The following is a 131,912-nucleotide window of genomic DNA, read 5'->3' on the forward strand; positions in this document are numbered from 1 at the left end:
ACAAGGACATTCTAGATGATTCTGTGCTTCCAACTTTGTTGCAACAGTTGTGGAAGGCCCTTTCCTGTTTCAGCATGACAACGCCCCCATGCACAAAGCGAGGTCTATACAGAAATGGTTTGTAGAGATCATGTTAAGGAACTTGATTGGTCTGCACAGAGCCCTGACCTCAACCCCAACGAACACCGACAACAATCCAGGCCTAGTCTTCCAATATCAGTGCCCGACTTCACAAATGCTCTTGTGGCTGAATGGAAGCAAGTCCCCACAGCAATGTTCCAACATCTAGTGGAAAGCCTTCCCAGAAGAGTGGAGGCTGTTATATCAGCAAAAGTGGGCCAACTCCATATTAATGGCCATGATTTTGTAATGAAATATTCAACAAGCAGGTGTCCACATCCTTTGGTGGATCTGCTTGACTCTGGTCCTGTTCAAATTCCTTAAAACTGCATCCTTCATCCTCCTTTTCTCAAACCAATTATTTGTCACTGATTTGGATAATTGACACAAAGGCACCGCCACAAGACTTTCGTTTGCCCAGTCATTTCTACAAGTTCTAGGCCAGTTAATTACTGTCCTTGTAGTAAAAATCCATCCACGTGGCGGCGCTGTGACATGTTTATGGAACTAGTAAAAGTGGGAGCTGTCTTGTTTATTTTGTAGTGATGGGCATTTCGGTTCTTTTCAGTGAGCCAGCTCGTTCTGCTCAGCTCACCAGAAAGATCCGGGTCCTTTGGCTCCCAAACGGCTCTTTAAAAATATATATTTGAGTGTTTTTTTAAAGTCAAACAGTTTACGATAGTTTGACTATGACTGGTGTTAAAACAGTTCTAAGTAATTTTTAAATTAAATCATACTCTACCTTAACCACAATGTATTTAAAAATGCATTGGTTTGTTATGAAAAAGAATGCTATTAAACATTTGCATTTAAAGTATAACTTTTTAATGTATATAAACAAAGTGCATACAAAAGTAACAACTCAAAACTAATACAATCTGAACAACAATAATAGAATATTGCACCATATCAAAGAAAAATAAATAATGTGCAAAACTGCAGCATCCCACTTCAAACATTAAACTGGTCCTTCTTTTCTCTCTCTTTATTGATATTTTATAACCAGCAAATATGCTGACCATATTTTGCTTTTATGAGAGATTTGCATTCAGAAATGGAAGCTGCCTCACTTTCGAGGGGCTGATGCGGTTTCTTCACTCAGTAATTATTTGTCCCGTTTTTGAGAAGACCCCCTCAGAGGGACGGATGTGGCCAGAGGTTCTGCAGATAGGATCGGACCTCCATTATGGCATCTGCTGAAGGATTCCTTCGTGCTGCATCCCCAGTTGCTCTCTCGTCAAACAGCAGACGTTTGTGGCACTACTGCTGGTGCTTCTGCTCCATTTGATCCCTCTTCTTCCTGTTGGCCTGGTGCCTGAGCCAACTGACTGCTGGGGATGCCCCTCCCTGCTGCTGAGGTTATTCTTTGAAGAGGTTCATCAATCGCTCTGGCATCACTGAAGGCTAACTTCAAGTGTAGCGGTTTCTGATAGCAAGTGATTATATTCCATTCTGTAGCACTTTCTGTCCATTGATGAACATAGGGTGTCCATCAACTCTGTCACATGTCCAGTGGTTACATTTGCTTCTCTCTGGCGGCTGGCTGTAGACCCTTACACAGGAGTATAATTTTTGAGGCTGTCACATAGCTGAAAAGAGAGAACACTAACTTATTAGTTCAGGTTCATGTTTTGTCTACTGATACTACATTCTCATCTACTGCTCATATACATATTTAATACTGGATTAAATAATGATGTAGTAATAACTGCTTACTGTACATCTCTCCGCTGATCTCCACAGTGACCTGCTCAAAGGGTTCGAGGACTCTGCACACCTCCTCCACCACCTCCCATTCCTCTTGGGTCAGAGCATCAGGAGGTATATTGACAATGGCCAGGGTAGAGATGATGGCGTCCTTAGACTCAAGAAACCGCTTCAACATATAACATGTTGAATTCCACCTTGGAGTGCAGTCTTGCTTAGGCCTCAGCACCTACTGTGCTCCTGTGGAAGTATTCCACAGCTGCTTTCACTTTGTCCACAGTGGGCTTCATCACCTTCAGAGCATCTCTTACAATCAGGTTGATTGTGTGGACAAGACATGGATGATGGGTCCATGTTAACGGCTTTGGTTATGTTAGCTGCATTGTCGCTAACACAACAGACCACTTTTCCATCTAACTTGCCATTCTCTGGCCACTCTACCAAGTTCTCTGAGGTTTGTCTGTCGTTGAACTCAAAGCAGTCCAAAAGACAGCTAGACATCTAAAAATCTTCAATGAAGTGACATGTAACCGACATGTAAGAAGTGGTTACCCTTGATGTCCAGCAGTCAGTGGTAAGGCAAACTGCAGTAGCTTTTTAGACTCTTTCCCGCACTGAAGCCTGTGTGCCCTCGTACAGTTGTGGAATAAGTGAGTTTGAAAGAGTTTTCCTGCTTGGAATTGTGTACATTGGATTTAGGCTATTGCTATAATTTCTAAAACCTCTGTCCTCCACGATCGAAAATGGCTGGAAATCGGTGACAATCATTGTAGCCAATGCAATATCAGTTTGGCCTTGTTTTGCTACAGACATAGACTTTGGCATAAACTGGTCCATAGAAGACTGTGTTGCTGTGGGTCGCGGAGTAGGCCTACTTGACTGAGTGGATACATCTCAACACTATTACTAGCAGGCCCACTAGTTTCTCGAAGCTCCCGCAACACCTAGCTTCAAAGTTGGGTGCAGGGTTCACATTTACCGGAGTAGGTTGTTCGTAGAACCGGCTTTATATGACATTTTGTTTTGGCAAATTCTACACTGTGCTCTAACATTGTCTACATTACTAAAATGCATCCAAATGCTACTGCGCTTCCGATTCATTTTCCAGCTGTTGTTTTCACACCTGTCCTTCCTCCCTCTCCTCGGTTGCTAAGTGTGTGACTGTGAGTGAGTTGGCTCGGCCCTCCCTCACGCATCTTTGGGTCATTGGTTGACACTGCGTTTCTGATTGACAAGAACAACAGGTGAGGTTGTTAGTCTGAGCAGACAGTCAGAACGAATGTGAGCGTTTAGGCCTATATTATTTTATTTCTTTTTCGTTCTTTGAATGAGTTAATTATATTAATTTAAATCTTTTGATTATTCATATCTTATTTTTGTTATATTTTTATAAATAGATTTGGCTCTTCTGATATGGAGGCGGCTCCGAACGTTCACCTACAATAGTCAGCTCTTGGAGCTGACTTGTTCGCGAACGACCCATCACTATTATTTTGTGACTACAATTCTTTCCTCGTGAACGAGAACACTGAAAGAAATGCCTAAACTACGGTCATTGCATGTATTTTTAAATGAGTGTTTAAAAGCGGCTACTTTGGAGATGTTTGGTGCAGCTGAGAATGGTCGTGGAGTACCAGGACGAGAATGATCGGGTAAGGAGACTAGTGCAGATCACACCGGGAAATAAAACTATGTAGAATAGGTTTGTGAATCTAGATCTACTAATAGCCAGCTATATATACACACTGACTATACTCGTTATAGCTAATTAACTAGCTAGGATTATTACTAATGTTGCTGGGTTCTGGGTTCTGTTTTTAGATTTGAGTGTGTCTGATTGATTAAAACGTTGTTTGTCACAACTATGTGCACGCAGGCATGTCTAGGGCTATAGATCACATCTGCCCCCCCTAGAATACATGGCGATTGTCGCCTGTGCAAAAAAGCTCTACAACTCAACCTGTAAATTGAAGGCCCATGTCTGACTGTCACGGCGGGAAACCAAGCACCTGTACCGTTTTTGACAAAACCTTCAAATGCAAAGGAGATTTGTTCAGATACATGAGGATTCACACAGTGGTTAATTAATTTAGCTGTGGTGACAGTGTTAGGGTTGTGTCAATCGAATCTGGTATCAGGATAAATATGACAATGAGTCACCGCATTGTATGCTATGTATTTTTTATTAGCTAAGCAGTAATTGGTAAATGCAATTTTCGTATATACGGGCTCTCTGTCACAACTCGCAGGGCAAAACAGAGAACTGACTTGTTCCTGACAAAGATTTTATAATATACTCTTGACAGAAGTAGTTCCTGCTTGTCAGAGTAGAGACTGGGCGTGGTTTAGACTCACCCAGCCTATCGTTGATTGTTGGCGCAGAGCTGGTCCCAGCCCCCGGGCACTCCAGCGGTCAGTCGTTGTAGTTGTGTGGAATATACAGTTATCAGGCACCGTTTGTTCTCGCAACACTACGTTCTGAATGTGCCCCCTCAACTCATTGCACAGTTCCTGTCTTCATGTTATTCTGTATTTTTCCATCATGAGAAATGCCCATGGCCCTGAAACTGTTAACAATGTCTCAAGTCATCTATGTTGTCATGTTTTGTCTTATATTGTCTTGTCATTATGCTTTCCCTTCTGTTCGTTTCCCCCTGCTGGTCTTATTAGGTTCGTTCCCTTTTTCTATCCCTCTCTCTCCCCCTCCCTCTCTCTCCTCTCTCTATCGTTCCGTTCCTGCTCCCAGCTGTTCCTCATTCTCCTAACTCACTCATTTAGTCTTTTCACACCTGTCCCCTATTTTGTCCTCTGATTAGAGTCCCTATTTCTCCCCTTGTTTTCCGCTTCTGTCCCTGTCGGATCCTTGTATGATGTTCGCTGTGCTGTGTCATTGTCTCGCCCTGTCGTGTCTTGTCTCCTTCAGATGCTGCGTGTGAGCAGGTGTCTCAGTCTGCTACGGTCGGTGCCTTCCCGAGGCAACCTGCAGTCAATGGTCGAGTCTCCAGTCTGTCCTCGTCACTACGAGTGGATTTAAGTTTTTTCATGTTTTGTTTTCTTCTTTTATTGTCCAGGAGTATTACTTTTGCCATTCACTGGAATAAAGACTCTGTTTTCGCCAAGTCGCTTTTGGGTCCTCATTCACCTGCATAACAGAAGGATCCGACCAAGAATGGACCCAGCGACTACGGATTCTCGTAACACTGCCGTCGAGATCCAGGGAGCTATGCTCGGCAGACACGAGCAGGAATTGTCTGCTGCTCGTCATGCCGTTGAGACCCTGGCCGCTCAGGTTTCCGACCTCTCTGGACAGTTCCAGAGTCTTCGTCTCGTGCCACCAGCTACTTCCTGGTCTGCCGAGTCTCCGGAACCTAGGGTTAATAACCCACCTTGTTACTCCGGGCAGCCCACTGAGTGCCGCTCCTTTCTCACCCAGTGTGATATTGTGTTCTCTCTCCAACCCAACACATACTCAAGAGAGAGCTCGGGTTGCTTACGTCATATCACTCCTTACTGGCCGGGCTCGAGAGTGGGGCACAGCTATCTGGGAGGCAAGGGCTGATTGTTCTAACAATTACCTGAACTTTAAAGAGGAGATGATACGGGTTTTTGATCGTTCAGTTTTTGGTAGGGAGGCTTCTAGGGCCCTGGCTTCCCTATGTCAAGGTGATCGATCCATAACGGATTACTCTATAGAGTTTCGCACTCTTGCTGCCTCTAGTGACTGGAACGAGCCGGCGCTGCTCGCTCGTTTTCTGGAGGGACTCCACGCAGAGGTTAAGGATGAGATTCTCTCCCGGGAGGTTCCTTCCAGTGTGGACTCTTTGATTGCACTCGCCATCCGCATAGAACGACGGGTAGATCTTCGTCACCGAGCTCGTGGAAGAGAGCTCGCGTTAACGGTGTTTCCCCTCTCCGCATCGCAACCATCTCCTTCCTCCGGCTCAGAGACTGAGCCCATGCAGCTGGGAGGTATTCGCATCTCGACTAAGGAGAGGGAACGGAGGATCACCAACCGCCTGTGCCTCTATTGCGGATTTGCTGGACATTTTGTCAATTCATGTCCAGTAAAAGCCAGAGCTCATCAGTAAGCGGAGGGCTACTGGTGAGCGCTACTACTCAGGTCTCTCCATCAAGATCCTGTACTACTATGTCGGTCCATCTACGCTGGACCGGTTCGGCTGCTTCATGCAGTGCCTTGATAGACTCTGGGGCTGAGGGTTGTTTTATGGACGAAGCATGGGCTCGGAAACATGACATTCCTCTCAGACAGTTAGGGAAGCCCACGCCCATGTTCGCCTTAGATGGTAGTCATCTCCCCAGTATCAGATATGAGACACTACCTTTAACCCTCACAGTATCTGGTAACCACAGTGAGACTATTTCCTTTTTGATTTTTCGTTCACCTTTTACACCTGTTGTTTTGGGTCATCCCTGGCTAGTATGTCATAATCCTTCTATTAATTGGTCTAGTAATTCTATCCTATCCTGGAACGTTTCTTGTCATGTGAAGTGTTTAATGTCTGCTATCCCTCCTGTTTCTTCTGTCCCCTCTTCTCAGGAGGAACCTGGTGATTTGACAGGAGTGCCGGAGGAATATCATGATCTGCGCACGGTCTTCAGTCGGTCCAGAGCCAACTCCCTTCCTCCTCACCGGTCGTATGATTGTAGTATTGATCTCCTTCCGGGGACCACTCCCCCTCGGGGTAGACTATACTCTCTGTCGGCTCCCGAACGTAAGGCTCTCGAGGATTATTTGTCTGTTTCTCTTGACGCCGGCACCGTAGTGCCTTCTTCCTCTCCTGCCGGGGCGGGGGTTTTTTTTGTTAAGAAGAAAGACGGTACTCTGCGCCCCTGCGTGGATTATCGAGGGCTGAATGACATAACGGTTAAGAATCGTTATCCGCTTCCCCTTATGTCATCAGCCTTCGAGATTCTGCAGGGAGCCAGGTTCTTTACTAAGTTGGACCTTCGTAATGCTTACCATCTCGTGCGCATCAGAGAGGGGGACGAGTGGAAGACGGCGTTTAACACTCCGTTAGGGCATTTTGAGTACCGGGTTCTGCCATTTGGTCTCGCTAATGCTCCAGCTGTTTTTCAGGCATTAGTTAATGATGTACTGAGAGACATGCTGAACATCTTTGTTTTTGTCTACCTTGACGATATCCTGATTTTTTTCACCATCACTCGAGATTCATGTTCAGCACGTTCGACGTGTACTCCAGCGCCTTTTAGAGAATTGTCTCTACGTGAAGGCTGAGAAGTGCGCCTTTCATGTCTCCTCCGTCACTTTTCTCGGTTCTGTTATTTCCGCTGAAGGCATTCAGATGGATCCCGCTAAGGTCCAGGCTGTCAGTGATTGGCCCGTTCCAAGGTCACGTGTCGAGTTGCAGCGCTTTCTAGGTCGTTCGTAATTTCGGTCAATAAAGACTCTGTTTTCGCCAAGTCGCTTTTGGGTCCTCATTCACCTGCATAACATATGTTGCATAACAAATACATCCACACAAGCCAACAGCAGATAATATTCCATCACATATGATATGGTAAGGGCTATAGTGTATAACACAGAACCTCACAACAGCGAGGAGAGCTTCTGTCACAAGCAACCCTTAAACTTCCATAAACTGACTCACACAGGAGAGAAATAATTTAGCTGTGGTGACTGTGGGAAAAGCTTCAGTTATAAGTGGGACCTAACGAAGCATATACAGACTCATAAAAGAGGAGAACTATTTTGTACAGTCCAAAAAATATAAACACAACATGTAAAGTGTTGGTGCCATGTTTCATGAGCAAGAAGTAAAGGATCCCAGAAATGTTACATAAGCACAAAAAGCTTCTCTCTCAAATTTTGTTAGTGAGTATTTCTCCTTTGCCAAGATCATCCATCCACCTGACAAGTGTGGCATATCATGAAGCTGATTAAATGTCATGATCATTACACAGGTGCACCTTGTGCTGGGGACAATAAAAGGCCACTCTAAAAGGTGCAGATTTGTCACACAGATGTCTCAAGTTTTGAGGGAGCGTACAATTGTCATGCTGAATGCAGGAATGTACACCAGAGCTGTTGCCAGATAATTGAATGTGTATTTATGTCTGTAATAGAGCCTTTTTGTAGGTAAAACTAATTCCGATTGGCTGGGCCTTGCTCCCCAGTGGGTGGGCCAGTCACCCAAGTAGGTGGACCAATGCCCTCCCAGGCCCACCCATGGCTGCGCCCCTGCCCAGTCATGTGAAATCCAGAGATTAGGGCCTAATGAAATCATTTAAATTGACCGATTGACTGTAACTCAGGGAAATTGTTGCATGTTGCGGTTACATTTTTGTTCAGTATAGTTGTGGAGATTGGGAAAAATGTACTCTCAACTTGTCCTTTAACAGGCATACAGTATACTGACTCACACAGGAGAGAATCCGTTTAGCTGTGGTAACTGTGGTAAAATATTAAATCGGAAGTGGCTCCTAACTAATTATATACAGACTCACACGGGATAAATAACATTGCTGAGGTAAAATATTAATTAAAAAGTTTCCTACTGAGGCATGTGAATAATGTCCACAAAGGAAGAAAAAAAGATGAGGACATATCTTCTATCCGAAGATGGTAATGAAGAGGCAGGATGGAAAGCAAAGCAACTTTTAATGTTCTATGTAAGCCTAAAAACAGTTTGATTTAAGTTAAATGATGAGGTAATGGTTCATCTGGGATTGGTACATCCATTTTTATATGTATATATTAATGATATGTGTTTAATATAGACATTTTTATTTTATATAACTTAGAAATGCTATTGTCTTACCCCATCAAATATAAGCATGCTTGTGCTTCTAGTTCTGACAATGAGGTAATATCCAAAGAGTAATCTAACCTAACAATTGTTGTGAAATTGTTAGGTTAGATTACTCGTTGGATATTACTGCATTTTCGGGAACTAGAAGCACAAGCATTTTGCTACACTCGCATTAACATCTGCTAACCATGTGTATGTGACAAATAAAATGTAATTAATTTTATTTGATGTTGTACTCCATTGTTAATGCTGTAATTTAACCATACACTGTATGGCTTTCATCAAAACATGGCTAAACCTATAATGTTGATCTCCTGGATTGTCAGTACTTGCATTCTTAGCTCAGTATTTGAATTTGAGAGTGGTTACATTTCTTCAGCTTAGCTGTTTACCAACAAAAGTGGTGGGGTGGCAGATTTGTTGCTCTTTCAATCCCTGATTGCCCCTTTAAATTGTAATAATAATGTTAATCACAGGTTGTCATGCAGGTGAAAGAGGACCCAAAAGCGACTTAACAGAAACAGAGTTTATTAAAGTCCAAAACGGAATAACAGAATTCCTCTAGACTTGTAGAGGGGAAACAACTGGAGAAGCGGCCACAGACTGCAGGTCGCTTCGGGTAGGCGCAGGCCGTAGTCGACTGAGACACCTGCTCACACGCAGCATCTGATGAAGGCACAAAACACGACAGGACAGGGTGATACACAATCACGGCAAAAACACGACAGGACAGGGCGAAACGCAATCACGGCATGGTGAATACAATACAAGGAACCGACGGGACAGGAACGGATCATAAAGGAATAAATAGGGACTCTAATCAGGGGAAAGGATCGGGAACAGGTGTGGGAAGACTAAATGATGATTAGGGGAATAGGAACAGCTGGGAGCAGGAACGGAACGACAGAGAGAAGAGAGAGCGAGAGAGTGAGAGAGGGAGGGGGAGAGAGAGGGATAGAACCAAACAAGACCAGCAGAGGGAAACGAATAGCATGGGGAGCACAGGGACAAGACATGACAATAAATGACAAACATGACAGTACCCCCACTCACCGAGCGCCTCCTGGCGCACTCGAGGAGGAATCCTGGCGGCAACGGAGGAAATCATCGATGAGCGAACGGTCCAGCACGTCCCGAGACGGAACCCAACTCCTCTCCTCAGGACCGTAACCCTCCCAATCCACTAGGTATTGGTGACCCCGTCCCGAGAACGCATGTCCATAATCTTATGTACCTTGTAAATAGGTGCGCTCTCGACAAGGACGGGAGGGGGGAGGGAAGACGAACGGGGTGCGAAGAAAGGGCTTAACACAGGAGACATGGAAGACAGGATGGACGCGACGAAGATGTCGCGGAAGAAGCAGTCGCACAGCGACAGGATTGACGACCTGGGAGACACGGAACGGACCAATGAACCGCGGAGTCAACTTACGAGAAGCTGTCGTAAGAGGAAGGTTGCGAGTGGAAAGCCACACTCTCTGGCCGCAACAATACCTTGGACTCTTAATCCTGCGTTTATTGGCGGCTCTCACCGTCTGTGCCCTGTAACGGCAAAGTGCAGACCTCACCCTCCTCCAGGTGCGCTCACAACGTTGGACAAACGCTTGAGCGGAGGGAACGCTGGACTCGGCAAGCTGGGATGAGAACAGAGGAGGCTGGTAACCCAGACTACTCTGAAACGGAGATAACCCGGTAGCAGACGAAGGAAGCGAATTGTGAGCGTATTCTGCCCAGGGGAGCTGTTCTGCCCAAGACGCAGGGTTTCTGAAAGAAAGGCTGCGTAGTATGCGACCAATCGTCTGATTGGCCCTCTCTGCTTGACCGTTAGACTGGGGATGAAACCCGGAAGAGAGACTGACGGACGCACCAATCAAACGACAGAACTCCCTCCAAAACTGTGACGTGAATTGCGGGCCTCTGTCTGAAACGGCGTCTAACGGGAGGCCATGAATTCTGAATACATTCTCAATAATGATTTGTGCCGTCTCCTTAGCGGAAGGAAGTTTAGCGAGGGGAATGAAATGTGCCGCCTTAGAGAACCTATCGACAACCGTCAGAATCACAGTCTTCCCCGCAGACAAAGGCAGACCGGTAATGAAGTCTAAGGCAATGTGAGACCATGGTCGAGAAGGAATGGGGAGCGGTCTGAGACGACCGGCAGGAGGAGAGTTACCCGACTTAGTCTGCGCGCAGTCCGAACAAGCAGCCACGAAACGGCGCGTGTCACGCTCCTGAGTCGGCCACCAAAAGCGCTGGCGAATAGACGCAAGAGTGCCTCGAACACCGGGATGACCAGCTAACTTGGCAGAGTGAGCCCACTGAAGAACAGCCAGACGAGTGGAAACAGGAACGAAAAGGAGGTTACTAGGACAAGCGCGCGGCGACGCAGTGTGCGTGAGTGCTTGCTTAACCTGTCTTTCAATTCCCCAGACTGTTAACCCGACAACACGCCCATAAGGAAGAATCCCCTCGGGATCAGTAGAAGCCACAGAAGAACTAAACAGACGGGATAAGGCATCAGGCTTGGTGTTCTTGCTACCCGGACGGTAAGAAATCACAAACTCGAAACGAGCGAAAAACAACGCCCAACGAGCTTGACGGGCATTAAGTCGTTTGGCAGAACGGATGTACTCAAGGTTCTTATGGTCTGTCCAAACGACAAAAGGAACGGTCGCCCCCTCCAACCACTGTCGCCATTCGCCTAGGGCTAAGCGGATGGCGAGCAGTTCACGGTTACCCACATCATAGTTGCGCTCAGATGGCGACAGGCGATGAGAAAATAAGCGCAAGGATGAACCTTATCGTCAGACTGGAAGCGCTGGGATAGGATGGCTCCCACGCCTACCTCTGAAGCGTCAACCTCGACAATGAATTGTCTAGTGACGTCAGGAGTAACGAGGATAGGAGCGGACGTAAAACGTTCTTTTAGAAGATCAAAAGCTCCCTGGGCGGAACCGGACCACTTAAAACACGTCTTGACAGAAGTAAGAGCTGTGAGAGGGGCAGCAACTTGACCGAAATTACGAATGAAACGCCGATAGAAATTAGCGAAACCTAAAAAGCGCTGCAACTCGACACGTGACCTTGGAACGGGCCAATCACTGACAGCTTGGACCTTAGCGGAATCCATCTGAATGCCTTCAGCGGAAATAACGGAACCGAGAAAAGTAACGGAGGAGACATGAAAAGAGCACTTCTCAGCCTTTACGTAGAGACAATTCTCTAAAAGGCGCTGTAGAACACGTCGAACGTGCTGAACATGAATCTCGAGTGACGGAGAAAAAATCAGGATATCGTCAAGATAGACAAAAACAAAAATGTTCAGCATGTCTCTCAGAACATCATTAACTAATGCCTGAAAAACAGCTGGCGCATTGGCGAGACCGAACGGCAGAACCCGGTACTCAAAATGCCCTAACGGAGTGTTAAACGCCGTTTTCCACTCGTCCCCCTCTCTGATGCGCACGAGATGGTAAGCGTTACGAAGGTCCAACTTAGTAAAGCACCTGGCTCCCTGCAGAATCTCGAAGGCTGATGACATAAGGGGAAGCGGATAACGATTCTTAACCGTTATGTCATTCAGCCCTCGATAATCCACGCAGGGCGCAGAGTACCGTCCTTCTTTTTAACAAAAAGAACCCCGCCCCGGCCGGAGAAGAAGAAGGCACTATGGTACCGGCGTCAAGAGACACAGACAAATAATCCTCGAGAGCCTTACGTTCGGGAGCCGACAGAGAGTATAGTCTACCTCGAGGAGGAGTGGTCCCCGGAAGGAGATCAATACTACAATCATACGACCGGTGAGGAGGAAGGGAGTTGGCTCGGGACCGACTGAAGACCGTGCGCAGATCATGATATTCCTCCGGCACTCCTGTCAAATCGCCAGGTTCCTCCTGAGAAGTAGGGACAGAAGAAATGGGAGGGATGGCAGACATTAAACACTTCACATGACAAGAAACGTTCCAGGATAGGATAGAATTACTAGACCAATTAATAGAAGGATTATGACATACAAGCCAGGGATGACCCAAAACAACAGGTGTAAACGGTGAACGGAAAATCAAAAAAGAAATAGTCTCACTGTGGTTACCAGATACTGTGAGAGTTAAAGGTAGTGTCTCAAATTTGATACTGGGAAGATGACTACCATCTAAGGCAAACATGGGCGTAGGCCTGTCTAACGGTCTGAAAGGAATGTTATGTTTCCGAGCCCATGCTTCGTCCATGAAACAACCCTCAGCCCCAGAGTCAATCAAAGCACTGCATGTAGCACCCGAACCGGTCCAGCGTAGATGGACCGACATAGTAGTACAAGATCTAGATGAAGGGACCTGAGTAGTAGCGCTCACCAGTAGCCCTCCGCTTACTGATGGGCTCTGGCCTCTTACTGGACATGAATTAACAAAATGTCCAGCAACTCCGCAATAGAGGCACAGGCGGTTGGTGATCCTCCGTTCCCTCTCCTTATTCGAGATGCGAATCCCTCCCAGCTGCATGGGCTCAGTCTCAAAGCCAGAGGAGGGAGATGGTTGCGATGCGGAGCAGGGAAACACCGTTGATGCGAGCTCTCTTCCACGAGCCCGGTGACGAAGATCTACCCGTCGTTCTATGCGGATGGCGAGAGCAATCAAAGAGTCCACATCTGAAGGAACCTCCCGGGAGAGAATCTCATCCTTAACCACTGCGTGGAGTCCCTCCAGAAAACGAGCGAGCAGCGCCGGCTCGTTCCACTCACTAGAGGCAGCAAGAGTGCGAAACTCAATGGAATAATCCGTTATGGACCGTTCACCTTGGCATAAGGAAGCCAGGGCCCTAGAAGCCTCCCCACCAAAAACTGAACGGTCAAAAACCCGAATCATCTCCTCTTTAAAGTTCTGGAATTTGTTAGAGCAATCAGCCCTTGCCTCCCAGATAGCTGTGCCCCATTCTCGAGCCCGGCCAGTAAGGAGTGAAATGACGTAAGCAACCCGAGCTCTCTAGAGTATGTGTGGGGTTGGAGAGAGAACACAATCTCACACTGCGTGAGAAAGGAGCGGCACTCAGTGGGCTGCCCGGAGTAGCAAGGTGGGTTATTAACCCTGGGTTCTGGAGGCTCGGCAGGCCAGGGAGTAACAGGTGGCACGAGACGTAGACTCTGGAACTGTCCAGAGAGGTCGGAAACCTGAGCGGCCAGGTTCTCCACGGCATGGCGAGCAGCAGACAATTCCTGCTCGTGTGTCTGCCGAGCATGGCTCCTTGGATCTCGACGGCAGTGTAACGAGCGTCTGAAGTCGCTGGGTCCATTCCTTGGTCGGTTCCTTCTGTCATGCAGGTGAAAGAGGACCCAAAAGCGACTTAACAGAAACAGAGTTTATTAAAGTCCAAAACGGAATAACAGAATTCCTCTAGACTTGTAGAGGGGAAACAACTGGAGAAGCGGCCACAGACTGCAGGTCGCTTCGGGTAGGCGCAGGCCGTAGTCGACTGAGACACCTGCTCACACGCAGCATCTGATGAAGGCACAAAACACGACAGGACAGGGTGATACACAATCACGGCAAAAACACGACAGGACAGGGCGAAACGCAATCACGGCATGGTGAATACAATACAAGGAACCGACGGGACAGGAACGGATCATAAAGGAATAAATAGGGACTCTAATCAGGGGAAAGGATCGGGAACAGGTGTGGGAAGACTAAATGATGATTAGGGGAATAGGAACAGCTGGGAGCAGGAACGGAACGACAGAGAGAAGAGAGAGCGAGAGAGTGAGAGAGGGAGGGGGAGAGAGAGGGATAGAACCAAACAAGACCAGCAGAGGGAAACGAATAGCATGGGGAGCACAGGGACAAGACATGACAATAAATGACAAACATGACACAGGTCTGCTGTTCAGTCTATTGATGTTTTCAGGTTATTAGAAACAGTTTCCTGGTCTTTTGTTTTGGAATGTCTCTCAAGGTGATGAGAGAATGTTCAGACTGATATTATTGATATTATACTTTAGTCTTTATTTTATGTTCAGTTTACTGCACCTTAGAGAATAGAGAGAATGTATGTGACAGGGACTGAATGTTCCATACATTTTCTTTTGGTTTGTAAGCTTCAGAATGTAATGGAAAATTTGTGGGCATATTCACACCAGTCCAAAGGCATTTCAGTGGTCAGGAGTCGCCTGTGTTACAATGTGGTCTTTAAAAATGTGTAGAATTGCAGGAAATTAACTCTAAAACATATATTTTTTATCTCCACTCACATTGGGGCCGCTAAAATGTTTTGCTCACACACACACAAAACATTGTTAGCCATATTTACATTTACATTTTACATTTAAGTCATTTAGCAGACGCTCTTATCCAGAGCGACTTACAAATTGGTGCATTCACCTTATGACATCCAGTGGAACAGTCACTTTACAATAGTGCATCTAAATCTTAAAGGGGGGGGGGGGGGTGAGAGGGAATACTTATCCTATCCTAGGTATTCCTTAAAGAGGTGGGGTTTCAGGTGTCTCCGGAAGGTGGTGATTGACTCCGTTAAAATCACACAATTACTTTTTTTGAAACACTTGTTTTAGAAATAATTGTGTTTGATTTAGTATATGGTAGATAATTGTCCAATTTTTCCATCATTTTGCCTTTTTTATTCATTTACACAGTTTCCAAAAAAAAAGGACTCTTATTCTGAAGGATAAAAAAAAATCCTGGCGTCACTAGTTACCACATCCACAAAGATATTTGTTTTAGTTGAGAAAACGATAGCAGAGATTCAGGAGGTAGTTTTTCGTTCAAAAGAAGAAAACCAACGCCTACAAAGGCTACTTGACATAAATCTACTCAAATGCGGATCAGGTTTGTTACCCACTACGTTTGTCTATTCAAACTTTATTACAGGAATCTCAACCTGTAAGGTAGTCTATAATTAAAGAGCTACAATCTGGTATTCAATGATAGGCCTATCAATATAATAAAACTAGGATATATTTTGGGTTATGATCAGGCTTTGACGATAGGGTAAAACGGTTGAGTTTAGCTCATTAGCCATTCAATTTAAGGAGATGTTAGATAAGAATCAATCGGTACACAGTGCACTCCGTTACAGTAGGCGTATTTGGACACTTATCTAATAAATCAGTTTTGATTTGAGATCAAATGATGAATATGGGGCAACAATACAGAATGGCACTTTTTATTTAAGGTTAATTTCATGCATATTTTTCACCATTTAGAAATTAAAGCACCTCTCCCATTTTAAGTAATCATAAGTATTTGGACAAATTAACTAAGAGATTGAATAGAGGTTTTGTATACTTTTAAGCCAGTAGTTCTGAAAGTAGTGCCTAAAAGCCTAAAAGGGTCCCTGAACCACTGATTGTTCTCCAACACTTGTAGCTTGTGCATAAAGACAGTAAAAAAAAATACAAAATAAAACTGGTGTCCTTGGCCCACCCTCCAACCTCACTGGACAATACTGGGCCAACCTGACCCCATCTCCCACTTTAAACTTGCTTAAACTTGCAACCTCATGGGACATCATTCCACCTGCCAATCAACATTCTCCATCATGTTCGATAGACACAGGCTAGTTCTCGTTGTTGCAAGCATGTTCTCATCAGACTAGTATGGCAAACAATCAAGTGATTATGATAATGTAATTGTATACAATATTTTGAGAGAGCATGCAATTGGTATGCTGACTGCTGAAATGTCCACCAGAGCTGTTGAGACAGAATTTAATGTTCATTTCACTAGTCGTTTTAGGGAATTTGGCACCATGTCCAACCGGCCTCACAACCGCAGATCACGTGTAACTATGCCAGCCCAGGACCTCCACATCCGGCATCTTCACCTGCGAGATCGTCTGAGACCAGCCACTCAGACAGCTGAGGAAACTGTGCATTTGCACAACCAAATTCTGCACAAACTGTCAGAAACCATTTCAGGGAAGCTCATCTGCGTGCTCGTTGTCCTCACCAGGGTCTTGACCTGACAGCGGTTCGGCATCGTAACTGACTTGTTTAACATTTTACAGAAATAAGCTTTGTGCGTATGGAACATTTCTGGGATATATTATTTAAACTCGGGACCAACACTACATGCTGCGTTTATATTTTTGTTCAGTGTATTTTCAATGTTATCAAAATAACTAAAGTGCATGCAGCCAGGCAATCCTTGTTGCTTCAGAGCGTGTGTTCACTACATGAGACAGGAATGAGTGTGCCGATCTTCTGCACTAAATTATGCCATGTTAGAATGTAAGGATTCTGTGCCTTTCTCTGGCTCTGAGAGCGCATGTGAACTAAACTTTTTCACAGACATCAAAGTGTTCTCCTGATATGGCATTGTTGTGGACTTTGAACATTCACTTTTGTTGTTTTTCCTATGAAAAAAAAGTGTGATTGAGAGAATCTGAAAACTAGAAAAACAAAAATGAGAAAATGGAATTGGGCAAAAAATAATAGATTTTATAGGGCCCTAACCATGTAGAAACCTAATATTCCAAATGTTTGCTTTTTATAATAAACATATCTTTACAGGGTAGTTAGTTTCTAGGCCACAGCATGTGCTTCAGAAGTAGCTCAAGTTCATGTAGGCCCAATATAGGCTATATCTCAATCAATTTAAAAAATCCTCTTTTCTGGTGGTCCTCAATGTTATGTTGTGCTCCTAACTTTTTAAGTTGGGAGAACCTGTGCTTCCAATGAAAACATGCCATTTATAGCCCAAATTAAATGTTTAACTTCACTGTCCGAATACAGTGTATATCAGTGTATATTAGCAGTGTATATCAATAATTAAAATGACCATAAACAAATTCCTAAATCCCAGATTGTAGCTCAGCATTGAGGTTTTGTTTAATCCTTTCCTCCAGAACTCCAGCAGTTCACCCTATCTGTCTCTGAAGTGGAGTTACCCCCTGAGCAGGAGAAGACACAGAGCCCACACAGATAAAAGAGGAACAGGGGGAACTCAGGCCCAGTCAAGAGGAAGAGCAGAACCCACATACCATAGAGTTTATATTCACTCCTGTCCTTGTGAAAAGTCACTGTGATGAGGACCCAACTCAGCCCTCACATCTCTATCAAGCCCCAAAGGAAAGCAACCGAGAGGGTGACACTCTGCCCAATACTACAACTGAACAGAACAAAACAGAACCGGATGGAGAACACTACAGAGAATGCGAACCAGTGATTCTCAGACCCTCTCTGCAGTAAATCCAGACTGTTCTGAGGATCAGAGTGAGAACTCTGAAAGTGTCCATAGTATTAAAAATGCAGGATCTCCTTCAGGTTTTAATCCAGTCAAATCAAAGAGAAAACGGATTGTAAAAATACAACATTCCTGTATTAATACTAAGGTTAGAAAATCTATAGAGTTATCTAAAGTGAAAACACCCAGTCAAAGTAATGCTGCTGTTTCTTGTTGTAAGTCTTTTCTTTATATGGGTTCATTAATGAAACATGTGAATACTCATGTAAAAGATCAAGAACATCTTTGTGGAGTGTGTGGAATGTGTTTTCAGTCACAACAAAGTATGACAGATCACCACCAAACTCACATCGGAGCTAGGTTTTCTTGTCAGGTTTGTAGTAAATGTTTCACTACGGAATATGATATGTCAGTGCACATGAGGATCCACACAGATGAGAAACAATATCAATGCTCTGATTGTGGCAAAAGCTACACTCAGTTTGGATATCTACAAGTACACATGAGGAGCCACACAGGGGAGAAACCTCCATACCCCTGCCCTGATTGTGACAAAGGATTCCACCGAAGTGACCATCTAAAGAGACACATTAGGGGCCACACAGAAGAGAAGCTGTACCAGTGCCGTGATTGTGGCAAAGGATTTAGCACTGCTAGCAATCTGAAAACCCACTTAAAGATCCACATAGGGGATAAGTCATACCACTGTTGTGAATGTGACAAACAATTCATTTCCAATGGTGAACTAAAAAGGCACATAAAGATTCTCACAGGGGAGAAATCATTCCGCTGCCCTGATTGTGGAACAGGCTTCAGTCAGAATCACCATCTGAAAAGACACATGGGGAACCACACTAGGGAGAAAGCAAAGGGTTATTACAGAAAGCAAGATTAATGAGTTACCAAGCTTTTACCAAGCTTACTTTAGTCAGATCTCAAATCAACTCAGAATTTCCCGCTCCAGAGAAGTATGTCACGAAGCAGGATAGTGGATTTAGCAAACAAACTTTGGTAAAACATTTTATTCAACTCAGAATAACCTTTTAACCATTACTATGGCAATGCTGATTTTTGTGGGGGGTCGTGTTGAGGACCAATTAATTCCGTTTTTACGTCTAGAAAGGAGTGTGCAATTACATCCCCTTCCTATGGATTGTTTTTGTTTGTTGTAAGGGGCAATATGCTATTGGAAACATCCATTTTAGGACTTTCACATTTGTGAAAAAATTTGCCTCATGAATTTACTTCAACTGAGCTTAGTTCAACTTTAGAACCCAAAATCTAATCCATTGTTTGTAAAAAATAATTAAAAATAAAATGTATATTGAACAAAAATATAAATGCAACATGCAACAATTTCAAACACTTTACTGTTAATGTTCATAGAAGGAAATCAGTCAATTGAAATAAATAAATTAGGCCCTAATCTATGGATTTCACGACTGGGCAAGGATGCAGCTATGGGTGGGCCTGGGAGGGCATAGGCCCACCCACTGGGGAGCCAGGCCCAGCCAATCAGAATTAGTTTTTCAGCCACAAAAATGCTTTTTACAAAGACTCCTGAGCACTTGTGGGATCCTCAAATGATCCCACAGGTGAAGAAGCCAGATGTGGAGCTCCTGGGCTGGCGTGGTTACAAGTTGTTTTCGTTGATAGGTCGGTTGAATTTACTGCCAATACACTAAAACGATGTTGGAGGTGGCATATGGTAGAGAAATGAACATATTAAATTATCAGGCAACAGCTCTGTTGGACATTCCTGCAGTCAGCATGCCAATTGCACACTCCCTCAAAACCTGAGACATCTGTGGCATTGTGTTGTGTGACAAAACTGCCCATTTTAGTGGCCTAATATTGGCCCCAGCACAAGTTGCACCTGTGTAATGATCATGCTGTTTTATATCAGCTTCTTGATATGCCACACCTGTCAGGTGGATTAATTGATTATCTTGGCAAAGGAGAAATGCTCACTAACAGGGATGTTATTTTTTAACAAAATCTGAGAGATATAAGCTTTTTGTGCATATGAAAAATTTCTGGGGTCTTTTATTTCAGCTCATGAAAAATGAGACCAATACTTCACATGTTGCATTTATATTTTTGTTCAGTATATTTGTAAACAAACTCCATGAATTTGAAAGTGCAATTGCTCAAGCCCTATCCCTCAGCTGTTTACCAAAAATAATGGTGGGATGACCCCTTTGTTGTTGTTTACATCCCAAATTGCCCCTGGGTTAAATTCAATTGTCGCAATCAAAATGTTTATTTAGATTTAGTAGAATATTAAGGCCATTCATTGATGGCTGAAATGTCATGTTTGTAACTTGTAAAAATAATAAAACGTCAAGCTTTGAGCTGCATGGTTCCTGTCTGTTGTCTTCAAATGTTCTTCTGATTTGATTGTAAATGAGAACTTGTTCTCAACTAGCCTACCTGGTTAAATAAAGGTTAAATAAAAAATTGGGGCAGCATTTAACACTTTCAGCCATGGTAATATTTCAAAATCATATTCAATCAAATAAAACCTATTTACAATAATATAACATATTAAAATTGCTTTTACCACATTAATAAGCATCACTGTCCTTGTCCCGAGTGACAGATTCACATTCACCCTAGCACAACACACTGAATACACCCTGATGCCATCCAGCCCATGTTTCCTAATGCCTAAACTAAAGACAAATGGTGTAACGGTTTTCTAGGTGTGGTGAAGGAGTCGGACCAAACTGCAGCGTGTAGATTGCGATACATGTTTAATGAAAAAACTAACGTCAATACAAATAAACACAAAACACTACAAAACAATAAACGTAATTAAAACCGAAACAGCCTATACTTGTCAACTAAATAAAGCAACAGGAACTAAGGACAATCACCCACGACAAACTCAAAGAATATGGCTGCCTAAATATGGTTCCCAATCAGAGACAACGATAAGCACCTGCCTCTGATTGAGAACCACTCCAGACAGCCATATACTTTCCTAGATAACCCCACTAGCTACAATCCCAAATACATACACACCAAAACCCCAAGACAAAGCACACCACAATACAAAAACTCCATGCCACACCCTGGCCTGACCCACTACATGAAGAAAACCACAAAATACTTAGACCAGGGCGCGACAAATGGGTCATATTCATAAAGTAGTAGAGCCGATCTCGGATCAGGTTCCCCTGGTCCACGTCCTTTTATCTATTTAATCTGTACAGCAAAACTGATCCTAGATCACATTTACATTTACATTTAAGTCATTTAGCAGACGCTCTTATCCAGAGCGACTTACAAATTGGTGCATTCACTTTATGACATCCAGTGGAACAGCCACTTTACAATAGTGCATCTAAATATTTTAAGGGGGGTGAGAAGGATTACTTTATCCTATCCTAAGTATTCCTTAAAGAGGTGGGGTTTCAGGTTTCTCCGGAAGGTGGTGATTGACTCCGCTGTCCTGGCGTCGTGAGGGAGTTTGTTCCACCATTGGCAAGCCAGAGCAGCGAACAGTTTTGACTGGGCTGAGCGGGAACTGTACTTCCTCAGTGGTAGGGAGGCGAGCAGGCCAGAGGTGGATGAACGCAGTGCCCTTATTTGGGTGTAGGGCCTGATCAGAGCCTGGAGGTACTGAGGTGCCGTTCCCCTCACAGCTCAGTAGGCAAGCACCATGGTCTTGTAGCGGATGCGAGCTTCAACTGGAAGCCAGTGGAGAGAGCGGAGGAGCGGGGTGACGTGAGAGAACTTCGGAAGGTTGAACACTAGACGGGCTGCGGCGTTCTGGATGAGTTGTAGGGGTTTAATGGCACAGGCAGGGAGCCCAGCCAACAGCGAGTTGCAGTAATCCAGACGGGAGATGACAAGTGCCTGGATTAGGACCTGCGCTGCTTCCTGTGTGAGGCAGGGTCGTACTCTGCGGATGTTGTAGAGCATGAACCTACAGGAACGGGCCACCGCCTTGATGTTAGTTGAGAACGACAGGGTGTTGTCCAGGATCATGCCAAGGTTCTTAGCGCTCTGGGAGGAGGACACAATGGAGTTGTCAACCGTGATGGCGAGATCATGGAACGGGCAGTCCTTCCCCGGGAGGAAGAGCAGCTCCGTCTTGCCGAAGTTCAGCTTGAGGTGGTGATCCATCATCCACACTGATATGTCTGCCAGACATGCAGAGATGCGATTCGCCACCTGGTCATCAGAAGGGGGAAAGGAGAAGATTAATTGTGTGTCGTCTGCATAGCAATGATAGGAGAGACCATGTGAGGTTATGACAGAGCCAAGTGACTTGGTGTATAGCGAGAATAGGAGAGGGCCTAGAACAGAGCCCTGGGGACACCAGTGGTGAGAGCGCGTGGTGAGGAGACAGATTCTCGCCACGCCACCTGGTAGGAGCGACCTGTCAGGTAGGACGCAATCCAAGCGTGGGCCGCGCCGGAGATGCCCAACTCGGAGAGGGTGGAGAGGAGGATCTGATGGTTCACAGTATCGAAGGCAGCCGATAGGTCTAGAAGGATGAGAGCAGAGGAGAGAGAGTTAGCTTTAGCGGTGCGGAGCGCCTCCGTGATACAGAGAAGAGCAGTCTCAGTTGAATGACTAGTCTTGAAACCTGACTGATTTGGATCAAGAAGGTCATTCTGAGAGAGATAGCGGGAGAGCTGACCAAGGACGGCACGTTCAAGAGTTTTGGAGAGAAAAGAAAGAAGGGATACTGGTCTGTAGTTGTTAACATTGGAGGGATCGAGTGTAGGTTTTTTCAGAAGGGGTGCAACTCTCGCTCTCTTGAAGACGGAAGGGACGTAGCCAGCGGTCAGGGATAAGTTGATGAGCGAGGTGAGGTAAGGGAGAAGGTCTCTCACCACTCGTATCCTAAGACGCTTTAATATAATAATAATGATATATGCCATTTAGCAGATGCTTTTATCCAAAGCGACTTACAGTCATGTGTGCATACATTCTACGTATGGGTGGTCCCGGGGATCGAACCCACTACCCTGGCATTACAAGCACCATGCTCTACCAACTGAGCTACAGAAGGAGCTCAGTGTTGTTATCCTCGCAGGGGGCCATTTTGTTTTTCGTTTTTCTTTGCAAACACAAATGTAAAGTGTTGGTCCCATGTTTCTTGAACTGAAATAAAAGACCCCAGACTTTTTTCCATATGCACAAAAATCTTATTTCTCTCAAAATTTGTTCACATATTTGTTTACATCCCTGTTAGTGAGCATTTCTCATTTTCCAAAATAATCCATCCACCTGACAGGTGTGGCATGTCAAGTACACTACATGACCAAAAGTATGTGGACACCTGCTCATCAAACATCTCATTCCAAAATCATGGGTATTAATATGGATATTGTCCCACCTTTGCTGCTATAACAGCCTCCACTCTTTAGGAAAGGATTTCCACTAGATGTTGTCACATTGCTGTGGGAACTTCCCCAGCCACGAGTATTAGTGAGGTCGGGCACTGATGTTGAGCGATTAGGCCAGGCTCGCAGTCGGCGTTCCAATTCCTCCCAAAGGTGTTTGATGGGGTTGAGGTCAGGGCTCTATGCAGGCCAGTCCAGTTCTTCCACACCGATCACGACAAACCATTTCTGTATGGACCTCGCTTTGTGCACGGGGGAATTTTGATGCTGAAACAGGAAATTTAACATTAATTTCTATTGGGCACAAAATAATCTGAAACACAACCAAAACAAACAGCAAATGCATCCAACAAATGTGTAGAGCCATTAGCTCGATGTAATCATTGCGTGCTATAGATGTGGAACTAAATACTTAACCTTGTTCTACTTTAATACTGTACACATACAAGTGAATATGTCCCAATACTTTTTCTCCCCTAAAATGGGGGGACTACAGTATTTTCCAAAAGTGCTATAATTTTTAAAAAGTGTTCACCCGATATGAATGAAAATACCCTCAAATTAAAGCTGGCAGTGTGCACTTTAACTTCATAGTTATTGTTTAATTTCAAATCCAAACTTTTGGAGTATAAAAACAAAAGAAGAAAAAAATGCTTCACTGCCTAATAGTATTGTAGAGCTCTTTTTACTTGCACACAAATGCTATTCTTATTTTTAACAATATAGATGGATCGCCGTCCCACCCCTAGGGGTCAACCCTGCAGCGCCCCAACACACCCCACTCAGCTTTAGGATCTTAGTGATAGATTAATTTCAGGTGTGTTCTAGGCCTGGTGAGAATATTATCAAGTGCTTGTCAAATTGTGAATGAGAGACTGATGAAGTGTGTGCAGCCTGCACAAGAAACAAAACAGTCCTCATGTCTTTAATGCAACTTTTTTTCATTAAGTATATACTGTAGGAGGACCTGATTTCTTTCTTTGGTAACCGCTCAACACAGAATAGTCGCATGCTGCCTCTGTTCGTACGCTCTGTGGTGTTCGCAAGGTCCTATATCCAATCGGCTGATACTGCCAAACAGCGTAAGCATGATCCTTTTTGATTCACAGTGCAATGATAAAACTGGGGGGGACAAAAATGTAATTTGAGAATGTGGGGGGGTCATGTCCCCCCTGATCCTAGTGGAAGTTGCGCCCCTTGATTCAGTGTGATTGCAGTAAAAAATAAAAGCAAGGAACTTGTATGTCTGCCTTTTATTAAAGAACATAAAATGGTTAGAGAAAAGTGTGATAAATAAAAACATATACCAATTTAATTTAAGGTCGAAAAATCTGACAGCTGTGCCATATAAATTGCAAAATAGTTGGGAAGAGATTTTCAATGTACCCATCCCATGACACATGGTTTATGAATTGATACGCAAAACAACGCCGGATTCAAAACTTCAAATTTTTCAATTTAAGTTACTATACAAACTTATTGCAACCAATTGAATGCTATATACATGGGGGGTCCTATCTTCCCAGCTCTGCAGATTCTGCAGTGAGGAGGCAGAGTTATTAGATCATTTATTTTGGTATTGTCTATATGTAGCTTGTTTTTGGTCACAGGTCCAGGAATGGCTGAAGAGGAATGGCTGAACATTAGCCTCGAACTAACGCTGCAGATAGCAATGCTGGGTGATTTTGAAAAGCCATAGTCAATCAATCAATAATATAATAATTATTTAGCAAAAATGTTTATTTTTAATTTACAATCTGTAGAAGCTATGAGAATAAGAAAGGTTCAGTACTCAAAATATATGGCAAATAGAAATCTAGAATGGATGGTGTTGAGAGATAGATGGGAGGGGTTGAATGGAGCTGAAGGATGGGACTAATAACATAACCAATGTAAAACATACGGGGTTTGTAAAATGTATATAGGTTCAGAAATGTTGTGAAATAGCACAGGTACAAATAGAAATCAAACTGGACGGACATCAGAAATAGTGGAAGGACTAAAAAACAAACAAAATATAACTATTGTAAAATAGATTGTGTCTAAAATGTGTATAAGATGTATAAACTGAAGGTAGAAGCCTAAGTGTTATTGTTTATTAGTTTACTCCAATTGGGGGGAAGGGTGGTAGGGTTTGCGGGGAATCATAAAGGTATATATTTTTTTGTCTATATATATATATATATATATATCTTTGCCCCCAAAAATATATGGGGATTGGAAATGATGCAGACAATTACATTGATGGAAGCAGCAATCTTTCCGCAATACTAAGCTGATCCACCCCTTAAAAAAAGAAGGAAAAAAAGAACAGCGAACGTTAGCCAACTTTTGGCTAGCTCTCTCTTTAACAGTAACGTTACATCGATTAGCAAAAGCTTGCCACGTTCATTTACCTCTGTTGAAATGGGACAAAACAAAGTCGACAAAACATTTTCATACACACAACAGCTGTTATATAGCGATGTGAGGTGGCTATTATATAGCACTATCTGACAGATAGCTAGAGCCGAGGCTAGAGCTGAACTGGTTGTAGTAGATACTACTACCTACATTAGCTAATTAATTCACCTCAGTTGAGAGGGGATGACACATTACCTAAAGTTACATGTCAGTTACACTACTAGCTCAGCACTGGGAATAAACACAAGTTTAGTTTTTTTGCTTCAGTTAAATCAAACAGCAGTTCCCTTGTCAACTAAAGAGTGGCCAGTTTCTCCTCTACTTGCTTTTACAACTCGGAAAAAGAACTCAGCACACACACTGACAGTAGCTGCCTCTGTTCAACTCTCCCGTGCTTGTCCTAAGCCAGCTTTTCAGAAGCTTTGCCTTCACAGGGGAGGACTGAAAAAAATAATTCCGGCTGGGAATTTGACTCCATCCCAGCACTCCTCTACAAAAAAAATGTAGATTACAATGTTCACTCATTGGTGTCCATAAAGCAAGCAGCACAAAACTTAACACATCTATACACTGAGCCAATGAAATTGAACATTGCTGCAAGTATAATACGAATACGAATGAACCCACAGCAACCTTTCTTTCACCCTTGTCAGCCTGTTAAGGAAGAGTCATAGCATAGCTGCTTCGGAGTAAGCAGTAAGTAATTACCACTAGTAAACCAGTAGGTGGTGTAGTAACTCACTGATCGCTGCCTTCTTGTCAGTGATGTCATCTTGGTCAAGTCCCATAATAATCTCCTTCTCTGTTGCCATCAAAATGAACCCTTCAAGGTTCTTTTGAGTGAGGAGGATTCTTAGGTGGTTCTTCACGAATTTCAGGGTGGAAAAGGTCCTCTCACAAGCCACCTGAGTGATGGATAGGGTGAGGAGGAACTTGTAGCCCAAACCGATGATGTGATAAGCATTTGTGAGCGATTGTACTGAGACAGGAGAAGATAGCAGCATATCGGGCGGTTTTTACACGTGGAACAACTTCTGCTCACCAACTCCACACTTTCATCAGGATCCTCAAAGCCTTCCCCCGATTCATCACCCTGCTGTTGTGCTCCTCCAATGCTGACTATCAGTCTTTCTCACTGTTGTGCAAGGCTGATCAGTTCAGCCTGCAATGCCTCAACAGTGGCATGTTCATCACATTCCAATAAGCATTTGCTAAGCTCCTTCATGGCTGTCTTTGGATGGCCCATTTCTCTGATCTCAGGAAAATGCTTTGAATTCATGCAGCAGACATCTGCACACAGCACTGCATTTGCAAATCTTGATTTTTTTAATCCATGTCTGCATTGGCAATGGGCTCGTCTTCTGCCAACTCACCTGCTTCTCTTCTTTTTTTGTTCTCTTCTCTGGGAGAGCAGTCTGAGCTTCGGCATCACAGTCCTGCTGCTCCTCGAGCATGCCATTGGCCGACTCAACAAAGTCGTCTACACCCGCAGTCTTGGGCACACTTTCTCAGTTTATCCTCCGTTCCCGTCAGCAAGTGCTGTGCTGTTACGATATCCATGCCACTTGTTTGCAAGTATTTAGAGAGAGGGGATGTCTGCTCAAAAATCCTGAGAAAAGCCTCAGCTGTAAGTACGGTTTCATACTTTAGGAGAGCATCCTTGTACCCTTGGGCCTTGCTTCGGATGGCAGGTTTTATGGTCACATCCTTTTCAATTATTTCCATAGTGATGACCACATCCGTGTAAAGTGCACGGTCAGTCTTTGCAAAGCTTACAAATACTTTCCTCAAGGTCTCGTCTTTGATATGCAACTTCGTGTCTGTGTCCTCTATAGCTAAGCCTACATTTACCAATAACTCCACCAATCACATGTTCCGTGACCTGCCTCCTCTTTCTGACCTGGTCTCGTTGAACTGACATCTGCTTATCCCTCAGAAGGGTACGGATGTCAGCTTTGATGGCTCTGAGGAAAAAGGCTTCTGCACTTTCTTTTGCTTTTCTCATGTTCCTGTACTCTCTGATGGGCATGTTTCCAGGCCTGCATGCCTCCTTTGACAAATGCCCTATCACTGGCTGAAGGTTTTGCGAATGCAAGACATACTGAGCAGAACAAGGAGTGAGTTACTTCATTGTATGTCAGCCATTTTCTGTTTGTGCCATCTTTGGAGTGGAATACTTTGGGAATGACTCTTCGAGGGGTTTGTTTTGGGTGGTCCTGAAAAAAATAAGTCAAAAATCCTTGGACTGAGGACGGGCAAAATAATCAAATGGATTTTCAGTGCTTTCACTGTCCCTTTCTATTTTCCCTGTACTGAGCCTCTGAACCTCTCTCTCTCTCTCTCTCTGCACATCTGGTTGCTCTGCAGAATGAGATTAACATTGTAAATAACCTCAACTTAAACTTGTATTACTTGTGCAGTCATCGATTGTATGCCCCCTGATTACAGTCCTACTGATAATCTCATAAATAAAGCACATATTAATCTAAAATCATGTTTAGGTTTGTGCTCTTTAGTTGTACCTGCCCTGAGTCTGAACTGACCACCATCTCCAGTTCAGCAGGAGCACCTGAAGCTCTAGTGCTACTGCTGCTTCCTTCTCCACCTTTGCAAAGAAAAGACTCTATTATCATACTCACTATTTATTGGTGTATCAGAAGGCTACATGAATACAGCTTTGGAAAAAAATAAGAGTGGTCTCTTAATTTGGAGTGGTGTCACGCCCTGGCCTTAGAGAGACGTTTTATTTCTCTATTTGGTTAGGTCAGGGTGTGATGTGGGGTGGGCATTCTATGTTTTGTTTTTCTATGATTTTGTATTTCTAGGTTTTGGCCGGGTATGGTTCTCAATCAGGGACAGCTGTCTATCGTTGTCTCTGATTGGGAACCATACTTAGGTAGCCCTTTCCCTCCTTTCCTTGTGGGAAGTTAACTTTGTTTGTGGCACATAGCCCTTAAGCTTCACGGTTGTTTCTGTATTGTTTATTGTTTTTGTCGGCGTCATCCAGACCTGAGCCAACTCCCCGTGCTTACCCTTGCGAGCATCGTACTGGTCAGGCACCGTGTTATGCGATGGAACGCACGGTGTCTCCAGTGTGTGTTCACAGCCCAGTGCGCTACATCCCAGCTCCCCGTTTCTGCCGGGCTAGGGTGAGCATCCAGCCAGGATGGATGGTGCCGGCTCAGCGCGCCTGGTCTCCAGTGATGATCCATGGCACGAAGCCTCCAGTGATGATCCATGGCACAAAGCCTCCAGGGATGATCCATGGCAAGAAGCCTCCAGTGATTATCCATGGCACGAAGCCTCCAGTGATTATCCATGGCACGAAGCCTCCAGTGAGGAGTCATGGCACAAAGCCTCCAGCGACGGTCTCCAGTCCGGAGCCTCCAGCGACGGTCTCCAGTCCGGAGTCTCCAGCGACGGGTCTCCAGTCCGGAGCCCCCAGCGACGGCATTTTGTGAAAGTGTGATATGTGGTGCAGTTATGTGTGTCTGATGGCAGGGTATTCCAGACATGGGAAGCTCTCACAGAGAAAGCAGGTTTAATAAAGGTGCTTTTCCTTGTTTGGGATAGGAGGCAGCATTTTCATGTTTGGATGAAAAGCGTGCCCAGAGTAAACTACCTGCTACTCAGGCCCAGTTGCTAATATTTTTCGAATTATTAGTAGATTTGGATAGAGAACACTCTGGAGTTTCTAAAACTGATTGAATGATGTCTGGGAGTATAACAGAACTCATATGGCAGGCGAAAACCTGAAAATATTTCCAACCAGGAAGTGGGAAATCTGAGGTTTGTAGTATTTCAACATTGCCTATCGAATATACAGTGTCTATGGGGTCGTATTGCACTTCCTAAGGCTTCCACTAGATGTCAATAGTATTTAGAACTTTGTTTGATGCTTCTACTGTGAAGGAGGGGGGAATGGGAGCTGAATGAGTCAGAGGTCTGCCAGAATGGCATGAGCTGGTCACGCACGTTCACGTGAGAGTTAGCTTGCATTTCTGAAGACAAAGGAATTCTCCGGTTGGAACATTATTGAAGATTTATGATAAAAATATCCTAAAGATTGATTCTATACATTGTTTGACATGTTTCTACGAACTGTAATATGACTTTTCTTCTGAGTTTGGATTTGTGAACTGAACGCGCTAACAAAAGGAGGTATTTGGACATAAATGGTGGACTTTATCGAACAAATCAATTTACAGGTCTGTTACAGGTCTGTGAGAGCCAGAAATCTTGCTTGTTTGTAGGTGACCAAATACGTATTTTCCACCATAATTTGCAAATAAATTCATTAAAAATCCTACAATGTGATTTTCTGGATTTTTTCCCCATTTTGTCTGTCATAGTTGAAGTGTACCTATGATGAAAATTACAGGCCTCTCTCATCTTTATAAGTTGGAGAACTTGCACAATTGGTGTCTGACTAAATACTTTTTTGCCCCACTGTGTTTTGTGACTAGGCTCTGACCTAACATAATCATATGTTGTGCTTTTGCTGTAAAGCCTTTTTGAAATCGGACATGATGGGTAGATTAACAAGAAGTTAAGCTTTAATTTGGTGTATTGCACTTGTGAATGTATGAAAGTTACATATTTCAAAAACTTTTTTTAAAATTTTGCGCGCTGCCTTTTCAGCGGAATGTTGTCAAGGGGTTCCGCTAGATAAGAAGGGAACTATACAGTAACTTCTCATGGCAGACCTTGTGTATCTGCTGCCATATGTTTGGGTTTTCTGTTTAATAAGAATACTGAGTGGAAGGGGAGCCAGGCCATTTAGGATCTTGAATACAAGACATGCGTCAGTGTATTGCACAAGATTTTCCCAACTCAGGAGCTCATGCTTTCTGAGGATGTAACAGTGATAGTGGCTATTGGGCTTCCTATCAAGCACTTTGAGAGCCTGTTTGTAGACAGACTGAATAGGTTGTAATGTTGTACAGCAAGCTTGGGCCCAACTAGTCAGGCAGTATGTTAAGTGGGGGAGTATCATATATTTGAAGTACAGTTTGCTACCTCTGTAGTCAAACAATTTCGTATAAATTGGAAATTAGCTAGGTTGAATTTGATTATCGGACCCAAAGACCACCGGAGCGGTCTTCTAGTGAGGCTTCAGATGCGCGCACACCACCCACTGCTCCCGAATATATTACTCGCTAATGTTCAGTCCCTACTTAACAAAGTCGACGAAATCTGGGGTTGCTTTCCAAAGAGATATCCGGGATTGTAACATACCTCTGTTTCACGGACACATGGCTAGCTGGGGACATGCTGTCAGAGTCCATACAGCCAATGGGATTTTCAGTGCATCGCAACAACAGGAATAAACATCTCTCCGGTAAGAAGAAGGGCGGGGTGTATGTTTCATGATTAACCACTCATGGTGTAATTGGAACTCAAGTCGTTATGTTCACCTGACCTAGAATTCCTCACAATCAAATACTGACCGTACTATCTCCCAAGAGAACTCTCCTCGTTTATCGTCACCGCCGTGTATATCCCCTCGCAAGCGGATACCAAGACGGCCATCAAGGAACGTAACTGGACTCTATGCAAACTGGAAACCATATATCCTGAGGCTGCATTTATTGTAGCTGAGGATTTTAACAAAGCTAATTTGAGAACAAGGCTACCTAAATTCTATCAGCATTTCAATTGTTGTACACGAGCGAGTAACACGCTCGACCATTACTACTCTAACTTCCACAATGCATACAATGCCCTCCCCCGTCCTCCTTTTGGAAAATCTGACCATGACTCCATCTTGTTGCTCGCAACCTATAGGCAGAAACTAAAACAGGAAGCGCCCGTGCTTAGGTCTATCCAACGCTGGTCTAACCAATCGGATTCCACACTTCAATATTGCTTCAATCACGTGGACTGGGATATGTTCCAGGTATCCTCAGATAATAACATGGACGTATACGCTGACTCAGTGAGCGGGTTTATAAGGAAGTGTATAAGAGATGTTGTACCCACTGTGACTATTAAAACCTTCCCTAATAAGTAACCATGGATTAATGGCACCATTCGCGCAAAACTGAAAGCGTGTACCACCGCATTTAATCATGGCAAGGCGACTGGAAATATGACCGAAAACAAACAGTGTAGTTATTCCTTTTGTAAGGCAATCAAACAAGCCAAGTGTCAGTCTAGAGACAAAGTGGAGTCGCAATTCAACGGCTCAAACACGAGATGTATGTGGCAGGGTGATACTGGGTCCGTAGTAATCTTTACTATTATAGCTGTGTTTACTATAGTTCTGTTGCACTACTTTACAGTGCAGACTAACTATCATAGTTTCCACTAACTATCAGGGTTTTCCTTGGAAATGTACTTTTCAGCTATATTACACTGCGGTATTGCCCAGTGTGTAGCTGGGTTTACTATAGTTATGTTACACTACTTTACAGTACAGACAGGAACTATCCTAGTTTCCCTTAGAAACTCACATACAGCTAGATAACACTGCTGGTCTTACACGGTGTGTAGCTGGGGTTGCCATATTCTTCTGTTACACTGCAGGGTATACACTACCCTTCTCTTCTTCCAACAAAAAGAAACTACCATTTCCAGTATGGCATCAAGTGCAGGCTTATGCAATTGTAGGCCTAATAAAACATTAACTCAGTCTATCATCACTATTATGTTGATTTATTAGTTCCAGTTAATCATTTGGGATTGAAAAGATCTAGGCAACCCAAGTTTGCATATAAACCAAATGTGATCATTCACATTTTCTCCTGACAAACAATTGGACTATAAATACATAACGTTACCAATTAGTTTACCCTGACCAGTTGGCCAGGGTGCATAGGCTGTATGCAGCTGCTATTATTAGTAGCCTACAGTTGATCAGACTGAAAAATTGTCTCATTTGCATCCCATACAGCATGTCAGATCTCTAATGTTTAGGTGTAGCCTGGGCTGCTGCAACATTTATGTAAAGAGTATTTGCTTGTGTCTGTGTCTAAATACAGAAGGAAAGAAGATAGTACTTCAACCTGTCTTTTTAATCTCACTTTTAAAGGATGATGCGATGGAAGTGATCAAATCATTCTGAATTGATTTCGACTTAATGATTAATGATGATTTCGGGTTCTTCAACAAAAACAAATCCACTTTGTTGTTAGCATTAGCTAGCCATTCTGTCTGAGAAAACTGCACTCTGGTTGGTAGCTACCCTACTTGCTACTAAAGTTAGTGCAATTTATTTAAATTGACCTTGCTAACGACACAAAAATACAGATGTAAAACCAAAACGAAATATACACTGAACAAAAATAAACAATTTAAAAGATTTTAGTGAGTTAAGGTTCATATAAAGGAAATCCGTCAATTGAAATGAATTAATTCGTCCCTAATCTATGGATTTCACAGGACTCGGAATTCAAATATGCATCTGTTGGTCAAAGATATATATTTTTTAAAGAAGGGACATGGATCAGAAAACCAGTCAGTATCTGGTGTGACCACCATTTGCCTCATGCAGTGCGACATCTCCTTCACATAGACTTGATCAGGCTGTTGATTGTGGCCTGTGCACTGTTGTCCCACTCTTCTTCAATGGCTGTGCGAAGTTGCTGGATATTGGCGGGAACTAGAACACGCTGTCCAACACGACGATCCAGAGAATCCCAAACATGCTCAATGGGTGACATATCTGGTGAGTATGCAGGCCATGGAATAACATTTTCAGGAATTGTGTACATAGGAATTGTGTACAGTTTTAGAAACTTCCAGGAATTGTGTACAGATCCTCGCGACATGGGGCCATGCATTATCATGCTGAAACATAAGGATGATGGCAGTGGATGAATGGCACGACAATAGGCCTCAGGATCTCGTCACGGTATCTCTGTGCATTCAAATTGCTATCAATAAAATGCAATTGTGTTCATTGTCCGTAGATTTTGCCTGCCCATGCCATAACTCCACCACCACCAGGGGCACTCTGTTAACAACTTTGACATTAGCAAACCGCTCGCCCACACAACGCCATACATGTGTCCTGCGATTGTGAAGCTAGTTGGACATATTGCCAAATTCTCTAAAACAACATTGCAGGTGGCTTATGTTAGAGAAATTAACATTGAATTCTCAGGCAACAGCTCTGGTGGACATTCCTGCAGCCAGCATGCTAATTGCACGCTCCCTTATCTTGAGGCATCTGTGGCATTGTGTTGTGTGACAAAACATCATATTTTAGAGTGGCCTTTTATTGTACCCAGCACAAGGTACTCCTGTGTAATGATCATGCTGTTTAATCAGCTTCTTGATATGCCACACCTGTTAGGTGGATAGATTATCTTGGCAAAGGAGAAATGCTCACTAACAGGGATGTAAACAAATTTGTATAAAACATTTGAGTGAAATATTTCTGGGATATTTTACTTCAGCTGATGAAACATGGGATCAACACTTTACATGTTGCGTTTAGATTTTTTTCTAGTGTATAATCTACCTTCTCCGTCTCCAGTAGATTGAAGAAACGAATTTGAATTGAATAATATCCTAGAAATGCTCAACTATCCCTCTTCACTTTCAATCTTTATCCAATATGTCACCAACTCACCAAGCTTCTCAACACATAAAACTCCAATATTGCCCTGTGGCACAATGTAACGGTTGTTGTAGGTGGAAGAAGAGGAGGACCAATGCGCAGCGTGGTAAGTGTCCATATTCTTTGATAAAATAATTGAACACTGAAACAAAACAATAAAACGACAAACGAGCAGTCCTGTATGGTGCTGAAAAAACACTGAACAGAAAATAATCACCCACAACTCAAAGGTGAAACCAGGCTACCTAAGTATGGTTCTCAATCAGGGACAATGATTGACAGCTGCCTCTGATTGAGAACCATACCAGGCCAAACACAGAAATCCCAAATTATAGAAAAAAGAACATAGACTGCCCACCCCAACTCAGGCCCTGACCATACTAAAACAAAGACAAAACAAAGGATCTAAGGTCAGAACGTGACGCACAACCCCAATCCTCCACATTGTTCGTTCTCTGATCCTAATCATATGATAGGATGGACAACATGTCAGTTCATGTTGCAAAAGCTTGGATTTGGTTGGAGGACATCCTCCGGAAGTGGTCATAATTACTATGTAGATCTATGGAAGGGTGTAAGGCCTACGAGCCTCCTAGGTTTTGTATTTAAGTCAATGTAGCCTGAGGAGGATGGGAAAAGCTGTCATCTGGCTACACCAGTACCTTCCCAACATGTACCCTTTGACTTCCACGTCAAGCCTAGAGACCACCAAGATGGAGAAGATCGCCAGCAAGCAGAGGTAGGAGAGAATACATTATTCAGACTCCTTCACTTTTTCAACATTTCGTTACGTTACAGCGTTATTGTAAAATGTATTCAATTGTTTTTTTCCTGATCAATCGACACACAATACCCCATGATGACAAAGCAAAAACAGGTTTTTAGAAAATTTTGAAAATGTATTTTAAAAAATCTTTAAAAAAAAAAGCTAATTTACATAGGTATTTAGACCCTTTGCTATGAGACTCAACATTGAGCTCAAGTACATCCTATTTCCATTGTTCATCCTTGAGATGTTTCTACAAATTGATTGGAGTCCACCCGTGGTATATTCAATTGATTGGACATGATTTGGGAAAGCACACAGCTGCTTATATAAGGTCCCACAATTGACGGTACATGTCAGAGCAAAAACCAAGCCATGAGGTCGAAGGAATTGTACGTAGAGCTCCGGGGACAGGATTGCGTCGAAGGACAGATCTGGGGAAAGGTTACAAAAAACACAACAAAAAATGTACAGCATTGAAGGTCCCCAAGAACACAGTGGCCTCCATCATTCTTAAATGGAATAATTTGGGACCACCAAGACTCCTCTTAGAGCTGGCCGCCCAAACAAACTGAGCAAAATCATGGAAAAGGGGCCTTTGTCAGGGAGGTGACCGAGAACCCGATAGAAAATGGGAGAACCTTTGTGGAAATAGGAGAAACTTCCAAAAATCTCTGCAGCACTCCACCAATCAGGCCTTTATGTTAGAGTGGCCAGACGGAAGCTACTCCTCAATAAAAGGCAAATGACAGCCAGCTTGGAGTTTACCATAAGACTCTCAGACCATGAGAATAAAGATTCTCTGGTCTGATGAAACCAAGGTTGAACTATATGGCCTGATTGCCAAGCGTCACATCTGGAGGAAACCTCACCACCCCGTGAGTTAAGCATGGTGGTGGCAGCATCATGCTGTGGGGATGTTTTTCCAACATCAGGGACTGGGAAACTATTCAGGATCGAGGGACAGATGAGCGGAGCAAAGACATCCTTGAGAAAAACCTGCTCCGGAGTGCTCAGGACCTCAGACTTGGGAAAAGGTTAACTTTCCAACAGGACAGTAGTTGTACCCTAAGCACACAGCCAAGACAATGCAGGAGTGGCTTCGGGGACAAGTCTCTGAATGTCCTTGAGTGACCCAACCAGAGCCTGGACTTGAACCCGATCCAACATCACTTGAGACCTGAAAATAGCTGTGCAGTGATGCTGCCCATCCAACCTGACAGTGCATTGAGAGGATCTGCAGTGAAGAATGGGAGAAATTCCCCAAATACAGGTGTGATAATCTTGTATCGTCATACCCAAGAAGACGAGGAATCGCTGCTAAAGGTGCTTCAAAAAAGTACTGAGTAAAGGGTTAATTACTTATGTACAGTGGGGCAAAAAAGTAACTTCTTCTTTAAGAGGCTCCTCTGTCCTCCACTCGTTAGCTGTATTAATGGCACCTCTTTGAACTTGTTATCAGTATAAAATACACCTGTCCACAACCTCAAACAGTCACACTCCAAACTCCACTATGGCCAAGACCAAAGAGCTGTCAAAAGAGACCAGAAACAAAATTGTAGACCTGCACCAGGCTGGGAAGATTACAAGCAGCTTGGTTTGAAGAAATCAAGTGTGGGAGCAATTATTAGGAAATGGAAGACATACAAGACCACTGATAATCTCCCTCGATCTGGGGCTCCACACAAGATCTCACCCCGTAGGGTCAAAATTATCACAAGAACGGTGAGGAAAAAAAACAGAATCGCCAGGGACTCAAATCCTGCAGTGCCAGATGTGTCCCCCTGGTTAAGCCAGTACATGTCCAGGCCCGTCTGAAGTTTGCTAGGGAGCATTTGGATGATCCAGAAGATTGGGAGAATGTCATATGGTCAGATGAAACCAAAATATAACTTTTTGGTAAAAACTCAATTCGTTGTATTTGGAGGACAAATAATGCTGAGTTGCATCCAAAGAACACCATACCTACTGTGAAGCATGGGGGTGGAAACATCATGATTTGGGGCTATTTTTCTGCAAAGGGACCAGGACGACTGATCCGTGTAAAGGAAAGAATGAATGGGGCCATGTATCGTGAGATTTTGAGTGAAAACCTCCTTCCATCAGCAAGGGCATTGAAGATGAAATGTGGCTGGGTCTTTCAGCATGACAATGATCCCAAACACACCGCCCGGGCAACGAAGGAGTGGCTTCGTAAGAAGCATTTCAAGGTCCTGGAGTGGCCTAGCCAGTCTCCAGATCTCAACCCTATAGAAAATCTTTGGAGGGAGTTGAAAGTCCGTGTTGCCCAGCAACAGCCCCAAAACATCACTGCTCTAGAGGAGATCTGCATGGAGGAATGGGCCAAAATACCAGCAACAGTGTGTGAAAACCTTGTGAAGACTTACAGAAAACGTTTGACCTCTGTCTTTGCCAACAAAGGGTATATAAAAAAGTATTGAGATAAACTTTTGTTATTGACCAAATACTTATTTTCCACCATAATTTGAAAATAAATTAATGAAAAATCCTGCAATGTGATTTTCTGGATTTTTTTCCTTCTCATTTTGTCTGTCATAGTTGAAGTGTACCTATGATGAAAATTACAGGCCTCTCTCATCTTTTTAAGTGGGAGAACTTGCACAATTGGTGGCTGACTAAATACTTTTTTTGCTGCATGTAATTGTGATATTTACATTTATTTGATTTTTTTGCAAAAACGTCTAAACCTGTTTTGGATTTGTCATTATGGGGTATTGTATGTAGATTGTAAAAACAATTTAAACCATTTTACAATAATGCTGTAACGTAACAAAATGTGGGGGAAATGAAGGGGTCTTGAATACTTTATTAATGCACTGTATACTCACACTATTTATCTGCCATTTTTAGGTTAATGATTAAATCACTCAGTTGTGCCAATATTTCATGCTCAGAGGGTTGTAAACATAGGGATATGGAAATCTTCTATGACAGCATGCGCAGCGCCATTGGGAGCAACTGTATCTCCATTTTGTAGTACAACATTTCTTCTCAATGGCCCTGCCCATGGTAACACTGGTTTGGTTCCTATTGCACCCTATACCAACATGTATGGTTATTAAGGACATGTGATTGCTCTTCAAACAGACAGCTTCAAATAACAGTGGACAGGACATTAACTTCGTTAAGTATTTCTTCTATACAAAGAGAAAGAGGGACCATACATAAACGGTAAGCCATAATAGCACAATTAACACAATCATTCAGAACAAGAACCACAGGAACATATTTTGCATGTTGGTACAGACTGCATTTCATTGGTATTTTCATGCTTCCTCTTACTCCATTCTTCAATCTCTTCCTGCTCTAAACATTTAAAAGAAGTCAGGAGAGGAGTCGACCAGAGTGATTGTGGAATCAAGGATTGGAAAATATATATTTTATAAGAAATGACAAGTAGTTCGGGCTACTCTATAATTTTAGTTTTGTCTGTTCCTTGACGGGTTATTGATATATGTGTTGTTTGCAGTGGCTTGCAGCCAAATGTATTATCGGTATCAAGACCATTTTTTGATTTCACAAAACAATATGGAAACAGAAGTAAAAGGCCCACTGTACAAAACATTCTCTCAGATGGTCAACATACGATTTCCAAATTCTGTCAAATGTGTCTGGTTTATGTTTGATTTTATAATAATAGAGTCTAATGGGATGTAGCTAGATAGTTCAGCTTTCCAATATGGGTACACATTTTTTTTGCAGCAGCAATTACACCTAGATTACAAAACGTTCTTATATTGATCGACAATATTTACATTTCTCAATGATAGGATATGCATTATCGCAGAATGGTATTTGTCACAGGCAGTGGTGGGACTAGAGATTTATACATGGGGTGGCCAAGGCTACTTCAGGGGGTCCATAGACCATGACATAAAATTAGTGTGTAACCCTAAACTGGCATCTAAGGAGCATGAATGAATCATATGATTGCTGATTAGAGGTAGAAGTGATCATTCACTTGACTCGGAGTTCTTCAATGTGGCAGATAGTGTGGTCCAAAAGGGTTACTTCACTAGAATTCTTTAACATACTATGAATAGTCAGTGTCTCTACCTCGGAACTGCAGCTCAATTTCTTTCTTTCTTTCTCACTCACTCACTCACTCACTCACTCACTCACTCACTCACTCACTCACTCACTCACTCACTCACTCACTCACTCACTCACTCACTCACACACACACACACACACACACACACACACACACACACACACACACACACACACACACACACACACACACACACACACACACACACACACACACACACACACACACACACACACACACACACACACACACACACACACACACACACACACTTATATTTATATATACTGGAGAGACTTAGGTCACTCTGTTTTCATGAATATATAATCTGGGTCTATAAGTGTTGAACATCTAAAATATTTTCAGAAAATAAAGCACAAGCACCAATGAGATAAGATAGCATGTGTGTTATTGCATAGTTTATTTACAAAAAATGTCATTGACAAAAAAACACTGCAAGTTGACATACCAGGTACAGTTGAAGTCGGAAGGTTATGTACACCTTAGCCAAATACATTTAAACTCAATTTTTCACAATTCCTGACATTTAATCCAAGTAAAAATTCCCTGTTTTAGGTCAGTTTGGATCACCACTTTATTTTAAGAATGTGAAATGTCAGAAAAATAGTAGAGTGATTTATTTAATCTTTTATTCCCTTCCTCACATTCCCAGTGGGTCAGAAATGTACATACACTCAATTAGTATTTGGTAGCATTGCCATTAAATTGTTTAACTCTGGTCAAACGTTTCAGGTAGACTTCCACAAGCTTCCCACAATAGGTTGGGTGAATTTTGGCCCATTCCTCCTGACAGAGCTGGTGTAACTGAGTCATGATTGTAGGTCTCCTTGCTTGCACACGCTTTTTCAGTTCTGCCCACAAGTCTTCTATGGGATTGAGGTCAGGGCTTTGTGATGGCCACTCCAATACCTTGACTTTGTTGTCCTTAATCCATTTTGCCACAACTTTGGAAGTATGCTTGTGGTCATTGTCCATCTGCAAGACCCATTTGCAACCAAGCTTCCTGACTGTTGTCTTGAGATGTTGCTTCAATATATCCACATAATTTTCCTTTTTCATGAAGCCATCTATTTTGTGAAGTGCACCAGTCCCTCCTGCAGCAAAGCACCCCCACAACATGATGCTGCCACCCCCACAACATGATGCTGCCACCCCCGTGCTTCACGGTTGGGATGGTGTTTTTCGGCTTGCAAGCCTCCCCCTTTTCCCTCCAAACATAACGATGGTCATTATGGCCAAACAGTTCTATTTTTGTTTCATTAGACCACATATGTCAGAGTCAAGGCCCGCGGGCCACATCCGGCCCGCGAGAAGGTTTTTTACGGCCCCTGGGATGATCTTGATTTATTATTAGAACCGGCCCGCAGACCGCAGCAAGCCGGCAGCCCGCAGATCTTTTACACGCACCAATACTACATTTCCCACAATGCAACGGTGACGCACCGAGCAGTAGGCTGCTTCATTTCAATATTTATTGGCACAGCAGTTGTCAGCATCACAGTAAAATTAACTTTCAGATACCCATCAAAAATGGCAAAACGGAAGGTGGACACTGAGAACCGGGGGTTTCAAACAAGGTGGGAGTCGGAGTATTTGTTCACGGAGGTAGCTGGAAAACCTGTGTGTCTTCTGTGTGGAGAAAGTGTGGCGGTACTGAAAGAGTATAATCTGAGACGACATTATGAAACGAAACACGCGGACAACAACAAGAATATGGACATGGAACAAAGGCTACAAAAGGCAGAGGAATTAAAACGAGGCCTCAAATCTCGACAGGCTCTGTTCAAAAAAGCCAAATCACAAGGCCAGGCTGCTGTCAAGGCCAGTTTTATTTTGGCAGAAGAGATCGCTAAATCAGCCCGGCCATTTACGGAGGGGGATTTCATCAAAAACTGCATGATTAAAGTTTGTGACGAAGTTTGCCCAGAAAAAAGGCAACTCTTTTTAAATGTGAGTCTGAGCAGAAACACCATTGCCGAGAGAGTAGACCAGTTGTCCATCAATCTAAAAGAGCAGCTTGTGAAAAAGGGAAAAGATTTCATTGCATATTCCTTGGCTGTGGATGAGAGCACCGACATTTCTGACATTGCCCAGTTGTCAATTTTCATCCGCGGAGTGGACTCCAGCCTAAGCGTGACAGAGGAGTTTTTGGCTTTACGTCCTATGCATGGCACAACTACGGGGCATGATTTGTATGAAGAGGTGTCAAGATGTGTAAATGAGATGGAGCTGCCTTGGGAAAAACTCGTGGGTTTGACAACCGACGGAGCACCTGCGATGTGTGGACACAGGAGCGGACTGGTGGGGAAGATACGGGAAAAGATGCAAGAGGAAAACGCGACAGGTGAGCTGACAGCTTATCATTGTATCATACACCAGGAAGCGTTGTGCGGTAAAGCCTTGAAAATGGAGCATGTAATGAGCATCATCACGCGCACAGTTAACTTTATCAGAGCCAAAGGTTTGAATCACCGCCAGTTCAAGGCATTTCTGACGGAGTTAGAAACGGAGCATGGTGATTTGCCTTATCACACAGAGGTGCGATGGCTAAGCCAGGGAAAGGTGCTTCAAAGATGTTTCGAGCTTCGTGAGGAGATTTGTCTGTTCTTGGACAGCAAAGGGAAAGACACAACACAACTCCGAGACGAAATGTTTCTGTGTGAAATGGCTTTTCTGTGTGACATTACGAGTCATCTGAATGCAATGAACTTGCAGCTGCAGGGTCGGGATCGTGTCATCTCTGATATGTACAGTACAGTGAAGGCATTTAAAACCAAACTGACTCTGTGGGAGACGCAGATGCGGAAAGAAAATTTGAGCCACTTTCCCAGCTGCCAGACCATGAAAGAGAAGCTCTCTACCAGTGCGTTCCCGAGCGCACAGTTGGCTGATAAAATAGGTATGCTTGCCGCTGACTTTCGACGCCGATTTGCTGACTTTGAAGCACAAAAAAGCAGGTTGGAACTGCTCGGTAACCCATTTGCTGTTGACGTGGAAAGCTCACCACCAAACCTCCAAATGGAGTTGATTGACCTCCAATGCAATGATGCACTGAGGGCAAAATATGCGGCAGTGGGTGCTGCGGAGTTCGCCCGTTTCCTCCCCGACACAATGCCCCAGCTGCGCATCCAGGCTGCTCAAACGTTGTCTATGTTTGGCAGCACATACCTGTGTGAACAACTGTTTTCTTTGATGAACTTGAACAAAACATCACACAGAAGTCGACTTACTGCTGAACACCTCCACTCAATTCTGAGGATTTCCTCAGCTCAGAGCCTTACCCCGAACATTGATGAACTTGTGGAAAAGATGGGACACCACCAAGTATCACCCTCAACCTCAAACAAGTGAACATTACTGTGCAATCACATATTTAGAGTTTTTACTCAGTTCAAGTTTAAAAGTTAAAGTTTAATATTTGTTTTCACTGCATGTTACTTCTCCTTAAACAAAGTGTTGTTTTTGATTAATAGATTTTTGCACTTTATTTTATTGTATTTCAATCCAATTATATTTTAAAAATATTTCAGTTGAGTGGATGATAGAAAATTGCTATTATTGTTTTTTTCTTTGAAGTAAATTTAGCCCACTTTTGCTAAAATAGAAAATATAGGCTACTGATGGTGCCTTGAATACCGGTTTCTTTCATTTAATGTTCATGTTATGGGGATTTTTATATAAAGGAAATGTGTCTTTTGTGTCTGTTGAAAATTAAAGATTACTGACAGAGCCATAAGAAAATATTGCTTTATTTATCTGATCATATTGGAATATATTTGTTAGGTTTTCAGTAGGTTCAATTAGGTTCACTAGACCATATGCGTCATTTAAAAAATTTTCAATGAACATTCGAACAGTCCGGCCCTCGGCTTGTAGCTAAATTTTTTATTTGGCCCTCCGTCCATTTGACTTTGACACCCCTGCATTAGACCAAAGGACATTTCTCCAAAAAGTACGATCTGTGTCCCAATGTGCAGTTACGAACTGTAGTCTGGCTTTTTTATGGCGGTTTTGGAGCAGTGGCTTCTTCCTTGCTGAGCAGCCTTTCAGGTTATGTCGATATAGGACTCGTTTTACTGTGAATATAGATACTTTTGTACCTGTTTCCTCCAGCATCTTCACAAGGTCCTTTGCTGTTGTTCTGGAATTGATTTGCACTTTTCACACCAAAGTACGCTCATCTCTAGGAGACAGAACGTGTCTCCTTTCTGAGCGGTTGTCACGCCCTGACCTGAGATATCTCTGTTTTCTTTATATTTTGGTTAGATCGGGGTGTGACTAGGGTGGGTACGCTAGTTTTTGTATTGTCTAGGGGTTTTCTATTGTTTAGGGTTTTTGTAGGCCTAGGTGATTTGTATGTTTAGGGTGGCCTGATATGGTTCCCAATCAGAGGCAGCTGTTTATCATTGTCTCTGTTTGGGGATCATATTTAGGTATCCATTTCCCTTTAGTGTTTGTGGGATCTTGTCTATATGTAGTTGCCTGTCAGCACTCGTTTGTATAGCGTCACATTTTGTTTTGTAATTTTGTTAGTTTGTTCAGTGTTCGTTCTTTAAATAAATAAGAATGTACGCATACCACGCTGCGCCTTGGTCCGATCCTTATAACGAAGATGACAGCGGTATGATGGCTGCGTGGTCCCATGGTGTTTATACTTGCGTACTATTGTTTGTACAGATGAACGTGGTACCTTCAGGTGTTTGGAAATTGCTCCCAATGATGAACCAGACTTGTGGTGGTCTACAATTATTTTTCTGAGGTCTTGGCTGATTTCCTTTGATTTTCCCATGATGTGAAGCAAAGAGGCACCGAGTTTGAAGGTAGATCTTGAAATACATCCACAGGTACACCTCCAATTGACTCAAATTATGTCAATTAGCCTATCAGAAGCTTCTAAAGCCATGACATCATTTTCTGGAATTGTCCAAGCTGTTTAAAGACACAATCAACTTAGTGTATGTAAACTTCTGACCCACTGGAATTTTGATACAGTGAATTATAAGTGAAATAATCTGTCTGTAAAGAATTGTTGGAAAAATTACTTGTGTCATGCACAAAGTAAATGTCTTAAACGACTTGCTAAAACTATAGTTTGTTAAAGAAGACATTTGTGGAGTGGTTGAAAAACTAGTTTTAATGACCCCAACCTAAGTGTATGTAAACTTCAGGCTTCAACTGTATCAAGCAGAAATAGACATTAAAAATTATTTGTGCCCATCAATATTCAAATTTACAGTATCATATTTATAATATATATATTATATTATGTTAACTAATAGCAAAGAAAAGTTTTGGAATTGGCCTAATCAAGACCAAATTACATCTGTGTGACATGATACCCTTTGTCATGCAGGTGAAAGAGGACCCAAAAGCGACTTGGCGAAAACAGAGTCTTTAATCCAGTAAAGTAAATACAAACAAAAAAACAACTTTCACTCGAAATGACGAGGACAAACTGGAGACTCGATCTTGAACAGCAGGTGAACAGCAGGTTGCCTCGGGAAGGCACTTGAACCAGACAGACTCAGACACCTGCTCACCACGCAGCTTCTGAGGAAAACACGACACGACAGGGCGATACACAATCACAGCACGGTGAATTCTAAACAAGGAACCGACAGGACAGGAACGGAACACAAAGGAAGAAATAGGGACTCTAATCAGGGGAAAGGATCGGGAACAGGTGTGGGAAGACTAAATGATTGATTAGGGGAATAGGAACAGCTGGGAGCAGGAACGGAACGATAGAGAGAAGAGAGAGCGAGAGAGTGAGAGAGGGAGGGGGAGAGAGAGGGATAGAAAGAGGGAAAGAACCTAATAAGACCAGCAGAGGGAAACGAATAGAATGGGGAGCACAGGGACAAGACATGATAATAAATGACAAACATGACACCCTTTGGATATATCATTTTAGAATTCAGTGTACTTATTAGTACACAGTGCAGGTTTTAATCATGACCAGAGGGACAGCCTTAGTGCCAAATTATCCTAGGTAGATTTAAAACAGCATAATTCTGCGGTTCTGGTGAGAATTGGCAATATGTTTCAAAAACTCCTTCATGTTGAGGGAGCGTGCCCTCCTTGACTCAACACTGAGAATTCCGAGGTCACTTAACCTGTCATTAACCATTGTTGTACTAAGGTGGGTTTTAATCCGTTTTAAAGCTGAGAAGCTTCTCTCGCAAGAAAAACTGCTGACTGGTGTAACAACAGAAATCTTACAAAGTCGAAATAGCTCATGGAAGACCTCTTTATAAGGTTCTAGAAACACAACAAAATCAAGGAGAGTAGACTGTCTGTCCCTTCCACTTTTCTCTCTCCTATCAAGAAGCCACTTGGTTTGATGATCCTCATGTTTGTGGTCCTCTAAATCTGACTCAAAAGTTTGAGCAAAGGCGAACAGAGGCTCCTCATTCAAGAATGTTGTACTCTTTGGGTTTTGCATTATCTCGCAATTCTTCATTGAAAAACGCCTCTGCAGCTCAGCTGTAAGACTGTCAAGCACCTGATAAATAATAGCTCTTTGGAAGCTCTCACCATCACTTTGGTCACTATTGTCCTACAGTGCTCATCATCAATGAGTCATGAAATCTTTAGCTTGTTTTAAGCTGTCTTTTACACACTGTTTTTACACTTATTTTGCAGTGCTCTGCAATCTCTTCAACCTCGTTCCATAGTTCTCCAAAGTAAGCCAAACTTCTGTAGCTCTCTAATGTGTCTGTAAGGGCACCTACTAGATCCACAGCCCTTGATAGGTCAGAAAGACATTTGGCATCACCAAGCACTTTACAAAAGGTAACCAAAAGCCCTATGAAATGTAAATCTATCTTAGAAAGAAGGCCCCTTGCCTCCACTGATCGATTACCACTATTTTCAAGTGTGATGTCCTGTAGTAGCACTCTCAGAACTGCTGGAAGCCTGTCCCTCAGATTACTGCATGCCATGTATCTGCATGCCCACCTTACATCCGTAAGTCTCTGTAGTTCCCTGGGCTGCTGCTGTGGATACAGCTCTTTCTGAACTGCAAGCCAGATACAAAGTTCTAAAGCTTCTGCAGGAGAGCAATAAAATGTAACTGCCTCAGGCAGTGCACATAAGATGCTAATCTTGTATTTACGCTCATGACGGATGCACCGTCATAGCCTTGCCCCACAAGATTATTTCTGTAGTCTAGACCGTGTTTTTCAAAAATGATCATTTTTGTGAGACCTGCTGCATCTAAGCTTTCAGCTGACTGAAAGTGTAAAAAGCTTTTGTGGATGGCCCCGTTGTAATAGTACCTCACAACTAAATATATGTGTTCTTTTACTTCTCTTATTATTTCACTTTGCACCATCTCAGCTAAGCCCTCAAGAACTTCCGTTCTGGATTTGGTGGCTCCGTGTACTTAGCATTGCCACATGCATGCATCCTTTTCTCTATAAGAGGGTTATGCTTTGCTATTTTTTCTAAGATTGTCAAAAAATTACCCTTGTTGTAAGAGTCATCCGATTCTCGATGACCTCGCTGCGCTATATTTTGAGTGGCAGTTAATAGGAGCACATCTGTAATTGTTTTAATGTAAGTCCAGTTTTCCTCCACTTTCTTTTTCCGGTCCTCATTCATGAGTTGCTGTCAATAGCCCTTTTATGCTGTTTCCAAGCATGCATAGCATTGATATGATGCTCTGCCTTCGAATGGAGCTTAAACCCAGAATATTTAAACAATGCCTTTTTCCCGTTACAAAACCCTGACTGTGATGTGAAGGCAGATTCAGGTGTATTGGGCAGAGAAAAATGCCTACAGGCAAAACAATAAGTTGAATCTTGGCATACAGAATATTCAAGCCATGAATTGTTCTCATACCGGGAGCTGTTGAAAGCCTTTTTCCTAATACCATGCTCAGTTCTGGGAAATGTTTTCAAACACGGCTGTACAGGACCCTCTTCTCTGAATCTTGAAATGTCTTATCTCTATAGAAATGTATAATTAATGGATCCACAAGATTAGATACTAACAGCTGCTAACTAAAATGTGTAGTTTCAAGTATAGGCCTGGCCTACCATTGGGTCCTTCTGGAACAGCACATCTGGTGCTTCATGCAGTTGGGAGGGGCTTCATGATATCTACTAGCAGCTCTGGCTCACTGTCTTGCTCAGAGTCAGAGGTCTCTGTGTCATCCCTTGATACATCTATTACATTAAAATAACACAAGAACCATTAGTGTATAATCAAAATACAAATGCAACGGCCATCAAAACAAGAACACACATGAATCAACAACCAACATTTTAAAGTGAGGCTTAATCTGACAAAACCATCTATTACATTTACATTTACATTTAAGTCATTTAGCAGACGCTCTTATCCAGAGCGACTTACAAATTGGTGCATTCACCTTATGACATCCAGTAGAACAGTCACTTTACAATAGTGCATCTAAATCTTAAAGGGGGGGGGTGAGAAGGATTACTTATCCTATCCTAGGTATTCCTTAAAGAGGTGGGGTTTCAGGTGTCTCCGGAAGGTGGTGATTGACTCCGCTGTCCTGGCGTCGTGAGGGAGTTTGTTCCACCATTGGGGGGCCAGAGCAGCGAACAGTTTTGACTGGGCTGAGCGGGAACTGTACTTCCTCAGTGGTAGGGAGGCGAGCAGGCCAGAGGTGGATGAACGCAGTGCCCTTGTTTGGGTGTAGGGCCTGATCAGAGCCTGGAGGTACTGAGGTGCCGTTCCCCTCACAGCTCCGTAGGCAAGCACCATGGTCTTGTAGCGGATGCGAGCTTCAACTGGAAGCCAGTGGAGAGAGCGGAGGAGCGGGGTGACGTGAGAGAACTTGGGAAGGTTGAACACCAGACGGGCTGCGGCGTTCTGGATGAGTTGTAGGAGTTTAATGGCACAGGCAGGGAGCCCAGCCAACAGCGAGTTGCAGTAATCCAGACGGGAGATGACAAGTGCCTGGATTAGGACCTGCGCCGCTTCCTGTGTGAGGCAGGGTCGTACACTGCGGATGTTGTAGAGCATGAACCTACAGGAACGGGCCACCGCCTTGATGTTAGTTGGGAACGACAGGGTGTTGTCCAGGATCACGCCAAGGTTCTTAGCGCTCTGGGAGGAGGACACAATGGAGTTGTCAACCGTGATGGCGAGATCATGGAACGGGCAGTCCTTCCCCGGGAGGAAGAGCAGGTCCGTCTTGCCGAGGTTCAGCTTGAGGTGGTGATCCGTCATCCACACTGATATGACTGCCAGACATGCAGAGATGCGATTCACCACCTGGTCATCAGAAGGGGGAAAGGAGAAGATTAATTGTGTGTCGTCTGCATAGCAATGATAGGAGAGACCATGTGAGGTTATGACAGAGCCAAGTGACTTGGTGTATAGCGAGAATAGGAGAGGGCCTAGAACAGAGCCCTGGGGGACACCAGTGGTGAGAGCGCGTGGTGAGGAGACAGATTCTCGCCACGCCACCTGGTAGGAGCGACCTGTCAGGTAGGACGCAATCCAAGCGTGGGCCGCGCCGGAGATGCCCAACTCGGAGAGGGTGGAGAGGAGGATCTGATGGTTCACAGTATCGAAGGCAGCCGATAGGTCTAGAAGGATGAGAGCAGAGGAGAGAGAGTTAGCTTTAGCAGTGCGGAGCGCCTCCGTGATACAGAGAAGAGCAGTCTCAGTTGAATGACTAGTCTTGAAACCTGACTGATTTGGGTCAAGAAGGTCATTCAGAGAGAGATACCGGGAGAGCTGGCCAAGGACGGCACGTTCAAGAGTTTTGGAGAGAAAAGAAAGAAGGGATACTGGTCTGTAGTTGTTGACATCGGAGGGATCGAGTGTAGGTTTTTTCAGAAGGGGTGCAACTCTCGCTCTATTACAAGCTGAAGCTAAACTTACATTCTGAACTGGGCATGTGACTGACTGCCTGGTAGATGCTCTGACCTGGTGGTGGTAGACTGGGTCCTTGTGAAGTCTGACCACACTGACAGCTGCTCTGGGGTCCGGTGGTGATGCAAGGGCTGGAGTCTGTTTGCACCTGATCTGCCTGTTTGTGCTTCTTTAAAAACAAGTCTGATATCTCCCTTTCTTTTCATTTGTAATTGACCCTATGCAGAAACAAGACAGTCTATGGTTACATCTAAGCATCCAATTACCCAAATGTTTGTCCAATCTCAAGTACAAATCCCCATTATCATAACTGTACCTTAAAATCAACTACCAGCCTTAGTTACTAGTTAGATCATGGCTAGCCCTACTCTGCAGTAAGTAACTTAGTTAGCTATAATTTCTTACACCTTTACGATAGCAAACAGGCTATCTGCAAATTGTGGTCATCTTCTGAGTAACATGATTGTTCGTTTTGAGTTCAAGTACGAAAATCTGAGTTCATGGATTTCAAATGGCTGAATGTTAACTTGCTTAGCCTACTAGTTACCACACATTAACTAAGCATTCATATACTGAAACAGATGTAAATATAATGTTAGGCTAAATTGGGAACCGGTCTCTCTTATCTGATTAACTGTCTGTTAATGGATCCAAAGGTACATTTTACGGCTTAGCATCAGGTTTATGTTTCCTGAACAACTTTTACAAATTAACATGTTCATTTAAATGTTAATTTACACAGCGACTCAACTTTCGTAAAAGTTGTTCAGGAAACTTAAACCCGATGCTAAACCTTAAAATGTACCTTTTGCTCCATTAACTTACTTAAAATATTGTAACGACCCTGGATTTATAAACGCGGAAATCGAGTCTGCATGAGCATGCTTTCGCGGCACAGTCGATAGCGCGCCGGACCTCGGGCTCGAAGGTCGAGGGTTCGAGACCTGCTCCCTACCTGTTTCATTTACATTGGTGTCGGAAGTGATCGGACTTCGCATCCACGACAGTGCGTGTGCTTGGCCTGTGAACGCGCTCTTTGAAAGGATTGTAGTAACGACACTGGCTTTAAAAGCGCGGAAATCAACTCGGGTTCGAGACCTGCTCCATGCTGTTTCATTACAATCCTGAAAAGAGCTCTTGGAGCTATGGAAATATTTTGTCTTCTTCTGTATGTTATTCTTCTGTATCTCGCAACCAACGTTAATATTCTCTCTTCCACGTCCTCGACTTGAAAACGTCAAAATAAATATTTATTTCAAGAAGAGGTGAAATGAGATGTCAATCAGCATCAAACTGCCAGTAGCGAATGAAATTCGGGCATAGTTTATGTAATAGGGTTCCTCTGTGCTTTTTGCATGCGACATTTCTGGGTGCATTACATGCATTCTGGCAGGAGGGTATGATAAATTATCTTCTCAATTCTTGTTTGCCATTTGTTCCTTACAGGTTCTCAACCACCAGGTAGAGTTTAATTCAGCCCTTGATATAACTTGGCAATCAAATTCTTTGGCGTGGCAGTTTCATTCGGCAATTTGTTGACATTTACATTACATTTAAGTCATTTAGCAGACGCTCTTATCCAGAGCGACTTACGACGCGATTGAATAAAATTTCTGAACTAAAATCAGAACGGCCTTGGATAATCCAAATCCATCATAGTGCACATGTTCAAAAATCATGATGCCACTTTGGAAACAGGATTTAAAGGTGTTATCATTAAACGCTGGAGGTACGGTGAGGTTATTCCAAATAGGGATGCCTGGCGAAATTGGTTCTTTCCACCTCATTAATTTATGTACATTTTCTCAAACAATTTTAAAACAGTGTTTGCTGATATACACCGAGTATACAAAATATGAAGAACAACTGCTCTTTCCATGACAGACTGACCAGGTGAAAGCTATGATCCATAATTGATGTCACTTGTTAAATCCACTTCAATCAGTGTAGATGAAGGGGGAGGAGACCGGTTATAGAAGGAGCCTTTAGACATTGATTGTGTATGTGCGCCATTCAGACGGTGGTATGGTAGTAGGTGCCAGGCACACCGGTTTGTGTCAAGAATTGCAACGCTGCTGGATTTTTCACGCTCAACAGTTTCCCCTTTCATGGTCGCAGGAAGATGTTGGGGGTGCTGAAATGTTTTTGTGTGCTGCTGATTACTATTTTGGGCCACTCATACAGGAGTAGTAAAGGCTCAGTGCACTACTTTTGTGATGAAAAATATATATTTTAACCCCAAAATATATACAGTGGGGCAAAAAAGTATTTAGTCAGCCACCAATTGCGCAAGTTCTCCCACTTCAAAAGATGAGAGAGGCCTGTAATTTTCATCATAGGTACACTTCAACTATGACAGACAAAATGAGAAAAATAAAACCAGAAAATCACGTTGTAGGATTTTTAATGAATTTATTTGCAAATTATGGTGGAAAATAAGTATTTAATCACCTACAAACAAGCAAGATTTCTGGCTCTCACAGACCTGTAACTTCTTCTTTAAGAGGCTCCTCTGTCCTCCACTCGTTACCTGTATTAATGGCACCTGTTTGAACTTGTTATCAGTATAAAAGACACCTGTCCACAACCTCAAACAGTCACACTCCAAACTCCACTATGGCCAAGACCAAAGAGCTGTCAAAGGAGACCAGAAACAAAATTGTAGACCTGCACCAGGCTTGGGAAGACTGAATCTGCATTAGGTAAGCAGCTTGGTTTGAAGAAATCAACTGTGGGAGCAATTATTAGGAAATGGAAGACATACAAGACCACTGATAATCTCCCTCGATCTGGGGCTCCACACAAGATCTCACCTCGTGGGGTCAAAATGATCACAAGAATGGTGAGCAAAAATCCTAGAACCACACGGGGGGTCCTAGTGAATGACCTGCAGAGAGCTGGGACCAAAGTAACGAAGCCTACCATCAGTAACACACTACGCCGCCAGGGACTCAAATCCTGCAGTGCCAGACGTGTCCCCCTGCTTAAGCCAGTACATGTCCAGGCCCGTCTGAAGTTTGCTAGAGAGCATTTGGATGATCTAGAAGAAGATTGGGAGAATGTCATATGGTCAGATGAAACCAAAATATAACTTTTTGGTAAAAACTCAACTCGTCATGTTTGGAGGACAAAGAATGCTGAGGTGCATCCAAAGAACACCATACCTACTGTGAAGCATGGGGGTGGAAACATCATGCTTTGGGGCTGGTTTTCTGCAAAGGGACCAGGACGACTGATCCGTGTAAAGGAAAGAATGAATGGGGCCATGTATCGTGAGATTTTGAGTGAAAACCTCCTTCCATCAGCAAGGGCATTGAAGATGAAACGTGGCTGGGTCTTTCAGCATGACAATGATCCCAAACACACCGCCCGGGCAACGAAGGAGTGGCTTCGTAAGATGCATTTCAAGGTCCTGGAGTGGCCTAGCCAGTCTCCAGATCTCAACCCCATTGAAAATCTTTGGAGAGAGTTGAAAGTCCGTGTTGCCCAGCAACAGCCCCAAAACATCACTGCTCTAGAGGAGATCTACATGGAGGAATGGGCCAAAACCTTGTGAAGACTGAAAACGTTTGACCTCTGTCATTGCCAACAATGGTTATATAACAAAGTATTGAGATAAACTTTTGTTATTGACCAAATACTTATTTTCCACCATAATTTGCAAATAAATTCCTTAAAAATCCTACAATGTGATTTTCTGGATTTGTTTTCTCATTTTGTCTGTCATAGTTTAAGTATACCTATGATGAAAATACAGGCCTCTCTCATCTTTTTAAGTGGGAGAACTTGCACAATTGGTGGCTGACTAAATACTTTTTTGCCCCACTGTACATATATTATCAGGGGTTACTTCAGCACCCCGACTATGTCCCGTGTGCATCGAGAATAGTCCACCACCCAAAGGACATCCAGCCAACTTGACACAACTATGGGATGCATTGGAGTCAACATGGACCAGCCTCCCTGTGGAACTCTTCAAACCTTGTAAAGTCCATGTCCCAACAAATTGAGGCTGTTCTGAGGTCTGTTCCTCAGTACCAAAAATCATCAAAGTTTTGATGTCTTCACTATTATTCCACAATGTAGAAAATAGTAAAAATAAAGAACAATCCTGGAATGAGTAGGTGTGTCCAAACTTTTGACTGGTACTGTGTGTGTGTGTGTGTGTGTGTGTGTGTGTGTGTGTGTGTGTGTGTGTGTGTGTGTGTGTGTGTGTGTGTGTGTGTGTGTGTGTGTGTGTGTGTACATATATATATATATATATATATATATATATATTACTACCCAACTTCAGCAGCCCAATTGTAACTGAACAGGATTTGAACCCAAGGCACTCTGTGCTCCACGAGACTGTTATCCGCCTAAGCTAAAGTAATGCATATTTTCTAGTTCTGCTCTACTTCTGCACATTGCCGAATTGTTAACAGCTTTTTTGTGTCAACATCAGGGGAATTGACAGAGGACAGCACCATGTGGAGGAGCCTGTCCAAATATGTCTGTGTCTTCTTCCTGCTGGCCCTGTCAGGCCTATTTTTCCTGATAAACAACATCAACGTTCTGGAGGTAAGGGAAGCCATCTGCACTCATAACAAGTCCAACCTCCTTTATTGCTCCCGAGTGGAGCAGCAGTCTAAGGCACAGCATCTCAGTGCAAGAGCCGTCACTACATTCCCTGGTTCGAATCCAGGCTGTATCCCATCCGGCTGTGATTGGAAGTCCCATAGGGCGGCGCACAATAGGACCAGTGTCGTCCGGGTAGGCCGTCATTGTAAATAAGAATTTGTTATTAACTGACTTGCCTAGTTAAATAAAAATACAAAATTATAATAATATTCTTTCCACATTGCTTCCATCACCATCTACCTCCTTTACCTCTCATCGAGCCGTGCTGTTTACGCCCAGTTTTCATTCAAATTAATGGGAGCGTTGCACGCTCTGCAAAAGTCACACTTTATGCAGCATGCCTTTTAGTGACCTTTACTTTTCTCCTTAGCAGAATCTGAACTGCCAAACAGTATCAACATTATACCAGCTCCAGAGCAGCATCCACACAGCTTTCTTTTCAGAGGCCCCTTTTCCTCTGGACCGCAACCATAGCTACTGTGGCCTCCTGGGCCAGGAGCCCTCACCCGAGGAGGCTCTGGAAGAGCGTTACCTCCTGGAGTCCATCGCCTGGCCAGAGCCTATGCACCATTCTGAGAATGTGTCCCTGGACCACACCAGTGATCCTGCACACAGCTTTTTTGTGATCCTGCCAGCAAGGGGCAGGAGTGAGTGGTATGTGGGAGACCAGCTGGAGGTTTTTGTCCAGATGTACGATTTTCAGGGGCATCCCAAGAGCCATGGTGGAGACTTCTTGCTGGCCCGACTGCACTCCTCTGAATTGGAGGCAGGCGTAGCAGGACAGGTGCTGGACCACAGGAATGGGACCTACTCTGCCATTTTCCCATTACTATGGCAAGGTTCTGCACAGGTGGAGATGACACTAGTTCATCCAAGTGAGGCAGTTCATGTTCTACGACGGTTACGAGAGGAACGGCCCGACCGGGTTTTCTTTAAGAGTCTCTTCCGCTCTGGAAAACTGTCCCAGACAACTGTATGTAACTTGTGTCTGCCAACAAGCCAGAAGCCGCTGTGCAATTACACAGACGCACACACAGAGGAGCCCTGGTACTGCTACAAGCCCAAGCTGCTGAGTTGTGACACACGGATCAACCATGCAACGGGAGGCTATGTGAAAGGTCCGCTCACCAACAAAGAGGCATTGCTCTTCCAGAGGTTTGTAAGGTGTACCGTACGTGAGTGAATGAGTGTAAAAGTGTGTCTCATTTAATCACAGACTTTGTTTCCGATGTATCAGATTGCTTGTTGCAGTGTATTTATTTAACATTAACTGCTGTGTATTTATTCATTTTTTTCTCAGTGGTGTAAACATCAAAGTTCACATTCACCCTTCAGGGTCTGACAGTGTCACTGTGCTGCCTGAGAAAAAAGGTAGGCGAGCAAGGAGATGCTACAGTAAAACGGTGTGTTTATTGGTTTTGTACTTCCTTGCCAGCCTACCTGCTATTCAACTAGCTGCTATTAACTGCCACGTGGCTGTATACTTCAACCCTGGAGAGGTTCTGCGTGTGCAGGATAGTATTCCATCCCACTACTGCATCTACAGTAATGTAAGGCAGGGAAGCGCCAGCACCTTTGTTTCCATTGTGTTGTGTACTTGCAAAGTGATGATGCTAGCTGGTGCATCATGCTTGTGTTCCTCTTTCAGACAAAGCAGACATGGAGAGAAGCAGCATGAAGATGGAACCTACCAGAATCACTCCTTCCGGGTATTACTTCCAAGGGTCATGGCGAGCGCTGACTGGTGGTGTAATACGCCAGTTTAACGACTCGTCTGCCATTACTCAGTGTCTGAAGGGCAAGGTGGTGTACATGTACGGAGACTCTACTGTCAGACAGTGGTTTGAGTACCTCAACGACTTATTACCAGGTGAGTGCTCTCTGCAAGTAATGTGACGTCTCTCACTCTGCTGCCTCAAGTGCTTTCTAACTCTCTCTTCTGTCTTTCCAACTCCCAACCCTCCACTGTTGTCACAGAGCTGAAGCAGTTTAACCTTCACAGTCCTAAGAATGTGGGGCCCAACATGGCGGTGGACAGCACCCATAATATCCTTCTGAGGTACCGTTGCCACGGTCCTCCAATCCGCTTCACCAATGTCATTGCCAGTGAGATGCGCTATGTAGCTAACGAACTGGATGGCCTGACTGGTGGGTCGAACACTGTGGTGTTTATTAGCATATGGTCCCATTTCAGCACCTTCCCTGTGCAAGTCTACATTCGCCGACTACGCCACATTCGGCGGGCGATGGTGCGGCTTCTGGACCGGGCTCCGGGGACCATGGTGGTGTTGCGTTCAGCCAACCTCCAGGCCCTGGACCCGGAGGTGAGCCTGTACAATAGTGACTGGTACTCATTGCAGCTGGACGGGGTGCTCAGGGCCATGTTCAGGGGTCTGGATATCTTGCTGATAGACGCCTGGGAGATGACCCTTAGCCACCACCTTCCCCATGCCCTCCACCCTCCCCCCATCATCATAAAGAACATGATAGATATTATCCTCTCTCGTATCTGCCCATGAAGAGCTAACAGATTCTGGGTTGGATTCTGTATCGCTTAAATATCACGGAAGATCCACGTAAGATCCACGTTCATTTCCGATTGATCTCACATATTCAGTGTTTATTGTGAATGCAGTCTCCTCAACCGCGGGAACATTGCCGTTAATTGTCAGTCGTGCTATAAAGCAGATCTTCATGTCAGGCTGAATGACCTGTTATGAATGTTACTCTCTCAAAATGTGGCTTGGAATGTAAAAAAATGACCTGCACATTTGTCTGTGAAGATTTGCCTTATTCTCAACTCCAGAAAATTTAACCAAACTGAAATGATCAAACATATAACTAAGAGGGAAATCACACAAACGAATAGGTGCGTAGCCTGAAACTGAGAAACAATAGAACATAAACTTCCAGACACATAAACACAAAAGTGTACACACAGACAACAAACACACACAATAATAATAATAATGTAATGGGAATTTTAATGTTTGTGCTTTTCTTAAAACAAATTTTGGTCTTCTATTCATGTGCTGTTCTAATAACCAATTTCTGTGTTCATGCAAGTCTCTGACTGTACAAATTCTCACTATTAGTAGCTGCAATTTGGCGGTACGCCCAGACCATGGTTTGAGAAAGAACAAAAGATATCTCAGTTTCAAGGTCTCAGCTTAGAGAGAAAGAAGCCTCTTGAGGTATTGGTCGTCACATGAAAGAAATAAAATGTTAATAATTAATTGTGCTAAATCATGCAAATATAACTTGTCTGTGTACAGTCGTAAATACGACAACTGCAGAGCTCCTGATTGACACGTGTACAATGGTGCATTGAGTTGGTTGGAACCTCTCCAGCACACTGACAATAAACAATGATTCATTTAAGATTGACTTTGAGTGTCCTTGTGTAAGAATATCCATGACAATAATAACAACAATTTAATACTAATAATATTCATCATCAGTGAATATAATGAATTTAGCACTAGTATAGAAATAATAAAGAGAGAACAAAAAAGTAAACAAATGGTTTATTTGTTTTGTTGAGTAACCTCTCTCCCCGCAGACACCCCTCTGATTAACTTTGCCCTCCCTCCTTCCCTCCCCCTGACATTCAAGTATATCCCAATACTCAAGTCTTTCTTTCCTAGTCTTATTTCCTTCTTCACCACTATTAGATATGAGCACAGAAAAGAGATCCACCAGTGCATTTCACCTGTCGAGGCCTGTCAGATCAGCTGTTGTGAAGGAAAGGAGACAAAGAAGGAAAGGAAACCAATTAAGTGTATTGGAACAAAGCCATCCAGTGGTTTCACAGCGTTTGAGACTAGAGAGAGACCAACCTGTGTGTCTGTGTCTGTGTCACTGGTGCACCGTTGGTCCAATAGAACACCACAGACAGATATCATTCTGCTGACATCTGCCTTTTTTAGGTTGTATGATTGTGTCTGTCTGTCACTGTGTACATGTGGCTCTGTGTGTCTATGTGTGTGTGATGAATTGTGGTGTGTGTGTCAGAAACCAAGGTTCTTTATGATCCCAAGAACCACAAACACTGCTCTACAGGACTGACACCAGGAACACACCACCTAGGATTGGAACTTGATATATTCCTAGTATTCACACCCCTTGATCTTTTTCACATGTTGTTGTGGTACAGTCAATTTAAAATGGATTACAATACCCTATAATGCCAAAGTGGATTCATGTTTTTCAACATTTCTTGGGTCAGTAAGTATTCAAGCCCTTTGTTATGGCAAGCCTAAATAAGTTCAGGAGTAAAAATATGCTTAACAAGTCAGATAATATGTTGTGTGGACTCACTGTGTACAATAATAGTGTTTAACACGTTTTTTAAATAACTAACTCATCTCTGTACCCAACACATACAATTATCTGTAAGGTAACTCAGTTAAGCAGTGAATTTCAAACACAGATTCAACCACAAAGACCAGGGAGGTTTTCCAATGCCTCGCAAAGAGCACCTATTGGTAGGCTGGTAATAAAAGAATAGCAGACATTAAATATCCCTTTGAGCATGGCAACATTCTTAATTACACCTTGGATGGTGTATCAATACACCCAGTCACTATAAAGATAAAAGCATTATTCCTGACTCAGATTTCACCATAAGGTCATATATGGCTTTAAAACAGTTAGAGTTTAATAGCTGTGATAGGTGAAAACTGAGGATGAATCAACAACATTGTAGTTACTCCACAATACTAACCTAAATGAGAGTGAAAAGAAGGAAGATGATAGGATGGAAGAGGAGAGAGTAGCGGGGGAGAGAGAGCGAAGGTTGGGACGGCGCGATACCATCCGAGTAGGGGCAGTGTGGGAAGTGTTGGATGAGAGCGAGAGGGAAAAGGATACAAGGTAGTGGTCGGAGACTTGGAGGGGAGTTGCAATGAGGTTAGTGGAAGAACAGCATCTAGTAAAGATGAGGTCGAGCGTATTGCCTGCCTTGTGAGTAGGGGGGGAAGGTGAGAGGGTGAGGTCAAAAGAGGAGAGGAGTGGAAAGAAGGAGGCAGAGAGGAATGAGTCAAAGGTAGACGTGGGGAGGTTAAAGTCGCCCAGAACTGTGAGAGGTGAGCCGTCCTCAGGAAAGGAGCTTATCAAGGCATCAAGCTCATTGATGAACTCTCCGAGGGGACCTGGAGGGCGATAAATGATAAGGATGTTAAGCTTGAAAGGGCTGGTAACTGTGACAGCATGAAATTCAAAGGAGGCGATAGACAGATGGGTAAGGGGAGAAAGAGAGAATGACCACTTGGGAGAGATAAGGATCCCGATGCCACCACCCCGCTGACCAGAAGCTCTCGGGGTGTGCGAGAACACGTGGGCGGACGAAGAGAGAGCAGTAGGAGTAGCAGTGTTATCTGTGCAGTTTTGACTTAAATTGTCTTGAAAATCTATGGCAAGACTTTAAAATGGCTGTCTAGCAATCATCAACAACCAACTTGACAGAGCTTGAAGAACTTTTTAAAGAATAATGTGCAAATATTGTACAATCCAGGTTTGCAAAGCTCTTAGAGATTTACCCAGAAAGAATCACAGCTGCAACTGCTGCCAAAGGTGGTTCTAACATGTATGGACTCAGTCTGTTGAATACTTATCACATCAAGATATATTAGTGTTTTATTTTTCATAATTATTTTACAAATGCAATGGTTCGTGAGCTTAGTTTAACTGTTTTACACCCCCCCCCATCAGAACCCAGAATATAAACCATTAACATTGCAAACAAACACTGTATATCGTCAAAACATATAAGCTAACATTTTGATCAAATGTATGGTCAGTTCAGGCATCCATGGCCCAGTTATGAATTTGAGAGTGGTTACAGTCCCATCCCTCAGCTGTTAACCTAAAAAAAATAGGTGGAGTGACTACTTTGATTTTAAAACAAATCTCATATTGCCACTGGGTTAAATTAAATTGTCCGAATCTAAATTCCAACTGTATAGTATTTAGTAGGACTATTAAAAGGTAACTGTACTGCCTCTTTCGGCCTTTCTTCTACCTTTACCATTTTGGAAAATGCTTAAACTGGGGGTGGTGTGCTTTGAGTGTGTCATCTCTACCAGGGCCTGGTTTCCCAAAAGCATCTTAAGGCCCAGGACTGTCCATCAGTGTACTGCTATCAGTATAGACGGGTTTACGCGATGCGTGTGCAACTATGGGGCAAAACAAACAGGGTTGGCTTAGACTGTTGACAACGTGTAAATTATATTTTGTATCCAAATTTTCATTGAAAACATAAATACATTTGCACAATGAGCACTTGTTGTCTCTTGTTACAGTTGTTGGCTAGCTAGCAAATTTCAGCCATATTAGCATGGACATGACATCTGTCAAAACACCTAAAAACAAGACATGGTATCAATAACAAGATTACAATGAGCTGAAACAAACCACCAACGATTCCCCTCATGGCAGCTTCTTGTCATTGTTGCTAGCTATCTGACCATTCAGAATCACACCAATGCACGCCTTCTGGCCACATCGATGCAGGCACATCATTTTCATGATGTTGTCAGCCAACCCATCTATCTGTAGCTGTTGTAATAATTTGATAGACAAAATTACATGTTTTTAACTTAAAAGCTTTTGAGTGAGAGTCGCGTGGATCATGTCTATTCTCTTCAAATGTTATTATGATATTTGGCTGCACTTATTGTCAGGAAACATTTGACACATTCACTCATGGTAAACTTTCATAATCATATTTAATCAAATAAAAACAGTTGCTTCGACCACATTTATGAGCATCACTGTCCTTGTCCTGAGTGACAGATTCACATTCACTCTAGCACAACACATTTTTGGCCACTCCTCACATATTCAGAACACTGAATACACCCGGATACCATCCAGCTGACGTTTCCTAAGGCCTAAGTAAGAACAAACGGGCCTTATTCAGAAAGTAGGAGAGACTATTTTGGATCCCTCTGTCCGTGTAATTATAGAAATAATGATCTGTAAACCAAAACTGATCCCATATCACCACCATTACCCTGAAACACTTTATGAATATGGGCCCAGGACTTCATACATTTTTTGGCACTAAGAACCATCAGACTTCTCAACACTCACACACACCAAGTTAGTCTGGGACTGAATAAAGAGTCCTGTTGACATTCTTAACATACTCTTCTTGACTTTTTCATTGTATTTATCATGTACCTATTTTTGACCTTTACCTTGCACTGTACTCATGTAATGTACAGTATTTGCAAGGACCTTGCATACAGAATTGCTATGTAATATTTTATAGCTTGTGTGGTCTATGGTTCTGTCTGTTTGTGTGATATATAATAATATACAGATGGTCATCTGTGTCAAGATGTGATCAGGAGTAGATTTTTTGTGAGCCTTTGTTTAACCAGACAAGTCATTGAGAACACATTGTCTTTTATAATAACACCTTGACCAAGATGGCGCAATGAACCATACAGTAAGCAGACAACTGTCAATTTACAGACAAAGTAGCTATAGTTTAGATCCCTGTAACATGGATACAAGGTTATAGTACGATGAGCCCAGAAGAGTGTACCACCAGTGCATCTAGTCACTATTAGTCAATACTTAATGCTTTCCTTGTACCTATGTTTGTCCTGTGTAACTGCATGCTTTTCTTTGGGTGGTGAAATCTGTTTTCCAATGGAGTAGGAAGTTACAACTTCAAGTGTGCACTACCAATTAATACCTTTTATAAATATCCATTGTTTAACACTAACTGTGTAGGGTGCCATGGGGTAAGATGCCCCCCTAAGATCAATGTCTAATTGCTGGGAAAAAAGCAACGTTTTGAAAATAATTTGTTGATGGATGATGACCATGTTTAGGGTAACAAGCTAAAAAGAGAAATTGACAGATTTTTCTTAATTTAATAAAATGCTTCTTTTTTTCTGACCCTAACCTAACCCTAAACACTAACCCCTGTTTTGACCCTAACCTAACCCTAACCCCTATTCTGACCCTATCCCTAACCCCTATTCTAATCCTAACCCTGGCCCCTATTTGAACTCTGAACCCTAACCATAATCCTAATCATGCTAACTGGGGGTTAGCTAGCTATGCTAGCAGACATTAGCTTATGCTAACAATCTGTCTAGTATTTATTTCATCTCAGACATTCTGTTTGTGAAGTTGCTAGTTAGCCAACTGGGCTAGCCAGTGCCTAAATTACAGTTAATGATCAACCATAAAGGGGTGGTCCCCTCAAGGGGGCGTATCCTACCTGTGATTGTTCTGATTGTTATAGTGTTTTCAGTTGAATTTGGAATCTATGTTTTTTTATTTTAAAAAATGCCGTTTTGCCAAAACTAAAAAATCTGCCATGTAATGATGGGCTGCTACTTCTCCATCAACAAACAACGGCTAGCTTGTCAGAGGTCACGTAAAATTATAATTTTATCAAAAACGACAGATTTCAGCACCCAAAGAAAAGCTCATAGTTACACAGGACAAATATAGGTACAAGAAAAGTGTTAATTTAAAGAATGGAAATTTTTACAAGTAGACCTACCAACTGATAGCTACTTGAGTCTAGATGTTGTCGGTGATGGTACACTCCGCCAACAGTCATTGCTACTCAACTCCATTTGGTTAGACATTTAGTTGGAGCTAAGTTTTAGATGCACTATTGTTAAGTGACTGTCCCACTGGATGTCATAAGGTGAATGCACCAATTTGTAAGTCGCTCTGGATAAGAGCGTCTGCTAAATGACTTAAATGTAAGTTTACTAAGCTACAGACAAAGCAGACAATCAGCCTATTTTAAATAACTTAACACATTTTCGGAAATGTACGCATTTACAAAATGGATTTGGTGCAGAATGTGTGCAGGTGTGTGAGTGTCTTATTGCACTGTCATCACAAACTTTTAACATTCAATGTGTGAAGTTTGCATTTGAATCAATATATCAATCCTACACACATCTAGTTCCAGTAGGCCTATTACAATTTAGAAAATTGGCATTAGCCCATATGCATTGTATTTAGCTTTAACATTAGATATTGCTAACAGACGCACTCTACACAAACACATACGTTTTTATATTGTGATTTTGCTATATTATTGACTTTGTATTGTAGATATGTTATGGTAGGGTAGAGTAGAGTATAATAATGTGTTGTGTTATGTATGTAATTCTGATTGAACCTCAGGAAGAGTAGATTGCTCCCTTGGCAGCAGCTAATGGGGATCCGGAAAATAAACACAAATACAAAAACACTAACATTAAAATACGACCAATAAACACAATATTGTATTCATGAATTCAACAACAACGAATCATTTTGACTTTGTGGCTGTAATAAACAACACAGCACGCAGGCGGAGTTATCTTTCTCGAAGATGTCATTGGGCCAAAGGATGTGCGTCACACAAAAACAAACATGTCTGACTTCCCTTTTGGAGGGTAGACATAACGAAGAAATCATTACATTTGATTGTATTTTTAAGCTTTCAGAATGGTAAGTGTTACATGAAAGGATTCTGCATATGTTTGCCATGTTTACATTTGCTCATGTTTTGCTTGCCACGCATCCGATCACACCAAAACGTGAAAGTAGCCAGTTAGCGAGCATAAGATACGTTCAGTCAGTGGTGGCTAGCTAGCTAACGCGGTAGTTGCATAGTTGAAACTTTTCCATAAGGAGCCATTGTATTTTCTGACACTAATGTCTCTGATTGAAGTCCATGAGCCAGACCCCCAAATGTGGGCCGACGATGTCTCATAGTGATTTTTTGGAAAACATGTGGAGCCGTGCAGCAATGTTAGCTTTCCCATATGGATTTGACCCTATGACAAACCATGTCAGTTATTGCTCGGAAAGCTTAGATTCACAGCTATCCATCAGACATATTTTCGTAAGTTCAGTTCAACATAACTTTGACCTCTAGGGTACATAAGAATTACCTCTACAAATGGCTTTAAAAAGGAAGCCCTGATACATGTTTTACTTTGTTTGACAACTAGTTATGAAAGGTCATGAAATTACTTTTCAAATTATATATAATATAACCACATTTGAAACGAACAGCTACAACTATTATTTAAAAAATTGTCCATTTACATTAGAATGTTGGAGGCTTAGCCATACAATTCCATGTAATGGGGCAGCTGTTTATGGATTGTAACATTGGTAATAGAGGCACACACAAAGCTAGAAAAAGGGTTGTGTAGATGCAGGGTCATCACAGAATGCATGCATTAAACCCACAGAAGCCTTTTTCCAATATGGCCACCAAACAACCCAATAATGGGGTCTTATTGGACAATGACCATACCTGTATGAAATATAATTGTAGTATGCCCAAAAGTATATTCAAATGTTTATAGTGATGTAAAATACGCAACCACATGAGCCAGGTGTGCCAGATATATATAAATATGTTAAATTATTCACCTAACTGTGGTAAGAATGTGGCCATAAAGCTGTCTGAATCGCTGATTTCTGATCAATAATATCAATCATGTCCATATGTAATTTTCAAACATGTAAAATTGATATGGTACATGTGAATAGTCATGTATGTGAACTGATTAACATTATATACTATGTTATCCTATAAACTTGTTTTCATAAAACAGGACTAGAAACTTGTAGAATTCCATAGGATAAGTTTTCACGTGATGAAGATGAGAGCCGCAAACCATTACACGTAGTTACACTAAATTAAGATGTTTTCTTACTATGGGGCCAAAGCAGTAATATAATTTGCTTTAACAGGCCAACACTAGATTTGACTATACTGAACAAAAATATAAACGCAACATGTAAAGTGTTGGTCCCATGTTTCATGAGCTGAAATAAAATATCCCCGAAATGTTCCATATCCACAAAATGCTTATTTCTCTCAAATGTTGTGTACAAATTTTTTACATCCCTTTTAGTGAGCATTTATTATTTTCCAAGGTAATCCATCCACCTGACAGGAGTGGCATATCAATAAGCTGATTAAACAGCATGATCATTACACTGCTGCACCTTGTGCTGTGGACAAAAAAAGGCCAATCTAAAATGTGCAGTTTTGTCCCACAACACAATGCCACAGATATCTCAAGTTTTGAGGGAGCGTGCAATTGGCATGCTGACTGCAGGAAAGTCCACCAGAGCTGTTGCCAGAGAATTGAGAGAATTTGGCAGTACGTTCAACCGGCCTCACAACCGCAGACCATGTGTAATCACGCCAGCCCAGGACCTCCACATCCAGGCTTCTTCACCTGCGGGATCGTCTGCGACGAGCCACCCGGACAGCTGATGAAACTGAGGAGTATTTATGTCTGCAATAAAGCCCTCTTTGTGGGGAAAAACTCATTCTGATTGGCTGGGCCTGGCTCTCCAGTGGGTGGGCAAGGCACCCAAGTGGGGGGACCTATGGCCTCCCAGGTCCACCCATTGCTGCGCCCCTGCCCATCATGTGAAATCCATAGATTAAGGCCTAATGAATTTATCTAAATTTACTGATTTCCATATATGAACTGTAACTTAGTAAAAACGTTAAATTGTTGCATGTTGCGTTTTTATATTTTTGTTCAGTATACATTGTAATGGAATGTACAGAGCAGGTTTATATTCCTCATAATGAAAACAGCTACTATGATAACACTGTATATTATTTTAATCAGCTCACATCTGTGACTATTCACGTGTACACTACCATTCAAAAGTTAGAAATGTCCTTGTTTTTGAAAGAAAAGCAAATTTATCAGAAATACAGTGTAGACATTGTTGATGTTGTAAATTACTTTTGTAGCTGGAAATGACTGATTTTTAATGGAATATCTGCATAGGTGTACAGGAGGCCCATTATCAGAAACCATTACTCTTGTTTTCCAATGGCACATTATGTTAGTTGGGGCGGCAGCGTAGCCTAGTAACCGAAAGGTTGCAAGTTCAAATCCCTGAGCTGACAAGGTACAAATCTGTCGTTCTGCCCCTGAACAAGGCAGTTAACCCACTGTTCCTAGGCTGTCATTGAAAATAAGAATTTGTTCTTAACTGACTTGCCTAGGTAAAATTAATAATTATGTTAGCACAGCTGAAAATGAAGGTTTCGTATGTAACCACGGTTATGTGAGCTATATGGATCACTCCAATATATTGGTATCACTCTGCGGCGGAGGGATACCTCCGAGGTGAGGATTTACAGATTTACTCCTGTAAATCCTCACCTCGGATGTATCCCTCCGGATGTATCCCTAATATATATATAGACCCCTTGGCCGCAACACGTTCTCTACATCATTTTTGAGGCACATATAGCACTGTAGAGGATTGGAGTGATCCATATAGCTCACATAACCGTGGTTACATATGTAACCTTTGTTATGTTTCACTATATTGGATCACTCCGATATACACGTACCAGATTAGCTGGTGCTAGAGGTCCCAGCGCGGGACTGAGATGCAGGGGCTGTCAATGTGGAAGGGGGCCCCGGCACAGTCCCCGGAAGGGGAGGAGACGCCCAGGACCGCTGAACCAACAGCAGATGGAGCTGCCACATTTACCCAGTGGTACCGAGCAAAAGTGCAAGAGGAAGCCCAGCTGGCTGTAGCACAGATCTCATCGAGGGACTCTCTCAATAGAGCCCAGGATGCAGCCACACCTCATGTTGAATGTGCCACCACAGATCCCAGCACTGGCATGCCATCCTGGCGGTATGCTGTCGTAATTGTGTCCACTATCCAGTGAGAGAGCCTCTCACCATAGCAGACAAAGAGCTGGTCTGTTCTTACTGACTGTGTTCGCTCCACATAGGCAGCTAGTGCCCTCACAGGGCACAGCATGCCAGAGGGAGGCCCAGACTCCCCCGCCACTGCTGGGGGGTTATAAGCAGACAGGATAAAAGGGATTTTCACATGCCTGTCTGACAGGACCTTCGGGAGGAATGAAGGGTTGGGACGGAGATATACTCCTCCCCCCAGGGTCCACCCGGTAGCACTCCGAACTTACCGAAAGAGCATGGAGCTCATCCACCCTCTTAAAGAAAGCCACCTTCATAGAGAAGTGTTTCAGGGAGGCAGACTCCCAACGGTTCGAACGGTGGCTTTGCCAAAGCTGCCAAGACCACATCAGCTCGCCAGTGAGCGGGTTCTAGCTGGACGCAGGCGACGAACCCCCTTCATAAACCTGGAGACCAAGGGATGGCGCCCCACTGGCCTCTCTATCCACCCCACATGGCAGGCAGATATAGCGGCCAAATACCCTCTCAGTGTAGAGGCTGCCAAGCCCTCATCCAAGCGAGACTGCAGGTATTTGAGGTATTATACTGTACCCCACATGACTCGGGCACAACCTCAATACCAGTGCACCAAGAGCAGAACCAGTGCAACTGGTATGCCGAGGTTGTAGCCGGCACCCTTGCGCTCTGCATGGTGTTCATTACACCCTCCTGAAGTCCGAAAATTGATCATTGGTGCCGTTCAGTGGCCAAGCCCACAGACTGAGGCGTTGCGGCTTTGGATGCCACAGAGTTCCCCCGGCCTGAGACAGCAAGTCAGGTCTCAGGGGAAGTTGCCAAGATGTCCCAGACAACAGGGACAGGAGAAGGCTGAACCAGGGTCGTCTGGGCCAGTATGTGCCGCCAGAGGCAGACAATGCTCTGCCATCCTGGTCCTGTCCAGAACAGCCTGGATCAGGGGAAAGGGGGGAATGCATAATGCTCCAGCCCTGGCCAATCGTGAGCCAGAGCATCCAAACCCAGAGTCCCTGGTGGCTCCGACATGGAGTACCACAAGGGGCAGTGTGCATTGTCCAGGGAGGCAAACAGGTCCGCCTGCACCCTCCCGAACTTTTCCTACAGGTGCTGCACCACCTGGGGATGTAGGCTCCAGTCCCAAGGTGGCGGACCCTCCCTCGAGGGCATATCCGCTGCCACACTCAGGATGTCAGGTATGCTAGACAGCCGTGAGCCCAGGGAAGCTCCCGTGCTATAAGATTGAGACGGTGGGATCTCAGTCCACCCTGATGGTTGATGTAAGCCACCACTGTGGTGTTGTTCGTTCTCACCAGGACATGTCTTCCTTTCAGATGTGGAAGGAAAGACCGCAGGGCCAGCAGTACAGCTCGGAGCTCTAGTGTATTGATGTGCCTGCTGCTCCAAGGGGGTAGCCAACAGCCGCTGGCCAACCTGCCCTTGGTCACACCCACCCAGCCGATCTGGGAGGCGTCTGCTGACCAGCTCCCGGCGGCACATCCTCAGCATCTCCACCCCACCTGAGAGAAAGGAGCGACAGCTCCACCTCAACAATGCCCTGAGGCCCTGTGCGGTAACCTGCAGCTGGCGGTGACGGTGGCGCTTCGGGTGCAGCCAGTGGGAGTTGAACCATATTTACATTTACATTTAAGTCATTTAGCAGACGCTCTTATCCAGAGCGACTTACAAATTGGTGCATTCATCTTATGACATCCAGTGGAACAGTCACTTTACAATAGTGCATCTAAAACTTAAGGGGGGGGGGGGGGTGAACCACTGCTGAAGGGGCCGGAGATGGAGCAGGGCCAGCGGAATCCGCAACGAGGCCGCCGTCAGCAAGCCCAACAGGCGTTGTCGGGTCAGGGGGCATACCACCCGCCCCTGCCAAAAGTGGTTGAGGCAAGATAAGATCGCCCTGAACCCTTCTGGCGGGCAGGTCTGCTCTCATAAGTTCCATGCCAATGAAGGACACCCTCTGGGTTGGTGCCAGATGACTCTTCTTGTCGTTTACAGTAATGCCCAGCCCGCTGATGTGGGTCAGGAGCATGTCTCTGTCCGACAGGACCTGGTCGGGGCACAAATCAGCCAATCGTCCAGATAATGCAGGATCAACAATCCTCGGGACGTGAGAGGTGCCAGGACAGCGTCCATGCACTTTATGTCTGCTCCAGAATGACATCAACCCCTCGGCCAAACGTCAGCCCTGGGGTGTAAGCCTGTAATCAAATGCACAAATGCTGATGCTTCAGATACTCAACTAGTCTAAAGAAAGCCAGGTTTATTGCTTCTTTAATCAGGACAACCGTTTCAGCTTTGCTAACATAATGGCAAAAGGGGTTTTCTAATGATAAATTAGCCTTTTAAAATGATACACTTGGATTAGCTAACACAACGTGCCACTGGAAAACAGGAGTGATGTTTGCTGATAATGGGCCTCTATAAGCTATATATCAATCTATATATCAATGTAGATATTCGATTAAAAATCAGCCTTTTCCAGCTAAAATAGCCATTCACCTCATGAACAATGTCTATACTGTATTTCTGATCAATTAGATGTTATTTTAATGGACAAATGTGCCTTTCTTTCAAAAACAAGGACATTTCTAAGTGAACCTAAACATTTGAACGGTAGTGTACATATCCATTTTACATGTTTGATGAGGAAATATTGCAATTATTGATCATAACATGTTCAGAAATCAGCGATTCCGCCAGTCTCATGTATTCTACATCACTCTGAAAAATGTCTGGGCATACTACAATTATATTTCATACAGATATGGTCATGTGAAATTGTCAAATAACAACAACTTAAACATAAACAATGGAGTAGGCCTAATAGCTAAATCCTGTGTGGTCATGACAACAGTAGGCAGTTATACTATCCCATTGATTAAGTATTCATACGTCTTCTCCCCCCAAAACATTAATAGGCTACACTATTTAATGCTTAAAAATGACCTATGAGCTTCTGGAAATTATACAGATTCAGCTTTAACTTTCTGACTTTATCATTATGTAGGTTGTCGAAAACATCATCTTACGCTTGAGAGGGTCTCTGGAGTTCAAGTGCCAGTTGGACAGCACAGATGGTATGTACTGTAGAGGGAATTCTGCCTGTGATTTACATTTCCTGAGTTGGTTATGCTCATAAAGTGTGTGTGTGTGTGTGTGTGTGTGAGAGCGAGATAATCCAGAAATATTAGCCCTGAGCTAATGGGTATCTCATTAAACTCAAATGTAAAAGTCAGAAATGGTAGTTCTGACATTCATGATTTCCACTAGCGCCTGCTGTTGGTCAAATAGCTGATTTAGACTTTTAATTTTTTATTTAACCAGGTAGGCCATTTGAAAACATGTTCTCATTTACAACTGCGACCTGGCCAAGATAAAGCAAAGCAGTGCGACAAAAAACAACATCACAGAGTTCGACATGGAATAAACAAAAGTACAGTCAATAACAATAGAAAAATCTATATACAGTGTGTGCAAATGGAGTAAGGAGGTAAGGCAATAAATAGGCCACAGTTACAATTTAGCAAATTAGCACTGGAAGGATAGATGTGCAGATGATGATGTGCAAGTAGAAATACTAGTGCGCCAAAAAAGTAAATAAAAACAATATGGGGATGAGGTAGGTAGTTTGATGGGCTATTTACAGGTGGGCTGTGTTCAGCTGCAGCAATCGGTGAGCTGCTCAGATAGCTGATGCTTAAAGTTAGTGAGGGAGATATAAGTCTCCAACTTCAGAGATTTTTGCAATTCATTCCAGTCATTGAAAGCAGAGAACTGGAAGGAAAGGCAGCCAAAGGAGGTGTTGGCTTTGGGGGTGACCAGTCAGAAATACCTGCTGCAGCCCGTGCTACGGGTGGGTGTTGTTATTGTGACCAGTGAGCTGAGATAAGGCAGGGCTTTACTAAGCAAAGACTTATACAGTTGAAGTCGGAAGTTTAAATACACCTTAGCCAAGTACATTTAAACTCTGTTTTTCAGAATTCCTGACATTTATTCCTATTAAACATTCCCTGTCTTAGATCAGTTAGGATCACCACTTTTATTTTAAGAATGTGAAATGTCAGAATAATAGTAGAGATAATGATTTATAATAATGAAATGATGAAATATTATTTATTTATTTATTTAAATTGTTTTACTTTGTTCAAACGTTTCGGGTAGCCTTCCTCAAGCTTCCCACAATAAGTTGGGTGAATTTCGGCCCATTCCTCCTGACAAAGCTGGTGTAACTGAGTCAGGTTTGTAGGCCTCCTTGCCCGCACACACTTTTTCAGTTCTGTCCACACATCCTCTATGGGATTGAGGTCAGGGCTTTGTGATGGCCACTCCAATACCTTGATTTTGTTGTCCTTAAGCCATTTTGACTGTCTTTGGAAGTATGCTTGGGGTCATTATCCATTTGGAAGACCCCATTTGCGACCAAGCTTTAACTTCCTGACTGACGTCTTGAGATGTTGCTTCAATATATCCACAATTTTCCTCCTCATGAGGCCATCTATTTTGTGAAGTGCACCAGTCCCTCCTGCAGCAAGCACCCCCACAACATGGTGCTGCCACCCCCGTGCTTCACGGTTGGGATGGTGTTCTTCGGCTTGCAAGCTCCCCCCTTTTCCTCCAAACATAACAATGGTCATTATGGCCAAACAGTTCTATTTTTGTTTCATCATGACATCATTTGAAATTTGGAATTTTTCAAGCTGTTTAAAGGCACAGTCAACTTAGTGTATGTAAACTTCTGAGCCACTGGAATTGTAATACAGTGAATTATAATTGAAATAATCTGTCTGTTATCAATTGTTGCAAAAATGACTTGTGTCATGTACAAAGTAGATGTCATAACCAACTTGCCAAAACTATAGGATGTTAAAATAAGACATTTGTGGAGTGGTTGTAAAACAAGTTTTAATGACTCCAACCTAAGTGTATGTAAACCTCTGACTTCAACTGTATATATATATATACAGTGCCTTGCGAAAGTATTCGGCCCCCTTGAACTTTGCGACCTTTTGCCACATTTCAGGCTTCAAACATAAAGATATAAAACTGTATTTTTTTGTAAAGAATCAACAACAAGTGGGACACAATCATGAAGTGGAACGACATTTATTGGATATTTCAAAGCTTTTTAACAAATCAAAACCTGAAAAATTGGGCGTGCAAAATTATTCAGCCCCCTTAAGTTAATACTTTGTAGCGCCACCTTTTGCTGCGATTACAGCTGTAAGTCGCTTGGGGTATGTCTCTATCAGTTTTGCACATCGAGAGACTGAATTTTTTTCCCATTCCTCCTTGCAAAACAGCTCGAGCTCAGTGAGGTTGGATGGAGAGCATTTGTGAACAGCAGTTTTCAGTTTTTTCCACAGATTCTCGATTGGATTCAGGTCTGGACTTTGACTTGGCCATTCTAACACCTGGATATGTTTATTTTTGAACCATTCCATTGTAGATTTTGCTTTATGTTTTGGATCATTGTCTTGTTGGAAGACAAATCTCCGTCCCAGTCTCAGGTCTTTTGCAGACTCCATCAGGTTTTCTTCCAGAATGGTCCTGTATTTGGCTCCATCCATCTTCCCATCAATTTTAACCATCTTCCCTGTCCCTGCTGAAGAAAAGCAGGCCCAACCCATGATGCTGCCACCACCATGTTTGACAGTGGGGATGGTGTGTTCAGGGTGATGAGCTGTGTTGCTTTTACGCCAAACATAACGTTTTGCATTGTTGCCAAAAAGTTACATTTTGGTTTCATCTGACCAGAGCACCTTCTTCCACATGTTTGGTGTGTCTCCCAGGTGGCTTGTGGCAAACTTCAAACAACACTTTTTTGGATATCTTTAAGAAATGGCTTTCTTCTTGCCACTCTTCCATAAAGGCAAGATTTGTGCAATGTACGACTGATTGTTGTCCTATGGACAGAGTCTCCCACCTCAGCTGTAGATCTCTGCAGTTCATCCAGAGTGATCATGGGCCTCTTGGCTGCATCTCTGATCAGTCTTCTCCTTGTATGAGCTGAAAGTTTAGAGGGACGGCCAGGTCTTGGTAGATTTGCAGTGGTCTGATACTCCTTCCATTTCAATATTATCGCTTGCACAGTGCTCCTTGGGATGTTTAAAGCTTGGGAAATCTTTTTGTATCCAAATCCGGCTTTAAACTTCTTCACAACAGTATCTCGGATCTGCCTGGTGTGTTCCTTGTTCTTCATGATGCTCTCTGTGCTTTTAACGGACCTCTGAGACTATCACAATGCAGGTGCATTTATACGGAGACTTGATTACACACAGGTGGATTGTATTTATCATCATTAGTCATTTAGGTCAACATTGGATCATTCAGAGATCCTCACTGAACTTCTGGAGAGAGTTTGCTGCACTGAAAGTAAAGGGGCTGAATAATGTTGCACGCCCAATTTTTCAGTTTTTGATTTGTTAAAAAAGTTTGAAATATCCAATAAATGTCATTCCACTTCATGATTGTGTCCCACTTGTTGTTGATTCTTCACAAAAAAATACAGTTTTATATCTTTATGTTTGAAGCCTGAAATGTGGCAAAAGGTCACAAAGTTCAAGGGGGCCGAATACTTTCGCAAGGCACTGTATATACATGCATACATACACACACACACTACCGTTCAAAAGTTTCGGGTCACATAGAAATGTCCTTGTTTTTGAAAGAATAGCAAAAAAAAATGTCCATTAAAATAACATCAAATTGATTGTGTGGACATTATTAATGTTGTAAATTATTTTTGTTGCTGGAAACGGCATATTTTTAAAGGAATATCTACAAAGGCGTACAGAGGCCCATTACCAGCAACCATCACTCCTGTGGTCCAATGGCACATTATGTTAGCTAATCCAAGTGTATCATTTTAAAAGGCTAATTGATCATTAAAAGCAAAGCTGAAAACGGTTGTCCGGATTAAAGAAGCAATAAAACTGGCCTTCTTTAGACTAGTTGAGTATCTGGAGCTTCAGCATTTGTGCGTTCGATTACAGGATCAAAATGGCCAGAAACAAATAACCTTCTTCTGAAGCTCGTCAGTCAATTCTTGTTCTGATAAATGAAGGCTATTCCATGCGAGAAATTGCCAAGAAACTGAAGATCTGATACAACACTGTGTACTACTCCCTTCACAGAACAGCGCAAAACTTGCTCTAACCAGAATAGAAAGAGGAGTGGGAGGCCCCGGTGCACGACTGAGTAAGAGAACAAGTACATTAGAGTGTCTAATTTGAGAAACAGATGCCTCACAAGTCCTCAACTGGCAGCTTCATTAAATTGTATCCGCAAAACATCAGTCTCAACGTCAACAGTGAAGAGGCGACTCCGGGATGCTGGCCTTCTAGGCAGAGTTCATTTGTACAGTGTCTGTGTTCTTTTAACCATCTTAGTTTTTTTTGTTTTTTTTGGCCAGTCTGAGATATGGCTTTTTATTTGCAACTCTGCAAAGCTTGTTTACTATTTGGCTGGCTACTCCATGTGCTTGTGGAAAACACTGATTTGGTATCAACAATTACATTTGTTATTCAAATCTAATTACTTCATGAAGCAGGAGGCCTCCTATAGGACACTAGCCTATAACCAGTCAGTTAGTTTTGGTGTCTTTTGAAACCTTTGTGTGTTTTAAAATATGAGTGCTACTTCATGTTTTGTGAAGTATGTATGACGTCTTATCTGTATCTTTATACACATTCACCATTGATTGCAAGGAAATCTGGTATCTTTGTTAATGGTCATTGATTGTGTCTCTTGTGTCTTTACAGTACCACACGTACAAAAGGTAATCTCGAGGACTTTTGAGGCCCTCGGATCCCAGGTGAAAGCAGAATCGCTTGTTCTTAGTCTCTCTAGCAGTCCAGTTTTTCTTTGGCCTAACAAAGGAGGACATGCAACAGCTGGAGAGATATCTCTGGACAGACCATGTAAAGATCTCCAACAGTTGATCCAGTAAGTGATCATACTTCACAATTTGGAGCCTCTTGGGAAAGTAGATTATAAGTCAAGTTGTTTTAGAGTCCACTATTTACCTGGTGTTGTCTTACATGGTAGTATGGTAATTAGATATTATTACTTAGTAACAGTAAGGTACCAAGTAGTTACGACTTATTTTGTGCAACTTAATGCATCAATTGCCTAATACATCAACTACTGTAAGTTATTGGCCGAAATGCAGGTTTTAGTGTCTCACGCGATCATTATGGAATAGAAACCAAAGTAAATGGAAAAACCCTCATCCTGTTTTAGGACAGATGACCAGGAAAGCAGTAGAAAAAAGTCTGCAAAAAAGGACAAAAAGAATCCAACAGCAGTAAGTGTGCTGCTTTTATACCTTAAAAATAGTCTACGGACATGAACTACTTCCTGTAAATCACTTCGCCACACATTTTCGTGCCACTTGCTTGTCATTGACGAGATCATTTTTTTGTGTGGTTTTTAGTTTTCCTGTACCTCATATGTATTTTATTGACTGTCTGTCTTGCTTGCTTGCAGGGTATCATAAACCTGACCCTGATGACCGAGGTGACAGAGCCAGACGTCCTCTCGGCACCCACCCTCCTGAGAGGAAGTAAGAAGCACCACCTCCTGCAAACGACTCTGCCCATGGACTGCGTGGTCAGTGTCCTTTCCAGCGAGAGCATCTCTGTGTATGTCATCCTCAATCACTCTAAAGGAAATGACATGATTTGGTTCAACGGAATTTCAATGAAATTAGACACAGGTTTTAGGAGAATAGAGTACATATTTTTTATTATGTCAAAGTATATCAAAGGTCCAATACCAGAACGCTAAGGTAAACTGATAGATAAGTCAATCAATAACCACCAGAGATGTAGCTAGTTCACAAGACAATACAACCACAAACAGGGTGAAACAAAAGAAACTCAGCCTGATATGAACTCAATTCAAACTTCCTTATTCGCAAGGGACAATTTGGTTGTTTAGTTAAACAAAAAATATTTTAAAGTTTAAACCCGGAAACCAGCTCATAATGTTCAACTGAATCGGGGCTCTAAATCTTTTTGTTTGTCTGTCGTACATGCAGTGTCTGTGGGACCCTAGTGGGGGCGCTGTGCAGTCAGCTGGGTGACATGGAAAAGGTGGCTCTGCGGCACATGAAAGGGACGGCCCTGCTTATTCCCCAGCCGTTCCACTTCCTCCTTCCTGCCCCTGTGGGCCTGGTGACAGTGGTCTACCCAGCGGGTGTGCCCGACAGCCAGCTGGAGACGCGACGCAAGGCAAGGGAAGAAATCCAAACTGACCCCGAGCCCCTACTATGCTACCCCTAGTACTCTACACTTGTGTATATTTGAAATGCTATGATAGGTATTAAGCAATATGGTAGCAGTGGTGTAAAGTACTTAAGTAAAATACTTTAAGTATTTTTGGGGGGTTATCTGTACTTTACTATTTATATTTTTTACCACTTTTACTTCACTACATTCCTAAAGAAAATAGTGTACTTTATACTCCACATTAGTCATCCCAACTGCATCTGATCTGGCAGACTCACTAAACACAAATGCTTCCTTTGTAAATGACTGTTGGAGTGTGCCCTTAGCTATCCATAAATTTAAAAATATAAGAAAATTGTGCCTACTGGTTTGCTTAATATAAGGAATTACTTTTATTTTGATTCTTAAGTATATTTTAGCAATTACATTGACCGTTGATACTTAATTATATTTAAAACAAAATACTTTTAGACTTTTACTCAAGTAGTATTTTACTGGGTGACTTTTACTAGAATCATTTTCTATTAAAGTATTTTTACTTTTACTTAAGTGTGACAACTGGTTACTTCTCCACTGTATGGTAGTAGCTCCACTATTTCCCTTGACAGGCTATGTGGAATATTGCTAACCATCTCTACAAAGAGGCAAAATGGACACCTAGCCCGTGCCCCTAGACCAGGGTTCTCCAACCCCAGTCCTATTGAGTTTTTGCAGGCTTTCCCTTCAGCCCTGCAGTAACATCTCATTCTGCCTATCATCTGGCCCAGACAGTTATTGATTAAGTGTGTTATTGATGGGCTGGAAGAAAATCATGCACACCCAGTTGTTCTCCAAGAGCTGGAGAACCTACCCTACCTACAGTATAGATCTGAAAGGATATGAGGCATTTGCAAAATGTAAAATAACCGTGAAATATTATATATTTCTTATTTTGAAATACTCTGAGTGACTGTCTAGTATGAGAGAAATAATGTTGTGTACATGTATTTGATATTGCTGTTTTATTGCTGTGTAGGAGCTGCACAGTCTGTTTGAGCTGCCAGACGACCGGCCATATCTGAGAAGAGCCAACGCTCTACATTTTCCTGATGAGCCCTACAAAGATGGCTACCTCCGAAACCCTCATGTCCACCTGAATCACCCTGCCCTGGAGAACGGCAAGGTTGGTCAGCACACACAGATGCAAACACACACACTGTCACACACACACTGTCACACACACACTGTCACACACTGGGGCGGCAGGGTAGCCTAGTGGTTAGAGCGTTGGACTAGTAACCGAAAGGTTGCAAGTTCAAATGAGGTACAAAGTACAAAGTACAAGGTACAAATCTGTCGTTCTGCCCTTGAACGCACTGTTCCTAGGCCGTCATTGAAAATAATAATTTGCTCTTAACTTGCCTTGTTAAATAAAGGTAAAATAAAGAAAATTATATGCTCTCTTATGTGTTTCTCCCTTGTCCCAGCCTTACTTGGTACAGGGGGTCTACAGCTACCACCACTACATGCAGGACCGCGTGGACGACAACGGCTGGGGTTGCGCCTACCGCTCCCTCCAGACCATCTGCTCCTGGTTCCAGCAGCAGGGCTACGTGGAGCGGGCTGTGCCCTCCCACAAGGAGATCCAACAGGTCAATAGCCTTAACCCTTAGCCTCGAACCCCATATGGAGACCTGAGTGTTGGATAGGTCTACAATGTGATTTGGGCAAACTATCCCTTATTATACAGAACTCTCTCACTTTGGTAAAGCTGTGGCTCTAATCTTGTCTATTGAACATATTCCAATAATGTGAGACTGTGAATTCGAGCCAGCAGGTAGAGCCTGAGTCCATGGTAAATAAGAATTGATAGGTGATTACAATGTGAGTCTCTTTCTCCTTTCCCACAAGTTGGCCTATAACTCATTGACTGGTAGATAGGGCTATTATAAAATGCATTGTTTTTAATCACATTTTTACTACTTTCAATAGGATTCTATAATTCATAGCCATGTCAGCTAATAGTACCTTTTTTGAGTGTATATGAAAAGCACTTTATGATTAAAAAATCAAGTTCATTCTTGTTATTTTCTCCCCATCGCTGTCTCACAGGCCCTGGTGGAAGTTGGAGACAAGCAAGGGTCTTTTTTGGGCTCTCGCCAGTGGATCGGCTCCATCGAAGTCGCGGCTGTGCTGGATCAGTTGCTGGGGGTCACCTCCAAGATCATGTTTGTGAGGTGAGATGAGGTGTGTGCTTATGTGCCTGCATTGATGCATGTGTGTGCTTGTGCATGCATGCGTCCTTGTAAATTCACCAGTCAGGGCAATGCAGAATGCTTCAGGTAGTTGTGTTCCATATTACATATTTTTTTGCTTCGTTTTCACATCTAGTTGTGTGTTTGTGTGTCCTAAAGCCAAGGGTCTGAGCTGGCCTCCAAAGGCAGAGAACTGGCCAACCATTTCCTTTCTGAGGGAACTCCTATTATGATTGGTGAGTGAAAACTGAAACTATTACAATGTAGAGACAATGATGAGAGACTAATATTATTGCACAAATCCCTTGTAGTGATTGTACTGCAGGTCTGTTCAAATGATAAGTTCTGGGCCCTGTCCAATGAGTACATGCTACAGTACCACAGTCATACATAGTTTCATATAAACAGCATCTATATTTCCTTGGTCAAATAAATAGCTGAATGCTTTTGGTAAACATTTTGGTCGACTCCCCTCACATGTAAATACTTCCAGTTTTTAGGTTGTGTGTGCATTGCACTGGCTTAAACAAAGTTACTACAAACATTGCTTGAAATTGAATCTGTTAATTTGAATTCTGCAGATTTGTAATTTCCTTCTATTTTGCTCCACACCAGGAGGGGGTGTCCTAGCACACACTATCCTCGGTGTGGCGTGGAGCGAGACCACGGGCCAGATCCGCTACCTCATCCTGGACCCACATTACACAGGGGCCGAGGACCTGCAAGTCATCACAGACAAGGTACCGGATGGTGTCATGGGGCAATATGTATAAACTGTCTCAGATTAGGATCAGATCCCCTCTGTCCATGTAATCATATTAATTGTGATCTGAAAGGCAAACCTGATCCTAAATCAGCACTCCTACGCTGAGGCGCTTGAGACATCCAGGCCCTGGGCCCAAGTTAGTCCCAGCGTGAGTTAAAATGAAAGTTCATACCAAAATGAACGTCTGATGTTTTCAGACCTCATCTTTTGTGTAGATCCAGCTGGATACTTCAATCCTGAGTGTGCCTATCTTTCTCATCAACATCTAATAAACTACCACTTAAATGTACACTACATGACCAAAAGTATATGGACACCTGCTCGTCGAACATCTCATTTCAACATCATGGGCATTAATATGGAGTTGGTTCAATTCATCCAAAAGGTGTTTGATGGGGTTGAGATCAGGGCTCTGTGCAGGCCAGTCAAGTCCTTCCACACTGATCTTGACAAACCATTAATGTATGGACCTCGCTTTGTGCACAGGGGCATTGTCATGCTGAAACAGGAAAGGGCCTTCCCCAAACTGTTGCCACAAAGTTGAAAGCACAGAATTATCTAGAACGTCATTGTATGCTGTAGTGTTATGATTTCCCTTCACTGGAACTAATGGGCCTAGTCTGAACCATGAAAAACAGCTCCAGACCATTATTCCTTGTCCACCAAACTTTACAGTTGGCACTATGCATTCGGGCAGGTAGCGTTCTCCTTGCTCCTAGGTGTTTCCACTTCAAAGTAACAGCACTTACAGCTGACTGGGGCAGCTCTAGCAGGGCAGAAATGTGATGAACTGACTTGTTTGAAAGCTGTCATCCTATGACATTGCCATGTTGAAAGTCTGAGCTCTGCAGTAAGGCCATTCTACTGCCAATGTTTGTCTATGGAGATTGCATGGCTGTGTGCTCAATTTTATACCTGTCAGTAACAGTTGTGGCTGAAATAGCCAAATCCATTCATTTGAAGGGGGTGCCCATATACTTTAGCGTATGTCAACTTGCCCACAAGCAGTTGTATATGTTTGGTGATGGGAGGAATGAACACTCATAGGAAAAGTTGTATTGAACAAAATGCAGGAAGTGGAAGAACATTTTGTAAATCAAACTTAGAGGAAATGTACTTATTTAGTCATAAACTTCAGTACCTAGAAGCGCTGTATAATTGTTGCAGTATATATTCTCAAAAACTACAATCTATTTGCGTGAGAAAACCCAAAATGGAGGCGTTTTCTTCTTTCCCCAGGGCTGGTGCGGATGGAAGGGCCCAGAGTTTTGGGACCAGAACGCCTACTACAACCTCTGTTTGCCTCAGAGACCAAAGAACATATGATTGTGTGTAGGTTTCAATGTGTGTTGTGTACAGGCACCTGTCCAACAGTATTACAACAAATATCTGAGAATAAATGTCAAAACATCTGAGGTGAAGAAATGAATGTGCCTTTTTATTTCAGCTTTCATCTGTGACTAACGAGTCGGTATTCTGTTTTTACCTCAACATGCCACCATCGTGTGTCTCATTCATGAAGAAGTGCCTGCTTTTTATTTCATTTAGTCAAACATATAGAATGTCACCTTTTATTTGAGGGTATTTTCATACATATCTATTTTACCATTTAGAAAGCACTATGTATTTAGTCCCCCATTTGAAGGTGTCATAAATATTTGGCCAAATTCACTTTGTGTATTATAGTAATATGGTCCCATATTCCTAACACACAATGACTACATCAAGCATGTGACTACAGACTTGTTGGATGCATTTTCAGTTTGAGTATAGAGCCAAATTAAAAGATATAGCTTCACTGTCAATAAATACATAGGGGAGTGTACCTCAAAGGATTTGCACTGTAAACAAAGGACTGTGTAAAGTTGATATGTACATCTGAAACTGGTGTCCACAGAATCAGAAGGTCCCATATTGCATCTGAGCATGAAATCCACACAGTGGTTGTTTCCTTGTGATGGCTAGGCCCGGAGCCTATGCTGAGCACACCTCAAGACAGTGGAAAGATTTCAATTGCATACACTTCGCATCATCGTCTCATTCTCAAAACCCATTGGATGAGAGAGGTCCCTCCCCTCTGACCTTCTCCAATGGGTATTGAAAAAGCGGGGAGTAAGGAATTGAGATTCTCCCAGTGTTTAGCCCTCTGAACCATAGCCTAGGCAATAGCAGCGGGAGCTAACAGGAGTCCTAAGTTCTCAAAGCAAGGTTACTCATCACATGAGTGTAGTTTTCTGAACCATCTCCGCAACACACGTCTGCCTCTGTCACTGCAGGAGAAGGATGCATTCTGCTCCTATTCAAGTTAACCACTGACATTATACTTGCCAATCATTGACACACAAATACATAGGAGACTCACAGACACACCCCAGTAAGTGTTTAGGAACAGAGTCAGGTTTGGTGTCAGACACAGTAGCGGGGACTTCGTCATGCATGTCCTGTATTGGACTTGGCTGAGAAAGCATTGTCCTCCTTTTAGAATTCTAGAGGTGCATTGTTAAAATCACCAGTCTCGAGCCCTCTTTCTGTCTTGGGCCCCTGTGGCAATAAGTGCCCTCTTCTGTCCTGCTACCTTACTGCTCTGGGCACCAGTCAGCGGGCATGCTACTAGCCCGGCAGGCATCAGAGGAGTGCTGCTGCTCGTCAGGAGTCGCGTCATTCGGAGTGTGTTCAGGAATCGTCCGCACTCCTCGAATCCGTACGACAATGCCAATTCTTCAGCGGTTCTGCCCTCGTTGTTGCAAAGTCTGCTTAGGAAAAAACATTGTGGTAAGGTCAGGGATTGTAAAAGCAACTGGCTGCATGGAAACAGTTGCCAAAATATATTGGTTTAAACTCATTTGAACCAACTTCAGCTCAGGTAATGCCAAAAGTTGTGTAGAATTTTAGTAACAAAATTAGCATCGATACGTTAGCCTGAAAATAGGTATTTCGCAGCTCAATTTCTTCTAAGCATGGAGCTTATAACGTCAGGGTAGTGGGTTCAATTTCGAGGACCACCCATACGTAAAATGTATGCACACATGACTAAGTTGGCTTTGGATAAAAGCATCTGGTAAATATTATATATTAACATCTATGCAACTGTTTTGCATGTGTGAAAGTTGACACTCACCCAAGTTGGGCATCACTGGCAACGAGCACGCTGATGCATTCCAAACTGCCGGCCTTGGCGGCTTTGTGCATGGGCGTCTCACCATTGTTGTCCTTCAGCAAATATGAAATCATTTGGGGTACAGAGAAATAAGTAAATAAAGACTGGTGTTTTGGATCAGCTGAAATGAGAACCTGTAAAATTAGCTTTGCCTCTGATGTAATTTTCTGGATCTTGAGCAATGGATCTGGTCAATGTGTTTGTGATCCCTAATTGAAGTTACACTGCAGTTACTGTGTCCAAAATATTAGCCTACACTTTATTTACTGCAGTGGCACGTAACATCTTTCAACTATTTTGGGATGATGACTGATATATCAATTGAAAGCTCACATTTGATGTGTAATTTTGTCATTTTACTTAGATAAATATATGCAAAAGCATTGGGCAATCTTATTGTATTGTAGGCCAGTGGACCAACCCCCCCCCCCCCCCCCCCCCCCCACTCAGTCTGGATCTCAACTTACTGTTGAGCGTTAGAATTGTAGAATACACAAAGTGCCATTTTGAAATGTGGTTGTGCATCAGCAGTCTAGCCAGCTATTTAAACTTGTAGTAATTATGGTTGAATTGCCAACCAGGGGCCCCCATTTCACTTTCACTCAAATATATTAAAAACTGCAGAAATCTCTATACCCTATGGCAAAATGAGTAGAATTATATGAAATTAGTTATAAAATTATTTGCCATGGCCAAGAGCCCCCAAAAGGCATGGGTGAATGTGTGTGTATGTTTGAGAGTATACTGACCCGCGAGCCACTGCGGCCCCCATCCCCATCAAAGTTGCCCATCCCTGCTATAGACAGACAAGTGGAAGTAAATCTACCTGCTGATTTGCATCCGCTCCCGTTTGCAGTAGCCATAGCAAACAAAAGGCTTGTCCGCTGCATGCCGCCAAGTGTGCAGGGGACTGTCCCAACACATTGCTTGAGTTGACAGCATCTCCGCCTTCGAATAAGTTACTAATACAGTCCAGCTGCATAATACAGGAAACAAATAATAACCTAGGTTAACGCTAGCTATTTACAGTATATTACATCTGCACTTACTTTGTTATTCTGAAACGGGTGCGTAAAAAAAATGATTTCCTTTTCATATGGACCAGTTGGTGTCACATGAACGTGAATTGTGTGATAAATTGCGTTGTAAATAAACATATAGCCTAGATATGATGACTATGCATATTATGTCAGAGTGATTTGTGAAGCGAAAATGTGGCCACCTTCTAAACATAGCCTAATTAGAGTTAGCCTTGCCTACATATAATTCACCAAATGACAAACGATGTCGAAAACTTAAATGCCATTTTATATAATTATGTCCTACCTTTCCTTACACCTAACTAAACAAAAATAAACACAGTAATGCAATATTAAATAAATTGTATAAGCCTGCAATGCCACAAAGTTCTAGGCTAAATAGTATATAATGTCAATGTTATTACACACATAAATGCGGAAGACAACTGACTAGGTATTTCCCTTACCTGTGAGTCGGAATCGAGCAGAAACATGATCAGATCTAAGTATCCCCACTAGAGGTTTTTAACTTGTGCGCACACAGCGGTTCCTTCGATGTAAATAAACATATACAGTTGGTTGAAAAGAACACAAGCACGAAAGCAGGCTTGCAGCCTGTACTCAACTGACACGTGACATTGATACTTGTTCATATCCTAGTCGGAACTAGGAAACTCGGAAATGTACGACTTTCTACTGGTTGTAATTATACACGTGCTGTGTTCGGACAGAAATTCGGAAATGTCGGAGTTTTCTTGTTCCGAATAGCACTCGAACGCGACATTACCATGCGCGATGAGCATGGATGCAGCCCGGCGTATGTATCCATACAGGCGGGTCTACCAGAGAGGACGAGGTTGTGCGAAACAACACGTACGCACAGGCGGTTGTAAGGGCGGGCTTGCTGGCTCTTGTCAATCTGCTGATCTGGGCTCGAGAGCTTTCGGTTTACTTTGACCATTTTATTTTTTTAGAAAATGTAATATTGTTGAATGTTTTGAAAGCAATGTCTATATTATTTAGAAAACGCAGAGGATCAAGGAGCATGTGTCAAATGTGGAATGAGTTTGTTTCTTTCTCCATTTCTGATGTATTTTAATTTCCCCAATTTGGCATAGGCCAATGCATCAAATTAATTCACAAAACACATATACCCAAAGAATTTGACAATTGTTTTTCACGATTTTCCATGAATGCATTATATCGACTGATAATTCATGTGCTTGCTTCAGTAAGAACAACTGTTTTCCCCAATAATCAGTGGTGGAAAAAGCACCCAATTTCCATAAAGTAAAGGTATTTTCTATAAAAGTAACTCAAGTAAAAGTGAAAGTCACCCAGTAAAATACTACTTGAGTAAAAGTCTAAAAGTATTTTGTTTTAAATATACTTAAGTTTAAAAAGTAAACATATAAATCATTTAAAATCCCTTGTTTTAAGCAAACCAGACAGCACCATTTTATTTAGGGATAGCCAGGGATGAAATGAAGCATTTGTGCTTAGTGGATCCGCCAGATCAGAAAAAGCAATAAATATTTACTCTGAGCTGCGCTTCGGTAGGTCGGTGGTAGATGGAAGGCCGTGTTGCCCAACCAAGTTCTGTGAAGAATGTCTCTGGTTGTCAATTGGAAAATGTTGTAGTAACATCGTTGGGTGATAGACAGGATACTCTGTCTGTTCCTTCCTAAACCCTCGTTTGCACTGCTGTTGCTAACTCAACGGCTAGGAGGTATCAGTTCTGTAGTGAATAAGAGTTCAAAGTTCACGCTGATGTTGACTTCATTCTGTAGTTATTATCTGAACCATTCTGACATAGGACCGTCGTCCTCAAGTCCTCGGAACAGGAGGTTACATTGTCGTCAAGGGCTTATATAGGAAGGGAGAGGAGGGCGTGTTTGAAAAGTTTTATAGCCCATTTCCCTTCACAGGGGTGGGCCACTGATTGAGCAGAGCCCTATCTTATGAAAACCCAAATCTCACATTTTAGAAGCTAAGTACCATTAAGTACCACCGCATATAATAATATAATAATAATATATGCCATTTAGCAGACGCTTTTATCCAAAGCGACTTACAGTCATGTGTGCATACATTCTACGTATGGGTATGTTCCATTGGTCGGATTACCAGAATATAGTTCATTTCCCCCCACCTTCTGATGTTCCCAGAACCTCTGTCACGCGGGACTAGGTGTGTGTGCAGGAATCAGATGCAGAGAGAGAGTAATGGAGTAAAGTGCTTTACTATTGCACACCAAACTGATACCCCAAAATCTCACGTCCTTGGCCAGCGTGGGCCACCAGTATCTCCCTCTAAGACTCTGCACTGTCCTCTCGATGCCAGGATGACCCGAGGAGGGGAGAGTATGAGCCCAACGGATCAGCTTATCCCGGACCCCCCTCGGCACGTTCTGAGCCCCCGCTGGACAGTTAGGGGGAGCCGGCTCTAACCGTGAGGCCCTCTCTATCTCCGCGTCCACCTCCCATACTACCGGTGCCACGAGACATGAAAGTGGAATGATGGGAGTTGGCTCAACGGACCGCTCCTCGGTATCATAGAGGCGGGACAGCGCGTCGGCTTTGGTGTTTTGGGAGCCTGGCCGGGATATGAGATGGTAAACCGAAACCTGGTGAAAAACATGGCCAATCTAGCTTGACGTGGATTTAGTCTCCTCGCTGCCCGGATATACTTGAGATTACGATGGTCAGTCCAGATGACAAAAGGGTGTTTCGCCCCCTCAAGCCAATGTCTCCACACCTTTAGAGCCTTGACTATAGCTAACAACTCCAGGTCCCCCACGTCATAGTTTCGCTCCGCTGGACCGAGCTTCCTTGAAAAGAAGGCACAAGGGCGGAGCTTGGGTGGCACGCCCGAGCGCTGGGACAGCACGGCCCCGAACCCCGCCTCGGACTCGTCCACCTCCACTATGAACGCTAAAGAGGGGTCCGGATGCACCAACACGGGCGCATTGGTGAACAGCTCCTTCAAACGACTGAAAGCTCTGCCCGCCTCTGCTGACCAACGCAAGCGCACCGGTCCTCCCTTCAGCAGTGAGGTAATGGGAGCAGCAGCCACCTGACCAATTTGTAAGTCGCTCTGGATAAGAGCGTCTGCTAAATGACTTAAATGTAAATGTAAATGTAAACCTCTGGTAGTAATTGGCCAACCCTAAAAACCGCTGCACTTCTTTCACCGTGGCTGTAACACGGTCATCCTCCATCACCACCCGGGGGTGGAAATGCGATAACCCAGGAAGGAAACGACCTGTTTGAAAAACTCACATTTCTCTGCCTTGCAATAGCCAGGGAATGCCCAACACCACTGGAAACGCAGGTAAATCTATAAGGAACAGACTAATCCAGCAGTCGCCCAAGTACCTTTACGCACCAGAGACACATGCGCCGAGCGTAAGCTAATTAAACCAAAATACACACAGGTGAAACTAATAAGACAAAACCAACAGACAAACGAAAAACGGATCGGTAGCGGCTAGTAGGACGGTGACGACGACCGCCGAGCACCGCCCGAACAGGCAGGGGAGCCAACTTCGGCGGAAGTCGTGACAATCTCTATGTTAACCAAGGGTTTTGCAAAGATAACATTAGTAGGAAAAAGGGGGAAAGAGGTATTTATGACTGTCATAAACCTATCCCCCAGGCCAACATCATGACACTATGGAAACCTGACCTGTTCACTGGATGTGCTACCTTGTCCCAGACCTGCTGTTTTGGACTCTCTCTCTACCGCACCTGCTGTCTCTAACTCTGAATGATCGGCTATGAAAAGACAATTGATATTTACTTCTGAGGTGCTGACCTGTTGCACCCTCTACAACCACTGTGATTATTATTATCTGAGCCTGCTGGTCATCTATGAACGTTTGAACATCTTGGCCATGTTCTGATATAACCTCCACCCGGCACAGCCAGAACTGGCCAGGACTGGCTACCCCTCAGACCCTTGTTTCTCTCTAGGTTTCTTCATAGGTTCTGGCCTTTCTAGGGAGTTTTTCATAGCCACCATTTTTCTACACCTGCATTGCTTGGGTTTTAGGCTGAGTTTCTGTACAGCACTTTGTGACATCAGCTGATGTAAAAAGGGCTGTATAAATACATTTGATTGAAATTTGATTGATGATTGGTTGGTAGATTAAGCCGGTTAAGCCTATGCCTATGCGCCAGGTGTTTCGAACGGCCCTCTGGATTGGCTAACGAAGGCCAAGTTTGACACGTAGTTCCACCAGACTCTTTTGGGCGGAAGTGTCTGGGACCTGGATTCGGGCACAGCTACCTCTAGACAACAGCTCAGCCAGCCCAGATACCTAACCGGCCTGTGCCACAGCCACAGCTGTATAGGGAATATGTATACAGTGTTATTTCATTATAACCATTGACAGGCAAGGTATATTTTACAGGTATTATTTTGATAACCTTTATGGTATACTGTTATGGTCCACATGCTTATGTGCATTTCTCCACTTGTTCTGTATAAACTTATACAAATGGTGTCAGATAGTCTTCTATAAAATTGTGCTGGAGGGGATGGCTGGATCCTAACCAAATGTGTTAGTTTGTGTGTTTTTTTGCATTGTTTGCAACATATTTTGTACATAATGTTTATGCCACTGTCTCTTATGACCGAAAAGAGCTTCTGGATATCAGAACAGCGATTACTCACCTCGAACTGGACAAAGATTTCTTCTTTAATGAGTCTGTCGCGAAAGATATACTGCTGCTCCCGAACCAGGCTCAAATCCCCGTCATTCACATGAAGATGAGACGCCGTAGATCTGGGTGCCTTGTGAGAATTAGTCGGGGTGTGGGTAACCCACCTCTACCATCCGTACTATTGACCAACGTGCAATCGTTGGATAATTAACTGGATGAGCTCCATTCAAGACTATACTACCACCGGGATATTAAACACTGTAATATCTTATGTTTCACTGAATCGTGGTTAAACAACGACATTGATAATATACAGTTGGCTGGGTTTTCCATGCATCGGCAAGACAGAACAGCTACATCTGGGAAGACGAGGGTGGTGGTCTGTGTCGATTTGTCAATAACAGCTGGTGCGCGGTCTCTAACATTAAAGATGTCTCAAGGTTTTGTCCGCCTGAGGTAGAGTACCTCATGATAAGCTGTAGACCATACATATGAATCTGTATTTTTGGTAGCTGTATATTTACTACCATAAACCTTATGCTGGCACTAAGACCGCACTCAACGAGCTGTATAAGGCCGTAAGCAAACAAGAAAATGCTCATCCAGAGGCGTCTCTTCTAGTGGCCAGGGACTTTAATGCAGGAAACTTAAATCTTTTTTTACTTCAAATCAAATGTATTTATATAGCCCTTCGTACATCAGCTGATATCTCAAAGTGCTGTACAGAAACCCAGCCTAAAACCCCAAACAGCAAGCAATGCAGGTGTAGAAGCACGGTGGCTAGGAAAAACTCCCTAGAAAGGCCAAAACCTAGGAAGAAACCTAGAGAGGAACCAGGCTATGTGGGGTGGCCAGTCCTCTTCTGGCTGTGCCGGGTGGAGATTATAACAGAACATGGCCAAGATGTTCAAATGTTCATAAATGACCAGCATGGTCGAATAATAATAAGGCAGAACAGCTGAAACTGGAGCAGCAGCATGGCTGCTTAATTCATACCAGCAATCTTTATTGCACTCCACACTGCCCTTTCCCACCTGGACATAAGGAACACCTACGTGAGAATGTTGTTCATTGACTACAGTTCAACGTTCAACAACAGTGCCCTCTAAGCTCATCACTAAACTAAGGACCTTTCGACTAAACACTTCCCTCTGCAACTGGATCATGGACTTCCTGACGGGCCACCCCCAGGTGGTAAGGGTAGGCAACAACACATCTGCCACACTGATCCTCAACACAGGGCCCCTCAGGGGTGCGTGCTTAGCCTATTGGGAGGAGGTCAGAGACCTGGCAGTGTGGTGCCAGGACAACAACCTCTCCTTCAACGTGATCAAGACAAAGGAGCTGAACATGGACTGCAGTCAAAGGAGGGTCGGGCACGCCCCGATTCACATCAACGGTGCTGTAGTGGAGCGGGTCGAGAGCTTCAAGTTCCTTGGTGTCCACATCACCAACAAACTATCATGGCCCAAACACACCAAGACAGTCGTGCAGAGGGCACAACAACGCCTATTACCCCTCAGGAGACTCAAAAGATTTGGCATGGATTCTCAAAAAGTTATACAGCTGCACCATCGAGAGCATCACCGCCTGGTATGGCAACTGCTCGGCATCCGACCACAAGGTGCTACAGAGGGTAGTGCGTACGTCCCAGTACATCACCTTGGCCAAGCTTCCTGCCATACAGTACCTCTTTACCGGGCGGTGTCAGAGGAAGGCCCTAAAAATTGTCAATGACTCCAACCACCCTAGTCACAGACTGTTCTCTCTGCTACCACACAGCAATTGGTACCAGAGCGGCAAGACAATGTTCCAAAAGGCTCCTTAACAGCTTCTACCCCAAGCCATAAGAATGCTGAACAGTTAATCAAATGGCTACCCAGACTATTTGCATTGACCCCCACCTTTTTTTACGCTGCTGGTACAGTGAGGCAAAAAAGTATTTTGTCAGCCACCAATTGTGCAAGTTCTCCCACTTAAAAAGATGAGAGGCCTGTAATTTTCATCATAGGTACACTTCAACTATGACAGACAAAATGAGGGGGAAAAAATCCATAAAATCACTTTGTAGGATTTTTAATGAATTTATTTGCAAATTATGGTGGAAAATAAGTATTTGGTCACACTTGTATTACCTGTATTAATGGCACCTGTTTGAACTTGTCCAAACACGACGAGTTGAGTTTTTACCAAAAAGTTATATTTTGGTTTCATCTGACCATATGACATTCTCCCAATCTTCTTCTGGATCATCCAAATGCTCTCTAGCAAACTTCAGACGGTAAACCAGATAAACCTGTTGTCGCTTGGATGACTACAAAACACTGAAGGTGAAGAGCTTGGATGACTACAAAACACTGAAGGTGAAGAGCAAAATACACCCGGTGAAAATTAAGGTTACTGGTTATACTGGGGAGAACATACCAGTCAAAGGTAGCTGCATAGTAACTTTACAGCATAAAGGAAAACAGTTCAGAGCACAGCTGCCGATTATGGGAAATAGTGTACAGCCTATTCTAGGAATCATTGCATGTGAAAAGCTCAATTTGTTGAAAAGAGAGTGACATCACAGACTGAACATGACCAAGAATCAATACTGGCTGAGTATGAGGATGTGTTTGAGGGTCTTGGATGTTTACCAGGAGAACACAAAATATGTAATGATGACAAAAGGACTCCAGTTGTGCATGCATGCAGAAAAGTTCCATTTGCACTGAGGAAAAAGCTCAAAGAGGAACTCGGACGCATGGAAAAGATGGATGTCATCACAAAAATGGATGAACCTACAGAATGGGTAAGCTCACTGGTTATTGTGGTGAAAAGGAACGGCGATCTCAGAATATGTCTAGACCCGAGAGATCTCAACAAAGCAATCAAGAGAGAGCATTTCAAGTTGCCAACCAGAGAAGAGAGAATGTCGCAGTTTGCTGGAGTAAAGTGGTTCAGTAAGCTTGATGCCTCATCAGGATTCTGGCAAATGAAGCTAGACGATGCAAGCTCAAGGCTATGCACATTCAACACACCTGAGGGCAGGTACAGATTTTTTCGTCTACCATATGGGATTCTCTCAGCGCCAGAGGTCTACCACAAGACAATCCACATGATCTTCGAGCACATTCCAGGAGTGGAGACTATGATGGATGACATCATCGTCTGGGGGTCCACAAAAGATGAACACGATGCGAGAGTGAGACAATTGCTGGACCTGACACGAAAAGTCAACCTAAAACTAAACAAGGACACATGCGAGTTTGGTGTGAAAACACTTACCTTTGTGGGAGATGTACTTTCAGAGGATCGAGTCAAACCAGACCCGAGCAAAACATCAGCAATCAACAACATGGAGCGCCTGAAGAACAAGGACGATGTGAGACGCTTCATGGGCATGATCACCTACCTTGCAAAGTTCATACCTCAACTGTCAGCACAGTCCGCTCCACTCAGATGTCTTCTGGAACAGAAAAAATAATGGGAATGGTCCCATGAACAGTAAAACTGCTTCAAAAACCTAAAGAAGACAATCACAGAAGAGCCAGTGCTCAGGTTCTATGATCCAGAGAAAAGCACAAGGATTTCTGCAGACACGTCACAGTTTGGCCTGGGAGCAGTTCTTCTGCAACAGCATGACGACACATGGCAACCTGTCGCTTATGCGTCCAGAGCCTTGACAGGCGCAGAGACAAGGTATGCACAAACAGAGAAAGAACTACTGGCAAGCACATATGCTTGCGAAAGGTTTCACCAATACGTCTACGGACGAGACTTCGAAGTAGAAACCGGCCACAAACCATTGGTGTCAATCATGTCTAAGCCACTGAATTATTGTCCAATGAGAATCCAGAGAATGTTGATCAGACTGCAAAAGTATGATGTGAAGATGATCTATACCCCTGGAAAGTTCATGTTCGCCGCCGACACTCTTTCTCGAGCAGTTGACAGGAAGGAGAGCTTCGACACACAGAAAAAACACTGAGATTCAGGCCTACGTCGACATGATCGTAGCATCACTTCCTGTGTCTTCTGAGAGAATGGAGCAGATCAAAAGAGAGACCGCAGCTGACCAAACAATGACAGAGTTGAAAGAAACAACACTGATAGGATGGCCCGCACAGAAAAACAACTGTCCAAGGAGAATACAGGATTACTGGATGTGCAGAGCAGAGCTCACCGTTGTGGATGACATAGAGTTCAAAGGCAACAAGATTGTCATTCCCATGACACTAAACAAAGAAATGCTACAGAAAATACACGAGGGCCACTTGGGTGAGGAAAAATGCAAACGACGAGCACGAGAAGTAATGTACTGGCCAAGAATGAATCAGGAAATCAGCCAGACCACTGCTTTATGTGAACTGTGTTTGACCTATAGGCCAAAGCAGCAAGCAGAGTCGCTAATGCCTCATCCAGTACCCAACAGACCCTACTACAAAGTTGGAGTTGACCTTTTTGACTGCAATGGCAAAAGTCACATTGTTGTTACCGACTACTACTCAAACTACCCTGAAGTAGCAACACTGCCAACTACCTCCAGCAAAGCTGTAATCACCTACCTGAAATCAGTCTTTGCAAGACATGGGGTTGCGTCTGAACTGTGTCGGACAATGGCCCGCAGTTTTCAAGTTCTGAATTGCGATCGTTCGCTGACGACTGGGGATTCCGACACAACACCTCCAGCCCCAACTACCCAAGGTCCAACGGCTTAGCAGAGAGTTCAGTCAAAATTGTCAAAGGTCTGATGAAAAAGGCACACGATGGAAAGGAGGATTTCCTAAAAAATCTGATGATCTACCACAGCGCACCGCTGCAGAACGGACTTTCACCTGCACAAATGTTGATGGGACGTCGCATCAGAACCAACCTACCCATCCATGAGGACTTGCTAACACCCAGAGGTGCTCACAAAGTCAAACTCGCGAAGGAAAAACAGAAAGACAAACAAAAACAGCGACACAACAAAAGTGCAAGACACTTACCTGAACTGAAACCTGGAGATCGTGTACGACTCCGAGACATCACTACAGGAACCTGGATGCAGCAAGGGTGTGTGCAGAGAGAAGTTGCACCGAGATCCTATGAGATCCAAATAAAGCATGGATCACAACTGAGACGAAACAGAGTGGATCTAAGGTAGCAGCCATTCACTCAAGGGACTGAGAATCATCGGGAGGATACTGCTGAAGCGTCAAATGCCTTTAGAAATGGACAATTCAGTCAGAACACCCTGACTGACAATGAACGCTGTCCAACTGTTTCAGGAAGCACTTCAGCAGAATGACCAAAACGGACTGTCAAAGCCCCTGAAAGGCTTATTGAGAATTGCTAAAAATATATATATATATATAAATAAATAAAATACAAGAAAGGGGCACCTGGACTGAATGTTTTGTTAATGTGAATAGAAATAGAGCCACAATAGAGTATTGTTGGACAGACTATATTTAGTTGAAAAACAATTTTATTTTTAAGAAGAAAAAAAAATTGGGGTAAAGAAATGTGTGTTATTGAAAATTGCATGTTATGCAGGTTGAGTAAACAAATGTGATGTGACATGTGTAGTTACATAGAAAAGTAGTTTTCTTTTAAAGGAAAGAAGATGTGTTGTTATGTGTTAATAACATTTAGACTACGTTACCCAGCAGGCTATGCCTAGGACTGCCTGACATGATGACTCCTTGCTGTCCCCAGTCCACCTGGCCATGCTGCTGCTCCAGTTTCAACTGGCCTGGGCCCTAGGACCATGTCCCAGGACTACATTTACATTTACATTTAAGTCATTTAGCAGACGCTCTTATCCAGAGCGACTTACAAATTGGTGCATTCACCTTATGACATCCAGTGGGACAGTCACTTAACAATAGTGCATCTAAAACTTAGGGGGGGTGGGGTGAGAGGGATTACTTAACCTATCCTAGGTATTCCTTAAAGAGGTGGGGTTTCAGGTGTCTCCGGATGGTGGTGATTGACTCCGCTGTCCTGGCGTCGTGAGGGAGTTTGTTCCACCATTGGGGGGGCCAGGGCAGCGAACAGTTTTGACTGGGCTGAGCGGGAGCTGTACTTCCTCAGTGGTAGGGAGGCGAGCAGGCCAGAGGTGGATGAACGCAGTGCCCTTGTTTGGGTGTAGGGCCTGATCAGAGCCTGGAGGTACTGAGGTGCCGTTCCCCTCACAGCTCCGTAGGCAAGCACCATGGTCTTGTAGCGGATGCGAGCTTCAACTGGAAGCCAGTGGAGAGAACGGAGGAGCGGGGTGACGTGAGAGAACTTGGGAAGGTTGAACACCAGACGGGCTGCGGCGTTCTGGATGAGTTGAAGGGGTTTAATGGCACAGGCAGGGAGCCCAGCCAACAGCGAGTTGCAGTAATCCAGACGGGAGATGACAAGTGCCTGGATTAGGACCTGCGCCGCTTCCTGTGTGAGGCAGGTTCGTACTCTGCGGATGTTGTAGAGCATGAACCTACAGGAACGGGCCACCGCCTTGATGTTAGTTGAGAACGACAGGGTGTTGTCCAGGATCACGCCAAGGTTCTTGGCGCTCTGGGAGGAGGACACAATGGAGTTGTCAACCGTGATGGCGAGATCATGGAACGGGCAGTCCTTCCCGGGAGGAAGAGCAGCTCCGTCTTGCCGAGGTTCAGCTTGAGGTGGTGATCCGTCATCCACACTGATATGTCTGCCAGACATGCAGAGATGCGATTCGCCACCTGGTCATCAGAAGGGGGAAAGGAGAAGATTAATTGTGTGTCGTCTGCATAGCAATGATAAGAGAGACCATGTGAGGTTATGACAGAGCCAAGTGACTTGGTGTATAGCGAGAATAGGAGAGGGCCAAGAACAGAGCCCTGGGGGACACCAGTGGTGAGAGCGCGTGGTGAGGAGACAGATTCTCGCCACGCCACCTGGTAGGAGCGACCTGTCAGGTAGGACGCAATCCAAGCGTGGGCCGCGCCGGAGATGCCCAACTCGGAGAGGGTGGAGAGGAGGATCTGATGGTTCACAGTATCGAAGGCAGCCGATAGATCTAGAAGGATGAGAGCAGAGGAGAGAGAGTTAGCTTTAGCAGTGCGGAGCGCCTCCGTGATACAGAGGAGAGCAGTCTCAGTTGAATGACTAGTCTTGAAACCTGACTGATTTGGATCAAGAAGGTCATTCAGAGAGAGATAGCGGGAGAGCTGGCCAAGGACAGCACGTTCAAGAGTTTTGGAGAGAAAAGAAGAAGGGATACTGGTCTGTAATTGTTGACATCGGAGGGATCGAGTGTAGGTTTTTTCAGAAGGGGTGCAACTCTCGCTCTCTTGAAGACGGAAGGGACGTAGCCAACGGTCAGGGATGAGTTGATGAGCGAGGTGAGGTAAGGGAGAAGGTCTCCGGAAATGGTCTGGAGAAGAGAGGAGGGGATAGGGTCAAGCGGGCAGGTTGTTGGGCGGCCGGCCGTCACAAGACGCGAGATTTCATCTGGAGAGAGAGGGAGAAAGAGGTCAGAGCACAGGGTAGGGCAGTGTGAGCAGAACCAGCAGTGTCGTTTGACTTAGCAAACGAGGATCGGATGTCGTCGACCTTCTTTTCAAAATGGTTGACGAAGTCATCTGCAGAGAGGGAGGAGGGGGGAGGGGGCGGAGGATTCAGGAGGGAGGAGAAGGTGGCAAAGAGCTTCCTAGGGTTAGAGGCAGCAGCTTGGAATTTAGCGTGGTAGAAAGTGGCTTTAGCAGCAGAGACAGAGGAGGAAAATGTAGAGAGGAGGGAGTGAAAGGATGCCAGGTCCGCAGGGAGGCGAGTTTTCCTCCATTTCCGCTCGGCTGCCCGGAGCCCTGTTCTGTGAGCTCGCAATGAGTCATCGAGCCACGGAGCGGGAGGGGAGGACCGAGCCGGCCTGGAGGATAGGGGACATAGAGAGTCAAGGGATGCAGAGAGGGAGGAGAGGAGGGTTGAGGAGGCAGAATCAGGAGATAGGTGGGAGAAGGTTTGAGCGGAGGGAAGAGATGATAGGATGGAAGAGGAGAGAGTAGCGGGGGAGAGAGAGCGAAGGTTGGGACGGCGCGATACCATCCGAGTAGGGGCAGTGTGGGAGGTGTTGGATGAGAGCGAGAGGGAAAAGGATACAAGGCAGTGGTCGGAGACTTGGAGGGGAGTTGCAATGAGGTTAGTGGAAGAACAGCATCTAGTAAAGATGAGGTCGAGCGTATTGCCTGCCTTGTGAGTAGGGGGAAGGTGAGAGGGTGAGGTCAAAAGAGGAGAGGAGTGGAAAGAAGGAGGCAGAGAGGAAAGAGTCAAAGGTAGACGTGGGGAGGTTAAAGTCGCCCAGAACTGTGAGAGGTGAGCCGTCCTCAGGAAAGGAGCTTATCAAGGCATCAAGCTCATTGATGAACTCTCCGAGGGAACCTGGAGGGCGATAAATGATAAGGATGTTAAGCTTGAAAGGGCTAGTAACTGTGACAGCATGGAATTCAAAGGAGGCGATAGACAGATGGGTAAGGGGAGAAAGAGAGAATGACCACTTGGGAGAGATGAGGATCCCGGTGCCACCACCCCACTGACCAGACGCTCTCGGGGTGTGCGAGAACACGTGGGCGGACGAAGAGAGAGCAGTAGGAGTAGCAGTGTTGTCTGTGGTGATCCATGTTTCCGTCAGGGCCAAGAAGTCGAGGGACTGGAGGGAGGCATGGGCTGAGATGAACTCTGCCTTGTTGACCGCAGATTGGCAGTTCCAGAGGCTACCGGAGACCTGGAACTCCACGTGGGTCGTGCGCGCTGGGACCACCAGAGTAGGGTGGCCGCGGCCACGCGGTGAGGAGCGTTTGTATGGTCTGTGCAGAGAGGAGAGAACAGGGATAAACCGACACATAGTTGACAGGCTACAGAAGAGGCTACGCTAATGCAAAGGAGATTGGAATGACAAGTGGACTACACGTCTCGAATGTTCAGAAAGTTAAGCTACGTAGCAAGAATCTTATTGACTAAAATGATTAAAATGATACAGTACTGCTGAAGTAGGCTAGCTGGCAGTGGCTGCGTTGTTGACACTACACTAATCAAGTCGTTCCGTTGAGTGTAATAGTTACTACCTGACATGAGGACTCCTTGCTGTCCCCAGTCCACCTGGCCATGCTCCTGCTCCAGTTTCAACTGTTCTGTCTTACTATTATTCAACCATGCTGGTCATTTATGAACATTTGAACATCTTGGCCACGTTCTGTTATAATCTCCACCCGGCACAGCCAGAAGAGGACTGGCCACCCCACATATGCTCTCTCTAATTCTCTCTTTCTTTCTCTCTCTCGGAGGACCTGAGCCCTAGGACCGTGCCCCAGGACTACCTGACATGATGGCTCCTTGCTGTCCCCAGTCCACCTGACTGTGCTGCTGCTCCAGTTTCAACTGTTCTGCCTTATTATTATTTGACCATGCTGGTCATTTATGAACATTTGAACATCTTGGTCATGTTCTGTTATAATCTCTACCCGGCACAGCCAGAAGAGGACTGGCCACCCCACATAGCCCGGTTCCTCTCTAGGTTTCTTCCTAGGTTTTGGCCTTTCTAGGGAGTTTTTCCTAGCCACCGTGCTTTTACACCTGCATTGTTTGCTGTTTGGGGTTTTAGGCTGGGTTTCTGTACAGCACTTTGAGATATCAGCTGATGTACGAAGGGCTATATAAATAAATTTGATTTGATTTGATTTGATATGCGGGAGTTGGTTAAAGAATGCCTTGCATGGCTAAACATGGAGTTTTCTAGCTGAAGTATATTTTCATTAAAAGTAGTTAAACCTACACCCCGTTTTGTCATTATATAAGGAACAAACATAACATCAATCAGGTCATAAACTTAGGCTATTGTAACAAGGCACATGCCAGCATTATAGGCCGACTGCCTGTGCCCAGATGCCCACTAGGCTTTCATGGCAATGATTTGTTAGAGTTCACTTTGCCACGAATGAGCCCTGGTCCCTGTTGCAGCTGTCACTTTCATCCGCTATAAGGGTGGCAGCATAAGGATCACGTCCAGCTCTTGTCTACTTATGCGTAATTATATTGATATATCTAGTGAACTGTCACACCCTGATCTGATTCACCTGTCTTGTGCTTGTCTCCACCCCCTCCAGGTGTCTCCCATTTTCCCCATTATCCCATGTGCATTTATACCTGCGTTTTCTGTTTGTCTGTTGCCAGTTTGTCTTGTCCGCCAAGTCCTACCACTGTGTTCCTGTGTTTCCTGTGCTCTAGTTTTTGTTTTTCTTAGTCTTCCCAGTTCTGACCTTTCTGCCTGTCCTGACCCTGATCCTGCCTGACTCTGATTTGGATTACAACCCTTTGCCTGCCTTGACTTACCATTTTGTTTGCCCCTTGTACTATAATAAACTCTGAAACTCGAACTATCCGCCTCCTGTGTCTGCATCTGGGTCTTAGCCTGAGCCCTGATATGAACAATGGATGAGCAACAATGGACGTGACGGATAGAAGTAGTCACTACAGGTGTGATCAAGCCTTACATCAAAGTTGCCTGAAGCTGGATGGAAAGTGCTATGCCCTGACCAGTTATTCAGTAGAAAATCCTCTATTACTGTCTAATTTACATAAGTTAACTTACCAGTGTGGACCCTAAACAAACACATTCTACACATTTACAAACTACCTGTTTTAAAGTGTTCTTACAACCAATGGTGTTATTTTGTTACTGAAGCTTATATATAAAATAACCTGACAATGATCCACATCATATTGGTAGACAAAAATTGTAAGTGTGTTAAGCAGGTAAACACAACTATCCTTTTGTAAGGATGCAAATCAGTAATATGAAGCATTGTTGATCCATCCTGTTCCAATGTATTGGATGTAGGATTTTCTACTGCCTAGAATTGAGGCCTTTCCCCCATTCATTAGGAATTTAGCTAGGCCCCTCTTGGTTCTCATTGGCAAAGACTGAACTAACTTTAGGGGTTATATGTTAGACTCTCCTTTTCCACTTTGCCCAACATGTTATACGACAGAGGTTGTAAATAAACCATTTTTAAGGTAATATAACTTTGATCATTATTATAGTACTGTGAAACCCATAGCCGAATGGTTTCAGACTGAGCGTTTCTCAGTCTGAGGTGTCCATTTACTTACAGTAGTGTGTTGAGTAGTTATTGCTTTTTCTTCAGTGGAAATACAGAATATGTATAAAAATACCACAAAGGCTAAATCAAGCAGACATGTATGACTATTTTATCATGTTAATCATTCCTGAAACATGCAAACTACAAACATGATATGCGTTATGAAGGAACTTGTGTAGGTAACAGTAGGCCTACATGATTTTCTTCATAATGCATTTCAGGTTTTGTGGAGCCTAAATGACACAATTTTCGTCATAATGCATGTATTACAAGGCTACACTTTTTCATGTACACTATCGGTCAAAAGTTTAAGAACACCTACTCATTCAAGGTTGTTTTTTATTTTTATTTTTTTAACTATTTTCTACATTGTAGAATAATAGTGAAGACATCAAAACTATGAAATAACACATATGGAATCATGTAGTAACCAAAAAGGTGTTAAACAAATCAAAATATATTTTATATTTGAGATTCTTCAAAGTAGCCACCCTTTGCCTTGATGACAGCTTTGCAAACTCTTGAAATTCTCTCAACGAGCTTCATGAGGTACTCACCTGGAATGCATTTCAATTAACAGGTGTGCCTTGTTAAAAGTTTATTGTTAAAAGCCAATCAGTTGTGTTGTGACAAGGTAGAGGTGGTATACAGAAGATAGCCCTATTCGGTAAAAGAACAAGTCCATATTATGGAAAGAACAGCTCAAATAAGTAAAGAGAAATGGCAGTCCATCATTACTTTAAGACATGAAGGTCAGTAAATATGGAAAATGTCAAGAACTTTGAAAGTTTCTTCAAGTGAAATCTCAAAAACCATCAAGCACTATGATGAAACTGGCTTTCATGAGGACCGCCACAGGAAAGGAAGATGCAAAGTTCTCTCGGCTGCAGAGGACAAGTTCATTAGAGTTACCAGACCCAGAAATTTAATCCCAACTAAATGCTTCACAGAGTTCAAGTCACAGACACATCTCAACATCAACTCTTCAGAGGAGACTGCATGAATTGGGCCTAAATGGTTAAATTGCTGCAAAGAAACCACTACTACAGGACATCAATAATAAGAAGAGACTTTGTTGTGGAAATTCTAATCAAAAGCAAGAGAGACGGCAGATTCTTCAAAACAACAACTCTTTATTATAAGATTTGCACATCTGTAGCTGGTTAACAATCCCTTCAACAGTGCAACGTTACGAGCCCCAACGAACAAGAGTTTGGTCTCAGCTTTTAGAACCTTTTTCTACAGGGCAGTTTATCAGGTGTGTGAGCGTATGGTGGAAACAGCGCACAATTACAAACTGATGTCAGTTTTAGTTACTCCTGTCTGCTGATAGAATTGTCACTGCTGCTCAAGCTAGCCTCTGTTATCTTCATATCTCTACATAGCTGTGCTCTTGAAAGATACGAAAAGAACAGGATGGACCAAAAACTTTGGTCACTCAGAGGCTCTTTGTCTTTGGCCGTGTGACTAAGTTGAACAGAGAAATAGTGGAAAAATATCAGCTTCTTCTTACAAGACCTTGAAACAGACAATGGAAATGTACAGGTTTAAGGTTCATATAGCACATATGCAGAAAAGAGTTTGTCAATTTCCACCATAACTTGTTTGGGACAAGAAACACAAGCAATGGACATTAGACCGGTGGAAATCTGTCCTTTGGTATGATGAGTCCAAATATGAGATTTTTGGTTTCAACCGCCGTGTATTTGTGAGACGCAGAGTAGGTGAACAGATTATCTCCGCATGTGTGGTTCCCACCATGAAGCATGGAGGAGGAGGTGTGATGGTGGGGGGTGCTTTGCTGGTAACATTGTCTGTGATTTATTTAGAATTCAAGGCACACTTAACCAGCATGGCTACCACAGCATTCTGCAGCGATACGCCATCCCATCTGGTTTGCACTTAGTGGGACTATCATTTGTTTTTCAACAGGACAATGACCCAAAACACACCTCCATGCTTTGTAAGGGCTATTTGACCAAGAAGTAGAATCATGGAGTGCTGCATCAGATGACCTGGCTTCCATAATCACCCGACCTCAACCCAATTGAGATGATTTTGGATGAGTTGGACTGCAGAGTGAAGAAAAAGCAGCCAACAAGTGCTCAGTATATGTGCAAACTACTTCAAGACGGTTGGAAAAGCATTCCTCATGAAGCTGGTTGAGAGAATACCAAGTGTGCAAAGCTGTCATCAAGGCAAAGAGTGTCCACTGAAGAATCTCAAATTAAAAAATATATTTGGATTTGTTTAACACCTTTTTGGTTACTACATGATTGCGTATGTGTTATTTCATAGTTTATTCTACAATGTAGAAAATAGTAAAAATAAAGAAAAACCCTTGAATGAGTAGGTCTGTCCAAACTTTTGACTGGTACTGTATATAGGCACAGCAAGCATCTAAAGCCACAGAAGTAGAGTGTGGTGGAACAGAGGAGCTCACTTTCCTAAATCAAAGGCGATAATTTCACATACAATTCTTTGTTGTCCTATAGACGGTGTAGCGTAGCCATAGAAACAATCCCCCCCAACCCCCACTCTGTGCCTCCCTGTTATTGTCATGCAAATGACATGACAGTGATGAGAGACAGGTTGATATGGGTTATTCCAATGTTTTTTTTCTCCCTATGTAGGGTTGGGGCCCTTTTGTTTAAGCATGTTATTCCTGTGTCTAACCAGATTATTAAAACCCTGTGTGACAAATGGAGAGGAGGAGAACAGTAGCTTTGAGATGCAGCAAGGCATCATGCTTATCCCAAGATGATTATTGCTTACTGGACAGTCTCATTGTTACTGCCTTTTCAGTTGAGCACTCTCATTTTTCTGTTAGATGGATGAGGATTGTGATTCCTGTTGGATTAACTCTACTTATACAATGTGTAGCCTTATTCATATTTTTAAATGACTCAGTTATAAAAGCCCAATTTACCCTGAGTATGAAACACTAGACAAAATTGGCCCAATCATGTTTTTGACCTCAACTTCTAATCAATGACTTCTATGGAGCTGTGTCGAAAAGGTATGTTTTTTTTCCCTTATAAGACGCAAGATGCTCTGCTTTGGGTATATGACAGTTGCGCTCCCCTGAGAAGCTGTGAGAGGAGACATGTTTTTTGTTGCTAAGATATTCTCACCTGGCCTTTGTGTACTAGATTGTGTATTCCTTTGTCAAAACAAAACACAATGAGAATGTTGACAATTGAACAGCAATTTTGTAAATAGTAATTATTACAGAACACCTAGAAACAGTAAAATGTGATTTATTTGAAATGTTATTACAAAAGAACTACAAAATAGAAGTTATTTATTTTAAATCCACAATTTCAATCCCTCCACAGCCTCGTATGGGATCTAGATAATTGTTCTAACCTCTCTGGATTACAACTTAATTATGATAAGTGCACTATATGAAGTGAAGTGGGCATATGAAGTGGGCATACGCTGTATTCATATTCCGAAAGAAAGAAATTACCTCATTACAATACATGTTAATAGAAAGTTAGCAAAAATAGTGCATTCAACATGTCAATACTCTTTACAAAACCAAGTAGTGAGGAAGTCAACCTCTTTGAACTATGAGAGATTGACATGCATATTATTAATGTTAGTTCTACGTGAACATTTAAGGGCTGTCACGAATATTACTTTTGTAATTATAATTATTTTGTAATTATTATTTATTATTATTATTTTGAATTATTCCTTTTGCCTCATCTCTCTCAACCAATCCACAGGGATTTAACCATTTTTTCAGTCATTTTCTTAATGGGTGCATGCATTTTAGTAACTGGAGTAAACAATTTCATAAATGTGTCAAGTGCAGAGATTGGTTGCTCTTAATTACACACCAGACCATCAAATGGTTCTTCACAAGGATGTAGATTTCATTCTTATGCTGTTTGTAAATACCCCGGTAGCTCGACTGATAACCGGAACTAGGTTGCAGTCACTTCAGTTTGAAGCTTTTTCTTGAGTGGGCAGCTTGATCAAAGCCAGTCAATATTTAGGTTCCCCAGAAAATATTCTTCTCAGTTGATATCACATACATTATCAAGCACTTCACACATATTATCCAGGTACTGACTGTTAGCACTTGGTGGTCTATAACAGCTTCCCACCAGAATGGGCTTTATGTGAGGCAGATGAACCTGTAGCCATATTACTTCTGTTATGCAGGTGAATGAGGACCCAAAAGCGACTTAACGAAAACAGAGTCTTTATTCCAGTCTTAGACAAAAGTGATAATCCTGAATATTATCAAGGTGTAAGCAAAAACAGGAAAACTGAAATCCACTCGTCAGTAGAGAGGAGTGACTGGAGACTCGACCACAGACTGCAGGTCGCTTCGGGAAGGCACCGGCCGTAGCTGACATTGATACCTGCTCACACGCAGCATCTGAAGAAGGTAAAACACGACAGGGCGAAACAAGGACACGGAACAGCGAACATCATACAAGGATCCGAAAAGGACAGAAGCGGAAAACAGAGGGAGAAATAGGGGCTCTAATCAGAGGGCAAAATAGGGGACAGGTGTGAAAAGAGTAAATGAGGTAGTTAGGAGAATGAGGAACAGCTGGGAGCAGGAACGGAACGATAGGGAGAGAGAGCGAGAGAGGGAGAGAGGGAGGGGGAAAGAGGGATAGAAAGAGGGAAAGAACCTAATAAGACCAGCAGAGGGAAACGAATAGAAGGGAAGCACAGAGACAAGACATGATAACCAATGACAAAACATGACAACTTCACCAGTATTTGGCATGAGATCCTCTCTAAGCTTTACTGGAATGTTGCTCTGAATATGCAACACCAACCCCGTTAGCATTGCTGTAGATGTTATAACCATGTATTGCTACCGCTATATCAAAGGTATTATCTAAGTCAGTTTCAGAGATAGTCAGTATATGAATGTCATCGGTTATTAACGATTTCATGTGCCTTGTTTCTTAGGCAACACATGTTAATGTGGGCAGTTTATTTGCACTTTTCTGGGATGCTTGATTGTTTTACTGAGCGGCTTATCAGAAGTAGACATCAATCAATCAAATGTATTTATAATGCCCTAATTACATCAGCTGATGTCACAAAGTGCTGTACTGAAACCCAGCCTAAAACCCCAAACAGCAAACAATGCAGGTGTAGAAGCACGGTGGCAAGGAAAAACTCGTGGAAAATATGGAAAATATGTGGGAAATATTGTTATGCTGGTGAATGAGGACCCAAAAGCGACTTAACGAAAACAGAGTCTTTATTCCAGTATAGGACAAAAGTAATACTCCTGAAAATATCAAGGATCAAACAAAACAGGAAAAACTTAAATCCACTCGTAGTAGCGAGGACAGACTGGAGACTCGACCACAGACTGCATGTTGCTTCGGGAAGGCACCGGTCGTAGCTGTCACTGACACCTGCTTACACGCAGCATATGAAGAAGGTAAATCACGACAGGGCGAAACAAGGACACAGAACAGCGAACATCATACAAGGATCCGACAAGGACAGAAGCGGAAAACAAGGGGAGAAATAGGGGATCTAATCAGAGGGCAAAATAGGGGACAGGTGTGAAAAGAGTAAATGAGTGAGTTAGGAGAATGAGGAACAGCTGGGAGCAGGAACGGAACGATAGAGAAGAGAGAGAGGGAGGGGAGAGAGAGGGATAGAAAGAGGGAACAAACCTAATAAGACCAGCAGGGGAAACGAACAGAAGGGAAAGCACAAGGACAAGACAATATATGACAAAACATGACAGTACCCCCCCACTCACCGAGCGCCTCCTGGCGCACTCGAGGAGGAACACTGGCGGCAACGGAGGAAATCATAGATCACAAACGGTCCCGCACGTCCCGAGAAAGAACCCAACTCCTCTCCTCAGGACCGTAACGGAAGACGATGAAGAGGGAATCTAGGGCTACTACTCTAAAAACAATGAGACACGGGTAGAGAACTGTAAGCGTTAGAGCACTCAGGACCAAACAGGCCAGGAGAGTAACAACTAGGGACAGACTGAGACACAGCAAGGCTAAGACCAGGAACAGGAGAGAGGCGGTGGCTGTGGACAGACTGAGACACAGCAAGTGCAGGAGCAGGACCAGGAGAGATGCGGTGGCAGGGGACAGACTGAGACACAGCAAGGGCAGGAGAGATGCGGTGGCTGGGGACAGACTGAGACCCAGCAAGACCAGGAGCAGAAGCAGAAAAAAGTTACCAGACTTATTCTGCTCGCAGTCCGAACAAGCAGCCACGAAACGGCGCGTGTCACGCTCCTGAGTAGGCCACCAAAACCGCTGGCGAATAGAAGCAAGCGTACCCCGAACGCCGGGGTGGCCAGCTAACTTGGCAGAGTGCGCCCACTGAAGAACAGCCAGACGAGTAGAGACAGGAACGAAAAGAAGGTTACTAGGACAAGCGCGCGGCGAAGGAGTGTGAGTGAGTGCTTGCTTAACCTGTCTCTCAATTCCCCAGACAGTCAACCCGACAACACGCCCATCAGGAAGAATCCCCTCGGGATCGGTAGAAGCCACAGAAGAACTAAAGAGACGGGATAAAGCATGAGGCTTGGTGTTCTTAGTACCCGGGCAATAAGAAAATAACGAACTCGAAACGAGCGAAAAACAACGCCCAACGAGCATGACGCGCATTCAGTCGTTTGGCAGAACGGATGTACTCAAGGTTCTTTTGGTCAGTCCAAACGACAAAAGGAACGGTCGCCCCCTCCAACCACTGTCGCCATTCGCCTAGGGCTAAACGGATGGCGAGCAGTTCGCGGTTAGCCACATCATAGTTACGTTCCGACGGCGACAGGCGATGAGAAAAATACGCGCAAGGGTGGACCCCATCGTCAGCATCGGAGCGCTGGGACAGAATGGCTCCCACGCCCACCCCCGACGCGTCAACCTCGACAATGAACTGTTTAGTGACGTCAGGTGCAACAAGGATAGGAGCGGATGCAAAACGCTTCTTGAGGAGATCAGAACAACAATCATACGACCGGTGAGGAGGAAGGGAGTTGGTTCTGGTCCGACTGAAGACCGTGCGCAGATCATGATATTCCTCCGGCACTCCTGTCAAATCACCAGGTTCCTCCTGTGAAGAGGGAGCAGAAGAAACAGGAGGAATAGCAGACATTAAACACTTCACATGACAAGAAACGTTCCAGGAAAGGATAGAATTACTAGACCAATCAAAAGAAGGATTATGACACACTAGCCAGGGATGACCCAAAACAACAGGTGTAAAAGGTGAACAAAAAATCAAAAAAGAAATGGTCTCACTATGGTTACCAGATACTGTGAGGGTTAAAGGTAGCGTTTCACATAATATACTGGGGAGAGGACTACCATCCAAGGCGAACATGACCGTGGGCTCCCCTAACTGTCTGAGAGGAATGTCATGTTCCCGAGCCCAGGCTTCGTCCATAAAACAGCCCTCCGCCCCAGAGTCTATTAATGCACTGCAGGAAGCTGCCGATCCGGTCCAGCGTAGATGGACCGCCAAGGTAGTACAGGTACTTGACGGAGAGGACAGTCTAGTAGCGCTTATCAGTCGCCCTCCGCTTACTGATGAGCTCTGGCCTTTAACTGGACATGAAATGACAAAATGACCAGCGGAACCGCAATAGAGACAGAGGCGGTTGGTGATTCTCCATTCCCTCTCCTTAGTCGAGATGCGAATACCCCCCAGCTGCATGGGCTCAACACCTGAGTCAGTGGGGAAAGATGGTAGTGTCGGAGAGAGGGGGGACACAGTTAACGCGAACTCTCTTCTATGAACTCGGTGACGAAGATCTACCCGTCGTTCAATGCGAATAGCGAGTTCAATCAAAGAATCCACGCTGGATGGAACCTCCCGAGAGAGAATCTCATCCTTAACCTTAGCGTGGAGTCCCTCCAGAAAACGAGCGAGCAACGCCTGCTCGTTCCAGTTACTGGAGGCAGCAAGAGTGCGAAACTCTATAGAGTAATCCGTTATGGATCGATTACCTTGACATAGGTAAGACAGGGACCAGGAAGCTTCTTTCCCAAAAACAGAATGATCAAAAACCCTTATCATCTCCTCTTTAAAGTTCAGATAATCGTTAGTACACTCAGCGCTTGCCTCCCAGATAGCTGTGCCCCACTGCCGAGCCCGACCAGTAAGGAGTGATATGACGTAGGCAATCCGAGCTCTCTCTCTTGAGTATGTGTTGGGCTGGAGAGAGAACACAATATCACACTGGGTGAGAAAGGAGCGGCACTCAGTGGGCTGCCCAGAGTAACATGGTGGGTTATTAACCCTAGGTTCCGGAGACTCGGAAGACCAGGAAGTAGCTGGTGGCACGAGACGAAGACTCTGAAACTGTCCTGAGAGGTCGGAAACCTGAGCGGCCAGGGTCTCAACGGCATGACGAGCAGCAGACAATTCCTGCTCGTGTCTGCCGAGCATTGCTCCCTGGATCTCGACGGCAGTGTTGCGAGAATCCGTAGTCGCTGGGTCCATTCTTGGTCGGATCCTTCTGTTATGCAGGTGAATGAGGACCCAAAAGCGACTTAACGAAAACAGAGTCTTTATTCCAGTCTTAGACAAAAGTGATAATCCTGAATATTATCAAGGTGTAAGCAAAAACAGGAAAACTGAAATCCACTCGTCAGTAGAGAGGAGTGACTGGAGACTCGACCACAGACTGCAGGTCGCTTCGGGAAGGCACCGGCCGTAGCTGACATTGATACCTGCTCACACGCAGCATCTGAAGAAGGTAAAACACGACAGGGCGAAACAAGGACACAGAACAGCGAACATCATACAAGGATCCGAAAAGGACAGAAGCGGAAAACAGAGGGAGAAATAGGGGCTCTAATCAGAGGGCAAAATAGGGGACAGGTGTGAAAAGAGTAAATGAGGTAGTTAGGAGAATGAGGAACAGCTGGGAGCAGGAACGGAACGATAGGGAGAGAGAGCGAGAGAGGGAGAGAGGGAGGGGGAAAGAGGGATAGAAAGAGGGAAAGAACCTAATAACACCAGCAGAGGGAAACAAATAGAAGGGAAGCACAGAGACAAGACATGATAACCAATGACAAAACATGACAGTACCCCCCCCACTCACCGAGCGCCTCCTGGCGCACTCGAGGAGGAACCCTGGCGGCAACGGAGGAAATCATCAATCAACGAACGGTCCAGCACGTCCCGAGATGGAACCCAACTCCTCTCCTCAGGACCGTAACCCTCCCAATCAACTAAGTACTGGTGGCCACGTCCCCGAGAACGCATGTCCATGATCTTCCGTACCTTGTAAATAGGTGCGCCCTCGACAAGGACGGGGGGGGGGGGGGAAGACGAACGGGGGCGCGAAGAAAAGGCTTGACACAGGAGACATGGAAGACAGGGTGGACGCGACGAAGATGTCGCGGAAGAAGTAGTCGCACAGCGACAGGATTGACGACCTGAGAGACACGGAACGGACCAATGAACCGCGGAGTCAACTTGCGAGAAGCTGTCGTAAGGGGAAGGTTACGAGTGGAAAGCCACACTTTCTGACCGCGACAATACCTAGGACTCTTAATCCTACGTTTATTGGCGGCTCTCACAGTCTGCGCCCTGTAACGGCAAAGTGCAGACCTGACCCTCCTCCAGGTGCGCTCCAACATTGGACAAAAGCCTGAGCGGAGGGAACGCTGGACTCGGCGAGCTGGGACGAGAACAGAGGAGGCTGGTACCCAAGACTACTCTGAAACGGAGATAGCCCGGTAGCAGACGAAGGAAGCGAGTTGTGAGCGTATTCTGCCCAGGGGAGCTGTTCTGCCCAAGACGCAGGGTTTCTAAAAGAAAGGCTGCGTAATATGCGACCAATCGTCTGATTGGCCCTTTCTGCTTGACCGTTAGACTGGGGATGAAAACCGGAAGAGAGACTGACGGAAGCACCAATCAAACGACAGAATTCCCTCCAAAACTGTGACGTGAATTGCGGACCTCTGTCTGAAACGGCGTCTAACGGGAGGCCATAAATTCTGAACACATTCTCAATGATGATTTGTGCCGTCTCCTTAGCGGAAGGAAGCTTAGCGAGAGGAATGAAATGTGCCGCCTTAGAGAACCTATCGACAACCGTAAGAATCACAGTCTTCCCCGCAGACGAAGGCAGACCGGTAATAAAGTCTAAGGCGATGTGAGACCATGGTCGAGAAGGAATGGGAAGCGGTCTGAGACGACCGGCAGGAGGAGAGTTACCTGACTTAGTCTGCGCGCAGTCCGAACAAGCAGCCACGAAACGGCGCGTGTCACGCTCCTGAGTAGGCCACCAAAACCGCTGGCGAATAGAAGCAAGCGTACCCCGAACGCCGGGGTGGCCAGCTAACTTGGCAGAGTGAGCCCACTGAAGAACAGCCAGACGAGTAGAGACAGGAACGAAAAGAAGGTTACTAGGACAAGCGCGCGGCGACGCAGTGTGAGTGAGTGCTTGCTTTACCTGTCTCTCAATTCCCCAGACAGTCAACCCGACAACACGCCCTTCAGGGAGAATCCCCTCGGGGTCGGTAGAAGCCACAGAAGAACTAAAGAGACGGGATAAGGCATCAGGCTTGGTGTTCTTATTACCCGGGCGATAAGAAATCACGAACTCGAAACGAGCGAAAAACAACGCCCAACGAGCTTGACGTGCATTAAGTCATTTGGCAGAACGGATGTACTCAAGGTTCTTATGGTCAGTCCAAACGACAAAAGGAACGGTCGCCCCCTCCAACCACTGTCGCCATTCGCCTAGGGCTAAGCGGATGGCGAGCAGTTCGCGGTTACCCACATCATAGTTGCGTTCCGATGGCGACAGGCGATGAGAAAAATAAGCGCAAGGATGGACCTTATCGTCAGAATGGAAGCGCTGGGATAGAATGGCTCCCACGCCCACCTCTGAAGCGTCAACCTCGACAATGAATTGTTTAGTGACGTCAGGAGTAACAAGGATAGGAGCGGATGTAAAACGCTTCTTGAGGAGATCAAAAGCTCCCTGGGCGGAACCGGACCACTTAAAGCACGTCTTCACAGAAGTAAGAGCTGTGAGAGGGGCAGCAACTTGACCGAAATTACGAATGAAACGCCGATAGAAATTAGCGAAACCTAGAAAGCGCTGCAACTCGACACGTGACTTTGGAACGGGCCAATCACTGACAGCCTGGACCTTAGCGGGATCCATCTGAATGCCTTCAGCGGAAATAACAGAACCGAGAAATGTGACAGAGGAGACATGAAAGGCGCACTTCTCAGCCTTCACGTAGAGACAATTCTCTAAAAGGCGCTGGAGTACACGTCGAACGTGCTGAACATGAATCTCGAGTGACGGTGAAAAAATCAGGATATCGTCAAGGTAGACGAAAACAAAGATGTTCAGCATGTCTCTCAGTACATCATTAACTAATGCCTGAAAGACAGCTGGAGCATTAGCGAGACCGAACGGCAGAACCCGGTATTCAAAATGCCCTAACGGAGTGTTAAACGCCGTTTTCCACTCGTCCCCCTCTCTGATGCGCACGAGATGGTAAGCGTTACGAAGGTCCAACTTAGTAAAGAACCTGGCTCCCTGCAGAATTTTGAAGGCTGACGACATAAGGGGAAGCGGATAACGATTCTTAACCGTTATGTCATTCAGCCCTCGATAATCCACACAGGGGCGCAGAGTACCGTCCTTCTTCTTAACAAAAAAAAACCCCGCTCCGGCGGGAGAGGAAGAAGGCACCACGGTACCGGCGTCGAGAGAAACAGACAAATAATCCTCGAGAGCCTTACGTTCGGGAGCCGACAGAGAGTATAGTCTACCCCGAGGGGGAGTGGTCCCCGGAAGGAGATCAATACAACAATCATACGACCGGTGAGGAGGAAGGGAGTTGGCTCTGGACCGACTGAAGACCGTGCGCAGATCATGATATTCCTCCGGCACTCCTGTCAAATCACCAGGTTCCTCCTGAGAAGAGGGGACAGAAGAAACAGGAGGGATAGCAGACATTAAACACTTCACATGACAAGAAACGTTCCAGGATAGGATAGAATTACTAGACCAATTAATAGAAGGATTATGACATACTAGCCAGGGATGACCCAAAACAACAGGTGTAAAAGGTGAACGAAAAATCAAAAAGGAAATGGTCTCACTGTGGTTACCAGATACTGTGAGGGTTAAAGGTAGTGTCTCACATCTGATACTGGGGAGAAGACTACCATCTAAGGCGAACATGGGCATGGGCTTCCCTAACTGTCTGAGAGGAATGTCATGTTTCCGAGCCCATGCTTCGTCCATAAAACAACCCTCAGCCCCAGAGTCTATCAAGGCACTGCAGGAAGCAGCCGAACCGGTCCAGCGTAGATGGACCGACAAGGTAGTACAGGATCTAGATGGAGAGACCTGAGTAGTAGCGCTCACCAGTAGCCCTCCGCTTACTGATGAGCTCTGGCTTTTACTGGACATGAAATGACAAAATGTCCAGCAGAACCGCAATAGAGGCAAAGGCGGTTGGTGATCCTCCGTTCCCTCTCCTTAGTCGAGATGCGAATACCTCCCAGCTGCATGGGCTCAGTCTCTGAGCCGGAGGGAGGAGATGGTTGAGATGCGGAGAGGGGGATCACCGTTAACGCGAGCTCTCTTCCACGAGCTCGGTGACGAAGATCTACCCGTCGTTCTATGCGGATGGCGAGTGCAATCAAAGAGTCCACGCTGGAAGGAACCTCCCGGGAGAGAATCTCATCTTTAACCTCAGCGTGGAGTCCCTCCAGAAAACGAGCGAGCAACGCCGGCTCGTTCCAGTCACTGGAGGCAGCAAGAGTGCGAAACTCTATAGAGTAATCCGTTATGGATCGATCACCTTGACATAGGGAAGCCAGGGCCCTAGAAGCCTCCTTACCAAAAACTGAACGATCAAAAACCCGTATCATCTCCTCTTTAAAGTTCAGATAATTGTTAGAAAACTCAGCCCTTGCCTCCCAGATAGCTGTGCCCCACTCCCGAGCCCGACCAGTAAGGAGTGAAATGACGTAAGCTGTCATGTTTTGTCATTGATTATCATGTCTTGTCCCTGTGCTTCCCCTTCTATTCGTTTCCCTCTGCTGGTCTTATTAGGTTCTTTCCCTCTTTCTATCCCTCTCTCTCCCCCTCCCTCTCTCACTCTCTCGCTCTCTCTTCTCTCTATCGTTCCGTTCCTGCTCCCAGCTGTTCCTATTCCCCTAATCAATCATTTAGTCTTCCCACACCTGTTCCCGATCCTTTTCCCTGATTAGAGTCCCTATTTCTCTCCTTGTTTTCCGTACCTGCCCTGTCGGATCCTTGTCTATATTCACCGTGCTGTGTCTATGTTTTGCCCTGTCGTGTCGTGTTTCCCTCAGATGCTGCGTGGTGAGCAGGTGTCTGAGTCTGCTAGGTTCAAGTGCCTTCCCGAGGCAACCTGCAGTTCTTGATCAAGTCTCCAGTCTGTTCTCGTCTTTACGAGTAGTATTATGCCTTTTGTTTTGTTAAGTATCTTACTGGATTAAAGACTCTGTTTTCGCCAAGTCGCTTTTGGGTCCTCATTCACCTGCATAACAGAAGGATCCGACCAAGGAATGGACCCAGCGACTACAGAGGCTCGTAACACTGCCGTCAAGATCCAAGGAGCCATGCTCGGCAGACACGAGCAGGAATTGTCTGCTGCTCGCCATGCCATGGAGAACCTGGCCGCTCAGGTTTCCGACCTCTCTGGACAGTTCCAGAGTCTTCGTCTCGTGCCACCTGTTACTTCCTGGCCTGCCGAGCCTCCGGAACCTAGGGTTAATAACCCACCTTGCTACTCCGGGCAGCCCACGGAGTGCCGCTCCTTTCTCACCCAGTGTGATATTGTGTTCTCTCTCAACCCAACACATACTCTAGCGAGAGAGCTCGGGTTGCTTACGTCATTTCACTCCTTACTGGCCGGGCTCGAGAGTGGGGCACAGCTATCTGGGAGGCAAGGGCTGATTGTTCTAACAATTACCAGAACTTTAAAGAGGAGATGATTCGGGTTTTTGACCGTTCAGTTTTTGGTGGGGAGGCTTCTAGGGCCCTGGCTTCCCTATGCCAAGGTGATCGATCCATAACGGATTACTCTATAGAGTTTCGTACTCTTGCTGCCTCTAGTGACTGGAACGAGCCGGCGCTGCTCGCTCGTTTTCTGGAGGGACTCCACACAGTGGTCAAAGATGAGATTCTCTCTCGGGAGGTTCCTTCCAGTGTGGACTCTTTGATTGCTCTCGCCATCCGCATAGAACGACGGGTAGATCTTCGTCACCAAGCTCGTGGAAGAGAGCTCGCGTCAACGGTGTTTCCCTGCTCCGCATCGCAACCATCTCCCTCCTCTGGCTCAGAGACTGAGCCCATGCAGCTGGGAGGTATGCGCATCTCTACCAAGGAGAGGGAACGGAGGATCACCAACCGCCTGTGCCTCTATTGCGGATTTGATGGACATTTTGTCAATTCATGTCCAGTAAAAGGCCAGAGCTCATCAGTAAGCGGAGGGCTACTGGTGAGCGCTACTACTCAGGTCTCTTCATCTAGATCCTGTACTACTATGTCGGTCCATCTACGCTGGACCGGTTCGAGTGCTACATGCAGTGCCTTGATTGACTCTGGGGCTGAGGGTTGTTTCATGGACGAAGCATGGGCTCGGAAACATAACATTCCTTTCAGACAGTTAGACAAGCCTACGCCCATGTTTGCCTTAGATGGTAGTCATCTTCCCAGTATCAGATTTGAGACACTACCTTTAACTCTCACAGTATCTGGTAACCACAGTGAGACTATTTCTTTTTTGATTTTTCGTTCACCTTTTACACCTGTTGTTTTGGGTCATCCCTGGCTAGTATGTCATAATCCTTCTATTAATTGGTCTTGTAATTCTATCCTATCCTGGAACGTATCTTGTCATGTGAAGTGTTTAATGTCTGCCATCCCTCCCATTTCTTCTGTCCCCACTTCTCAGGAGGAACCTGGCGATTTGACAGGAGTGCCGGAGGAATATCATGATCTGCGCACGGTCTTCAGTCGGTCCCGAGCCAACTCCCTTCCTCCTCACCGGTCGTATGATTGTAGTATTGATCTTCTTCCGGGGACCACTCCTCCTCGGGGTAGACTATACTCTCTGTCGGCTCCCGAACGTAAGGCTCTCGAGGATTATTTATCTGTGTCTCTTGACGCCGGTACCATAGTGCCTTCTTCCTCTCCCGCCGGGGCGGGGTTCTTTTTTGTTAAGAAGAAGGACGGTACTCTGCGCCCCTGCGTGGATTATCGAGGCTGAATGACATAACGGTTAAGAATCGTTATCCGCTTCCCCTTATGTCATCAGCCTTCGAGATTCTGCAGGGAGCCAGGTGCTTTACTAAGTTGGACCTTCGTAACGCTTACCATCTCGTGCGCATCAGAGAGGGGGACGAGTGGAAAACGGCGTTTAACACTCCGTTAGGGCATTTTGAGTACCGGGTTCTGCCGTTTGGTCTCGCCACTGCGCCAGCTGTTTTTCAGGCATTAGTTAATGATGTTCTGAGAGACATGCTGAACATCTTTGTTTTTGTCTATCTTGACGATATCCTGATTTTTTCACCGTCACTCGAGATTCATGTTCAGCACGTTCGACGTGTTCTACAGCGCCTTTAGAGAATTGTCTCTACGTAAAGGCTGAGAAGTGCTCTTTTCATGTCTCCTCCGTTACTTTTCTCGGTTCCGTTATTTCCGCTGAAGGCATTCAGATGGATTCCGCTAAGGTCCAAGCTGTCAGTGATTGGCCCGTTCCAAGGTCACGTGTCGAGTTGCAGCGCTTTTTAGGTTTCGCTAATTTCTATCGGCGTTTCATTCGTAATTTCGGTCAAGTTGCTGCCCCTCTCACAGCTCTTACTTCTGTCAAGACGTGTTTTAAGTGGTCCGGTTCCGCCCAGGGAGCTTTTGATCTTCTAAAAGAACGTTTTACGTCCGCTCCTATCCTCGTTACTCCTGACGTCACTAGACAATTCATTGTCGAGGTTGACGCTTCAGAGGTAGGCGTGGGAGCCATTCTTTCCCAGCGCTTCCAGTCTGACGATAAGGTTCATCCTTGCGCTTATTTTTCTCATCGCCTGTCGCCATCTGAGCGCAACTATGATGTGGGTAACCGTGAACTGCTCGCCATCCGCTTAGCCCTAGGCGAATGGCGACAGTGGTTGGGGGGGGCGACCGTTCCTTTTGTCGTTTGGACAGACCATAAGAACCTTGAGTACATCCGTTCTGCCAAACGACTTAATGCCCGTCAAGCTCGTTGGGCGTTGTTTTTCCGCTCGTTTCGAGTTTGTGATTTCTTACCGTCCGGGTAGCAAGAACACCAAGCCTGATGCCTTATCCCGTCTGTTTAGTTCTTCTGTGGCTTCTACTGATCCCGAGGGGATTCTTCCTTATGGGCGTGTTGTCGGGTTAACAGTCTGGGGAATTGAAAGACAGGTTAAGCAAGCACTCACGCACACTGCGTCGCCGCGCGCTTGTCCTAGTAACCTCCTTTTCGTTCCTGTTTCCACTCGTCTGGCTGTTCTTCAGTGGGCTCACTCTGCCAAGTTAGCTGGTCATCCCGGTGTTCGAGGCACTCTTGCGTCTATTCGCCAGCGCTTTTGGTGGCCGACTCAGGAGCGTGACACGCGCCGTTTCGTGGCTGCTTGTTCGGACTGCGCGCAGACTAAGTCGGGTAACTCTCCTCCTGCCGGTCGTCTCAGACCGCTCCCCATTCCTTCTCGACCATGGTCTCACATCGCCCTAGACTTCATTACCGGTCTGCCTTTGTCTGCGGGGAAGACTGTGATTCTTACGGTTGTCGATAGGTTCTCTAAGGCGGCACATTTCATTCCCCTCGCTAAACTTCCTTCCGCTAAGGAGACGGCACAAATCACCATCGAGAATGTGTTCAGAATTCATGGCCTCCCGTTAGACGCCGTTTCAGACAGAGGTCCGCAATTCACGTCACAGTTTTGGAGGGAGTTCTGTCGTTTGATTGGTGCGTCCGTCAGTCTCTCTTCCGGGTTTCATCCCCAGTCTAACGGTCAAGCAGAGAGGGCCAATCAGACGATTGGTCGCATACTACGCAGCCTTTCTTTCAGAAACCCTGCGTCTTGGGCAGAACAGCTCCCCTGGGCAGAATACGCTCACAACTCGCTTCCTTCGTCTGCTACCGGGTTATCTCCGTTTCAGAGTAGTCTGGGTTACCAGCCTCCTCTGTTCTCATCCCAGCTTGCCGAGTCCAGCGTTCCCTCCGCTCAAGCGTTTGTCCAACGTTGTGAGCGCACCTGGAGGAGGGTGAGGTCTGCACTTTGCCGTTACCGGGCACAGACTGTGAGAGCCGCCAATAAACGCAGGATTAAGAGTCCAAGGTATTGTTGCGGCCAGAGAGTGTGGCTTTCCACTCGCAACCTTCCTCTTACGACAGCTTCTCGTAAGTTGACTCCGCGGTTCATTGGTCCGTTCCGTGTCTCCCAGGTCGTCAATCCTGTCGCTGTGCGACTGCTTCTTCCGCGACATCTTCGTCGCGTCCATCCTGTCTTCCATGTCTCCTGTGTCAAGCCCTTTCTTCGCACCCCCGTTCGTCTTCCCTCCCCCTCCCGTCCTTGTCGAGAGCGCACCTATTTACAAGGTACGTAAGATCATGGACATGCGTTCTCGGGGACGGGGTCACCAATACTTAGTGGATTGGGAGGGTTACGGTCCTGAGGAGAGGAGTTGGGTTCCGTCTCGGGACGTGCTGGACCGTTCGCTTATTGATGATTTCCTCCGTTGCCGCCAGGGTTCCTCCTCGAGTGCGCCAGGAGGCGCTCGGTGAGTGGGGGGTACTGTCATGTTTTGTCATTGATTATCATGTCTTGTCCCTGTGCTTCCCCTTCTATTCGTTTCCCTCTGCTGGTCTTATTAGGTTCTTTCCCTCTTTCTATCCCTCTCTCTCCCCCTCCCTCTCTCACTCTCTCGCTCTCTCTTCTCTCTATCGTTCCGTTCCTGCTCCCAGCTGTTCCTATTCCCCTAATCAATCATTTAGTCTTCCCACACCTGTTCCCGATCCTTTTCCCTGATTAGAGTCCCTATTTCTCTCCTTGTTTTCCGTACCTGCCCTGTCGGATCCTTGTCTATATTCACCGTGCTGTGTCTATGTTTTGCCCTGTCGTGTCGTGTTTCCCTCAGATGCTGCGTGGTGAGCAGGTGTCTGAGTCTGCTAGGTTCAAGTGCCTTCCCGAGGCAACCTGCAGTTCTTGATCAAGTCTCCAGTCTGTTCTCGTCTTTACGAGTAGTATTATGCCTTTTGTTTTGTTAAGTATCTTACTGGATTAAAGACTCTGTTTTCGCCAAGTCGCTTTTGGGTCCTCATTCACCTGCATAACATAAGCAATCCGAGCTCTCTCTCTTGAGTATGTGTTGGGTTGGAGAGAGAGAACACAATATCACACTGGGTGAGAAAGGAGCGGCACTCAGTGGGCTGCCCAGAGTAACATGGTGGGTTATTAACCCTAGGTTCCGGAGACTCGGAAGACCAGGAAGTAGCTGGTGGCATGAGACGAAGACTCTGAAACTGTCCTGAGAGGTCGGAAACCTGAGCGGCCAGGGTCTCAACGGCATGACGAGCAGCAGACAATTCCTGCTCGTGTCTGCCGAGCATTGCTCCCTGGATCTCGACGGCAGTGTTGCGAGAATCCGTAGTCGCTGGGTCCATTCTTGGTCGGATCCTTCTGTTATGCAGGTGAATGAGGACCCAAAAGCGACTTAACGAAAACAGAGTCTTTATTCCAGTCTTAGACAAAAGTGATAATCCTGAATATTATCAAGGTGTAAGCAAAAACAGGAAAACTGAAATCCACTCGTCAGTAGAGAGGAGTGACTGGAGACTCGACCACAGACTGCAGGTCGCTTCGGGAAGGCACCGGCCGTAGCTGACATTGATACCTGCTCACACGCAGCATCTGAAGAAGGTAAAACACGACAGGGCGAAACAAGGACACAGAACAGCGAACATCATACAAGGATCCGAAAAGGACAGAAGCGGAAAACAGAGGGAGAAATAGGGGCTCTAATCAGAGGGCAAAATAGGGGACAGGTGTGAAAAGAGTAAATGAGGTAGTTAGGAGAATGAGGAACAGCTGGGAGCAGGAACGGAACGATAGGGAGAGAGAGCGAGAGAGGGAGAGAGGGAGGGGGAAAGAGGGATAGAAAGAGGGAAAGAACCTAATAAGACCAGCAGAGGGAAACGAATAGAAGGGAAGCACAGAGACAAGACATGATAACCAATGACAAAACATGACAACTTCACCAGTATTTGGCATGAGATCCTCTCTAAGCTTTACTGGAATGTTGCTCTGAATATGCAACACCAACCCCGTTAGCATTGCTGTAGATGTTATAACCATGTATTACTACCGCTATATCAAAGGTATTATCTAAGTCAGTTTCAGAGATAGTCAGTATATGAATGTCATCGGTTATTAACGATTTCATGTGCCTTGTTTCTTAGGCAACACATGTTAATGTGGGCAGTTTATTTGCACTTTTCTGGGATGCTTGATTGTTTTACTGAGCGGCTTATCAGAAGTAGACATCAATCAATCAAATGTATTTATAATGCCCTAATTACATCAGCTGATGTCACAAAGTGCTGTACTGAAACCCAGCCTAAAACCCCAAACAGCAAACAATGCAGGTGTAGAAGCACGGTGGCAAGGAAAAACTCGTGGAAAATATGGAAAATATGTGGGAAATATTGTTATGCTGGTGAATGAGGACCCAAAAGCGACTTAACGAAAACAGAGTCTTTATTCCAGTATAGGACAAAAGTAATACTCCTGAAAATATCAAGGATCAAACAAAACAGGAAAAACTTAAATCCACTCGTAGTAGCGAGGACAGACTGGAGACTCGACCACAGACTGCAGGTTGCTTCGGGAAGGCACCGGTCGTAGCTGTCACTGACACCTGCTTACACGCAGCATATGAAGAAGGTAAATCACGACAGGGCGAAACAAGGACACAGAACAGCGAACATCATACAAGGATCCGACAAGGACAGAAGCGGAAAACAAGGGGAGAAATAGGGGATCTAATCAGAGGGCAAAATAGGGGACAGGTGTGAAAAGAGTAAATGAGTGAGTTAGGAGAATGAGGAACAGCTGGGAGCAGGAACGGAACGATAGAGAGAAGAGAGAGAGGGAGGGGGAGAGAGAGGGATAGAAAGAGGGAACAAACCTAATAAGACCAGCAGGGGGAAACGAACAGAAGGGAAAGCACAAGGACAAGACAATATATGACAAAACATGACAGTACCCCCCCACTCACCGAGCGCCTCCTGGCGCACTCGAGGAGGAACACTGGCGGCAACGGAGGAAATCATAGATCACAAACGGTCCCGCACGTCCCGAGAAAGAACCCAACTCCTCTCCTCAGGACCGTAACGGAAGACGATGAAGAGGGAATCTAGGGCTACTACTCTAAAAACAATGAGACACGGGTAGAGAACTGTAAGCGTTAGAGCACTCAGGACCAAACAGGCCAGGAGAGTAACAACTAGGGACAGACTGAGACACAGCAAGGCTAAGACCAGGAACAGGAGAGAGGCGGTGGCTGTGGACAGACTGAGACACAGCAAGTGCAGGAGCAGGACCAGGAGAGATGCGGTGGCAGGGGACAGACTGAGACACAGCAAGGGCAGGAGAGATGCGGTGGCTGGGGACAGACTGAGACCCAGCAAGACCAGGAGCAGAAGCAGAAAAAAAGTTACCAGACTTATTCTGCTCGCAGTCCGAACAAGCAGCCACGAAACGGCGCGTGTCACGCTCCTGAGTAGGCCACCAAAACCGCTGGCGAATAGAAGCAAGCGTACCCCGAACGCCGGGGTGGCCAGCTAACTTGGCAGAGTGCGCCCACTGAAGAACAGCCAGACGAGTAGAGACAGGAACGAAAAGAAGGTTACTAGGACAAGCGCGCGGCGACGGAGTGTGAGTGAGTGCTTGCTTAACCTGTCTCTCAATTCCCCAGACAGTCAACCCGACAACACGCCCATCAGGAAGAATCCCCTCGGGATCGGTAGAAGCCACAGAAGAACTAAAGAGACGGGATAAAGCATGAGGCTTGGTGTTCTTAGTACCCGGGCAATAAGAAAATAACGAACTCGAAACGAGCGAAAAACAACGCCCAACGAGCATGACGCGCATTCAGTCGTTTGGCAGAACGGATGTACTCAAGGTTCTTTTGGTCAGTCCAAACGACAAAAGGAACGGTCGCCCCCTCCAACCACTGTCGCCATTCGCCTAGGGCTAAACGGATGGCGAGCAGTTCGCGGTTAGCCACATCATAGTTACGTTCCGACGGCGACAGGCGATGAGAAAATACGCGCAAGGGTGGACCCCATCGTCAGTATCGGAGCGCTGGGACAGAATGGCTCCCACGCCCACCCCGACGCGTCAACCTCGACAATGAACTGTTTAGTGACGTCAGGTGCAACAAGGATAGGAGCGGATGCAAAACGCTTCTTGAGGAGATCAGAACAACAATCATACGACCGGTGAGGAGGAAGGGAGTTGGTTCTGGACCGACTGAAGACCGTGCGCAGATCATGATATTCCTCCGGCACTCCTGTCAAATCACCAGGTTCCTCCTGTGAAGAGGGAGCAGAAGAAACAGGAGGAATAGCAGACATTAAACACTTCACATGACAAGAAACGTTCCAGGAAAGGATAGAATTACTAGACCAATCAAAAGAAGGATTATGACACACTAGCCAGGGATGACCCAAAACAACAGGTGTAAAAGGTGAACAAAAAATCAAAAAAGAAATGGTCTCACTATGGTTACCAGATACTGTGAGGGTTAAAGGTAGCGTTTCACATAATATACTGGGGAGAGGACTACCATCCAAGGCGAACATGACCGTGGGCTCCCCTAACTGTCTGAGAGGAATGTCATGTTCCCGAGCCCAGGCTTCGTCCATAAAACAGCCCTCCGCCCCAGAGTCTATTAATGCACTGCAGGAAGCTGCCGATCCGGTCCAGCGTAGATGGACCGGCAAGGTAGTACAGGTACTTGACGGAGAGGACAGTCTAGTAGCGCTTATCAGTCGCCCTCCGCTTACTGATGAGCTCTGGCCTTTAACTGGACATGAAATGACAAAATGACCAGCGGAACCGCAATAGAGACAGAGGCGGTTGGTGATTCTCCATTCCCTCTCCTTATTCGAGATGCGAATACCCCCCAGCTGCATGGGCTCAACACCTGAGTCAGTGGGGAAAGATGGTAGTGTCGGAGAGAGGGGGGACACAGTTAACGCGAACTCTCTTCTATGAGCTCGGTGACGAAGATCTACCCGTCGTTCAATGCGAATAGCGAGTTCAATCAAAGAATCCACGCTGGATGGAACCTCCCGAGAGAGAATCTCATCCTTAACCTTAGCGTGGAGTCCCTCCAGAAAACGAGCGAGCAACGCCTGCTCGTTCCAGTTACTGGAGGCAGCAAGAGTGCGAAACTCTATAGAGTAATCCGTTATGGATCGATTACCTTGACATAGGTAAGACAGGGACCAGGAAGCTTCTTTCCCAAAAACAGAATGATCAAAAACCCTTATCATCTCCTCTTTAAAGTTCAGATAATCGTTAGTACACTCAGCGCTTGCCTCCCAGATAGCTGTGCCCCACTGCCGAGCCCGACCAGTAAGGAGTGATATGACGTAGGCAATCCGAGCTCTCTCTCTTGAGTATGTGTTGGGCTGGAGAGAGAACACAATATCACACTGGGTGAGAAAGGAGCGGCACTCAGTGGGCTGCCCAGAGTAACATGGTGGGTTATTAACCCTAGGTTCCGGAGACTCGGAAGACCAGGAAGTAGCTGGTGGCACGAGACGAAGACTCTGATACTGTCCTGAGAGGTCGGAGACCTGAGCGGCCAGGGTCTCAACGGCATGCCGAGCAGCAGACAATTCCTGCTCGTGTCTGCCGAGCATCGCTCCCTGGAACTCGAGAGTAGAGTAGAGAGAATCCATAGTCGCTGGGTCCATTCTTGGTCGGATCCTTCTGTTATGCTGGTGAATGAGGACCCAAAAGCGACTTAACGAAAACAGAGTCTTTATTCCAGTATAGGACAAAAGTAATACTCCTGAAAATATCAAGGATCAAACAAAACAGGAAAAACTTAAATCCACTCGTAGTAGCGAGGACAGACTGGAGACTCGACCACAGACTGCAGGTTGCTTCGGGAAGGCACCGGTCGTAGCTGTCACTGACACCTGCTTACACGCAGCATATGAAGAAGGTAAATCACGACAGGGCGAAACAAGGACACAGAACAGCGAACATCATACAAGGATCCGACAAGGACAGAAGCGGAAAACAAGGGGAGAAATAGGGGATCTAATCAGAGGGCAAAATAGGGGACAGGTGTGAAAAGAGTAAATGAGTGAGTTAGGAGAATGAGGAACAGCTGGGAGCAGGAACGGAACGATAGAGAGAAGAGAGAGAGGGAGGGGGAGAGAGAGGGATAGAAAGAGGGAACGAACCTAATAAGACCAGCAGGGGGAAACGAACAGAAGGGAAAGCACAAGGACAAGACAATATATGACAAAACATGACAAATATGACTTAAAATAAGCAAAATTATTTGCCAACAGAACAGGAAAATTTTACTTGCCAAATGTTTTTAAACAAGTAAAAATATATCAAAGAACGCACAGATATCTTAAAACGTGTGCGTGCAGACTAAAAACAAGTAATTTGTCTGGATACAAAGAAAATATTTAAGAATAATTTTCTCAATATGTCGGAAAATGTGCTTAAATGTAGCAAATGCTAGTGCCATCATCTTGAAATAAGGCTACATGTTTAGTAAATATATGCAAAAACAACAACAAAGGCCATTGGTGGTCAAGGTGAAAATGTAAGACCAATGGGAAGATAACAAACATAACATTGCTTAAACCTTCTTATAATATACAACAAACGCCCTGCCTATTTATTAAAGGTTATCGGATTGGTTCTCAGATTGGCCAATACACAGTTCTGTTATCGGGACTGGAAATGTAAAAGTTGTATTGTGCAACCCTAGTCAGTAATGAACTTTGTCCACTCGGCCATAGCCTTTTTATATGAAGATGTCATGTCATGGATGGCGTCCGAGAGGACTTATGTCTGCAGCACAGAGAAGAGTGTTGCAATGCACTTGGGATATGTGATGTGAAAGGCGTAATAACACGCCATGAAATACTGGCATGATACTGGCATGAGATACTGGCATAGATGTCCTCTTTTGGGAAGGTCCCCACAGGCATTGTTCCAATGGCCAGTACGCAGTTGGTTTCGCAGATAATCACGACAGGGCTGAAGAGTGGTCTTGCCTGAAGTAAGGTGATGGGGTCTTCTGCAGACTGACACAAACACAAAGAGAAAAACAAATATGACCACAAAGACAATTCACACTCTTTGTAGGTTATGGTTAAGTAATGAAGTAGTTTACCCCTGTCCCTGCTATGGCTTCTCACGCTGCTCAGTTCCCACACCGTATCTCATTTGAGATTCGGTCTAGTGTTAAACAGGCTAAATAAGCATAGGCCTACTTCAAATTAATACATTTGCTTACATGATCCAGTTCTCTGAAGCAGGGATAAACTTGAAGTATCTTGGTTGGCCTGTCCTGCTCCTTAGTAGCATCAGTCGATATAGGCCTGTCTTGCTTGGAATTCAAGGTCCAGGAGCTGGGAAACATCCTTCTGGTTGGGTCTGGCCTTGGTTTTGTACATCTCCTGTAGAGTTTTATAATGGCTCGCCTGGTTCTGTAGGCTCTCAGTAGCTTCTGATGCCAGAAAACATAACAAACCCAACCAATTAACATTTAAAAATGTAGACTGAAATTAAGACCAGTGATTCCGCTGGTACTACCCCCCCCCCCAACCTCTCATTCCACAGAAAACACTGAAGACTAAACAGTATTTTTTGTTTCTAGTCCCTCATTTAGAGTAGTAGTAGAAGTTGCATTTATACAGAAACACTATCCACTATTTCAATTTGTGTACTTATCACCCAACTGTTCAACCTCTGGGGTGCTGCATCTAGATTGTGGGGATCTCTCCAAGATCAGGGTTGAGGAGGTGGATTCATCAGTCTCATCAGTGGACATCTCCTGGCTGCTCTGAAATCTAAGGCTTTGTGGCCTCTTTCTTGAAGGGGTCGCTCCCTGCTTCTTTTTGGGGATTGTCACATTCTGAATCCTTTTCAAAAGCTGCTTCTTCACAGATTCCTAACAAACAACAAATTGTTCATGCAATAAATCACATTAAACAAAATCGAATCCAGAAATGAAATGATACAAGCAGACACATGTTGCCCTGATTGATCTGGATGAAGCACATGCCTCCTATTTTGAGTGTCAGATGTTTGCACTTTGGCTGCCAGGTTCCAACAGTGCTGCGTTTGGAAACATGTGTTGAATACCTGAGTAGTGATTTACCCACTCAGCTCCACTGGTTGTAGATCTAAACCAAAAGATAGTGCAAGCTAATTATTTCTTTGATGTGTGGTACACACAGGACAACATTCAACCCGATCAGCTACTAGCTAACTCCAGCATCACTAATAATCAACTCCATACATCTGACTCAGATGAAGGGCAAAGGGGCATTAACCAACACGGAGCTGTCACAGTGCAACAAGTAAGTTACTCGGTTGGTGGCAATCAACTGAAATTGACCATGTTTTTTAAGTACTTATATTTACTAATAGCATTCACAGTCAGTCTTCGCAACCACTTATCCTGTCACAAACATTATACTTGTCATGAACTAGTAATGTCCAGCTCGCACATGTCAGGATACTACATTCAATGTAAAAATATATATATATATATATTAAAAAAGGATCTGACACTGCTTTTGTGATAAATGCCAGAGCCAAGCCTCGTCTCTCACAGGTAAGATGCGTTTTCTGAACAGAGCACAGCATTTGGTTTGTTACATTATGCAGAGCATTTTGTAGTGGTTCAGTGATGGTTGAGTTCATCCTCAGTGCTAGGTTACTATTATTGATCCCTTATGTTAATGAATATGTCATAAGCAAATCTGAATATCATAGGTAAACATGATGGTGTGTTCCAACCTCCATGACTGATGACTTCCCCACCTCTCTCTCTCTCTCTCATTTTCAGAAAGGCCTGAATGACATTGTTCTGGGGTACAGCAGTATCAATCATCACTATTGGACAACCTCAGGAAGCAGGTCAGGTCAACTTGAAAAAGATGCAATGGATATATTTGACAATTTCATTGACCCTTTTGCTGGTGTTGCAACAACATTTAGACAGGACAGTGTTATTAAGAAACAGTTTAAATCAAATCAAATCAAATTTTATTTGTCACATACACATGGTTAGCAGATGTTAATGCGAGTGTAGCGAAATGCTTGTGCTTCTAGTTCCGACAATGCAGTGATAACCAACAAGTAATCTAACTAACAATTCCAAAACTACTGTCTTATACACAGTGTAAGGGGATAAGGAACATGTACATAAGGATATATGAATGAGTGATGGTACAGAGCAGCATACAGTAGATGGTATCGAGTACAGTATATACATATGAGATGAGTGTGTAGACAAAGTAAACAAAGTGGCATAGTTAAAGTGGCTAGTGATACATGTGTTACATAAGGATGCAGTCGATGATGTAGAGTAGAGTATATACATATGCATATGAGATGAATAATGTAGGGTAAGTAACATTATATAAGGTAGCATTGTTTAAAGTGGCTAATGATATATTTACATCATTTCCCATCAATTCCCATTATTAAAATGGCTGGAGTTGGGTCAGTGTCAATGACAGTGTGTTGGCAGCAGCCACTCAATGTTAGTGGTGGCTGTTTAACAGTCTGATGGCCTTGAGATAGAAGCTGTTTTTCAGTCTCTCGGTCCCAGCTTTGATGCACCTGTACTGACCTCGCCTTCTGGATGATAGCGGGGTGAACAGGCAGTGGTTCGGTGGTTGATGTCCTTGATGATCTTTATGGCCTTCCTGTAACAACGGGTGGTGTAGGTGTCCTGGAGGGCAGGTAGTTTGCCCCCAGTGATGCGTTGTGCAGTCCTCACTACCCTCTGGAGAGCCTTACGGTTGAGGGCGGAGCAGTTGCCGTACCAGGCGGTGATACAGCCCGCCAGGATGCTCTCGATTGTGCATCTGTAGAAGTTTGTGAGTGCTTTTGGTGACAAGCCAAATTTCTTCAGCCTCCTGAGGTTGAATAGGCGCTGCTGCGCCTTCTTCACGACGCTGTCAGTGTGAGTGGACCAATTCAGTTTGTCTGTGATGTGTATGCCGAGGAACTTAAAACTAGCTACCCTCTCCACTACTGTTCCATCGATGTGGATAGGGGGTGTTCCCTCTGCTGTTTCCTGAAGTCCACAATCATCTCCTTAGTTTTGTTGACGTTGAGTGTGAGGTTATTTTCCTGACACCACACTCCGAGGGCCCTCACCTCCTCCCTGTAGGCCGTCTCGTCGTTGTTGGTAATCAAGCCTACCACTGTTGTGTCGTCCGCAAACTTGATGATTGAGTTGGAGGCGTGCGTGGCCACGCAGTCGTGGGTGAACAGGGAGTACAGGAGAGGGCTCAGAACGCACCCTTGTGGGGCCCCCGTGTTGAGGATCAGCGGGGAGGAGATGTTGTTGCCTACCCTCACCACCTGGGGGCGGCCCGTCAGGAAGTCCAGTACCCAGTTGCACAGGGCGGGGTCGAGACCCAGGGTCTCGAGCTTGATGACGAGCTTGGAGGGTACTATGGTGTTGAGTGCCGAGCTGTAGTCGATGAACAGCATTCTCACATAGGTATTCCTCTTGTCCAGGTGGGTTAGGGCTGTGTGCAGTGTGGTTGAGATTGCATCGTCTGTGGACCTATTTGGGCGGTAAGCAAATTGGAGTGGGTTTAGCTGTTTGGACTCAGAGGAAATTCCAATTGCTCGAACCATATGCAGGATGAAATGTGGAGGATCAAAATACATTTTCATCAAAGATAATAAAATAATTTATACACCATTAGTCAAAAGTCTAGAACAGTTCTTATCAAACCCAAGGATTTTGTCTATGGTTGAAAAGGGACCCCAGATGTGCAGGGAAAGTTTTTTTCATGACATTGTTGATGTTGCTCTTCTAAAATCACATCCCTTATTTTCAGAGAAACCAAAGGCATTGCAGATTGTTCTGTACACAGATTAAATAGACATTTGTAATCCACTAGGATCCTTTGCATCAATAAACAAGTTGTTAATGGTGTACGACACCATAGGAAATATACATCCAAAATACAGGTTTAAACTGGCTGCTATCAGGCTACTTGCCATGGCTAGATCAGCAAACCTCTGTCAATCTGGTGTGGATGTAATATTGAATAGAATCAAGGAAGACATGGATGATTGTACAGTGGTGTTAAAATGCTAACTATTAATGGAGAGAAAATATATATGGTGCCATGGTCGCTCTCTGTGGAGACACCCTGAAACAACATGAACTAGCAGGGTTCAAAGAGCGTGTGGGCTTTGCCTACAGTAAGTACAGACACTGAGTGTTCTTTTGACTACATTTAGTCACACTTCAATGATGATGCATATACTAAAAGGACATTGGAGAAGCATGTGTGATGAAATAGAAAAGGCACAGACGGACTTGCTTCTCAACAGCCTGAGAACAACATATGGGATCAATAGAAGGAGCAAGTTAGTTGAATTCCCAGCCTTTGATATCATACAACAAACTCTGCAAGACATTATGCATGTCATTCTGGAGGGCATAGCCCCATTGGAAGTCAAATGTGTTTTGAATCATCTTGTCTTGTCAGGACAACTTGATCTGGACTCAGTGAATTCTGTTATTCTTGGTTTCCCTTATTCCCCTCTAGATGTTAGAGATCGTCCATTCCCAATTTCTGTTAGTACATTAACGTCAAGTGACGGTAAACTAAAAGGATATTGCCATTTGTTTTGGAGAGTTTGGAAGTCAATGCATATATACAACGGATAATTGAGCTAATAGAGATTGTACAGATAGTATTTGCACCTGTTCTTTCCATTGTGACTATGTCTAGGTTGAAGGAGCTTTTTCCAGACTGCAATGTTACACCTAAACAGCATTATATGATACATTTGCCATCACAGATAAAGTTATTGGGGCCAATGATTAGACATATGTGTATGCGGTTTGAGTCTTAACATGGTTTCTTTAAACAATGGGCTTCCAAGCTCAATATAAAAAATATTTGCAATCAATCAGAACCAAATATATGAAAGCTGCCAAAATGTTGACAGTTCCAATGCACCCATTTTTTTCAAATGAAAGTGAGATGGGACCTGTATCAGAGGTTAAAGAAATAAACAATATTTACGTAGAAAATTGAGGGACTTCCTAGGTTTCAATGAAGTAAACCATGCTGTATCAGTCAAATGGCTTGTAATAAATTCTAATAAATACATAACTCAGAAGTCCATGATCTTTGCCAAAGTATGCCAGGATTTGGACTGGTCAAAAACATATTTCTTGTTGATTCTAGGCTTTATTGTTTGGAATATCAACCATTTCAAACTATATGCTTTGATAGAAACGTCATGGTTTATCAAGTTGAGGTCCCACACCTTGCACAGGCCACTGAGTTAGTGGATGCTAAAAAGCTGGTTTATTTAACCTCTTTGTCATGTTTTGTCATATATTGTCATGTCTTGTCCCTGTGCTTCCTCTTCTATTTGTTTCCCCCTGCTGGTCTTATTAGGTTCTTTCCCTCTTTCTATCCCTCTCTCTCCCCCTCCCTCTCTCTCTCTCTCTCTATCGTTCCGTTCCTGCCCCCAGGTGTTCCTCATTCTCCTAACTACCTCATTTACTCTTTCACACCTGTCCCCTATTTTGCCCTCTGATTAGAGTCCCTATTTCTCCCTCTGTTTCTGCGTCTGTCCTTGTCGGATCCTTGTTTGATGTTTGCTGTGCTGTGTTCTTGTTCCGTCGTGTTTTTGCCTTCTTCAGATGCTGCGTGTGAGCAGGTGTCTATATCAGCTACGGCCTGCGCCTTCCCGAAGCGACCTGCAGTCTGTGGTCGCATCCCCTGTTGTTCCCCTCTACTGACTAGAGGGTTTCAGTTTTCCTGTTTGGACTTCACCTGTGATAGTATCCAGGATTATCGTTTTGTTAAAGACTGGAATAAACTCTGTTTCTGTTAAGTCGCTTTTGGGTCCTCATTCACCTACATAACAGAAGGATCCGACAAAGAATGGACCCAGCAACTACAGATTCTCTCTACTCTGCTGTCGAGTTCCAGGGAGCGATGCTAGGCAGACACGAACAGGAATTGTCTGCTGCTCGACATGCCGTTGAGACCCTGGCCGCCCAAGTCTCCGGCCTCTCGGAGGAGATTCACAATCTCCGCCTCGATCCACCGGTTACCTCCTGGGCTTCCGGGTCTCCGGAGCCCAGAATTAATAACCCACCGTGCTACTCTGGGGAACCTACTGAATGTCGCTCGTTCCTTACCCAGTGTGATATAGTGTTCTCTCTCCAGCCCCACACGTACTCCAGGGGTATTGCTCGGATCGCCTACGTCATATCACTCCTTACTGGACGGGCTCGGGAGTGGGGCACAGCTATCTGGGAGGCAAGGGCTGAGTGTACTAACGAGTATCAGAACTTTAAAGAGGAGATGATACGGGTTTTTGATCGTTCTGTTTTTGGGAAAGAAGCTTCCTGGTCCCTGTCTTCCCTATGTCAAGGTAATCGCCCATAACGGATTACTCTATAGAGTTTCGCACTCTTGCTGCCTCCAGTAACTGGAACGAGCAGGCGTTGCTCGCTCGTTTTCTGGAGGGACTCCACGCTAAGGTTAAGGATGAGATTCTCTCCCGGGAGGTTCCATCCAGCGTGGATTCTTTGATTGAACTCGCTATTCGCATTGAACGACGGGTAGATCTTCGTCACCGAGCTCATGGAAGAGAGCTCGCGTTAACTGTGTCCCCCCTCTCCCCGACACTACCATCTTTCCCCACTGACTCAGGTGTTGAGCCCATGCAGCTGGGGGGTATTCGCATCTCGACTAAGGAGAGGGAACGGAGAATCACCAACCGCCTCTGTCTCTATTGCGGTTCCGCTGGTCATTTTGTCATTTCATGTCCAGTTAAAGGCCAGAGCTCATCAGTAAGCGGAGGGCGACTGATAAGCGCTACTACTCTGTCCTCTCCGTCAAGTACCTGTACTACCTTGCCGGTCCATCTACGCTGGACCGGATCGGCAGCTTCCTGCAGTGCATTAATAGACTCTGGGGCGGAGGGCTGTTTTATGGACGAAGTCTGGGCTCGGGAACATGACATTCCTCTCAGACAGTTAGGGGAGCCCACGGTCATGTTCGCCTTGGATGGTAGTCCTCTCCCCAGTATATTATGTGAAACACTACCTTTAACCCTCACAGTATCTGGTAACCATAGTGAGACCATTTCTTTTTTGATTTTTTGTTCACCTTTTACACCTGTTGTTTTGGGTCATCCCTGGCTAGTGTGTCATAATCCTTCTTTTGATTGGTCTAGTAATTCTATGCTTTCCTGGAACGTTTCTTGTCACGTGAAATGTTTAATGTCTGCTATTCCTCCTGTTTCTTCTGCTCCCTCTTCACAGGAGGAACCTGGTGATTTGACAGGAGGGCCGGAGGAATATCATGATCTGCGCACGGTCTTCAGTCGGTCTAGAGCCACCTCCCTTCCTCCTCACCGGTCGTATGATTGTTGTACTGATCTCCTCAAGAAGCGTTTTGCATCTGCTCCTATCCTTGTTGCACCTGACGTCACTAAACAGTTCATTGTCGAGGTAGACGCGTCGGGGGTGGGCGTGGGAGCCATTCTGTCCCAGCGCTCCCATACTGACGATGGGGTCCACCCTTGCGCGTATTTTTCTCATCGCCTGTCGCCGTCGGAACGTAACTATGATGTGGCTAACCGCGAACTGCTCGCCATCCGTTTAGCCCTAGGCGAATGGCGACAGTGGTTGGAGGGGGCGACCGTTCCTTTTGTCGTTTGGACTGACCAAAAGAACCTTGAGTACATCTGTTCTGCCAAACGACTCAATGCGCGTCAAGCTCGTTGGGCGTTGTTTTTCGCTCGTTTCGAGTTTGTGATTTCTTATCGCCCGGGTACTAAGAACACCAAGCCTGATGCTTTATTCCGTCTCTTCAGTTCTTCTGTAGCGTCTACCGACCCCGAGGGGATTCTCCCTGAGGGGCGTGTTGTCGGGTTGAATGTCTGGGGAATTGAGAGAGAGGTCAAGCAAGCACTCACTCACACTCCGTCGCCGCGCGCTTGTCCTAGTAACCTTCTTTTCGTTCCTGTCTCTACTCGTCTGGCTGTTCTTCAGTGGGCTCACTCTGCCAAGTTAGCTGGCCACCCCGGCGTTGGGGTACGCTTGCTTCTATTCGCCAGCGGTTTTGGTGGCCTACTCAGGAGCGTGACACGCGCCGTTTCGTGGCTGCTTGTTCGGACTGCGCGCAGAATAAGTCCGGTAACTTTTTTTCTGCTTCTGCTCCTGGCCTTGCTGGGTCTCAGTCTGTCCCCAGCCACCGCATCTCTCCTGCTCTTGCTGTTTCTCAGTCTGTCCACAGCCACCGCCTCTCTTCCTGTTCCTGGTCTTAGCCTTGCTGTGTCTCAGTCTGTCCCTAGTTGTTACTCTCCTGGCCTGTTTGGTCCTGATTGCTCTAACGCTTATAGTTCTCTACCCGTGTCTCATTTTTATAAGAGTTATTGCCCTAGATTCCCTCTTCATCGTCTCCCGTTACGGTCCTGAGGAGAGGAGTTGGGTTTCTTCTCGGGACGTGCGGGACCGTTCGTTGATCAATGATTTCCTCCGTTGCCGCCAGGGTTCCTCCTCGAGTGCGCCAGGAGGCGCTCGGTGAGTGGGGGGGTACTGTCATGTTTTGTCATATATTGTCATGTCTTGTCCCTGTGCTTCCTCTTCTATTCGTTTCCCCCTGCTGGTCTTATTAGGTTCTTTCCCTCTTTCTATCCCTCTCTCTCCCCCTCCCTCTCTCTCTCTCTCTCTCTCTCTATCGTTCCGTTCCTGCCCCCAGCTGTTCCTCATTCTCCTAACTACCTCATTTACTCTTTCACACCTGTCCCCTATTTTGCCCTCTGATTAGAGTCCCTATTTCTCCCTCTGTTGGATCCTTGTTTGATGTGTGCTGTGCTGTGTTCTTGTTCCGTCGTGTTTTTGCCTTCTTCAGATGCTGCGTGTGAGCAGGTGTCTATATCAGCTACGGCCTGCGCCTTCCCGAAGCGACCTGCAGTCTGTGGTCGCATCCCCTGTTGTTCCCCTCTACTGACTAGAGGGTTTCAGTTTTCCTGTTTGGACTTCACCTGTGATAGTATCCAGGATTATCGTTTTGTTAAAGACTGGAATAAACTCTGTTTCTGTTAAGTCGCTTTTGGGTCCTCATTCACCTACATAACACTCTTACACAATTAGCAACAAGATCCAAACTTATGTACAAGTCAAATACCATCTTGGGGATGTAATAGAATTGTTCAAATGACTCAAAGTGTGTTCCCCAGATATGAAAAGTG

General features: G+C 44.5%; 3 protein-coding genes across 3 annotated transcripts; 2 read left to right on the top strand and 1 right to left on the bottom strand.

The window, feature by feature from the left end:
* The first annotated feature begins 37,868 nt into the window (after positions 1-37,868).
* Positions 37,869-56,865, top strand: LOC124013106 (NXPE family member 3-like). Its single transcript, XM_046327269.1, has 6 exons — positions 37,869-38,099; positions 53,309-53,424; positions 53,858-54,639; positions 54,785-54,855; positions 55,133-55,354; positions 55,462-56,865. Exons 2-6 carry the CDS (start codon positions 53,332-53,334, stop codon positions 56,001-56,003), a joined length of 1,710 nt encoding a protein of 569 aa, XP_046183225.1. The 5' UTR covers positions 37,869-38,099; positions 53,309-53,331; the 3' UTR covers positions 56,004-56,865.
* A 5,993-nt stretch (positions 56,866-62,858) lies between these two features.
* Positions 62,859-79,872, top strand: ufsp2 (ufm1-specific peptidase 2). Its single transcript, XM_046326740.1, has 12 exons — positions 62,859-62,964; positions 69,220-69,289; positions 73,973-74,156; positions 74,454-74,517; positions 74,700-74,854; positions 75,253-75,445; positions 76,458-76,604; positions 76,909-77,073; positions 77,534-77,658; positions 77,836-77,912; positions 78,292-78,416; positions 79,682-79,872. Exons 1-12 carry the CDS (start codon positions 62,962-62,964, stop codon positions 79,766-79,768), a joined length of 1,395 nt encoding a protein of 464 aa, XP_046182696.1. The 5' UTR covers positions 62,859-62,961; the 3' UTR covers positions 79,769-79,872.
* ankrd37 (ankyrin repeat domain 37) lies at positions 79,860-84,049 on the bottom strand. The gene is made up of 4 exons (XM_046326741.1): positions 83,086-84,049; positions 82,426-82,575; positions 81,561-81,652; positions 79,860-81,192 (listed from the first exon to the last, which is right to left on the bottom strand). The coding sequence occupies exons 1-4, from the start codon at positions 83,110-83,112 to the stop codon at positions 80,949-80,951; spliced, it is 513 nt and encodes a 170-aa protein (XP_046182697.1). The 5' UTR covers positions 83,113-84,049; the 3' UTR covers positions 79,860-80,948.
* Between the last annotated feature and the right edge of the window lie 47,863 nt (positions 84,050-131,912).

The sequence above is a fragment of the Oncorhynchus gorbuscha genome, linkage group LG24 (assembly GCF_021184085.1).
Source record: "Oncorhynchus gorbuscha isolate QuinsamMale2020 ecotype Even-year linkage group LG24, OgorEven_v1.0, whole genome shotgun sequence".
Classification (NCBI taxonomy): Eukaryota; Metazoa; Chordata; class Actinopteri; order Salmoniformes; family Salmonidae; genus Oncorhynchus; species Oncorhynchus gorbuscha.

Excerpts from the sequence above, each read along its gene's own strand:
- ufsp2 (XM_046326740.1), top strand. Across the intron at positions 77,659-77,835 it reads TCCAAGATCATGTTTGTGAG|CCAAGGGTCTGAGCTGGCCT; the intron begins GTGAGATGAGGT and ends TGTGTCCTAAAG. Across the intron at positions 78,417-79,681 it reads TGCAAGTCATCACAGACAAG|GGCTGGTGCGGATGGAAGGG; the intron begins GTACCGGATGGT and ends TTCTTTCCCCAG.
- ankrd37 (XM_046326741.1), bottom strand. The coding sequence starts at position 83,112 with ATGTTTCTGCTCGATTCCGACTCACAG. Across the intron at positions 82,576-83,085 it reads TGCTCGATTCCGACTCACAG|CTGGACTGTATTAGTAACTT; the intron begins GTAAGGGAAATA and ends TGTATTATGCAG. Across the intron at positions 81,193-81,560 it reads GCCAGTGATGCCCAACTTGG|ACTTTGCAACAACGAGGGCA; the intron begins GTGAGTGTCAAC and ends TTTCCTAAGCAG.
- LOC124013106 (XM_046327269.1), top strand. The coding sequence starts at position 53,332 with ATGTGGAGGAGCCTGTCCAAATATGTCTGTGTCTTCTTCCTGCTGGCC. Across the intron at positions 53,425-53,857 it reads ACAACATCAACGTTCTGGAG|AATCTGAACTGCCAAACAGT; the intron begins GTAAGGGAAGCC and ends TCTCCTTAGCAG. Across the intron at positions 55,355-55,461 it reads CCTCAACGACTTATTACCAG|AGCTGAAGCAGTTTAACCTT; the intron begins GTGAGTGCTCTC and ends CTGTTGTCACAG.